General features: G+C 38.2%; 4 protein-coding genes and 2 long non-coding RNA genes across 14 annotated transcripts in view; 1 reads left to right on the top strand and 5 right to left on the bottom strand.

The window, feature by feature from the left end:
- Nucleotides 1–1717: 1717 nt before the first annotated feature.
- On the top strand, nucleotides 1718–4228 carry LOC121640193 (Fc receptor-like protein 5; the record flags this gene model as incomplete). The annotated part of the gene is made up of 4 exons (XM_041985911.1): nucleotides 1718–1833; nucleotides 1922–1981; nucleotides 2169–2399; nucleotides 4029–4228. Coding segments are annotated over exons 1-4 (522 nt in total), but the record flags the coding sequence as incomplete, so codon positions are not given.
- Nucleotides 4229–11176: 6948 nt separating this feature from the next.
- On the bottom strand, nucleotides 11177–12486 carry LOC121640237. Its single transcript, XR_006010421.1, has 3 exons — nucleotides 12415–12486; nucleotides 12185–12259; nucleotides 11177–11263 (listed from the first exon to the last, which is right to left on the bottom strand). It is a non-coding gene; the product is annotated as an uncharacterized LOC121640237 (long non-coding RNA).
- Nucleotides 12487–12650: 164 nt separating this feature from the next.
- On the bottom strand, nucleotides 12651–52035 carry LOC121640310. Its single transcript, XM_041986021.1, has 13 exons — nucleotides 51967–52035; nucleotides 29428–29524; nucleotides 27257–27368; nucleotides 26804–27142; nucleotides 22803–23090; nucleotides 22608–22727; nucleotides 21969–22462; nucleotides 17753–17855; nucleotides 17289–17624; nucleotides 16901–17188; nucleotides 14519–14637; nucleotides 14309–14392; nucleotides 12651–12743 (listed from the first exon to the last, which is right to left on the bottom strand). The coding sequence occupies exons 3-13, from the start codon at nucleotides 27357–27359 to the stop codon at nucleotides 12651–12653; spliced, it is 2367 nt and encodes a 788-aa protein (XP_041841955.1). The 5' UTR covers nucleotides 27360–27368; nucleotides 29428–29524; nucleotides 51967–52035.
- On the bottom strand, nucleotides 37351–103557 carry LOC121640308 (butyrophilin subfamily 3 member A2-like). Its single transcript, XM_041986020.1, has 5 exons — nucleotides 103530–103557; nucleotides 103085–103426; nucleotides 99721–100008; nucleotides 99526–99645; nucleotides 37351–37838 (listed from the first exon to the last, which is right to left on the bottom strand). Exons 2-5 carry the CDS (start codon nucleotides 103383–103385, stop codon nucleotides 37351–37353), a joined length of 1197 nt encoding a protein of 398 aa, XP_041841954.1. The 5' UTR covers nucleotides 103386–103426; nucleotides 103530–103557.
- LOC121640219 lies at nucleotides 53867–59901 on the bottom strand. Its single transcript, XR_006010404.1, has 5 exons — nucleotides 59737–59901; nucleotides 59426–59515; nucleotides 59154–59305; nucleotides 56762–56879; nucleotides 53867–53879 (listed from the first exon to the last, which is right to left on the bottom strand). It is a non-coding gene; the product is annotated as an uncharacterized LOC121640219 (long non-coding RNA).
- A 4629-nt stretch (nucleotides 103558–108186) lies between the features above and the next one.
- LOC121640143 overlaps nucleotides 108187–122819 on the bottom strand; it is a 26440-nt gene continuing 11807 nt past the window's right edge. For 5 of the 9 annotated variants that reach the window (XM_041985816.1, XM_041985814.1, XM_041985815.1 and 2 more), the window contains exons 2-7: nucleotides 112293–113022; nucleotides 112018–112059; nucleotides 110150–110197; nucleotides 109482–109541; nucleotides 109165–109278; nucleotides 108520–108860 (exon numbers count right to left, since the gene is read on the bottom strand). In XM_041985816.1, the coding sequence (XP_041841750.1) occupies nucleotides 108643–108860; nucleotides 109165–109278; nucleotides 109482–109541; nucleotides 110150–110197; nucleotides 112018–112059; nucleotides 112293–113022 (1212 nt within the window). In that variant the 3' untranslated portion in view covers nucleotides 108520–108642. Of the gene's footprint in view, nucleotides 108398–108519; nucleotides 108861–109164; nucleotides 109279–109481; nucleotides 109542–110149; nucleotides 110198–112017; nucleotides 112060–112292; nucleotides 114271–119918; nucleotides 120042–120199; nucleotides 120317–120485; nucleotides 120603–122819 lie in introns of those variants that run through there. The other 4 variants (XM_041985810.1, XM_041985809.1, XM_041985811.1 and 1 more) reach the window with 4 other exon arrangements.

Here is a 122819-nt window from a genome sequence, read left to right as displayed (position 1 = left end):
GTTCAAACAGAATACTTCAGGAGCATGGAGTCACTCACGACCTCACAAATCACCTCCCTCTCTCAAGTTACATGGGACTTTTTTAGCCTTTTTTGTATGTTACTCCAGTTCATGAGAGAGAGGATTATAAATCTCTGACTAGCTGGTAGCGGTTGGGCTCACATGTTTTGTTGACGCCATTTTCTCAAGCTGACGGGATAATTTATCTATAAGAATATACAAATATACACAAATTAGAAGTCAAAACTACCTGTAGGAATATAAAACTTAAGCAAAAGGCTTGAGGCTTATTTTGGTTATCTAAAGCATGTATTTGAATTTGAGTGTGACGTATATGTAAAGCGCTTTGGATAAAAACACTATATAAGTACAGACCATTTATTAATGCAACACTGACATTAGATTAAGATCTCAGAGAAAAGGCTTGGAATTTCATATATATATAATACTGTCGTATTTTGTGGTAATAATTCCGCATTCGCTAGCATGTCGCTGTGCAACAGCCCAATAGTCCTGATCCAAGACTGATAATAACGGTGTGTACCAGTGGAAAATACTGTTTAAATTGTTATAGGATACTAAAATAATCTGTGATGTTAGTAGACAATGCTTTAATTAGCCTAACAATCTAAGATTCATGTGCAATAAATTTTGTAGAGATGAAGATTGATGTAGATTCACCAGAGTATGTGGGGAATGTGACATTGCCAACCACCCACTGCCATTGTAGGGGAATGCGGAGCTACGTGACGGCGTGAGTGCTTAACAAATATGATATTTCATCTGTACTTATGTCGTGGATAGAAGGATTTTGTTTTATCTACCAATGTGCATGTTGGTTTGTTCAGAGGGGAGATAGCACTGTCCAGGGTTCTTTGTGTGTGTGTCTGTGCCAGTTTGGACAAGCTGTCCACCATTTTAATGTGAGTTCAAGTTCACTAATATAGTAAACGAAATGCACTGTATTTTCAAAGCAATATATTATTGTCCACATTTAATTTGAACACAGTGGTTCTTATTCTGTGTTCTGTTGTAGGATAAGCCCACTGCTGTTGCCTTGTTGTAGGTTGTCTTGTAGTAGGTTGTCTTGTAAATCAAGTTGTACTGTAAACCACAATTGTAGTTCTGAAAGAAGCCTTGAATTAGTCGGAGACTCGTCCTGGTCTAATTGTGGTTAAAGTTTATGGACACTAAAGCCATTGTTTTGTATCCTGACAAAAGAGAGAATATTGAAGATATACTTTTGTTTTGAATATACTATTTGAATGTTTCAAGAACACCTGTTAAAATTTTTGAGAACGCCAAATCTAACCAAAATTAATGCTGCTCTCCTATGGGGGACAGTCGGGAAATAAAGACCCACATTATTTGGAGCTGCTGGTGTCTGGCCCATTATTCTACACAAGGCCACATATATGTATATATATATATATATATATATATATATACATTAATAAAATCAGGGGCATCAAACTCCGGCCCTTGAGGGCTGGTATCCTGCAGGTTTTCATTGTTTCCCTGATTTAACACACCTGAATAATATCAAATGGATCCAACAGCTTCTTGTCAACTTCTTTACAATAACCCATTAATTTCAGTCAGGTGTGTTAGAAACATGGAAACAATAAAAACCTGCAGGATACCAGCCCTCGAGGACCGGAGTTTGACACACTTGATATACATGGTCTGAAACCAAACCTTCTCTACCATCAGAAATAAACTGCACAGGAAGAGGAAGTGATCATCTGCATCGTACATGAGCTGCATCAGTTTGATGCTGTAACATTCGGCAGGAAGACTTCATGCAGGTTACAGGTCTCTCTTTCAGACTCAGTGAGTACTGAATCAATTTTTTAAACAGTTTTGTACATAAAAGCATTGCTAGCTTTTGTACATTTATTATTGTTATCATTTTATCCAGACATGTTTTTGATCTTGCTGTTGGGTGCAAACATTCTGGACAGTCATTCTCAAAGCAGCGGTGAGTAAAAATGACGTAATCCTGGTAATTTACTGTGTGCTTCTACTTTTATATTACTCGTTAATAGCTCCAAAAGCTTCTAAGTTACAGGCTGATTTTATGTTGATTCTGTAAAACAGGGACTGATGTTTGATATCAAGTAATCCAAAGGATGTTTTTAGATGGACTGTGTTTTTTTCCGAGGCAGGCGTCCGTATTGTTACAGACAGACAGCAGTTCTTTGAGTACGAGTCCATCACTTTTCACTGTGAAGGTTCCTCTCAGCTCAGAAGAATAAGGAACAAAAAACAGTTCATCAAAGAATGTGACACATCGACCGGGACCTGCAGCATTGGAAGTGGCTACGAATCTGATACTGGAGAGTACTGGTGTGAGACTGACAGCGAGAAAAGCAGCACTGTTAACATCACTGTCACTGGTACGAAACCATCACCTACCACCAATATTTTTTTTCTGTTTATATTTTCCTAGATTTTCATTTTCAAATAGTTTGTTAAAGTGATTATTTATAAAAACAGTGCAATGTTAAGATTACTCTCATCGGCCACTTTATCAGGACCACCTTCTAGTACCGGGTTGGACCCCTTTTTTGCTTCAGAACTGCTTTTATTCTTGGTGTTATAGATCCAACAAGGTGTTGGAAATCTTCCTCAGATGTTTTGGTTCATATCAGCATGGCAGCATCCCACAGTTGCTGCAGGTTTATCGGCTGCATCCATGATGAGAATCTCCCGTTCCACCACATCCCAAAGCTGCTCTACTGGACTGAGATCTCGTGGCTGTGGAGGCTGTTCGAGTCCAGTGAACTCATCGTCATGTTGTAGAAAACAGGAGGAGATGATCTGAGCTTTGTGAAATGCTGCATTATCCTGCTGGAAGTAGCATCAGAAGATGCAACACTGTGGTCATAAAGGGATGGACATGGTCAGCAACAACACTCAGGTAGGCTGTAGTGGTTAAACCAGGCCATGTTGGTACTAAGGGCACTAAAATGGGCCAACAAGTAGGATGGATCCATGTTTTATTATGTTTCCATCAGATTCTGAGCCTTCCTTCTGAATGTGGAGCTGAAATGGAGGCTTATCAGACCAGCAACGTTTCTCCATCTTTTATTGTCCAGTGTTGGTGAGTCTGTGTGAATTGTAGCCTCAGTTTCCTGTTCTTAGCTGACAGGAGGCACCTGGTGTGGTCTTCTGCAGCTGTAGCCCATCTGCTTCAAGGTTGTGTGTTCAGAGATGCTGTTCTGCAGACCTTGGTTTGAACCAGTGCTTATTGGACTTTCTGTTGTCTTTCTATCATCTCCAACCAGTCTGTCCATTCTCCTCTGACCTCTGACATCAACAAAACATTCTGGTCCAGAGAACTGCTTCTCACTGGATATTTTCTTTTCTTCAGACCATTCTCTGTAAACCCTAGAGATGGTTGTGTGTGACAGTCTCAGTAAATACTCAGACCACCAACCATGCCACATTCAAAGTTATGTAAATCTCCTTTCTTCATCATTCTGATGCTCAGCTGGATCTTCACCATGTCTAGATGTGTTGAGTTGCTGCCATGTGATTGGCTGATTAGATGTTTGTGTTAACAAGCAGGTGAACATATGAACCTGATAAAGTGGCTGATAAGTGTAGTTACACATTTTGTTGACTTTAAATGCACCATTCATATAAATGTAAACAGGAGCATATAAACAGTGTTTAATGTCTCTAAAATGAATGAAAATTTACTGCAACATAAACATTTCTGTTACAACAACAACGGTCCAGTAAAACAGTTGGTTCACAACAAGTTTTTAATCCATAAAAACCTCTTTTGTGTAAAGATTTTATAAGGATTTCATTATTAACTCTGAGGCAACAGCCCTCCAAACTGTCACTTTCCAAAAATAAAAAAGGCAACAATAATCAGTCATAACCTTTATAGCCTGGCCTTTTTATTTAGTTAACAATGTTAATAGCATAATTCCTATAATAGCCTTACTTTTAGCTGACTTTTCCTGAAACTTAACCTCATTCCAGGATTATAAAAAGTATCTTTGTTTCTTCAGCTGGTTCTGTGATACTAGAAAGTCCTGTTTCTCCTGTGGAGGGGGGAAGCAACGTGACCCTTCGCTGCAGGAACAGGACAAACTCCAGCAGCTTCTCCGCTGCTTTCTACAAAGATGGCACCTTGCTGGAGGGAGACGGTGCAGATGAAATGACCATTAGAAATATGTCCAAGTCTGATGAAGGTCTCTACAAGTGCAGCATCTCTGTAGGTGGAACATCACCGGGAAGCTGGCTGACTCTGAGAGGTGAGGATAACTGCAGATATCGTTCATAATACAGAAACTGTTACTGTGCTTATAAGTGTAAATGTTTCAAATGCATAGTTTCTGTTATCTCTCCATCACCTGATGAAGAAGATCGTCCTTTGCACCATTATTCCTCTCATCTCATCAACCTGCTGATTGCTGTTCTCACCTTCATACCAGTGACCCTGATATTCCTGGTGGTGGGATTTCTCTTTTTAAAGAGACAAAGAGGTAAAGAGAAGCAGTTTTATTACATGTGAGTTCAGGAGCATTAACAGAAGAAAACAGTAAATATGTATATATATAAAAAAAAGGTAAAACACAACATTCCTCTAAGTTGAGCAGTTTAGAAGCGAGTGTGTACGGCTTTTCCTTTCCTCCACCAGCTATGTGCTGGTTTCAGCAAGTCCCATTTAAAGGTTGATTATTGTCAGACATCTGCTTCTTACTGCTTCTCCAAATTCCCTAACCAAGCTATTGTTCATTAGGGCATAACTTTAAAGGAGAGACATGATATCAACATAAAAGAATGATGCAGAGTTTGTAGAACATGATAAACACTAATATATTAACTAAAACACATTCAGAAATCAGGTTTCCACATTGCAGATGGGCAACTTTTCCTCATGCTTTCTGCATAAAATCACTGTTCAGCTTTGCATGATGGTTTCTGACCATCCATCTTCCTGTTATGTCCTTCCAGAGTTTTCAACAGGGTTCAACGTGTTGGAAGGCCACCTAATTTCACTTAATGTCACTTAATGTCAGCCTTCGGTTCTAGAGCGATGACTACAGTCATCCTTTTCATGCTTTTGTTTTTGAGATGTGCTTATGCAGGACTTATATTGGTTATATTTGGTAGTAAAACTCAGATATACTATTTAAGAAGTAACTGCATGGTCTCTTTGTTTTTATAGAGCTGTAAATATATTTATTTTAATTAATTTGCTTTGCTTTAATGTGAAGCTGCCATATGAAAAAATGCAGTAACCTTTCTAATTGAAGTTTAAATGTCATGTGTGGTTTCCATCATGCCTAACCTTTAAAGCTGCAACGACGCTGTGACCAGAAAATAACTTATTTTTGCCTCCTCTCACTGCATCATACACGCTTCTTTTTTGGTTTATGTAGACGCTGCTGATGCTGGAGATAATTTCAAACCCCGTATTAAGTTGAACCACAGCAGAAAACAGCAGAGGGATGAGGGTGAGCAGACCCGTCCAGCCCTGATACTCATATTTATCTTTAGCTCTGCGCTGAGCTGATTTTCTTTTTTCTTCTTCCTCTCCAGATGTAGATGACACCCCACATGAACTTACTTACTCTACTTTAACCATACAAGAGAATCGACAAGCTCACCATCTTGGTTCGTATGTTAGACGTATATCCAAAATGTGACAAATACACATTAGTTAGTTGGTTTACAATGACCAGAAAAACTCATTCCTGCTGTTTTAAATTTAAAGTATCAGTAAATATATATATATATATATATATATATATATATATATATATATATATTTCACTATTTCTGTGTTAAAGTTTAGTTGCTGTGGTTGCTTCTTGCCTTCCCTTTGCCAGAAAATGACTTAAAATTCAATAACATGAACAAATATGAGAAAAACATAGAAAGAAGAAAAAAATAACATAAAATAAGTGAATGACAAACAAAAAACCAAAAGTTTTAGGATTATTTAATGTGAATCTGCTTGGAATTCAAACGTATCTAAATCTAATATCACTGTTTTACATTTTTTAATCAAATTCAAATTATTTTTAACATGGTTTAAAACACAAACTCTCCCTCATCTCCCAACAGAACCCGAACCACCAGGCTCCACAGCAGCCGCCGGCTCAGATTTACCCGAGCAGGAGGTCATATATTCTGGTGTCAACAAGGCTCCTGCTGATCTAGATCCTGCCGTCCAGCAGAAGCCTTTTCTTTTCTTGGGTTGATCTGCAGCGGTTAGCAGTCGGGTAGCTAAGCTAACCTTGGAGCAGATCCAGCAGGAGAGTGAACGTTTGCCTTGTGAAACAACTTTACACTCAACACATTCCTTATTGTTCTCTGTGATCTGCTTCTTCTGGTCTCATCATTTATTTAAGCTCCTCATCTCAAACCACCAGCGTCTGTTGTAGTGAGACGGTTAAACCACGCTGCAGCGGCTAGATGTACGCTGCTGGTTCTGGTTTCTTTGTTACTGGTTTTAACAGGAGGTGAGCTGAAAATAATCCTCACCGTGGTCGTATTTATTTCCATCTTCTCTGCAGAAAACACAGCGTTTGATGAACCAACCTGCTTCAGTTTAGGTGCAGCCTGTAAGATTTGAGCTGCTTGTTTGTTGTTTTTATGCTTGTTTATTTTGGGCATTCTGGACATTAAATAGGATGGTTTCACAGCTGGACCTTTTTATTATGGAGCCATGATGTTAAGATATGTGGAGAAAGGTGATTCGTCATCACATTAATAAAGCAAGACTTCATGTAAGGAGATGTCCTCAGGTTGGCATTAGCTCCATGCTGTGTTCCTCATCCAGTAGGTCAGGCTGCCCAGCTTTTTTGCATCAATACATTCCTCATATTATCAAGGATGTTAGCTTTTAAACTCTGTACCAATGACAGAACGGCTCCTTTCTCCTTAAGTCTACAGCACATAATGTCAAGTTTGATTCATCCCTGCAGGACGGTTTTCCACTTCACCCTAGTCTGACTCGGACCCACAGACGGTGTCAGCAATCTGAGTTTGGGTTTTATTTTTCTTTGCATGGCGGCTAAACAATTAAATATCTTAGCTGAAGATGAATTTCATACGTGGTTCTGCTTCATTCTCTGAGCTGTTCCTCAGGTTGCTGAACCTGCTCTGCAGGTCTTACCTCTGAAACGTGGTTCGAGTTAGATTCAGACCTCCTGTAGGTTTGATCTCCAGTCATTTCACAGACCTGTTACAGATCATTTTTATTAGTTGTGAGATGTTCCATGAGGCATTTTAGTTTTTCAATAAATCCTTTGCTGAAGCCCCTCACCTCCACTTTTTATAAACATGCTGCTGGTGTGTATGGAAGTGCTTTGCATTCACAAAGCCGCTTTTAAGAAGTAATTACATATGTTTTTATTAGATTTAATATTTTCTGTTCATTTTGAATTTTAATTCTTAATTAATGAGGTAATTCTATAGGAAAAAAATATATATATTCTGAATTAATGAAATAATTTTACATTTATTAAAGCAAAGAGAAAAAAGGTGTTTTATATAGTAAATGATGTCATCAATTAAAAATAATAAAATTGTATTATTGTAAAACTATGTAGGTAATACTGTTAAATACTGTTAAATAAATATAATACACTTCCATGAAAATTAACATTTTCACCTGATACCACCACATCGTGTCAATACTGCATCTGTTCCATGTTTGATTAAAAAATAAATGAGCTTGATAAGATATCAGATGATAATGTGGTTTTTATTTATTTATAAATCTTTAAACATTTCAGGAAAAAATCTGTTTAATATTAAAGTTTTTAGAGAAAAACAAATCACTGGATGCTCCATAAATTTCTACAACAACCATAAGAAGAACTGCTGAAATTCTGGACCTTGTTCCAGTTTAACAATAAAAGAAACAGGAACCGAGCCAGAAATCTGGCTGTTGTTTTGGACTCTGACCTGAATTTTAACATCACACTAGTAACAAAGTCCACCTTTCTCCACCTTAGTAATATTTCCAGGAGTAAAGGACTGAAGCGTCGGAGTAACTTGGAAAAACTGGGTCATGAATTTATTTTCAGCAGACCTGTCTACTGTAACGGCCTAATTAAAGCCGTATTTACAGGTTCACCACTAAATGCAGCTGAAGCAGAACACTGCTGTGAGTCCTCACCACCAACAGAAAGCTGGATCATGTCACACCTGTGGTCTTTATCATGGCTCCGTGTCCAGCAGAGAGTTGATTTTAAAATGCTGCTGCTGGTTTATGAAGTCAAAATACATCTCAGAACTTCTGGTGCACCATGAACCCTCCAGGCAGCTTAAATCATCAGGTTCAGGGTTGCTTCCCGTTCACAGAGTAAAGAACTAAACATGGAGAAGCTGCTTTTAGTTTTTATACACCGTCCCTTTGGTTTAAGCTCCCACAGAGCTGCAGGGCAGCTGAAACTCCTAAACTTATCTGTCTTACATGATCCTTCTCTTTTTATTGTTTTTATTTTAATTTTATGTTGCACGTTGCAGCATTTTGGTCAACTCCATTGTTTTTAGAGCATTATAAATAAAGTTGCAGTTGTTTAATGCTTTGCCTTCATCATGTTTTCATTTCTAGTAATTTGTCCCACCAGTCTAGTTATTATGAGCCATGTCATGCTTCTATTTCTGTTTCAACTGGTTTAATTCCCTTATTGTTTTAATTACTTTTATCTGAGAAGTGTTAAACAAATAAATTTGTGATTGATTCGATTGTTTTGTTCTCTCAAAAAAGTAAAGAAACTTGACAATAAGATTGAACTTGTACAGATCCTGCATCCCTAAAATGAGCAGCACAGCTAAATCCTGTAAATATTTAGAAACACCGTGTGAGGGATGGAAGGCCATCACACAGCAACATGTGGCCGGATGGTAAAGAGCATGAGGAAGAGTTACCAAGCTGTAGTATGGACATAACTCACACCAGGAAGAACACCACACCACAGTTCTTGTTCACTGGTGAATTTATTTAGGTAAACCTAAAATAAAACACAGTAGGACTGCTGATACACAGAGATACAAATAACATCATGATCAAAACTGTTTAATTTAACTGTTTGATTTTTTATCTTCACGTGTGGGGTCTCGAACCCATAAAAAATCTCATAAGATTAAAAAAATCGTTATGTGTGCACCAGGCTTAAGACATGCAGTGGGTGCTGAGGGATTGAGAAAGACTGACATTTGACATGAAGAAAAGTAGGTAAATTGGTATCATTAAAGAAAAGAAATCATCAACCAAGCTCAAACATTTGAACATTTTATGGTAAATTTATTGATTTTGATTCAAATGAAGGGCACAGATCACAAAGTTAAGTGAAGTTAACATGCAAAATCATTTCCACACCACCTCCTACAGCTTAATAATGTGTGTGATGTGCTACATAATGTTTGCAGCAAACACAAGTAAACACATAATGTCCATCAATGTAAACCTTTTCATTGGATGCAGCTTCTCTAAGTCCCATGAGCTGTCTATGGAGGCATTTATTTATATTACAACATGTAAATATACTTTTAAAAGGATATTCTGTTAATAAAAAACAATGTTTTACTACAAAAACTGTTTCCGAAGGATGATTTTATGCCTTTTTTTATTTAGTTAAATCTCAGTCTAGAGACTCAGACAAAAATCCAGACAAGCTAAAGCTAAAAGCTACAGAGAAGAGCAGTTTTTAATTAAATCGACTCAAACCTTAGACATTTTATAAATGTTGAAGCTAAGACCAAATTACAGGTCTGCACATCACTTTCTAAGAACATGGAACAAAAGTCTTTACTTTGTTAGGACTTCCTGTGGTGCAGAGCATCCTGAGTAACAGTTAGCTCCATGCTACATGAACCATGTGACATCAAAGACCATGATCAGTCCATCAAACTGTCTGATCCTGACAGGGGCTGTAATTTTTTCATGACTGCTAGTTTTGTTTTGTTTTCCCTTTGTTTCGGAGTGGGCTTTACATGTTCTGGCATCCTGCATCCTGGTTACTTTACTTCCTGTTTTAACTGTAGAACTTCCCCCTTTTATAAGTTATATGCTTCACACCAGGTCTTCACTTGTTGATTGAATACCCGCATCTTCTTTTTATTTATTTATTTATTTATTTTTATGAGAATGACTTATCTTTTCATCATGTTTTTGTACTGTGACCAAAAAGCATCTGTACTGTGAATAAACTGTAGAAAGATAGAACTTTGTCAGAGTCGTTTTCACTCTGTCCTGTGAATTGGGCTGAATGATGTGATTCTCCTCATCTGTGCATATAAATAATGCTCTGTAAAACAATGTAGTCTTTTCTTCCCTTTGTACAGACAGATCTGCTGTCTGCATAAATGACTCACCTGACCAGGAATATAACTTATATACTATCATTTGATGCTTCTGGTCTCTTTATTTACCAGAATTCTCACCACAATATTGTTCTGAGTCTTTTCTCTTGTTGTTGGATCATGTTGGTAAGCTCTGAGGTCATTTATCTGGCAAGTGAGGTCCTTCTTTACTTTAAACTGCCCCTCTGTTTGGTTATTCTACTGAATTTCCTTCCACTGCAGCATCTTCCATTTTCTCAAGTGAAATGAAGTTAGCGATCGCCATATGAACCTTCTTAAAGTGGCGGAGATATTTTTCTATGTCTGAAATTTGCATTTCTTTGAATTTTATTTTATTTTTGTCATCAATCACATGAATTCTGGCAGACAGATAAGAGCTTTAGTGGGACTTTTCCTTCCTACCAGACAGTACAGTGCAGAGTTGTAGTCCATGCATCCCATCACTACATTAAGTACCATTTTACTTTACCCACTTTTCTCTGAGATTTTATTCTATTCTGATTCTTTCTCCCCAGAAATAATTAGCAGATCTAGAAACAACCAGCTATTAAAAATCCCCGTTATTGTTCTTGCTGTAATTTCTATAATTTCTTTCCGGTTTGGGTCAATTTAGATCCCAAAAGTTTTAGGTTCCTCTTAGAGGAAGCTTTTAGCTTCAGGTTGCTCATAAGAAATTTGTTCAAGTTCTGCCCAATCACGTAGACCCATCAATCTAAATTCATGTGTGCTGCAGCCGGACACATCCCAAACTTGCAGGACAGCGGCCCTCGAGGACTGACTCTGGACACCCCTGCTTTAAGCAGTAACATTATAGAGCTGTAGTAGTGATATGGTGGCCTGCAGCTGGTTTCCAGTCCTCAGGGACAAAAGTATTTTCAACATGAGGTCATCGCTGGTTCATCAGTCTGGAATCCATTTACTGTAAATTAATAAAAACTGAAGTTATGATTAAATTGCAAAGCAAAAAACTAAATTTTAACTTTCAACTTTCTACATCCAAAGTGCAGTAAAAGCAGCTTCATTTCCAGATACAAATACAGCAGGAGGAGGCTGGATAACCCTTAGCCTGCAAGTAAAAGCAGCTAACTGCACGTCACACTTTCAGCTATGAGATTTTTAATTGGTTGTTACACACTCAAATACCTTCTCAAGCCTAAAGGAGAGTAATAACTGCGTAATAGGAGGTCTCCAGTATGACTGGTTTGGTAGTGGGCCAGTGATGGTCTGGGGAGGCATATCCACACAGACCTTTATGTGCTAGCCAGAGGTACCTTTACTACCATTAGGATGAGATCCTTAGACCCATTGTCAGACCATATGCTGTTGCAGTGGGACCTGGTTCCTTCTGATGCAGGACTATGCTCAGCCTCATGTGGCTGGAATGTGTCAGCAGTTCCTGCATCATGAAGGCATTGATGCTATGGACTGGACTGTCCATTTACTAGACCTGAATCCAGTCCAGCACCTCTGGGACATCATGTCTGGTTCCATCCACTGCCAACAAGTCAACCACAGACTGTCCAGGGATTGATTGATGCCCTGATCCAGGTCTGAGAGGAGATGCCTCAGGAGATTCTCATTTGTTTTATCAGGACCTCAGATATTGTAGGGAGTAAATACAGGCACATGGAGGCCACACACACTACTGAACCTCATTCTGAATGGTCTTGAGGAATTTCCAATGAAGTTAGTTCAGACTGAGATCTGATCTTTCCACTTTTATTCTGAGTATGATTCTCAGTCCAGACCTCCATGGGTTCATGATTCTTAATTCCTTTTTTTATGTTATTTTGTTCCCAACACATTCCACTATGCAATGAATAAAGATTTTAAATCTAACCTTCTTTTTAACGCTATTTTCCAGCTGCTGCTTCTCATCTTTGAGCTTCCGGTTTTCCTTCAATACTTCATCGAGCTGAGCAGAAAGAAAAGACAAAGAAGGAAGTCCTGGTTAATTTCACTTTATGGAGAGAGTCATAAAGCAGCTTTGACAGAAAATATTCGGGTTAATGCAAGATGGCCACCAAACTAAGGAAAATAAGAACAAGTTTCATGTGTGTTTATGTGTACATGTCTCTTAGTCTGGTCTAAGGCAGAAGTTTTGGTCTCCAGTTCTTTTCTTTTCTCCTCCAGCTCATCTGTCATTTTCTTCCACTTCATCTCAACGGCATCTTGGTTAATCTCCTGCTAACAGACAGATGTTAGCTAACAGTTGGCATGAGTCATGACTAGCCATTTGACAGCATTTAAATCCCTAAATATTAATTAGTTATTTAAATTGGTACGAAGAACAAACATTCATGGGATTATAGAGGAATATAGAGAAAATGTATTTTTAGGAACTCCACCTCTTTGCTTGCTTCTTCCTTCTTCTGCTGATTGTTGGAACTCCAGAAGAGCTGAGAGGAATAATGTTAAACAAAATGAAGGAAAATATTTCACACATATGAGTAAATATTCTGCAGAATTCTATTAGAAAGTTTAAATATATGGAATTATAACTTTAATGTGACCACTTACCCTTGAAAACCAGGACCATTGGGCAGCTTGTTGTTCCTGTAACTAGATGAGGGAATGAAATTTATTACAATAAATAAGTGATAACAGAACACAGAGAGACAGAAACAGGATTTCTTTTCATCGCTATTTCCATGAGGTTTTATCAGGAGTGTGTCCTGGTCTGTGGGTTTTGTTCTGTTTTTACTTTAGTTCATGTTAGAGTTAGTTTCTGGTCTGGTTTCGTGTCCGTTGTCGGGTTTTCTGTTGTGCTAACTTGGTGGTTTCTGAGTTTCATGACTTGTATTTCGTTCCTTTCCACTGAGTCTCTGTTAACTCTGTAAGGATTTGGCCAGTCTTGCTTCACCTTTCCGGCTCCATGTTTATGTATTAGTGCCATTTATGTGTTTACAAATCAATCAATCAATCAATAGAAAGAATGACAATTTTCTAAATTATGAATTTGTGTTTTTGCCTTTGTGTAGATTGTGAATAATTGTTTCCTTGTGTTAAACTTTGTGATAGAAAATAAATAGTCAGGTTGATGCTGATAAACAGTAATTCTATAGAAAGTACAGTTTAGTGCTTTTATGAAAATGTGACAAAAGGACTTTTTGACAAGTAAAAAATATATTAGGAGCAAGGACTGTGTGGTGGAGTAGCACATATAGTCTTATAGTCCAGAGTTTCTGTTTTCCAGCTGCATTTTTGTTCAAAACATTAATTCCTGTTTTAACTTCTACTGGTTTTGGTTTCTGGCTCATTCCAGTTTGTTTGAGGATAAGTTGGCTTCAGGGTGAGATGGTGAAAAAACAAATATGTCATCCTTGCAGGATGTTTTTTACTTTGATTTGGACACATCCCTTTTGTTATTTGCTGCATAATCTACCCTTTAAATTGGCACCATTTCCTTTAAAGTTGTTGTTTTCATGACCACAGGTGTGTTTACCTGACACTTTTTCTTATAATCTAAAATCTAAACTCATTAACTAGATAAATTTAATTTAAGTGCATCTGTGGTTAAACTTTAAAGAAAAAACTAATTTGACATTCACATAATGCATTTTTTCTCAAACGGGGATGTATGTAGTCTACCCTTCGGGGTACTTGGAGACACTTCAGGGGGTACATAAGAAATTAAAAAGTGTCTGAAAAATTCATAATAATCCTGAAATTTAAATAAAAGATGTACGTTTATGCACTAATGGATTATTACATATTCCCTTTTGTTATTTTGTACATAATGTACCTTTTAACTTGCCACCATTGTTTGCCTACCTGTCTACCTGTATTTACCTGTCTACCTGTGTTTACCTGACTACCTGTGTTTACCTGTCTACCTGTGTTTACCTGTCTACCTGTGTTTACCTGTCTACCTGTGTTTACCTGTGTTTACCTGACTACCTGTGTTTACCTGTCTGCCTGTGTTTACCTGTCTACCTGTGTTAACCTGACTACCTGTGTTTACCTGTCTCTGTAGTTCTGTCTTCTCTGAAGTCGACTTCTGCAGCTGTTGTTGAAGCTCTGACACCATCGCCTTAGATTTTTCCAGCTGTCTCAGGGAAAATAATCACCATTTAGGGTTTCTCTGTCACTTTTTTTCCAAATCAGTTTTGAAAATAACTTGATGAATCTTGTGTTTATCCAGTAAACTGAAAATGAAAGTCATAATTTATACCTCTTCCTTTGCTCTCAGAAGCTCCTCTGGTTGTTTTTCTTCTATCACAAGCTTCTGTTCCTCCTTATTTGTTTTATTTTTATTATTTCCATTTTCTTTCTCATCAGCTTTAGCACACACTGTAAAAAATAAGTTGTTTAAAGTTTAAACTTTAAGACTATAAAGCAACAGCAGCAAAACTTAAAGCAGTTTCAAAACTAAAGTAAAGAAAAAATAGTATTGTGTCGCTCTAGATTAAGATTTTAAATCAAAACTAAAATATTACGTTGGACAAATTGTTGATTATTATTCAAATTAAAAGTCGCTTCAGGATTTTAATTTTCCTTTTTAAATATTTTCAACCTAACAACACGAGTTGTTGTCGCTCAGTGACAAAAGTACGTTACCAGAACCCTTTAAGGGTCGTTAATGCTTCACGCATTTTGTACGTCTTCTGTGTTTTGTACAGAGTTTGTACAGAATTTGTTTACAGTAATGTTTGAAATTGAATTTGTAAAGGTGAAGGGAGAATAAAAGGCCTTAGATTTTTTTTTTTTTTTTTACTTTGCAGCTGCACTTTTAAGCCAGATGTTGTTTGCTTGTCTAATTTTATGTGTTGTAAAACCATTCTATCATTACTAAAACAAATCAGTTGTTTCTCATAGTGAACTGCTCAAAGATAACTGAACATGTGTTTATGTCAGAGGGGTCGGGGCTACTTTTAAAACTCAACATATCTGGACCACAAAGGCTCATGGGAGATACAGATTCAGCAGGAATCTAACCTTTTGTGATTGCTGTGCTATAAATTTGTGTTATGTGCTTTACTTCCTGTGTTATACTAACATTTAGACCATGTTAGAAAATTCTGGTCTGTTTGAATTTTAAAGTTGGTACCAGGAGCAAGACGGACAGTACAAGAAAAAACGAAACCCTCCGCAACAACCTTTATATATTGTTTCAGGGCAAAGTAGTGATTTTACTGACATAACCTATTGTCACCTTCTCAGTTCTGGAGATTGCAGTTCTGAGCCCCTAATCTATTGTAAATACATGCACCTATAAATTATTATCATTGAAATGTGAATGAGAGTTCAACGTAACTTTTAAGTAACTTTAAAACATTTAATTTGGAGGCTTCTTTTCATGAAACTGAGTCCGTGGGATTTAGTTTTCTTTTTGAAAGAACTAAACTGCCTTAATCTGACTTAACCTCTTGGCTACCAGGAAAAAAAATACTGTCCAATCACATTTTTTTTGTTACCAAAACGTACCAAAGCCCCACCCCTTCACATTTGGTATCATTGAAATGTCCTAAGAGTCCTCTGTAGATAGCAAAAGGAGTTAACTCAATAGAATGCAGTGGGTGGGAGATATTCACAAATTTACAAGTTTACAAATGTCCCCCACAGAGGACAAATTTGAACTACTGGTAGTCAGGAGGTTAAGAGAGTTAGTTTAAACTGCTATGGGTTATAGAAAAAATGAGTTAACTTATTGGGTTTGAGTAAAGTCTAATGGTTGATACAACTTGACATGTTTAGTTTCAGCATTTGTAAAAACTGAAGTGGATTAACACGAGTTTCCACACAAATTTCTAGTAAACTCAACCTAATCCGGGATTAATGTGTGGATGCCTTAGTTTTTAAGTTCACTCAACTTTGTTTTTATGTTGTTTTTTTTTACAGTGCAATCTTTTATTTTTCCTCTGCATATAAGTGTAAAGTGAATTTTAACATGTTGAATAAAAAGTAAGTCAATAATTTGATGATATTTTGCACCGTAGTAGTATTTTTTTTTCCTCCAAATTAGTAAAATCTAAACTTAACTAGTTTAATTTAACTGCATCTATAATTAAAATTTCCATTAAAGCTAATTTGACATTATCATAAAGTTTCTCAATGAGGATTCATGTACCCTTTAGAGTACTTGGAGACACTTCAGGGGGTAGTCTTGGATTACTGATTCACCATGTTTGAAATATGTATTGTTTTATGTTTGATATTTTAAATTGTTTCTTTAGTTACACATTTTAATAAATCTAGCACTGATAGCGCAGTGATGTGATCTATTTCCAACCAGAAAAACTCTGCATTGGTAAAGGGGTACATGGCAGAAAAACCCATCTACAGGGGTACATGTCTGTGGTTATGTTGTGCTCCAAACTTACGCTTTAAGTTTTCTCTCCATTTCCACGCAAAAATGCTCCCTGCTGAAATAAGAAGGATGCAAATAGTCGAGGTAAAAGCCAAAGCAACAACCATAGGAAGAGGCCAGGATGGAAAAACAAAAAGATCATCTGAAATGATAAAACACAGAGATTCATGACGTGCTGATAAAATTCAGTTTTCACAATGTAAAGCTGATAGAACCACATGAAACATATAAAGAGCAAATGTTTACCTGGAACATAAATGCATCTCTCTCTGGTCTGGTTAATGTTCTTCTGTTGGACTCTACAGGTGAAGCTGTTGTTGTTTCTTTTCTCTACAGTCACTCTGCTGCTGACGGTGTAGAGACCATCAGGACCTCTGATGGTCTCTGTAGGTCCAGCAGAGAGGAGGTTTCCCTCACTGTCCAGCCAGAGCACCTCAGGCTCTGGATACCAGCCTCCAGACTGGCACTGTAAAACAACTCCTTTCTTGTCTTCATCAATCCCAGCTACACTGGTCACAGGCGAGCAGATATCATCTGAAGCTGAGTGAAAAGAAATGATATTCAGTCACTTTCTGAATTTCTTATCTGAGTTATAAATAACAGACTAAAACCTTAAAGTTACATATTCACTCACCAGTAATTAGCCGAATTAACGACTGCTTTTCCTGTGATGGAATAAAACATCTGTATGTGCCCTCATCAGATGTTCTCACTTTGGATATTTTCAGTGAAACGTTTCCGTGTTTCAGCTCATCGATCAACAGCGACGTTCTTCCCTCAAACAGTTTGTGCTTTTTCCCCAGAAGTTCCTGACCATCGCGCCACACATACACAAATCTTGGGTTTAGATCAGTCCTCGTCCACTCCACTGTGAAGAGGGTAGCATCGCTGGGAGATTCAAGGTGACAGGGCAAGATGGCTTCACTGCCGAGTTTGGCTATGACTGATGGACCAACCAGTTCAGACTGACCTGGAAAACCAAATTTCTGTTTTAGTGTTCCAGTTTAAGTAAAAAGTATTTGTTGACATCTATAAGGTTTTGTGCATTTATAATGAATGATTTTGTTTCCATTTTCTCAAAATCTTTGCAGTAGTTACCAATGCAGACTGATAGCAGAAGAAACTGGATGACCAGCACCCTTATAGTGTTAAAATGTGATGTTAGGAACAGCTCATCCACTGACCACAGCATTATGGAGCTCTAAGAAAAAAAAAACAAAAAACAAACAAAAAAACAAAGCAGACATTATGCTGGTGCAGAATGAGAAGAAAAGGCTTTTGTATGTAAGACAGTAAAGATTTTTAATAGGCGCATGTAAAATAGACGTTGATGAACATGCTGTACAACCTGAAAACAAAACGATTCTTCACAGAAAGAATGTAGACAAATACCAGAAAAATATGGTTAAATATCAATAGCTCAACCTGAAAAAAAAAAAAAAAACTCAAGAAATAATTAAGTTTTTAAACAAGTTTTTAAAATGTCCACTATTGGTGTAGTTCAGAGGGGAAGGCATATATATATGTATGTATATATATATATATATATATATATATATATGTATATATATATATATATACCAGCACGATGGTGTTCCTGTCGATCTTAAAGGGTTAATTCTCTTTAATGACCAGAGTTCAAAAGTTTAGATATTTTAGTCGACAAATCTATAGTATATGTTTCATTTCTTTTTCTATTTTGCATGATGTTGCAGTGGATGCGTTACAGACAGGCTGCAGTTGATTTTTTTTTTGTTTTTTGTTTTTCTTTCCACATTTACAGTGAGATCTGCTGCTATGTTTTGTCTGCTGGAGAAAATAAGTAAATTGAATAAAAGATAAAGTGATCAAAACTCCACACAGACAAGGCAGTTACACATTCCATTATCCATCCATCCGGCATAAATAAAGTTTTTTAGTTTGCTCAAGATTTCAACAAAACAGAGGAGTTATTTTGTGTGAAACGTAAAGACGTACAAGGAGAGGCTGTTTCCTCCTCTTTGAGTTTCAGTGTTCTGGTGATAACTTCTATTTAAGCACAGAAGAATTTATCGAGCTACTGTTCATATCTGTGCAGGTTTTTTCTTTTAACTCTAAAAATCATGATAAATGTCATAGTTTTTAGTATGCAACTGACTAGCATGTCTTCTTAGTGCACACTCGAAGCCATTCATGTGTCAAAGTCCAATTTCTCCCATACCTTCTTGTAATGATGGAAAATATTCCATCATTTACAAGAATAAATGCCCACAATCAAGTTGACATTAAGAGGAGCCACTTTTCACCACACAAACCCACATTTGTCTAAATATTTTAACTAAGATCAAATCTTAGACAAAGACGACATACCTTATGGATCCTCTCCGTCACCTCTGACAAAACCAGTTACTGATTGACAGGTTTCTGACTCTTTCCTCTTATCTTTTCATCGACTACTCATGAACTTTATAGTAGAAAGCACCTATTTTTTTCTTTATACTTTCATTTTCCTTCATGTATTTCAAGATTAATAAGTTTTCATTCAGTACTATGAAGAAAACCTAATTAACTAGAGAACTGTAACATGACAATTTTTATGACATTTTTTTAATACTAAGTACATTAAAATGAGTGACTCATACAGTGCACCTGCTCATATCTGGCAGATTGTCTGTCAGTAGTTATTGAGAACTGGTTGTATTTGGTTAACATCCTGAATAAATATAGAAATTTCATGGGCGATGGAAGCCAGACTAATTGGTGGGCATGTGAGGCTGAAATCTTTTGGCAAACATGTGGCCTGAGGCTGCTTAGTCATTGGTTTTTCAACGTCCCCTCTCAGGATGCAGCTCTCTGTGCCCCTGGCCAATCAGCATTGTTTTAGGTTTTTTTTTTTTTATCCAATGGGAATGATTCTTTACCTGTCAAGTAAAATTACACCCTGGTGCCCAAACACGCAAGCGTGAATGTCACAGCGCTTAGCGGATGATGAACAAACCAATGTGAGCAGACAAACTTGAGGATGAAAATGCAGCTTAGAAAGTAAAGAAATATTCTTTCTTTTCTTTAAGGAAATCCATTCAATTAGGGTTTGACTGGAGAAATAAAGAGAAAAAAGGTTTATCCAGACCAACCTGATTTACAAAATCCAACAGGAAGCAAATGACCGAGAATGAAGATAGACCTGAAACTTCATCACTAGAATGAGAATCAGAATAACCTTTACTTTCATTCTATTTGCTTATTTTTGTTATTTTTCTTTATATTAGTCTTGGCTGAATTTACATGTTAATGCTGGATAATGCTGGATGGAGGGGCGGGGCCGAAGAGAGTATAAACAGAAGAGAGTGAAGAGAAGAAAAAGGAGATGAGGATACACCAGAGAGAAAACAACAGCATCACCTCTTCAATCTAAACAGGAAAAGCCAGACATCTCCCGCCTACACCTGTAAGAAAAACAGACAACCACCTGCAACATGTGTAAGGAAACTAAGCAAGCAACCATCGAGAGCACCTACAAAGAGACAGCTGGGGAAAAAAAAATGACTGATCTCTGAAGTTACTGTTAGTTGCTGATAGTGGTGGGTGGAAGGATTTTTGGTGGATTCGGTTCACTGCTCTGACAAGACACTGACATCCCATAAATCAGCCTCTATCGCAGAGATGATGCCAAATTGTGGCAATTGGTGTAATAAATTCGTTGTTTATGCATTAAAAATGTATGCATTAATTCCACGGAATGATCTTTTTTTCTTTTCTGCATCCTCCTTAACTTTGCTTTAGTTGTCCAAGAGCCTTTGGGTCACACATTCCCCGAATGTCCTGAAAAGTTTTGTGTTTGGTCTTTATCTTTCTACTGCAGTCAAGAAGTCGGGTCATGAAAGGAATTCCTCATTTAGACTTTATGTGAGTATTTCAGAAAATGTTCCTTCATGACAATAAAGTGTAGAATTGATATAAGACTCATACTTTATAAGAAATCTGTGTAATGAAGGAAATGTAGCAGACGTTTGAACCAAAAATATGAAAAACAAATTTATCATGCATAAAATGTTTTATTACATCTCATCGGTTGCCATTTTTTTTAGTTAATCTGATCAGAAGGGATATAAAATACAAGTTATTTAAATTCTAAAAATTATAATAAGTAATTGTGTTTAGAGATCAGACAAACGCTGTAGAAAACGTACCAAAAATACAGAAAATTGTTAAAAGAAATCACAATAACTTTCATCTTTGCATGAAACATTTTCATTGTTGTCCTGTTGTGTTCATACATGTTTTATAACATCACTCAAACACACTGAAGGTTGAAATAAAAAACTAAAAGCTTTTGTCATCATGTGACTGCAGAAACCTGCACTAAGAGAGAGGCTTATATTAATATGTACATATTAAACCTTGTACTTTTATAAGAAAATGTTATGAAATGAGACATGTTATAAATTAGAAAAACTATTGAAAATGGACCAGTTTATGAAAGGAGAAAAGTTACTCATCTAACTGGTATATTGTGGCCATATTAGTTTACGTAACTTTTACGTAACTATGAGCTATTTTTTTATATTTCTGTGGATTTAAAAACACTATTCACAAAATAAATCAACCAGAAAAACCAGTAAAACATGGACTAAAAGTGATAAAATATAGTAGAAATAATAATTTTTCAAATCTACCCAGCTGTCATCATCGATATTTATAGCGGTATTCTGACAACCGCTGCTACTCCCGTTGCTCTTTTCATCGTTACATTTTCCAACCTTGCTGCCGTCGGAAAATCCCAGATATTCCCTAAATTCTGCCTCCCGACCTCAGTTAGGTTAAGTTTTGATATTGTTTACGACATGTGCTGCTTCGGGCAAATTATGATTGTAGATGTATGCACTGTTATTACTAACTGCAGCATCACTGTCACCATCCTCAAGAGGTGAGTATTAACCTTAATAATATAAAATTAATCTTTATCTGAATTTACATTCACTGATTGTCATTTTCTCTCCTGATAGCGAGGTACCTTACGACACAAATAGAACAGGGGTGTCCAGGTCCTGCAATCCTGCAGGTTTTAGATGTCTCCCTGCTCCAACACACCTGATCCAGATAAAATTTCTCTCCTCCACAACAGCTTGTTGTCAAGTTCTGTCCAGTGTTGATCCATCAATGTGATTCAGGTGCTGCAGCTGGAAAGATCCAAAACCTGCAGGACATCGTCCCTTGAGGACCGACTTCGGACATCCCTGAAGTAGAAAATCAGAAGATAAAAGGATTTCATGCTGGAAAAAGATTTTAAAGAGATATTTTTTATTTATTTAAAAGTGAACTTTATTTAAATGACTGGTTTTGTGTCTTTCTCTGAAGATGTCTCCATTTGTTTTTTCATTTTGTCCACATCACTCTCTAGTTCCTTTTTCATTTCAGTCATCCTGTTATACACATCACATGCCTTCTTAACTAGAGTCTCTGTGTTCATCTGAAACTCTTGCTGATCTTTCTTTTTCTCATCTAGTTTATATTTGACCTCATCAATGATTTCTTTCAGTTTTAAGTATGCTTGTGCTTTGTTGACTGTTTTATCTCCAACTTTCTGTTTTACTTCATCATCCACGGCTTTAACCTTCATCTCATTCTCTTCAGCATCTTTCTCTGCCTGGTTTCTTTGTTCAGTTAGTTTCTTGTTCTGCTTCTCCAGTTCTTCTTTTATGTCCACCAGAGCATCGATCGCCTGCTCCAGGCTTCTCAGACCCTGCTCTAGTTTAGACCTGCTTTCAGCCAATTTTTTTCTGTTTAATTCTTCCAAAAGCTGCCGATTTTCATCAGGTTTCTTCTTCACTGTGGAAACAAACATTTCACCAAGTGTGAGTCATTGCACCAATATTATAAATACTTTATGTCTAGAGTGTAGTTAATGGAATAATTATGTAATAAAGATCATATCAGAGATTCAGTGTTAAACCATTAAACCATTTAAACTTACAGCTTCTGCTTTGTCTCCGTTTCCAGATAAAAGCGGCCAAACCAAGAACGGCCAGGATGCAGAAAACCACGTTAAAGCTGATAGAAGCAGTGCAGTCAAACGGGACATAGAAGAAATCATCTGAAATAAAATAATAAAACTGGTAAATAACACAGAAACTCAGTGGTTGGATGATGAGAGGGACAGTTTTCCTACCTGGAACATGAATGTGTGTCTCTCTGGTCTGGTTGATGTTCTTCTGTTGGACTCTACACATGAAGCTGTTGTTGTGTCTCTTCTCCACAGTCACTCTGCTGCTGACAGTAAAGAGACCATCAGGACCTCTGACTGTCTCTGCAGGACCAGCAGAGAGGAGGTTTTCCTCATCGTCCAGCCAGAACAGCTCAGGTTCCGGATTCCAGCCTGCAGACTGGCACTGTAACACCACTCTGCTGCTGCTTTGATCAAGTCCGGCCAAACTGATTCCAGGTGAGGAGGCAACTCCTGGTGGACAAACAGAGGAGAGCTTTGACACATTATGTTCGGCTTTAACAAATCTCTCTAGTTAATTAATCTATCTTAAAGGGATCCTTGTTGTAAAGTGAATTAACCTCATGTATAAATTAACTTTCTACATTTCTGTGAGAAACTATCACTGTTTCTGATGACGATGGACATCATCAACTTTTCTGTCTTCAAACTTAAAGTGAATAAATATTTTCATTTCAGATTTCCCTTACTGTAAAAAGCAAAGATAGCAAATGGCTAAAAAAGAGGCGCTAGCATTCTCTTTACCACAAATATTTGGCTTTTGTTTTTATTTAACATCTAGTGCAGTTTCAACCCTCAACCAGGCCCTGACATGTACACAGTGGGAAAGGTTAATGTTGGGAAATTAAAACGGGCCTCAATCACTGATATCTTCTCCTAAATTCTCTTCAATCTATTCTGAAGTTGTATTTAAAAAAAAAAAAAAAAAAAACTGTTAGATTCACAAGCAGGTTTATAGATCGTGGAATTGTTTGTATCTTTCCTTCTAGTTTAGTGAATGCCAATCTCTCGTAAATTGAAAGGTCGGACCAGCTTGCTGTAGTAGAAGTGCTGGCCGTAAAATGTCATGTCTTATGTATGCAAATAGCCACAGACAGCGGTGAACATCATGGGAAAAGGATGAATAAAAGTAAAAAAAAATAATAAAGTCATACAGTGAAGCCAGGTTTTCCTAATTTTTTTTAGGTGTTTGTTATAAATAATTACATGTAGTGTTTTAATACACAGCTCAAAACAATGAAAGGGACAGTTAATTAACACGTCTTGATGAATGAAATATTCCAATTAAAATTTTTCACTTATTACTTAGTGGAATGTGTTGAGAACAATATAATATAATATAATGATGATCAATGGAAATCAAAATTATTAACCCATGCAGGTCTTGATTTAGAATCATATTTAGAATAAAAGTGGAAATATCAGATCACAGTCTGACCCAGCTTTTCAGGACATTCCTCAAGAAATTTCAGAATGAACGTTAGTAGAGTGTCTGACCTCCACCTGCCTGCATGAACTGGCCAATCTGCCAATCCTGGTATTCTCTGGTAAATACCTATCAGGCTGCACAGTGTTGGGATGTGAGCACAGGTCCCAGTTGTGGACGTGGGGTCCTCATACCACACTGGATGAGCTGCACTACATGAGCAACTTCTGTAGGTTGCACCTCATTTTACCTCTAGGGGTGAGGGCACTGGCAAGATGCTAATGTGAGCTGAAATAAACCAGAAAGGATGAAGACAGGGAAATGATCTGTGGCAGGACCATTCCTTTATGGGGTTGTCTTGCTAACTGCCTCTCATTTCCACCAGCTGTCTGTTTGATTTGTACAACAGCAGCATCAATGTTACTTCATAAGTGGACAGATTGATATCCCAGAAGTGGAACTGACTTTGACTTACATGGTATTGATTATGTGTTACCTTTATTGATTTGAACAGTGTATAAATGGTAATTAATTACTCCTGAACGTGAAAAGCAGCCTGTAGTCTGGTCCCATGAGCAAATCAGGAGGGAGCGGATCTGGTTCAGTCTTTTGCACTGATGGTGTTAGGAAGTGTGTTATTTAAGGAATTTATATATCTGATAAAAATATACCTGTAGTTTTATTAATGTATTTTAATTAACTCAACAGCAGAAAACTGATTTTATTTAAATGCGACGACACCGCAGAAATCTCCTGAGTGTTCATAGAATTGGTGCTGAACTAAGAACAAATCCAAGATCATCGTAAAACGTGTGTTGTAGGATTTAAGAACAACACTTCACAAACAGTTATGGGAGGGTGAGGCAATGGGAACCTCTCAGACACCTGTTCCCCTGGACGCCACCGGGGGCGGGCACAGGGAGGCGGGTGCCCCAGGAGAACGAACCCGGATGGGCCACTGGTCCTGGGGGATGCCCAGTCTGCCACGTCGGGTGGGACGTGACCGGATTTGGGGCTCGCCGTACTCCAGTCTGCTGAGTATGTCTTCCACAGGGCATGGTGTTGGGGTTAAGTGCGATGGAGTTGTGTGAAAGGCAATGTTGGTGGGAACAGAGTCGGGGAGGCTGTGAGTGAGGGATCGAATGGGGTGGATACGGGACAAGGAACAGAGGAGGAAGTGGGTGGAGGGGTGGGGTGAAGTTGGGTGTGGGGGCGTGAGGGTGTAGGAGATGGGGGGGGTGGTCGATGGTACCCTGGTGCCTGGGGTGTGCGGCTGGACATCAGGGCGGGTGATGGCCTGCGGTGGGTGGTTGTCTTGGGGGCCTGGTCCTCCTGGGTGTGGTGCAGGCCCTCTGCCTGGTAGGGGGTGGGGGGGTTGCCTCTGGACTCTTTGGGCACTTTGCTCAGGCTGCCCTGGCAGGGTTGGTGGATGCTGATCTGGGCCTGTGCCCCATGACTACGGGGAGCTCTGGCTGGGGCTCTCCTCTGACACCCTCAGGGCAGTTGGATGTCTTGGTGATGGTTAACATTGCTTCTATCTGTTATGTTTTTGTTTCCTCTTTCTTCTTTCTGCTTTCCTTTTTGCTTCTTATTGCTGTCTTGCTCCTGTTTCTGTCCCCTCTGGTCAGGCCCAGTAAGATTACATCGATTCCATGATTCAAAGTAAATAAATAACAGTAAATAAATACACAAATCAATCAGATTATCAAGAGAAGCCTACCCATAAACCTCCCCTTGGCAATGCAAGTTTGTTCTGCAACCAGACCATTATTTTGTTTGCTATAATGTTGGACAGGACAAGTAAAAAAAGAATTTAGGAACAAACTTATTGTAAGAATGGTTGGTGAATGAGGCCAATTTTCTTTTCCAGTTTGTTACATGTGGGCACTTTGTCAGAATCCCTAACATTTTAACATTGATGGTTCCTATTTATGAGCCAAAAGGCAAAGCTCTCGATTTACCAGTCAATCTATGTTACCCTCACCTATTGTCTTGAGCTGTGGGTAGTGACTGAAGAACAAGACTGCGAATACAAGTGGCCGAAAGGAGTATCCTCCGTGTGGTGGCCAACCTCTCCCTAAGAGATAAGGTGAGAAGCTTGGTGATCCAGGAGGGGCTCAGAGTAGAGTTGCTGCTCCTCTGCATCAAGAGGAGCCAGATGAGGTGGCTCAGGCATGTGGTCAGGACGCCTTCCTGGTGAGGTGTGCTGGGCACGTTCCACCGGAAAAAGACCCCGGGGAAGACCCAGAACATGCTGGAAGGACTATATCGCCTTGGGATTCACCCGGACAAGCTAGCAAATGTGGCCAGAGAGAGGGGAGTCTGGGTTTCCCTGCTTAGGCAGCTGCCCCACAACTAGACCATGGAAAAGCGGAAGAAAATAGACGGATGGATGGATGGATGGATCCCCTTTAGTGTCATGTTTTAACATGCAGGGTGGTCTGATAGATCTTTGAAAGATGGATGCCTAAAATACACTGAAATCAACTTCAGATTCATGCTAAAATCTGAAAATGGAAGAGATTGGAATAGCATCTTATATCTAAAAATAGACTATCAGTTATAATATTAAAAGAAAACAATGTAGTCACATTAAACGAAAACTATATATATATATATAAAAACAAAACAAACAAACAAAAAAAAAACAAAAGTGGTCCCACACACATTTTAATATCAGCATACAAATGCAAGTTTATAACCCTGCATGTTACAAGCTTTATTTATCATAATTACTTACCAACAATAAGATCGACAAAGTTTTCTCTTCTCTCTTTTGAAATGTAGCATCTGTATCTTCCATTATCAGAGTATCTCAGGTCAGAGAGTTTCAGTGAAACATCCCCCTGCTTCATCTTGTCGATGGACAGCGATGTTCTTCCCTTGAAGGCTGTGTTCTGGTCAGACAGATATTCCTTCATACTGTGCCACACATACACAAATCTGGGTTCTAGGTCAGGTCTCCCCCACTCTACTGTCACCTTGTCAGCATCATAGGGAGGTTTCAGCTGGCACGGTAAAACAACGTCATCACCAACCATCGCTGTAACTGTGGATGGAATGGGCTTCTGCAACTGACCTGAAGAAACAGGTGAGTACAACAAATTTAGAGAAATGCAGATGTCTGATAATGACTAATGTTGTTTTATACTCCAACCATCAGTCTGTTTCACTGTGTTTGTGTGGAAGTTACCTTCACAAAAGTGTGTGAGGAGAAGGAAACCCAACAGGTGCTCAAAAACCGAAGTGCTTCTGAGTAAAGATATTAAAGATGATCTCTCTGGGACCTGAGCCATCTTTATATCCTAAACATTCACAGACAAAGTGTAGAATTCAAAACATGGCAAAAATAAGTTTTGTTTTTTTTTCCCTATAAGCAGTAGCATGTAAAACTGCTCACACATTTATTTACACACATATATATATATATATATATATATATATATATATATATATATATATATATACAGACATGGACAAAATTGTTGGTACCCTTTGGTTAATGAAAGAAATACTTGAATCTGACAAAAGTAATAATAAATAAAAATTCTATGAAATTTAACCAATGAAAGACATTGCTTTTCAACAATGCTTCAACAGAATTATTTAAAAGAATAAATGCGTGAAACAGGCCAGGACAAAATGTTAAAGGTAAAGGCTATAAGACCATCTTAAAGCAGCTTGATGTTCCTGTGACTACAGCTGCACATATTATTCAGAAATTTAAGATCCATGGGACTGTAGCCAACCTCCCTGGACGTGGCCGCGGCAGGAAAATTGATGACAAATCAAAGAGTCGGATAACACGAATGGTAACAAAAGAGCCCAGAAAAACTTCTAAAGAGATTAACGGTGAACTTGACGGTGAGCTCAAGGAACATCAGTGTCAGATCGCACCATCCTTCATTGTTTGAGCCAAAGTGGACTTAATGGGAGACGACCAAGGAGGACACCGTTGTTGAAAACGAATCACAAAAAAGCAAAACTACATGTTGACAAGCCACAAAGCTTCTGGGAGAATGTTCTATGGACAGATGAGACAAAAATGGAACTTTTTGCCAAGGCTCATCAGCTCTATGTTTACAGATGGAAAAATGAAGCATATGAAGAAAAGAACACCGTCCCTACTGTGAAACATGGAGGAGGCTCTGTTATGTTCTGGGGCTGTTTTGCTGCATCTGGCACAGCGTGTCTTGAATCTGTGCAGGTACAATGAAATCTCAAGACTATCAAGAGATTCTAGAGAGAAATGTGCTGGCCAGTGTCAGAAAGCTTGGTCTCACTTGCAGGTCATGGGTTTTGCAACAGGACAATGACCCAAAACACAACTAAAAACACCCAAGAATGGCTAAGAGGAAAACACTGGACTATTCTAAAGTGGCTTCTATGAGCCCTGACCTAAATCCTATTAAGCATCTTTGGAAGGAGCTGAAACATGCCGTCTGGAAAAGACACCCTTCAAACCTGAGAAACTGGAGCAGTTTGCTTATGAGTAGTGGGCCAAAATACCTGCTGAGAGGTGCAGAAGTCTCATTGACAGTTACAGGAATCGTTTGTAGTGATTGCCTCAAAAGGTTGTGCAATAAAATATTAAGTTAAGGGTACCATCATTTTTGTCAAGGCCTGTTTCATGAGTTTATTTTTTAAAATAATTCTGAAGCATGGTTGAAAAGCAATGTCTGACTTTAATTGGATAAATTTCATATTTTTTTTTAATTTATTATTACTTTAGACAGATTCAAGTTATTTCTGTGACCATTGTTTTTCTTTCATTAACCGAAGTGTACCAACAATTTTGTCCACGTCTGTGTATATATATATGTATATATATACATATATATATATACACATATATGAATTATGACTAAATAAATAATAAATTTCTTATTAAGCCTCTTAAAAAAAACTTTTGGCAATCTCCGCTTCTGATGTTATTTAAGTAAATTTCTTTGCCTTTAATAATTATCATTTTTAGCAAAACAATACATTTCATTATTAAAAAAAAAGCGTGTTGAATTAAACAAGAAACCAAGTGGATTTCTGGTTTAGAACAGAATTAAAAGGCAAAATGACTAAATCTAATTTCAGTGGGTTCATTAGCCACCGTTTTAACATAAAAAGTCTTCATGAAAGAATAACAAACAAAAAGTTCTTAGTAGCAAAATGTAATAGTTAATGTAATACTAGTGGTAATCTGTGTTTGGTTTACAGATTCAACCATCACAGCTTTTACAGTTAACACAAGAATGAAAACCTCAAATGTGGTGTACCAGCAACTGTGTTTTACTCATTATTCATCTTGTTGTTATAATGAGTTTGATACACAGAAACCATGAATAGAAAAAGATTTAAAAGATCAAATACCTCCTTAGTTGATCAGCGACTGGTGTCGGTGAGCAGTGTGGTCAAAGTTCTCAGATAAAACTGTGTGAACTTTGATTCTTGGTCACTTTTCATGCACCTATAAACAGATTTTACTGTCATTATTTTTTTGTTCATAAAGTTTTAAAAGAAACTTAAAATGTTTACTCACCATCCTCTACAGATTTTTTATTGTAAGTTTTGAGCCTTTTACCTCGCTGTAGGAAAAAGTCATGATTCCAAACAATGTTAGAAAGAGAAACCATACGAAGCTACAACCAGGTGATTTCAAACCAGGATTTACCACACCACAGAAAACAGTAACTAAGTTAATATTTAACCATGTGGGTTTCAGTCGTTAGAAGGATTGTTCTTTGACCAGGTGCAATGAGGTGTGTTCAGTTTGGTGCATTTTGCATATAGGACACTTTAAGAAAATGCAGCATCGTAAAAATAAAAGTTGATAAAGAAACAGGTTTTTAGAGGTTAACTACAAAATAGATGTAAACAAGGAGAATGTGTTATTTGTTTTAATATTCTGAATAAACCTCAGCACCTCAAGCCCTGGTCATATTTTCAGAACAAAACAAAAATGAACAAACAGAAGAAAATAAAATGACTTTAATAAAGTCAATAAAGAATTGCTCCACAATATTAAGGTTCAAATACATGTTCTTGGTGTCTAGGAGCATCTTGGTACCTCAGAGAATGTATCCCTGTGTCCTAAATGTTGTGTTTGGTAATATGCATGAGTAATTTGCAATAAAACTGGTGGAAGTTCTGTCCTTGCCTGCTTTTTACCCCTTACTTTACAGCACAGCTTCATTTACTATGAAATAAATCATTGATTTCTTCTTGTCTGATATGTTGAATGTCTTGTATTTACCAACAAGTAGATTAAAAATCATTTCTAAACATTGTTTGTACTTAAATCCAAGCAGTGATCCAGATCACCCCCAAAATCTAATTACTTGTTCCTTATTTCATGTTAAAGATTAATCATGTTTCATGTTTTGTTGCTAACAGACAGACAGACCAACCAACACCACAAACACATGAACCTTGGCAGAGGTCATAAAAACGATGTCATCATGGATCACTCATTAAAGATTTATAATGTAGATTCCCTGAATTAACACTACATTTTGTGGCTGGATTATAAACCTCCTAAATGGGATATAAAAGCCTGGAAAACATATGTAATGACCTAAAGGGTAAGCTATCCATCACAATTTACCACACAGATGTACACACTACTGTTTCTAAGAAAATGACAATATAAGTGAAAGGGCTCGGGAGAGCTGGGGATATAACAGGGTTTTATAGGTTAATGAACAAACAAATACATTTTTACAAAAGTAAAGAACAAAGCCAGACATTTGGGTCTAACATATTTATTACAAGCAGAACTTGATTGTGAAAGTTATGGTAGTTATAATACAAAAATGTGATATAAAATCAGATGAGTTTTTAAAATGATGACATACTTTTCTGTTCTTGGAAGTAAAAATAAATTAGAAAAACACATGCTCAGCTGTCACTTCAGTAAAGTGAAAAAGTAAAAGTAGTTTTGTACATGAAACAGCTTTTTCTCCATGACTTCTCTAGGTTCTACTGTTTAATCCTCCATGTTTACTCTCCAGTCTTTAACATGTAAAGCTGTTCCTTGTTGTAGCTGTAAACTACGTGAAGCTTAATCTATAAAACTTTTCCTCTGTTGTAATGACGTAACTCAAGTATTTGTCTTTTTGATAATCCAGTTCTCTAGTGGCTCCATCAGTTTCTCAGTTTTCAGTAACTGTCTCTCAACATATTTCTTTGTCTTATCCAGTTCCCACTGATCTTTCAACAGGTTTTCTTTCTCTATTAATAAAGCTGCAGGTTTATCAAACTCAGTCTCTTTCTGTCTTATTTCCTTCTCCACAGACTGAAGATTTTCTTTGTTTTCTTTTATCTTGCTTTCCACATCCTCCAGTTCTTGCATGAGTTCATTCTTCCACGTCTCCAGTTTAGTCTTCGTCTCTGATAGTGCATTTGTGACATCGTTGTGGTCTTGTTCTTTCATCTTCAAATCATTCTGCAGCTTAGACTTTGTCTTCTCCAATTCTGCTGTATTAACCAGAACAGATACTAACAGTGTCAGCCTGTTTGGTATTTGAATCAGTTTGCATGGTGCATTGGAGGCAAATAAGTTGTTGCATTAAATTAAAACTGTCTCCAAAAATTTTACTTATCGTCAGCCTCATAGCTTAATTGCCCCAGTTCTATTTAGGCTAAATTGTGATGTCTGTCTAACTGTACCTTCCTAATATTACTGACTGTGCATCATTGCCCATAAAACCTTAAAACCTGACTTGGACTATTATGTTTTGGGGCTAAAAAGATTAGATATTTGGTATCAAAATCTGTAAACCGATCATGTGGCAAATCACTAAACACCAGATAACTAGAACTTACCTTTCCTCTTATGCATATAACAAGGAGTTATGAAACCAAACACAATGTTAAAAAAGAAGATGTAGAGAGACACTGCAGACACCGCTGCAACCAAATCAGCTGAAATGAGAACACAAAGGAAATTTCTACATTTATACAAGTCATGTCAGTTTCAGTAAGGACCAATTTTTTGTTTCCTTTGTACATGACTCATTTACAAAAGCAACAGTTGTAATTTAATTGATTCTAAACTTTTGTGTTGAGCTTTGGGGAAACACAAGAGTTCTCTACAACCGTTAAACATATAATAAAAAAAGCAATAAGGGTCGTCTGCAACGTTGGATATAGGGAACATTGAAACCTACTATTTGGGAAGTTACAAACAGCAATAATAAAAACTAGAAAAGCTACAAATAATTCATTAACCGACCCCGTACAAAAAATGTTCTTTAACCGTAAAGGGGGAGATAATCTGAGGGGGAAATTAAATCTGAAGATTTTAAATGTAAGAACAACGATGAAAAGCAGGTGCCTTAGAGTATATGGTATAAAACTAACTGTTACAACATTTTCATTCAGTTCTATGAAGAATAACTTCATAGAGAACTTTTAAATGACAAATTTTTATTTGTATTTACATGGTTTTTTTTTAGCAATTTTTTTAAAGTAATATAAATATTTTCCCATTGGGCATCAATCTGTGAGAAAAATCTAACAACTATATATATATATATATATATATATATAGATATATACACAGGGAAAATAAAGTATGTTTTGATAGAATATTTATAGAAATGTTAAAGTATTTTATTATATAAATATTTTAAAGAACATTTAGAACTAAATAAAGGGTCAGAACAGATTAAAATTACTACTGATGACCATTTATAAGTGAATCATATGTTTGTGTATTTAACAGCTGTGGTCTGTTAATGTGGGGCACCACCCCCACCATGAGACTACCCCCTTTATATATAAAGTAATTACATAATGCAAAATTAAAGAGTACATTAAAATCATTGACTTTTACAGTGCACCTGCTTGTGTGGTAGATAGTCTGTCAGTATTTGAGAACTGGTTGTATCTGGTTAACATCCTGAATAAATGTAGAAGTTTCATGGACGATGGGAGCCAGACTAATTGGTGGTTATGTGAGGAAAAAATATTTTAGCAAACATGTGGCCTGAGGCTGCTTTTTCTTAGATTTTTTTTCAAGTCCCCCCCAGCTTTCTGTACCCCTGACCAATCAGCACTGTTTTATGTTCTCTATTTGAAATGATACTTTAACTTTGGGTCTGTTCAGTTTTGGCCTGGGATATTTTCAAACAGCCATCCCAAAGAGACATGGGTCCAGTGCATTCTGTGCAGGCACACCAGGTAGCAGACGCTGTATTTGTCAGAACTGTGACTTGGAAAGTGAGTGAATGAAATAATGAAGATATGGTTGTGGGCCAAGTTCTGTTCTGTGGTATTGTTATTATCTGATTGTTCTTGATACTGATTTTCTAATTCTGATACTGAAGTACAAAAATTATTCAGCCAGTTAATGGTATAAGTGAAAGAAATACCAGATTTTGGCAAGCCTTTCTTCTGTTCTGTTGTAATGTTTTTATACACATTCTATTCTGTTTCTTTTCAAGTAATTGTGTCTGTTCTTTATAGATGAGAGGTTGTAGCCTCAATAAACAGTTGTTTCAACTAAAATATTAAATTAAATTCTTTAAAATTAAAGGGAGATTAAATTCTCCCTAGGAGTGTGTGTGAGTGTGAATGGTTGTTTTGTCCTCTATGTGTTGGCCCTGCGATGGACTGGTGACCTGTCCAGGGTGTACCCTGCCTCTCACCTGTTAATGCTGGGATAGGCTCCAGCTTACCCAGGACCCGTAATGGAACAAGCGGTACAAAGAGAGAGAATGAATCTTTAAAATAAAATATTTCAATAAAATATACTTTTTATTAGATTACTTTTTTTTCTCATTGAAATAGATTTGTGACAACCAACCCCACAATGGGGATGTTGTCACAAAAGCCCATGTTGTATTTGTCAGTCCATATCTTTGGAACAGATTTATATTAAGGAGTGAAAGTCCATTCATTATGATAAGACACTTTTGGCTTCCATTAGAGATTAAAATGGATCCATCTGAGGCTACCAATTTTTGAGAATTGAAATTAAAGTAAAAAGTGTGACGACATGAAAGAGTACAGATGCTGTACTCGTGCCTAAAGTAAGAAACACAGCTGATGCTCCAGAAGGAAGTCCCCCCCGAAGATAATATGGTAGAAAGAGTGGGGCCTTCATAATGCATTTCAGGCTAACTAGCTTGCTAATTAGCAGCGTTCTTTTAGAATTGAAATGTAACTTTTGACCACAAAACAACAAAGATAAGACGTCTCCAGAGATTGTATGTAACGTGCAAGCCAGGTTTTTATTTGTCAAACACGAAGCATTGGTTTATGTATTACATGGGACTTTCTGCTGTCACCTGGGGGCTCGTGCTAACTAATTGTTACTACCAGCAGTGATGAATAGGCCTACTTACTTTCTTGAAAAACTTTTTTATATCCACTCTTCATCAATCCATTCACGTTCTTCTAATACTGTTCAGAGGCACAGCTGCAGGTAGAGTGCAAGCAAGGTCACAGGGAAAACATGGAGTGGGTTTTCAGGGATGTGGGCATTCTCTACATGAACAAGGGGAATGGATTGAATGAACGATGTACTGAAGAGGCTCTCTATGAAGTGAGGGGAAAGTGGCAGATTTATGATATTTAACCAGTTATATGATTATTTATTTAAATTCATATTCTAGCCAATTTATATTGAATATGTCAGTAGTTTTTAAAAAAAAAAATCTTTTAAATGAAGGGGGATCACTAAATTATTTAGGGTGGCTTCAGCGTTGGGCCGATCGATCCAAATATTGACAATATTGACACCATTGATATCAATGTGACATCAATACTTTAATATCAGGGTTGAACCTGTCAGAATCTTCATAAATAAGGATGATAAAGTGGTTTTTCGGTTCACTGCTCTGACAAGGCAACCACATCCCATAAATCAGCCTCTCTCAAGATGATGATTTATATGTTTAAAAGTGTATGCATTAATTCTATGGAATAATCTCTTTGGAATAATGCGTTCATTTTGACAACATTTTAAAAAGTATTGATGATGCTAGCCCTGTAATTACTGGGTATTGGATCAATACCAAATCTTGCAGACAGGGATGAAGTTTTGATTTCAGAGGTGGGGGGTAAAAGTATTTTTTATAAAACTAATCTTTCAGTTCTGTGTTTTCTAGTAGCTCTTCTAGTTTTCTGTTGCTACTTTTAAGCTTAATGTTCCCTTTTTTGGTTTGACTGGTTGTAAAGCATGTATCAAAACATTATCACCCAATTCTGTGTTTCACCTTGTTAGTTAACTTCACACCAACTCAGTACCACTAATTTTACTTATTTATGGAATATCATCATTTATATTGCACCACTCAATGGTGGGCAGGTCAAACTGGCATCACAGGTGGGAAGAAATGAATAAAATGTCCATTATTCAGTAATCAAGTATTACATTTTATTTTAAATAAGTAACACAGAACCATTGATTTTTTTTTTTTTTTGTAAATGAAAAGTGAACAGCAAGACCACAGAATGGTCAACCTAATGAACTCACAGACCTGCAAACTACTCAGAGAAAAAAAGGTGACAGTGTCCAGCGGTGGAGAATGAGTGGCTCGGGGCGACTCACTGGACAACGCTTCTAACAAAAGAACCACAGACAGACATGACATTATACTGGAAAACATTTATTTATTTATTTATTTCTTCTTAGCCTGAACAAGGGTTTCACAAGCTCGCTTTCGTTTTTTGGCCGCATGCCTCCTTCTGGCCAGAGCCTCCTCTTCTGCTTTGGTTCTTCTGGCTGCAGCAGCGCTTGTAGATGGCTGGCATTCGAACACCCTCCGTCTTTACATCTCCATCAAGGTTTCCTGCTTTCTTATGGCTTTGTCCTTGCTTCCAGCTGACAGCATCAACTGTGAACTCTGGCAGGTTCTGGTCTCAGTAAATGTTTCCTCATAACAGTAAAGTGTAGAGCTGGTGTATGAGTCATACTTGCACATTTCTTTGTTCCAAATGAGAAATTTTAGGTTTTTAATAAAGGAAATGTAACAAAAGTTTGAACCAAAAATATGAAAAACAAATTCATCATTGTGATGGCTGCCTAGGCTGCTACACACATTGAGTTCGGTCTGGTTTAGTTGATCGTTTAGTTGACCTCTTTTATGGGCCCAGAACTTTTATTTTGGAATTTATATTTTTGTTGTTTTTGGTAAAATTAAATGTCAAAAGATTAAAAAAAAAAAAAATGTCCTGTGCGCTCGTCATCCTTGGCCTCGGTCACTCACAATCATGCATAAAATCTTTTATTCCATCTAATCTGTTGACTTTTTTTTTTTTTTTTTTTGTTAATTTGATCAGAAGGGTTATAAAATAAAAGTTGTTTAATTTAAAAAATATATAATTATTAATTACATTTAGAAATCAGAAAAAAGAACAGATACAAAAAAAAAATGAAATTTGTTAAAAGAAACCACAATAATATTCACCTTTGCATATAACATGTTCATTTTTGTCCTGTTGTGATCATTTACATTTTAGAACCTGAATGATTTCTGTCTACACTCAAACACAATGAAAGTTTAAAATAAAAACTAAAAGCTTTTCTCATATATCTGAAGAAACCTGCACTAACAAAGAGGTTTATATTAATATGTACATATTAATCTCTGTGTTTTTATAACAAAATGTCATGTAATGGTAAGACATGTTGCTAATTAAATAAAAAAAAAATGAAAATGGACCAGAGTTAGGAGTAAAATTGCTCATCTGATTGACATATTGTGGCCATTACTTAACTTTAATTATGAGATATTTTTTTTAGTTATGATTGTAGACGTATGCGCTGTTATTACTAACTGAAGCATCACTGTAACCATCCTCAAGAGGTGAATAATAATCTTAATAATACAAAATTAATTTTTATCTAAATGTACATTTGCTGATGAGCCAGTTGTTTGTGTGGGTTGCAGCCACCAACACAAAAGTTTTACCTTATTATAGTGAGGTACCTTACAATACAACTAGAACAGGGGTGTCCAGCTCTGGTCCTCAAGGGCTGCAGTCCTGCAGGTTTTAGATGTCTCCCTGCTTCAACACACCTGATCCAGATAAAATTTCTCTCCTCCACAACAGCTTGTTGTCAAGTTCTGCCCAGTGTTGAACCATCAATCTGATTCAGGTGCTGCAGCAGGAAAGATCCAAAACCTGCAGGACATTGTCTTTGAAAACCGACTCAACAGCCTTAAACTAGAGAAAATACCAGGATTTCATGCTGGAAAAAGGTTTTAAAGAAATTTATATATATATATGTATGCATATGTATTAAGTGTAAACTTTTTTTTAAATGACTGGTTTTGTGTCTTTCTATGAAGATGTCTCCATCTCCTCCATTTGTTTTTTTATTTTGTCCACAACACTCTCTAGTTCCTTTTTCATTTCAGTCATGCTCTTACACACATCACATGCCTTCTTAACTAGAATCTCTGTGTTCACTTGAAACTCTTGCTGATCTTTCATTTTCTCTTCTAGTTTATGTTTGCCCTCAAGCATGATCTCTTTCAGTTTTATGTAACCTTGTGCTTTGTTGACTATTTTATCTCCATCTTTCTGTTTTACTTCATCATCCACGGCTTTAATCTTCATCTCATTCTCTTCAGCCTCTTTCTCTGCCTGGTTTCTTTGTTCAATTAGTTTCTTGCTCTGCTTCTCCAGTTCGTCTTTTATGTCCACCAGAGCATCGATCGCCTGCTCCAGGCTTCTCAGACCCTGCTCTAGTTTAGACCTGCTTTCAGCCAATTTTTTTCTGTTTAACTCTTCCAAAAGCTGCTGTTGTTCATCAGGTTTCTTCTTCACTGTGGAAACAAACATTTCACCAAGTGTGAGTCATTGCATCAATATTATAAATACTTTATGTCTAGATCAGTGTTTCTCAATCCTGATCCTTGGGGACCACTGCCCTGCATGTTTTAGTTCTGTCCAACTCCAGCACACCTGATTCAAATTAATTGAACTGCTTGTGAAGTTCTTTGCAAGCCTGCTAACGAGCCATTCATTTGAGTCAGGTGTGTTAAAGATGGTTACCTCTAAAACATGCAGGGCAGTGGTCCCCGAGGACCAGGATTGAGAAACACTGGTTTAGAGTATAGTTAATGGAATAATTATGTGATGAAGATCATATCAGAGATTCAGTGTTAAACCATTAAACCATTTAAACTTACAGCTTCTGCTTTGTCTCCTTCTCCAGATAAAAGCGGCCACACCAAGAACGGCCAGGATGCAGAAAACCACGTTAAAGCTGATAGAAGCAGTGCAGTCAAACGGGACATAGAAGAAATCATCTGAAATCAAATAATAAAACTGGTAAATAACACAGAAACTTAATGGTTGGATGATGAGAGGGACGGTTTTCCTACCTGGAACATGAATGTGTGTCTCTCTGGTCTGGTTGATGTTCTTCTGTTGGACTCTACACATGAAGCTGTTGTTGTGTCTCTTCTCCACAGTCACTCTGCTGCTGACAGTAAAGAGACCATCAGGACCTCTGACTGTCTCTGCAGGACCAGCAGAGAGGAGGTTTTCCTCATCGTCCAGCCAGAACAGCTCAGGTTCTGGATTCCAGCCTGCAGACTGGCACTGTAACACCACTCTGCTGCTGCTTTGATCAAGTCCGGCCAAACTGATTCCAGGTGAGGAGGCAGCTCCTGGTGGACAAACAGAGGAGAGCTTTGACACATTATGTTCAGCTTTAACTAAATGGGACCCTTGTTGCAAAATGAACAAACCCCATGTATGAATTAACTTTCTGCATTTCTGTGAGAAACTATCACTGTTTCTGATGAGGACGGACAGCATCAACTTTTCTGTCTTCAAACTTAATGTGAATCAATATTTCCTTTTCCAATCTACCTTACCATGAAAAGGAAACAGCAAATGGCTGAAAACGAGGAGCTAGTTTTCTTTTTGCCAGCAATATTGTGTGCGATGTTTATCCCCTACCACCCTCTAAACATTAGATGTCTGATGGACATGCAGATCACGTATATATTGCGTCTGTCGGTCCACGACCAATTCTGGATGTGAAAAACAGGTCTGCTATTTTGACGTCTAACCATAGTGCTCGGTAACTTTTTTGGAGGTCATGAAATTGACATGAATGCCGCATTTTTTCATTTAAGACAAATACTATCAAACTTGTCATCAACACAATTAATTGATTCAACATTATTTTTGAATTGTTTTTTTTTTTTTGTTTTTTTTTTAGAACATATTTTACTTTACATTTTTCTGTACTGATTTATATTGGGATTTCGGACTGCAGTTTGTGGTAACCATCTGGCTATAACCGACATCAGTGTGCTCTGCACCCTCTTTAAAGACAATCTGTGCCACAGTCTTTTGCTGAAATTTAATATGTGTGAAATTAGTGGGCTGAGTTAAACACAACCCGTATCATTTAAACCAGTAAAGCAACTGTTCATTCCAATCTGCTCAGAAGCTGAAGGTGATTTCAGTCAACGTCAGTTTACTGTATGTGTAATTGGGTATTTATAATGTCAGGTGTTTTCGATTTGTTGTCTTAAACTACCTAAAACCTGCTCTGGCTACAACTGTCATACAGCTATTCCCTTCAGCATTGAAACTGAACTGGAATGAATCTTGAAAATGACTTACCAGTGTCTAAAAATACATTTACATGTAAGCATTTAGTAGATGCAAAAAAGTGACGTGGTCAGTCAGCAGTTACTTCTCAGTCACCTGGCGGTTATGCTCAGTCAAAACGTTGGCACCTGAAATTCAAACTACACTCTCAGGCTACTAGCAAGCTAGTCAGTGAATGTTTACTGTTGTGCTCCCATGTGTTAGTAAATCAAATTGGAGAGTTTTGAAAAAGTGGACATTGTTGAGACAAGTGTGAAAACGACTGGCAAAAACTGTAAAATACAATGCCAACTGTCTTGCTGCTATAATGCTTGAAATAATAATAAAAAAAAAATCATGCCAAATGTCTGCCATGACTATCTTAACATTTGCTGAGATGGTTTGGTATTATACCAGCATTGCTTGTGGATGCCACAGCAACATGTTTTTGCCTTTCCAAATTTCTAATCATTTTGCTTTTTCTATTCATCCAGATGGAATCATGAAACGTAACGAGTCAGCAACGGAAGACTTTATAAGGATGCATACATCTGAGCATCTGACGGACCACAAAGAAGTGGAGATGGAGGATATACAGCCATCACTCAGGACTAACTGCTGCAAATATGATAATTTTTTTCCCTCCCTAGAAAACCCAGTATAGCGCTTTCATTTTTATATTTTTTGTTGACCTACAAACACAAAAAAGTTGAGCTGTGTAATTTTTTCTTTTACAACCAGTGCTGACCACCATTTTAGTGTCGACTTGTTCTGCTGTTTAATTAACAAAAATAAGATTGAAATTGAGTGTGAACTGCCTGTATGAACTCCCTACAACGTCTGAGCTCCTGATGAGACCAAGGATGTTTTCTTGAGGGATCTCCTCCCGGACCTGGATCAGGGCATCAATCAACCCCTGGATAGTCTGTGGTGGATGTGGTGGTGGTGGATGAAACATGGATGTTCTCTGTGGCCCTCCATCAGTATGCCTCCCCTGACCATCACTGACCCACTGCCAAACCAGTGACACTGGAGGATGTTACAGGCAGCAGAACGTTTTCCATGACATCTCCAAACTCTCTCACGTCAGTTGCATGTGCTTAGTGCAAACATGACCTCATCCTTGAACAGCACAGTGAGCAAAAGGCCATCCAACAAATCTTGGTGGTCTCCGGGAAATGCCAATTGGGCTGCAAAATGTTGGGCTGTGAGCACAGGCCCTACATGTGGACATGGGGCCCTTATACCACCCTCATGAAGTCTGTTTCTGACAGTTTGAGCTGAAACATGCACATTAGTGGCTGCTGGAGGTCATTGTTGAGGACTCTGGTAGTGCTCCTCCTGTTCCACCTGCACAAAGGAGCAGGAAGGGGTCCTGCTGCTGGATTTTTGTCCTCGTATGGCTCCCTCCACGTCTCCTGGTGTGAGAGGTGGGCTGTACTATTAGGCAAACCAGGCATTTGCCTGGAGCCCCAGGCCCCAAAATGTCTTCTTCATATTGTTTTCCCCATACTCCTTTTTTCAATAAAAATCTCTTCACAATAGTAGCATTGGAATGTCTGATTTGACCAATTAGTCATGTTTTGACCCCTTCAGTCTGCACTATATGGGCATGTTACGTATCATGCTGCATGTATGTGGAAATGAAAACGGTACACAAAATCAAAATACAAACAACAAACAAATGGTAAAAGAGATAAATCAAAATGAAGCATATATACTAAAGTGGCTCACAAAAAAAGTAGTGATGCTAAGTTCGACTCTTTTCACTAACCCAGGTCTTTTACTCTTGAACAGTAAAGTGAAAGAATCTTGAACGAATCATGTCCTTCATTTTTACAGCAGGTGGCGTTGTAAAAAAGTCCGCGATTCTCAAGCAGTAAATACTGAAGGCAACAAAACTACTGGTAATGCCACAAGCAATTTAAACCATGTGAAAATGTAGGGAAGCAAATACACACCACAATAAAGTGATTTGTGTCCTACATCCTCCCTGCCATTGTTTAACAGCGCAACAGTGACTCCGTAGCTATCACGTGACAAATGAACAAGAGACCGAGCCGAGAGCGAACGTACTGCTGAGCTTGATACAGCTTGAGCTGTGAACGAACGAAGGAAGACCCGTTCAGTGACCGAGTTGCCTGTCACGTGACAGAGAGAAGAATTAGAGAGACCAATCCGAGAGCGAACGTACTGCTCGCCAAACAGCCTGAATGATGAATGAGAACGAGACCGAGACCGTGCAGCCCCAGCTGTCTGTCACAAATGCCTGAGCAGCCTGGCTGTCACGTGACAAAAGAACGAGGACCTGAGGACGGACCTGAGCGAGTCCTGAACGAATCATTTCTGTTTCCTGTCCTCACCTACTGACTGAGTTTATGCAGCTGCCTGCCATGTGGCGAGAGGAGGTACCGCATGAAAATGAATGAATCGCTCACTGAGAGGACCCGTTACTCCCGAGTCATATAAAGGATTAGTTCATACTGAACAAATCGTTCGTGACCGACACAACACTAAAAAAAAGACAGAGACGAAGGCAGCAGTTCATTTCAGAGCTGCCAAAGCTTTCAAGTTTTTTACTCCTTTTTTTTTTTTTTTAATTCTCACTTTGGTGACCACTCACATTATTGTTAGGTCACACAAGATTGACCACAAGGTCCTTTCCCTAACCCCCCTTTCAGATTTTTTTCCCTTTTGTATAAAATAAATCTTTATTTAACCCAAGAATAACAAATGTCAAGTATTTACTAATATCGTATAACTAAGATCATATGATTCTTCGTTAGGAGTTTAAGAGTCAAGATTATCTTGCCTGTGAGAACATGCATTAGTAATGGGTTGAAGAAGAGCTGGAAAACTAAAGTTGAAACTAATTCCATTCTATTTGCACTAGGGCTGTCAAAAAATTATTAATATTTTTAACACAATTAACGCATACGCGGCATGACAAGTCGGATACTTCTGTCTTTTCTCTGTTATGACGGTGGGATGTGGAGAGACGAGGTGGAAAAGATGAGCCGGCTGGCTCTGGATGGATTTGAGAATAAACTCAACATTAATGGAGCAACCCATGGATGTCACCTCTGTGGAGAATGAGGGTGTTTTATTTCTGGTGAGAGGGTTCAACACTCGCACTTTTCCCATATTTTTTTTTTTTTTTTTATCTATTTTTTTATTAACTTATACTGTGTTTTGCACCAACACATCTGTTCTAGTGGTTCTCTGTTTGTCTCTGTTTGTTCAGCAGCTGCTTCCTCCTTCTCCTCACATTGTTCCATAAATCATGACAGCTGTCGGTTATCAGCTGATCGGCTTTTCTCTTTTGTTGCATTTGTTTATTGTTCAGCTAAGAAGGAGGAAACTAGCAGTTCATGGTTCACTGTCTCATATTTACACCAAAGTATTGTTTTTGGCAGGACCTTCTCTAACACAGTATTTGACTGGTGGTAAACAGGGTTTATACAAATTAGACCTTTTTAGGTCTAAATTTTATGAAATATTGAACTGATTATTACAACTAAAGAGATCAACAAGAAAAACGGCCAATGATGTATTTTATCAACAGATGTTTAGCTTAGGTGATACTGCTGTAGGACTTTTATCACTGCTGCACAAACACTCACATTTCAATGATAAAAGGAAAAACCTGTTTTTATTCAGATCATCTGTTTTATCAGAGTTTTTTCATCAATGTTGGCTGTTTAACTTCCGTCGTCACAACTACTGGTTTTATGACAGATATTACCACCATGGAGACAGATGGTGAGATGATATATGAATTCTGAATTATGATTTATGGTAAAGATGATTTAGAACAACATATAGAAATACATTACATGCTGCATTTACTGACCATTGGACATTTGGCATTTATCCAAGAGAAGGTTAGTTAACAGTAATTATTTGTAAGCACTGGTTCTTTCTGTTGATACAGTACAGACTGCTTCCTGCTTCTGTCCCCTGCTGATGCTTTGCTGCTTCGCTCTCCCCTCTGCTTGCATTTTTCTGGCAATATTCATATTTTTCTACTCAAAATCTGTGAGCAATGACTCCTGGATACTCATTAATCACTGGGACTGCATTTTGTGGTAGATTTGGTTGGATACTATTATTTTTTTAAGACTCTTACAATATTGTCAGAGTCATTTCAGTGTGACGCACAACTAGCCGAAGCTTTATCTACAGTTACTGAGGAGCTAAAGCTAACTAGCTGTAAGATGCCTCCCTTCTCTACAGAAGACTATTACAAACTTCTACAGAAGATCAGATGATGTTGAAAACAAAGATTCAACAGCTCAAGGTAAATGTAAAAGTAAATGGATTGTGTGGAAAGAAAACAACTTTAATACAAAACAGTGTACAAGATCTCGCTAACACACAGCTAATTAGCACAAACTTAGCTGGAAAGAAAAAGGAGAACAATGTACAAGATAGTAGACTCTTTCACTGATAGTCCTCCCTGGAATGCTCTTGGTGCAAAGCCAAAGAATAAATCATATCACAGGGAAATGGGAGGACGAGTAACAGGAAGGGCCCAATTTGCTGAGATTAGCTATGCAACCAGCTGGCCTGCTCTGCCATCCATACCAAGCACATCCTCAACCCCTCTCCTTAGCAAGACACAGACATGGCCAGTCATCAAAAGGAAAACTAACAAATCCTCTCCACAAAAACCGAACATGTAACAACAGAATAGGTTTGCTCCTCTGCTGCAGGATTCTGGATCTACATCTGATGACCGAAATGAAATCTCCTTACACACCAGGGTTAGACCAAAAAACAACTCAGAAAGTAAAAGGTGACAAGAAAAGCAAATGGCTGGGCCTCAGACTCTGATTGTTGGTGACTTTGGTGTAAAAGATGTGAGAAATGTTTGTGGAAAACATACAAAAGTACTCTGCTTTCCCAAGGATTTGGTATCAGATGTGAGAAACAAAACTGTGCAAATTGTGGTGGCGCACCTAACTGTGGAAAACCTCATCCTACACGTGGGGTCGAATGATGATGTGAAACAACAATCTGAGGTGCTGAAACGGAATTTTACTGAACTGCTGTTTACGATCAGCTGTCTTGGTGCCCGGATATTCATCAGTGGCTCTCTCCCTCCCATCATGAGGAGTGGAGAGATTCAGAAGGCTGTTTAGTCTGAATACATGGCTGTTCGCTGCATGTACCACACATCCAGTTAATTTCATAGACAAGTTCAATTCACTCTGGGACTGCAGGTACTTTTTTAAGACAGATGGATTCTGCCTGAACAGGTCAGGAGTGAGGCTGTTGGTCTCCAACCTGTTTTATTTTCTGAATAGACTTCTGTTCCCTTGGACAAGGACAACAGACGTGATAGACCAAAAACAACGTGATAAGACAGAGCCTAGAGGAAACCTTAAGATAAAAACACCAAGGCCTGCAATTAGTTTGCCAAATTCTTCACAGAGAAAATCCAGAATATCAGACAAGCAGTTGGTTCATCAACAGCAGGTTCAACAGAAGTATGTCCATTGAAAACCAGTTTAAACACCATGGCACAGTTTAATCCCAATAACAGCAAAGATCTGGGCGACGTCTTATGTCAGCTGAACTCCTACTCTTGCTGTTTGACATCCTGCCCACAGGTTTCTTCAAAAAAATGTCTTAAAGACTCTGGAGCCAGATCTGTTGCAGATTGTGAACTTGGCTTTAATTTCACGCATCTTCCCAGAACTTCTAAAAACTGTGAAGCTGTAATCAAACCTCTCTAAAAAGAGACAATCTAGACAAGACATAAATGAGCAACTACAGGCCGAGCTCAAATCTTCCTTTTCTAAGTAAGATAATCGAAAAAGCAGATTTTTTTTATCAACTGAACAACTTTTAAACACAGAACAACTGCTACAATGTCTTCCAGTCAGGTTTTAGACAGCACCACAGCACTGAGATGCTCTGACCAAAGTCATTAATGACATATACTTGAATTTAGGATTTTCATTAGTTGTCAGTTATAATCATCAAAATTAAAAGATATAAACATTTGAAATGTCAGTCTGAGAGGAATAAATGTCTATACAAGTTTAACTTTTTAAATGGAATCATTGAAATAAATCAACTTTTTCATGCTATTCTACTTTTATAACGAGCACCTGTATATTACAATGTCACCAAGAGACCAAGGCCCTGTACAGGCTCTTGGTAAATGCATTGAAGACAGGGTTTGAATTACAAGGGAGCTAAGGGGAGCTTGGCTCCCTTAAAAGGCAGAGATCCCCCAAAGAGATTAGGGGGAGACCTAAAAATCTTCCAAAACGACACAGATGATCCCTTCTGTTTTCTTTAGGACCGTAAACAGCAGCATTGTTTGTATGTTGTGTGCTATGAGCATCCACACAACCACCTGATGTGTTTCTTTTTGTGGTTAAAGAGCTCTCCGTTGCTGTTTCTGATTAAAAAAAGCTGCATACAATAGTGTTACGTCCCACTCAAGGGTTGTGGGAGGGAGTAACGAAAAGGAATGCTATGAACAGGTGTTAAAGTGAAACCAAGCATCTTTTATTGTGGAGAGTGTAAATAAAGATTAAAACCAGAGGGGTATTGCACGAAACCAGAATAAAGAAATCCAGGATAATTAAGCAAGCCCAGCTTGACCTAGCTTGCGCGGCCTATCCTGGCTCAATTGGTTGCACGTTTGCTGAGCCAGGATGAGAAGGTCCGGCTAGGTTAAGCCAGGTGAAGATAGTTGGGATAAGTGCGTGTGCACGGCATACTGAAGCAGACCTCGCGATCGCTCACAGAATCACCGATGGGGAAATGGATAAAAGTCGCGCGTCCTACGTCACGGCCGCTGAACAACAGCTCCTGACGGAGTTCTCTGACGAAGTTAAGGATATTATAAGGAAAAAAGGCAATACCAATGCCATAAGTAAAGAACGCGAGAGAGTCTGGCAGACAATAGCCGACCGGCTCAATGCGTAAGTGGTCAAAAACTGTACAATTAATAAACAGTGCTCCACTGGAACTGTCATAATTAGGCTACAATTAAAGGAGTTACTTTTCAAATCCACTAACTGTTGTATACTTTAAGAGTGACAAGCAGGTGCATGTTACTCAGGAAATGTAGAGTATGATTAGGTGCAAACAATTATCCACAATGTGTCATTTAATCTATTTTCCTCATGTAACGTTTTTATCTATTTTATCTTTCTGTCCTTCATAAAGGACAAACCTGTCTGGCCATAAAAGGACCTGGCAGCAAGAAACAATTAAATATAAGAACATTTTGCAGGCTGGTAAGTGACTCCAAAGTAGATAACCGTGAACAAATGAGGTGAATAGATGAGGTGTTTGCTGACATGTTCAATGTCTGTATGATTGTAGCAGTTAAAAAAAGGCCTATAAACTGGCACAGGGGGCGGCCCACCAAGCCAGGATGTGACTCCAGCAGAGGAACTGGCACTCCATTTAAATAAAGGGAGGCCAGTGATGGAGGGGATCCAGGGAGGGACAATAACTGACTCTGTCCCAGCCACAGAAACTGTCCGCTTCATACAAGGTACATCACGTACTGCAATTCTACTGCACATGGAACACAACCAAATATAATATAGTGTCTGACTTTGGATAACCTTGCAGTGTCTGGGAACACAATTACACTTTTGGAGCCACCAGAAGATGATCCAGTTAGTACAGTGTCTCGAAATCACAGGCTTGGTATGTTCTGTGAAATCTTAATCCGAGTCCTCTCGCTGCATGTATACGGCAGGAGGAAGGCACATCTGCAGCTGCAGAATGCACATCTGCAGATGAGGAGACTGTGTCAGTGGAGTCCAGAAGGCTTGAGGCATGTCAGTTTTATGGGATTGGCCTGTTTATTTATTCCATGAAGGATATGAAGTCAGTGATGTGGTGCTAATAGAAAATGTGTAGCAGGACCCGGATGCTGCACAGTCTCCTAAGCGGCCTGGTAACATTGTGAGTATTGGCTAAAGTACATCTACGTTATGCACAAATCCTGCTGTGCTAATTGACATTTCCTTTACAGACTTCACAAACTGTCAGAACGCTTTATTCAGGGCACCTTGAGAGAGAGAGAGAGCTGGCAGATGTTAAAAGCTGACTCAAAGAGAGCAAGCTCCAAGGAATGGAGCTGGATCTTGAGATTAAACGCCGTACACTCAGAAAACTGCTGGAAATCCAGTAACCGAAAATCTGTATCTCTCATTGACATAGTCATCTCCAAAGGCCAGGGGATGTAAGCTGTCCCTGAAGACTCGTTCACGTCTGAGTGCTCTTCTGAGGATGCGGGCTTCCTCGTCCAGCACATCCTCCGCAAAAAGGGCAAGCCATTATGAAGAGGGAACAGGTGAAGGGGAGTTGGACCTGAATATTCTACATTGCCCTCGTCACGGATTTCTTTGAATACACCTTTGTAACCTCATCCGCTGTGTTTTGTAATCTCAATTACTGCAATAAAACACATATTTATAAAACCTCTGACAGCAATTTGACGAGCAGTCTTCATGAGCATAGCAATATAACACTTGGCCTGATGAAATTATGCACTTATGACCAAGTTGATATTGTGTGATGAAATCGTGATCCTGTATTTAAATAAAATGACTAAAAAAAAAAAAATTATATGCACTGCACTAGCACTACACGACAGCACCTGGGTCTAACTAGACTCAAAAGCTAACACTAACTAACTAACACTTAATTATGACGTCCCATCTTGTTTGAATTCATGCTTGTGTTGTTCTTACTCTCAAATGTAAGTCGCTTTGGATAAAAGCGTCTGCTAAATGACTGTAGAATAGAATAGAATAATAATACTACAACTCGAATCCATATAAAAAGGCTGTTGCGATTACGAACAGATTTCGATTAAATGTACAGTGACTGTATATGTAATATTTTAATACTGGATAATTAAAATGACGCGCCATACTTAGGAAGACCATGGACATGCTGTAAAACACATTAATTCCTCATAGAATTGACGCTGGACATGCAGGTGACTCGCTAGGATTAATCTTAGCCTGAGCAGTTAGCCTGGTCTAGAGCAGGCTAGCTGCAGCGGATAAATCACCACAGTAACTTGGCCGGGATTAGTTTGAGCTGCTTTCATGCAACCGACTTAGGGCTAAATTCAGCCAGGATAACCAACATATCCCGGCTTAATCCCTTATCTTGGTTTCGTGCAATACCCCTCAGGTGTCAAACATAATCCAGTGTTGGGGGTAGAGGAACTGCTGAGAGAAAAGTCAAAACGTTATTAAAACCTTACACAAAATCCGCCAGGTAAACCAAACTAAGATAAACAAAAAGGTGCACTGAAACCAGCGAACTTAACTAAATAACAAAAGTGCAGCAGTTCCATAAATCTAAGTGAACACAATCACCAACAAGCAGCCTTAACTATTCCAACACAACACAAACAAAAGTTTAACACCAAGGATAAATCAAAAGGCAGAACATAAACACTAACCCAAAGCGAAGCTAAAACAAGCTCTGTGTTACACGAAGATAAAGCCTGACCCAAAACGAGACTACAATTTATTCCCAAAAGGGAAAACACAAACAGCCAGGGTTCACACCTGCTGAAACCACGAAGTAGTCTACAACCCTAAAAGGCTACCATTTACACACAGTAAACACGCAGACTAGCAACGCCACCGTATTTCTGCCATGGTGAGGGGGAAGCAGCCTGAGCTGTACAGCTTCTACCCCTCCAGATTGATCTCAGCAACAGGCTTTTATTTCTGGGATTCCAGCAAGCAGGAACATGATTGGCTAACTGCCCAGCCAATCAGCGGGGAGGAGACCGGGGCGCGCCTGAACCAGCCACTCCAAACAGACATCAGGGCCTGGCATTTGCATACCAAATGAGCCCCAGCTGTCTGTAATGAGTGGGGCCCGTAACAAATAGTTTTTGTAAAAGTAACCATATTTTTGAACGCGCAACATGCACTAATATAAACGTGACGTGTAATGTCATGGTGCGAAAATAAGGCTCCCCAAACACCTTAAGAATACATCAAGGGTAAAAGATCTGATGTCTTAGCAAGACCTGGAAAAACTAGTCCATGATTTTCATTTTTAGTCGGCTTGATTATTGTAACAGTGTTTTTACAGGTTCTACCTAAAAAATCAACATTGATAGAAAATAGACACCTGCAGCTTATTCAGAACTCTGTTGCTCGAGTCAGTCCAGCTCTGAGGTCTTTACACTGGCTGCCTGTTCACCAGAAAATGGACTTTAAAGTTCTGCTGCTGCTCTACAAAGCTCTGAATGGTTTAGGACCAAAATACATCAGTGACCTCTTGACCCAGTATGAACCTACCAGAACCCTCAGGTCATCTGGATCCAGTTTCTTATCAGTTTCCAAAGTTAGAACCAGACATGGAGAAGCTGCATTCAGCTTATATGCTCCTCATGTGTGGAACAAACTCCCAGAAAGCCTCAGATCAGCTGAAACACTCAGTTTATTTAAATCCAGGTTAAAGACCCACCTGTTCTCTGCTGCATTTCACTAGTTTTTATTTAGAGTCCAGATCTGCATCTGATTCTTTTAAGCTGAAATCTTTAAACTTGATCATGTTTTCATACTGTCTTTCCCCACACAGGAACTTTATTTTTTGCATTGTATCTATTTTATATTAGCTTTTTCTTTCTCTCTTTTCCATGTTATTACATGTGGGCACACATCCCCAAGATTTTAACTCCAAGGGTTTCCCTATAGTGTCATGTTTCAGCTTACAGGGTGGTCTAATAGATTTTTGGAAGAGCCCCTTAATGCTTAAAATACACTGAAATCAATTCATGCGATGAGATTCATGCTAAAATCTGAAAATGGAAGAGATTGGAAAAGCAGCTTGTGTCTAAAAATAGATAGTTATAGTACTCACAGAAAACAACATAGTTACATTAAATTACAACTAAATATCTATAAATGAAACAAAAGTTTCCCAGACAGGTTTTAGTATCAGCATACACATGCAGGTTTATAACCCTGCATTTTAAAAGCTTTATTTATTGTATTTACTTACCAACAATAAGATCAACAAAGTTTTCTCTTTCTTCTTTTGAAATGTAGCATCTGTATCTTCCATTATCTGAGTATTTCAGGTCAGAGAGTTTCAGTGAAACATCCCCCTGCTTCATCTTGTCGATGGACAGCGATGTTCTTCCCTTGAAGGCTGTGTTCTGCTCAGACAGATATTCCTTCATATTGTGCCACACATACACAAATCTGGGTTCCAGGTCAGGTCTCCCCCACTCTACTGTCACCTGGCCAGTATCAGTGGGATGTTTCAGGTGGCACGGTAAAACAACGTCACCACCAACCATTGCTGTAACTGCTGAGGAGGAGATGGGCATCTGCAACTGACCTGAAGAAACAGGCGAGTATGTTCAATTTAATAAGAAATGCTGGTGTCTAATAATGACTAATGATGTTTTAAACTCTGATAAATCATTTAACAACCATCAGTTTGTTTCACTGTGTTTGTGTGGAAATTACCTTCACAAGAGGGTGTGAGGAGAAGGAAACCCAACACGTGCTCTAAAACCAAAGTGCTTCTGAGCAAAGATTTTAAAGATGATCTCTCTGGGACCTGAGCCATCTTGGAAGGCTAAAGATTCACAGACAAAGTGTAGAATTCAAATAATTGCCAAAAAAAAAAAAAAAAAAAAAAAAAATTATATATATATATATATATATATATATATACATATAATGTTATTTTAAATCATTTTTTGTGCCTTTTAATAATTATAAATTTAAAGCAACGCAATACATTATTTCCATTATAAATTAAAAATAAAAAAGGATCCATGTTGAATGAAAATATCTACTAAATGTAATCCTGGGTTAGGACAGAATTAAAAAGGCAAAATGACTAAATTTAATTTCAGTGGGTTCATTAGCCACCGTTTCAACATAAAATGTCTTCATGAAATCAGAATTACAAACAATATAAAGTTCTTAGTAGCAAAATGTGATAGTTAATGCAATACTAGTGGTAATCTGTATTTGGTTTAAAGATTCAACCATCACAGCTTTTACAGTTAACACAAGAATGAAAACCTCAAATGTGGTGTACTGCAGCAACTGTGTTTTACTCATTATTCATCTTGTTGTTATAATGAGTTAAAAACACAGAAACCATGAATAGAAAAAAATTAAAAAATCAAATACCTCCTCAGTTGATCAGAGACTGGTGTCGGTAAGCAGTGTGGTCAAAGTTCTCAGATAAAACTGTGTGAACTTTGATTCTTTGTCACTTTTCATGCATCTATAAACAGATTTTACTGCCATTATTATTTTGTTCATAAAGTTTTAAATGAAACTCAAAATGTTTACTCACCATCCTCTGTAGATTTTTTTAATTGTAAGTTTTGAGCCTTTTACCTCGCTGTAGGAAAAAGTCACGATTCAGAACAAAGAGAAACCATACGAAGCTACAACCAGGTGATATCAAATCTGGATTTACCACACCACAGAAAACATTAACTAAGTTAATATTTAATCATGTGTGTTTCGGTCGTTAGAAGGATTGTTCTTTAACCAGGTGCAATGAGGTGTGTTCAGTTTTGTGCATTTTGTATATAGGGCACCTTAAGAAATTGCAGCATCATACAAATAAAAGTTGATAAAGAAACAGGTTTTCAGAGGTTAACTACAAAATAGATGTAAACATGGAGAATGAGTTTTTTGTTTTAGTGTTCTGAATGATCCTTTCCACCTTAAGCCCTGGTAATATCTTAAGATATAACAAAAAAAAAAAAAAAAAAAACCCTAAACAGACCTACATAAATTAAATGAAAAACTGCTTCACAATGTTAAAATTCAAATACATGTTCTTGGTGTCTTGGAGCATCTTGGGACCTCAGAGAATGTATCCCTGTGTCTGAAATGTTGTGTTTGGTAATATGCATGGGTAAATTACCATAATACTTGTTGAAGTTCTGTCCTTGCCTGCTTTTTACCCCTTATTTTACAGCGTAGCTGCATTTACTATGAAATAAATGTTTGATTTCTTCTTGTCTGATTTGATGAATGTCTTGTATTTACCCCCAAGCAGATTAAAAATAATTCCTAAACAGGGTTTGCACTAAAATCAAGGTTGTGATCTGGATCACCCCCAAAATCTAATCACTTGTTCGTAATTTCATTTGTGAGATTTCCTCAAAATTTCATTTTTTGTTGCTAACAGACAGACAGACCAACCAACACCATTGAACAGATGACCTCAGCCTTGGCAGAGGTCATAATAATGATGTCATCAAGGATCATGATGGATTTTAAACCTCCTAAACAGGATATAAAAGCCTGGAAAAGTTATGTACATGACATAAAGGGTAAGCTATTCATCACAATTTAACCCACATATGTACACACTACTGTTTCTGAGAAAATGACAACGTAAATGAAAGGGCTCGGGGGGCGCTGGACATCCAACAGGTTTTAAAGGTTAACGAATAAATAAATACATAAAAAAAAAAGAAAGTAAAGGAAAAGGCCAGACATTTGGGTCTAAGATATTTATTACAAGCAGAACATGACTGTGAAAGTTATGCTAGTTATAATACATAAACATGGTATAAATTCAGATGAGTGTAAAAATGAAGACATATTTTTTTTTTTTGTTCTTCGAAGTAAAAAAAATTCATACAAAGAGTAACAAGTCTCAGCTCTCACTTGAGTAAAGTGAAAAAGTAAAAGTACTTTTGTACATGAATGTTTTTGCTGCCATGTTTTTAAGTATCTTAACAGCTTTTTCTCCATGACTTCATTAGGATCTACTGTTTAATCTGTAGAGCTGTAAAGCTGTTCCCTGTCGTAGTCCTAAACTGTTTCAAACTTAGTCTATTGGACTATACCTCTGTTGTAATGATGTAACTCAAGTATTTGTCTTTTTGGTAATCCAGTTCTCTAGTGGCTCCATCAGTTTCTCAGTTTTCAGTAACTGTCTCTCAACATATTTCTTTGTCTTATCCAGTTCCCACTGATCTTTCAACAGGTTTTCTTTCTCTGTTAATAAAGCTGCAGGTTTATCAAACTCAGTCTCTTTCTGTCTTATTTCCTTCTCCACAGACTGAAGATTTTCTTTGTTTTCTTTTATCTTGCTCTCCACATCCTCCAGTTCTTGCATGAGTTCATTCTTCCACGTCTCCAGTTTAGTCCTCGTCTCTGATAGTGCATTTGTGACATCGTTGTGGTCTTGTTCTTTTATCTTTAAATCATTCTGCAGCCTGGAATTTCTCTTCTCCAATTCTGCTGTATTAACCAGAAGAGATACTAACAGTGTCAGCATTTATTTTATTGTTTGTTATTTGAATCAGTTTGCATGGTGCATTGGAGGCAAACAAGTTGTTGCATTAAATTAAGACTGTCTCCAAAAATTTTACTTATCGTCAGCCTCATAGCTTAATTGCCCCAGTTCTATTTAGGCTAAATTGTGATGTCTGTCTAACTGTACCTTCCTAATAATACTGATTGTGCATCATTTCCTATAAAACCTTAAAACCTGACTTGCACTATTATGTTTTGGGGCTAAAAAGATTAGATATTTGGTATCAAAATCTGTAAACCGATCATGTGGCATATCACCAAACACCAGATAACGAGAACTTACCATTCCTTTTATGCATATAACAAGGCGTTATGAAACCAAACACAACGTTAAAAAAGCCAGCAGGTGAGAAGATGTAGAGAGACACTGCTGCAACCAAATCAGCTGAAATGAGAACACAAAGGAAATTTCTACATTTTTACAAGTCATGTCAGTTTCAGTCATGACCAATTTTTTTTCCTTTGTACATGACTCATTTACAAAAAGCAACAGTTGTATTTTGATTGATTCTAAACTTTTGTGTTAAGCTTTGGGGAAACACAAGAGTTCTCTACAACCATTAAACATATAATAAAAAAAAGCAATAAGGGTCGTCTGCAAAGTTGGATATAGGGAACACACAAATCTACTATTTGGGAAGTTAAAAACACTAAAATTCCTTGATTTGGTGGAGTTGCAACAATAATGTACAAAGTTAGAAATAATTCATTAACCGACCACATACAAAAAATGTTCTTTAACCGTGAAGGGGGAGATAATCTGAGGGGGAAACTAAATCTAAAGATTTTAAGTTATAAGAACAAAAATGAAAAGCAGGTGCCTTACAGTAAATGGTGTAAAACTATGGAATAATCTTCAGGAAGAACTCAATGTCCAGTTTAAGGAAAAATTCAAAGAAATGTTATTCAAAAAGTACAACGAAAAAGAACAAATGTAAACCAGCACAATTAAACATGTGTATTTATTTTGCTTTGTGTAATTGTGTGTACATGTGCACGTATACATGCAGATGTGTACATGAGTATGTATGCATACATGTTTATATCTTTTATGATGTATATTTAAACAAAAAATCTGAAAATTGACAAGTAAGGAACTAAAGTGGCAACTGTAAGGAAGATAAAATTCTGATTATAAAAGGAGGGCAGGAATACATAAGTTTTTATACGTCATCCTGTATAGTTTTTTATACTTCATCCTGCTCTTTTTCGGACGCTATAGCAACTGTTACATTTATTTTCTTTACTCTTATTAATTTGAGTTCATTTTTGTTTGAAATAAATACACTGCTCAAAAAAATAAAGGGAACACTTAACACAATGTAACTCCAAGTCAGTTACACTTGTGTGAAATCAAACTGTCCACTTAGGAAGCAACACTGATTGACAATCAATTTCACATGCTGTTGTGCAAATGGAATAGACAACAGGTGGAAATTCTAGGCAATTAGCAAGACATCTCTAATAAAGGAATGGTTCTGCAGGTGGTGACCACAGACCACATCTCAGTTCCTGCTTTCTGGCTGATGTTTTGGTCACTTTTGAATGCTGGTGGTGCTTTTGCTCTAGTGGTAGCATGAGACGGAGTCTACAACCCACACAAGTGGCTCAGGTGGTGCAGCTCATCCAGGATGGCACATCAATGCGAGCTGTGGTAAAAAGGTTTGCTGTGTCTGTCAGCGTAGTGTCCAGAGCATGGAGACGCTACCAGGAGACAGGCCAGTACATCAGTACATGGAGGAGAATGTAGGAGGGCAACAACCCAGCAGCAGGACGGCTACCTCCGCTCTTTGTACAAGGAGGAACAGGAGGAGCACTGCCAGAGCCCTGCAAAATGACCTCCAGCAGGCCACAAATGTGCATGTGTCTGCTCAAACGGTCAGAAACAGACTCCATAAGGGTGGTATGAGGGCCCGACATCCACAGGTGGGGGTTGTGCTTACAGCCCAACACCGTGCAGGACGTTTGGCATTTGCCAGAGAAAACACCAAGATTGGCAACTTCACCACTGGCACCCTGTCCTCTTCACAGATGAAAGCAGGTTCACACTGAGCACATGTGACAGACGTGACAGAGTCTGGAGACGCTGTGGAGAACGTTCTGCTGCCTGCAACATCCTCCAGCATGACCGGTTTGGCAGTGGGTCAGTAATGGTGTGGGGTGGCATTTCTTTGGGGGGCCGCACAGCCCTCCATGTGCTCGCCAGAGGTAGCCTAACTGCCATTATGTACCGAGATGAGATCCTCAGACCCTTTGTGAGACCATATGCTGGTGCGGGTGGCCATAGCTTCCTCCTAATACAAGACAATGCTAGACCTCATGTGGCTGGAGTGTGTCAGCAGTCAAAAAAGTCCTGTTCACTTTAAGAAAAGTCCATAAAAGTACGACCAAGTGTCAAACAGTGAAACAATTTCCTGTAATTTTTACAGTAGTTATTTACAATAGATTTATCTGTATCATTTTATTTCTGTATTATTTTATTCGCACATTGCATCAACAAGAACGTCTTCTCATAAACTAAAATTAAATTCAATAATAAGTTTTTATTTTTATTTACTCTTTCATTATTAATAATATAATATTTATACATTAAATTCAATTGCTTGTTAACAGTTCAAGTAAATATTTTATTTGGTTTAAATGCTTGTCCATTCGTGTTTTCAGTATAATATCATGAATGGACTATGAAAGCACAGAATTTCTCATTTTCAGATTAATGGAAGTGTCTGTACAATTAACTTTCAAATGTTCTCTGATTTGTATCTTTTTTACAGATTTTATAGAGTGTTGAGTTCAGTCCAACTTACCTCCACATGTGTGAATAAGAAGCAGAATAACAACAGTGCCAAGAGGAAAAGATCCACTCAAGGTGGTGAATGTAGGAGTAAAGAGTAGCTCGTCCATTAGTTTCAGGTTTTCTGAATTCTGAAGTAAAACAAATTACTTTTAGACCCCACACAGTATACATAAAAAATATACATAACAAAACCCGAGCAATTCTCACAAAAACAAGCTTAAATTAAATCCTGAACATTTTACTTTCTTCAAAGTTCAGGAAAGTTCTGAGCATGACAAAATAAAATTTAACACATGGAGAACGAGGATGGTTGGAACATGGGGAGAGTTGGAACGCCACCATTTCCACCAATCAGGAATGAGAGACAAATGTGGGTATTTCGTATAAAAGTTTGAGAACTTTAGCTCAAAAATTGAATGAGTTACAGGTGTTGAAGCAAAAAGTGTCACAACCATCCCCTGTCTCCATATATATATAGGGGAGACCGGGGATGCACCAATTCAAAAATCTGCAAGAATATCACAGACGTATGTTAATGTCAAACACATGGTTGTCCTTTGTTACAACCTACCCCACTACCGGGTATGGTTGTAACACATACTGGGGAGGGTTGTTAACAACTGGACAAAAGAAGCCTAAACAGATGCCACACCGTATAATATGCTTCAAAAATGGATTTATTGAAAAGAAAAAAAGATCCCAAACAAAATCTTTCTCTTTAACTGACTACAGCTCAAACGTTTAATGTTTAACTCAGAAGTGTGTGAATTTGTGTGTGAATAAGCCTACTTGAACAAACTTTCGTAACAGTACTATGGCTGCTTAATGATAACTCTGCACTTGTGTAAAAAGATTCAGGTGTGATATTGAGCTTACATACTTTTTGCATATAAAAAACAAAGAAAAAAAAAAAACAGGGCTAGTTTGTACATATTTTGTTTGACTATGTTCTTAATCTGAATCACAATATTGACAAATGAAAGTTGGTAACCCTGGAGTGCAAGCTTGGTGGCCCCATAGACTACACTGGGTACATTTTACCCACACTTCCTTTGGCCTTGAGCTGCAAGATGGCTCCATGTAGATAATACAAATATTTCCATCATCCAAGGTCTCAGAATCTTCAGCATTGCCTTTCAGCGTTTTTCATGTGTGTTTATTTATTTATTTATTTATTGGTGGGGGTGGTGTTGCTGCTGCTTCTTCTGCTTTTCTTTATTCTATTGTAGCTTACTCTGGGAAGATCACTGGATCGCTGGTCTCTCAGCTTCTGCAGTGATTTGCAGTATCTGCTCAGTGTTACATGACAGATTCCTGTAACTGATCTGAATGACTTTCCCTTCTTTGAGACCTCATCAGATGCTTTTTTTTTTTAAAAAAAAAAAGCTGGCACACATCTCTCTTTCTTTTTTCCATTGGCTAGACATGCTTTAAAAATGATAAAATAAAAAAAGCAACTTAATTTTATGAATGGGGATGGTTGTAACACTGTTAACATAAATGTTACAACCCACCCCAACCCTGTCAGCCAATGTTTAGGTAGCTGTATTTTAGGGCTGTATTTTGTCCGTCTCTGGGGACTTTACTGGTTGCTTCCAGCTCTGTCTCTTGTTCTGCCTCCTCCTCCTTCTCTCCGCCTCTGTCCTCCATTTCTCAGGTGGCCAGTATGCTGCTCCGGTTCTCCCGCGGTACCTGGCGGGGGCGTGGCCCGTTTGGGCTTAAATACCAGGCCTTCTCCACCTGCGGGGCTCTCCGCGCCGGCCTGCTCACTGGCAGCACTCCTTGTCCTTTGTTTGTGCACCCATTAGTTTATCCACTTTAGTTTTCCCACACAACACCTTCCCACAACCAACACTCCCATACACTACTGATGCTACAGATTATACACATAGGCTACACTGTTACGCTTCGTTTATTTACTTTGGTCACCTTTTCTTAATAAACTATACTTTAATTGGCATCCCTCGTTGTCCCGCTTCCTTGTTTGTCAAGCTCTCACGAGCCGGGCTTGACAAAAGCAACTTAATTTTATGAATGGGGATGGTTGTAACACTGTTAACATAAATGTTACAACCCACCCCAACCCTGTCAGCCAATGTTTAGGTAGCTGTGTTAGCATAGTGATTTGAAATTAGCAAGGGGGGAATGCATCACATTTTGCCTAAAAGACAACTTTTTCATTTACTGTAAGTCATATGATTTTATTTTAGGTTATATAAGTACTAAACTAAATTAAGTGTTGGTAAAAAAATTACTTTCTTATTCCAAAATCAGTTTTTAGTCAATAAAATCAGCATACATGTGTTTCAGCCTTAGCCAGTGGCGTTTCAACTCTCCCCATGTTACAACCATCCACGGTCTCCCATATATATATATATATATATATGTTTTTTCTCACCTACCATTTCAGGTTCTGGTTTTTCTTTCACTCTCTCCAAGACTGTGTTCTTTTCCATTTCCATGTTTTCCCAGTTGTCCACTTCTTTATTTAACTGTTTTTGATAGTAGCTATCCATTTCCTTGTGCTTTGGTTGTGGATCATTTTGTTGGTAATCTGAAACACAAGAGGATGATTGAATCAGAAAAAACAAAAAAAAAGAAAAACAGTTTAGTTGAAAATAAGACGAATGTACTTCTCACAATGCATGTTTATACAAGAAGAAGCATAACATACTTATCCATCCAGACAAAGTTAAAGTAAACAGTGCCATCACAAACTTGACTGCGTTGTCCATGAGAATAAAGCCACTGGAACAGTCAAAATCTGTTTGAATGATTAAATATTAATGTTAATGTTACACCTGTTCAGTTCGGAACAGCCCTTCTTTTCATCAGTTCCTTTAAATCAACTTCAAGTAAAAGTTCCATCCAACAACAACATGCTTTGGATTTCAGATACTCACACAAAGTACATTTAAATTTTAACTACATTTCAATAGAATGTTAAATTCTGAAGAAATTAATACAAACACTTTCTGTACACACCCGTTCTGCAGAGCAGCCTCACGTTGACCAATAACCATTTCCTCAATGAATAACTTGTACTTTAGTCCCCGTGAACTGAAATCAGATAAATTGCGTTATCTCCATGTTTCCTTCATATCCGTTAGATCTGGCACAAAAATAGACATTTGGTAACTCTTTTTTTTCTCCATCTGCTATAGAACAAGTCACATACTCTTTCTTTTTAAAATTTCTGTTCCCAGGCTTGGTTTCACTTGTGGGATTGATTTTTCATTTAACAGCCCCTGCTGCCCTTGACAGTGTTGGCTCATTTCATAGCTGTTGTTACGACCCGATTCAGGGGCATGATTGGGCGCAACAAAAGATGACGCTGGGGACAGATGGTAAAAGTAAAATAAGCACATTTTATTAAAACCCTGTGAACGATGAGTGAAAACCTGTAACAAAAAAGTACACAAAATAAAGAAGTGCTGGGATTAGAGGACCTGCTGAAAAAAACATACCAAAACCTATACCACCAAGTGAAAACCAAAAGACTGTACGGAACTCGGTGAAGGTAAAACCAAACAAAAGAGCAGCAGACCTATAAACTAAAGTGACGGAAGTCACAACCAAAACCAAACACTAATCTAGCCCAACACCAAATCAAAAATAAACACTGTGGCTGAAACACAAACTAAAGTGTGGCAGAGCCTGAACTGAACTGAGTGCGTAAACAAAGGTGAACCCAAACTAAAAACAGAACCATCCGAAGTCCCCACATGGGACGCACCACAGCCAGGAATCCTCCTGTTGTGTCCAAATAATGGTCTGCCCTACAAAAGATTCACTCACATGAAGCACAGCGAGCACTCAGTAGGCCTTGCTACCAACAAAATCCGCCATAACTCGGAACGAGGCCACCTGTGCTAATCAGCCATGTTCCTACCACGGACACACAGAGACTAAGTGAGGAGCCGCGGCCTGTGCCATTCGCGGCTTCCCCTCCAGACTGGCCTCGGCTGCACCCTTTTCAGCCTCAGCTCTTAACAAGCGGCAGCCTGATTGGTCCAGGCATGGCCAATCAGAGGAGTGTAGACAGAGGTGTGCCGGCTCCAGCCATTCCAGGCAGTGCTCTAAAATCACTAATCAGTGACAAAACTGGCCACAGCTGGCTGCAATAAGCGGTGGCTGTAACAGATGTTGCACCTGAAATTTGTATCTTACTCACTGTTGCCAACTCCTCAGTCAGAAAAGTAGCTGTTGGCTGTTATAAGAGTCACTAGAAGTTGCTAAATGACATCATCAGATAATTTGCATAATCAACCAAGTAAATGTAGTTGTAGTGGATCCTGCTGTGGAAAAGTATGTCATGGGGAGGTAAAAATGGACAAAAAGATAACCAAAAAATATTTAAAACAGAAATAAATAAGTAAGTAAATCAATGAATGGATAAATAAATAAATAAATAGTTGGATCAATATATATATTTTTTTATCTTTAGTTCAGTTTTATGACTTTTAGTTTGCTTTTTAGTTAGGAAACTGTATGTTAAAGGGAAATCGCTGCCATCTCTGTGGACAGTATTTCATTGTTTCACTGTGACTTTTTTTTTTTTCTTTCTTTTACAGTGTAGTATTTCTTAAAACTTACAAATAATTGATGCAGGCAGCTACTGTGTGTTTCATGTGATTATCTGTCAGGCTACGGCTTCCACTGGAAACATTCTTGTTTCTGTTCATTATTCTTGGAACCTGAGCCTCTAAAGACTCGAACAGTCAATATTATGTGACTGTCATTAATATATATATAATTTTTGTCCCATCTAATTTCCACTGAGATTTTAACAAGTTTTCCTTTTGTCTTAGTAATTCCTCTGGTTTATCAAACTCTGTTTCCTTCCATGCTATTTCATCCTCCACAATGGTGTTAGAAATAGACTTTTTGGGTAGACCAGAGAGCAGGGCATTACAGTAATCTGAACTGCTAGGAAGAAAAGCATGCATCAGCATCTCGTGTTGGCAAGAGGGAGAAAGGGGACTCTGGCGATGTTTTTAAGTTGGTAAAATCTAGTCTTTGTGACATTTCTAATGTGTGGAATAAAATCCAGCTCAGAGTCAAAAAGGACACCCAAAGTTCTCACATACAGAGTTTTTTTTTTTTTTTTTTGATGAAATGATCTCTCTCTTGTCTTCAGATACGATAATTTTCATTTTTGTAGGACAGCTTCATCTCCACCAGCTACAGCCCATAAAATGAACAAAATGGCAACATTTATCTCTTCTGCCACTGATTCCTTCTAAACAAAGGTGCTTTCCCATGTCATAAAACCAAACATTACATTGTAAATCTCACTACATGGACTCTACAAACATCTTCAACCTACCTACACAAACAAATACTGTAAGCTAACCCTTGAACCATTTCTCAACACTTAACAGTTACAACTAATCTCACCCCCACATGCCTTTCTCTGTGTTTTTCTCTGTCGACTGCAGTTCTGATTTGAAACACTAGATGTCAGTGCTATTTATTTTGCCTTTAACAACCAGATTCAGGCTGTGCGCAAAGCACTAACACCTTCAAAGCCTGGCAACTAGGCAGGACATATGTGGGGTCCAGCTTCTGCACAAAGGCCCTGAAGCCTTTGTCCTCCATCCATGACAATCATGCCCACCAGTGCCTCATCCAGTTCAGCTTGCCACACTAAAAAATAAATTACATATTGAACATTAATTAACCATAATTGGCTAGTACTCATTTCATAATGTCTAGCTTATAGTGTAGAAATTTAGAAACCTACATTGATGGTTTACTGCACCACCAGGAGCAGCAACAGCAGCAGCCACAGGTGTAGTCACCGTTGTCTCTGGGTGTTTGGAGTGCAAATGCTGCAGCATCGCCGACGTGTTGCTGCTGTACGTTAGCTCCTGAGCACATATCAAACACTTGACTTTTTTTGCTGCAATCAAGTCAAAATGTTTCCATACGTAGGAACGTACTCGCTTGGGTGGACTTGCTCTTCCTCCATCGCCCTTACTCTCTGTCTCACTTACTCACACGCCACACTTTTCACTCAGACACTTAAGCCTTTCAAACACTACACTTATCAGTATTTATATATTATGTTATATACATTAACCTAACTATATGTATATGTATCTATATATATGTGATGATATGTGTGCTGCCTGTATGTAAGTGTATGTAGTATTACACCTTTGTGTTTGTCACTAAGTGTGTCTATATAAATGTATCTCAGCTAAATGTGACCCAGTATAAGCTCATGCTAATGTGATAATTTCCATAAATCTGTTTTCCAAATGTAATGTCGCACAACAGCTAGCAGAATCTCCTCCTCTGAAAAACCCATGATCTAAGTGTTTGGAACCTCTTTTAAATCACTGAGATTGACAAGCCACACCCCCTCAGAGTTCCTGGGGCTGCTCAACACGCATTGATGATGTAACGAGGCCTCAATTGGTATGTTCAGATGACTTTTGGCTGAATCAGTTTTCAGGAACAATGCTTGCAACACTTCCGTGTCACATGTTTGACACGTGATCGAGCGGATCAGCTGCAGCACAGTATCCCTAATTTACGCATATTTTCTGTCTTAATTCCGTGAAAACTTTACTAATACCGTTTCTGTTTCACATATCATATCACGTGTCATTATTACATTGTTCCATATATACCAATAAATAATCAAACATTTGTCTGCAACTCTTTCCATATTTAAAGTTCAAAATGTAAATCAAACTGCAAATATTCCTAAACAATCAATCTAAAGTGCAATAATTTAATTTACCCGTTCTATATAACGGACTGCTGCTTCGTTACAGACTTCGTAGGTGGTCTATGCAGACATTGCCATGCATGTCATGTTCATCAGGGCCACTACTAGCCTTCAGGGTGCCCTAAGAACTCAAATACATACTCTCTCTGTCCCAAAAAAATAAGAATTACACATTTCCAGTGCAATCATTTTTATTTCCAAAGTAAATTCACCCTTTTAACCACTGTGGGACACATTACTTTAAAAAGTAATTAATTATAGAGTTAGTAACAGAGTTACAGCATTATAAAGGTAGTTAATGACTCAAAAGTAATTATTCTGTTGTTTTAAAAAGAATGAAAAAGATTTTAACGTGTTTTCTTTAATGGAATTTCAAATTCATCTGCATGTTCATTGATTCTTTGTAAAACTGAATCATAGATTTGACCAATGAATAAAATGGAAACTTAATGGAATAAATTACTAAAAGAAAGTCCACTAACACTAATGTCAGGCTGCTGTCTCCGTCTCCTCTTCAGGAGAGGAGCTTCATGTCATTAAACTGCTTCCAGCCACTGTCTACACAGTGTCTACACAAACTATATATTTAATTTTAGTGCATTTTATATTTTCTTTTTAAACAAGATGACAAAAATTTAAAGATAAAATTTGCTAAAAGAGCAAACACAGCAGTACACTTAATAAGACATGCACATTTAAAGATTTTAATCTTAATTGTACAGATTCAGCTAATTAAAGAGACTAACATTTTGTCGAATTTACTAGAAAACATACAATATACAGTTTTGTTTATCTTGTTTGTTGACCGTAGGATAATAAAGTATCAGTTCACATCCAGAAATATTAGTTATTCAGTTAGATTATGTCATCACAACTTTTTTTTTTTTATAAAATTAATTTATATATTTTTTTGTTGTTCATTTTGACTTTTTGATGATTTATCACATTAATATAATTTTAATTAAAAAAAAAAAGGATTTATAGTCATCTAAAGCCAGTGACGTTGTATAAAACAAAATGTAATTAAACTAATTTAAAGGTAAAACTCTCTGCAGCACTATTTTGGACTGGTATTATTACTCATATTTTTTACAGTGTAGGCTTAATTTTTACCTACAAATAATTGGTGCAGGCAGCTACTCTACGTTTAATCTTTCTATCTGTTTGGCTACTCTTTTGAAATGCGAACATCCTGGTTTGTGATCGTTATTCTTGGAGCCAGACTCTCTAAAGGCTCAAACAGCTTATCAATGTCATGGGACTGTCTCTCATAAATTTTTTTCATCTCGTCTAATTCCCACTGAGATTTTAACAAGCTCTCCTTTTGTCTTAGTAATTCCTCTGGTTTATCAAACTCTGTTTCCTTCTGTGCTATTTCATCCTCCACAGACTGAAGCTCTGACTTGTTTTTCTTGAGCTTCATGTCCACCTGCTGAAGTTTGTCATTGACTCCAGCCCTCTGGTTTTTCAGTTCTGTCTCCAACTTTTCCACGATGGTGGAAGACGGTGCAGAGTCATGTTGAGATTTATTCAGACTTTGAGACTCATTTTCAGGCAGTTGGTTTTGATTTTGACGTTTAGTTTTGTCACCTGGTAAAATGTGGGGAAAAAAAATAAAGACATTAACTATACAGAAACACACCAAATACACTCTGCGACAATAAGCAGTATTTAGGTGTTAAAGCCAAGAAATCCTTCAAATAAATTTACTACCAAATTAAAAATCACAAATTTGTTAAAAACAGTTTTAAAATAAATAAATCAAGTTCATGTAGCCATTTCCATTATTTTAAATCTCCATTAAATTAAATATGTACATTGTGTAATGATATCAAACAAGTAAAATAAAATCTATTAATAAGCTGTTACTTACGTCTGCAATAACACCAACATATGAGAGCAGTTATTGAGCTACCCAAACCCAGCCCAATAAGAATACCAACCAAGCCCGTGGGCCAAGCGGTTTCAGAGAACAATGCCACCTTTTCCATTCCAGCTGGAGTTTGTGTGGCCATGAATCAGGTCTGCACAGAGATCAAGAGCCCAAAAATATAGTTATGCTTTTACAGTTTGACCTTTTAACATTTATTGGTATCCACTAAAACTAAAGGGACTTTTTTTTTTCTTTCTGCTGGGACTGAACATGAAGCTCTCTTTAAAACTGAAAGCAAAATTTGAAGTAATTACTGCTACTATCACACGTAAACCCTGACATCTGTTATTAAATGAAAACATAAAATGTTAAAATAAAAAGATAAAGTAGCAGTACATGTTCAAACACAGAAGAAAAGTAATCTGATCTAAATGTCTTTAGGTTGGCTTTCTATAGATTAATAAGTTATAAAAACAAACCTGTAACTGACTGGATTTTTATTACACGGCAGACTGAACTTTTTCATGCAACAAAATCAAATGAAAAATGGGAAAATAAAAAGAGACACTGAGAAATCTTCTGTCTCTGAAACCCATGATTTGTGTTTATTATAATAAAAAGCATGACATGAAATGTAAATGTAAATTTCCAGAGCTTACCTGTGGTGTTTGATCAGCTCACCTTAGACTGCAGAAAGCTACAGGCTCAAAGTTCAGACACAACTTCGTCTATAACTCTGTTATTCATTACACCACGTCTACTATATGAGAGATCTGTATTAGTTGCACATTTATATTTGTAGATGTGTGTGCATATGTTCCTCTGTCATCCTGTGACTGACTTTGTTCTGCCTGTTTCTCTGAAGTTTTCAGGTTTCTAAATTATTCCAAATGAATTTAACTTGTGTTTTTTTGAAGCTGTGTGGCAGGTCATCAGTACTTTATGGGGGTAATTGTAACTGTATTACATCTGCATCTAAGTAGTAAAGTTCATTTTATGAACGATGGTGTGGGTTGAAACAGAAGAGAGTTGACTGACATTTGTAGTATAGACCCTTCCAGCTTCCTTTTCCAGCTTTTAAAGCCCCACTGAAAAAAAATATGTTTTCGAAATGCATATTTTTTTCTTTTAGTCTTTGTTGTTTTCAGCAGTGAGAGCTGCTGTAAACGGTTTACAAAGCATCTTGTTTTGCGTTAAATCAAATTTTAAATGTGTCAGTGTGGCAGCTCTTCTTTAATAATACATTTTATTTATATTGCATTTTATATTAAGAAATCTTAGTGCTGCCGACTTAAAACGTAAAAAAAGAAAGAAAAAAGAAAAGGACCATGCTGTAGTTGCGGTGGGTCAGGTGAAAATATTACACAATACCCAAACCCCTCTCAGCTAATGCATGACGTTCTGACAAATCTGACAGTTTTAATGTTTTTTATGGAAATTTTTTACATATCTTTTACTTGTTTTTACTAGCAGTAAAGCCTTTTTAAAAACACTGCATTTTAAGCCAACGTTATTTTTAAACACAATTTTAATACAGGAAAAGGGTTCTATCTGGCTTGAGTCCTGGACTAACCTGGAATGGCTGCCTCAGCGCCTTTTCAACACGACATGGAATCTAAAAACACTGTCAAGCAAATTACTCACCTCAAAGATGATATCCACAAGCTTAATGATGAGCTTAGATCCAAAAATGAGCTGCTTGATAGTCTACTGAACATGGCCAACAAACAGCGCTACTTACGTATTTCCTCATTAACGGCGGCTCCCAGTATACAGTGCAATGGAACCCAGACACATCACCACATCCCTCTTAGAGCTCCACACCAAAACACCAACTTTGATCCAAGGTGGTCTGCTGCAGAAGAAAGGACAAAAGTAGACTTGCTCTCTCCAACTGCTTCGACGCTCTGTCGGTGCTCATGTCAGAGGAAGGGCTGATTGCTTCACTCTGGTGGCAAATGGGAATGAGGACCCAAAATAGGGTGGCATTCGGCAGGCGTCTGCTTCTGTCGGCACCCGTACCAACAGAAAGTCTTCTTTTTTTACCACCTGTCCACCCTTTTGTACATTCTTTTGTTACACCCTTTCATACCCCTATAGTGGGTCGTAACAGGGGAGCATCACCTCTACTTGAGTCGCGACTCCAGCCATTGCTCTGGTGAGGAGCACCGCCTCTGCTCCAGCGGTCGCTCCTACGAGCTCCACCACTGCCGCTCCTGCACATATATATATATAGATATATAGATATATATATATCTATATATCTATATCTATAGATATATAGATATAGATATAGACATATATATATAGATATAGATATATATATATATATATAGATATATATATAGATATATATATATATATATATATAGAGATATAGAGATATAGATATATAGCTAACTAAAGGAGTTAGAAAGATTTGTCCAGCTTTTTGGCTCAACCAAGTACTGAAGAAGCTGTGTGCACTTATGACCAAGTTGATATTGTGTGATGAAATCATGCACTTATGACCAAGTTGATATTGTGTGATGAAATCATGCACTTATGACCAAGTTGATATTGTGTGATGAAATCGTGATCCTGTATTTAAATAAAATGACTAAAAAAAAAAAAAAAATTATATGCACTGCACTAGCACTACATGACCTAGGTCCAACTGGACTCAAAAGCGGTCTGACTATCACTTAATTATGACGTCCCATCTTGTTTGAATTCATGCTTGTGTTGTTCTTACTCTCAAATGTAAGTCGCTTTGGATAAAAACGTCTGCTAAATGACTGTAGAATAGAATAGAAGAATAGAATAGATGTAGATATAGATATATAGAGATATAGATATAGATATATATATATAAATATAAATATATATATGTATATATATATATATATATATAACTGCGATCAAAAAATGAACGCCGTTAATTAATCTTCAATCACAAAAATGACTTATTTCAGTGTATGTGATTAGTGCTGCATGTCCCATTAAATAACTCCATTTATTTAAACATAAGTGTAAATGTCCCACTGAGTCTGTATACACCAGGCCTACTCTAATTAGTTCAAAAGGGCCGCAGTCAAATAGGCCAAAGTGCTTTACAGTAATAGTAAAAGTAAATAAAAAAAAACAAACAAAAGGTTTTCAATGTTTCCCTGCTCCAACACACCTGACTCAAATTAATGAGGCTGTTCATAGGCTGTACGTTCCATTTGAGTCTGCTGTGTTGGAGCAGGGACATACTGAGCTTCAAGTTGATCCCTCGTACAACTGACTTGTAGCTCCGGTAGTAGCTCTGGCATGGATGCTGTAGTTAACCAACTCTTAATTCGGGATGTTTGCTGAAACACAGTAAAAAAAATTGTCAAATCTCATGATGAGAAAATGGACCAAATCAAACAGCAAGTTGCATCTAAAAGTTATTTTATTCTTCAGGATGTGAAATAACATCACAACATAACAGTTGTTTTGTCCTCACAGATGTGTCACACACCAGTACTGGTTTATTTTTGCAGCAGTGCTGGTTTTGCTTCAATATGGTGCAGCTTATTAATGCAGTTTATTTTAGACATGAACGTTTCAACAGCTTAGAAACTAAAATTCCAGCATTTTATCACGTTTCAGAGCAGAGCCCGTGCTGTAACAAACCCACAGCCTCTCTGCACAGAGCTGTGGTTATTCAGCAGACAGCTAGCCAGGCCTTGACAAGACATGAATGCTGAGAGATGGTGTGGTTAAAAAAAAATAAAAAATAGTGGCCACGCATCACACTTACTTACAGGCACTAAAATAAGTACAATTGCAAAGCCCCCCACCCCCAATGAAACACATGGAAACTACATAGCAGAAAAAAACTCCAAGGCACTTGCATTTAAAATAACTAAATTGCTTTTATTTCTGTGGCAAAGTTCACAAGTGGAAAATTCCTCTTGGTAGAAATTCACTCTAAAGATATTTGAACTCGTTAAATCTGTTTGACAAAGGCCAGTGGGCTGAAACATGTTGGCGTTTTTAAAGATCATTATGACTTTGCTATAGAAATAAAGGCATTTTAAAGGAGAGTGCCTTGGAGGTTTTTATGCTATCTACTCTAATCTGTGCAAAGAGCACCTCGCTTCTACATAAACTGTTTTTTTAAAGATAACATATTTCATTTGCTGAATATAATTGATGCATTTTATTTGAGACTAACAACAAATCTACTACAAAAAAGAAAATAATGATCTCACAGATTAAAAAAGGTTCTTTTTTGATCCCAGCTGCTCCTCTGTCCCCTTCAGCCAGCTGTAGCAAAGGAAAGCACAAATGGATTAGAAATATAAATCAATCAGTTAATGAATCAATCATTTATGATTTATGATACTCTGTGTTATCCAAAAATAGGCCTAAGTGCTTTACAGTAATAGGAAAAAAAAGTAAAAAAAAACAAAACAAAACACATACATTAGCTGATTTTGGGCTAATTGATGCTGTGTTACAGCGGTGAACCAAATCCACAAAAAAAAGGAAAAAAAAATCTACTTTTTATGAACATTCTGACAGTTTTCAAGACTTCCATTGAAGTATTAATATTATCACACTAGTATTGATGAATATCGATACCAAATTTGTATTGATATCATCGATAGTGGTATCGATCCGCTCACCACTAGTTAAGATTGTAAATGAAAATTAAATAAAACTGACATGGTCTAGTTTGAACACTCGCATAAAAGGCAGCCTATAGTTTTCATTTTCTTTTTTTATGGTTATTCTTTTTTACCGTAGTTTTTTAGAGTGTCGTTTCTTCATGAAGAAAAGGAGCAGAGCAGCCCATAAAACTGTGACAATGGTCCTCATCAGGAGGTAAAGAAGGACAGGAACCTGATCCAAAGAAAGGAGAGTCTCTGCATCCCACAACGTGAGCTTTCCTGGAGCAAAACAACAGTGTTAGGACTGACCAGTTGTTTTTCATAGACTGTATCCTAGACATATTATGTTTACTTCTGACTGCCAGCCAGCTTTCTGGTGATCCACCAGCTCCTGGTATGTAACATTTGTAGAGTCCTTCATCCAACTTGGAAGCTTTGTGGATGGTCAAAGTGCCAGAGGTAACATTCTTAATGAGGAAGCCATTTTTATAACAGCCAGTTTTATTTATTTTCTCTCCTAAGTGATTTACTATGGGGTAAGGTTTGTGCCACTGGGGAACGAATCTGAATTCTTTATATTTGAATTTGAATCATTCAATTTGAATCTGAATATGCCTGTTTGAATAATTGCTTAAAAAAACTGAATCCAAATTACCATATTTGGTATTGAATCTTTGTTTTCTTTAATGTGTATTGTGGTAAAGTTGCAACTTTTGTATTTGAAAAATTCAGATCTGAAATACAAATTCAGGGCAAAGGTGTGGTGAGTGAAATCAATCACATAATGTAGATTAAAATAATATAACACATCCGCACATCACACATTTTCCATGAGAAACTGTAGTTTTGTAAGTAAATGCCACTGGTATGTAGTCATGTAAATGAAGTGAACTTCCACAAAAAGTCAACAAGTCTTGTTTGTTTCACTAAATTTTTTACTAAAAGTTTCTTGTTGCACAATATTGAAAAACAATGAAGACATATACACAGAAAATAAAAAGGAACTTTTGCTCTCTGTTAGTAGCATCTTCTGAAGCTAACAGTTAGCTTGCTGAAGCAACCAGAGCTGAGAGCAGTTATAGCCGATTCTCACATAAAATCCTTCTGTTTCCTTTACAAAACAACACATTATTGCCAACATCCCCTAAACTAACACACACACACACATAAAAACAAAGAAAGAAAATAACATATATTTCTCCTAATTTAAATGACTTTTACACATGTGATGGTATCTTTCTTGGTATCGTGGTTGAACGACAGACTGTGTTACTGGACTTCTCCTCCTTGTACATGTAAGAAAACACTGTGGATTTTCTCCTCTCAGTTCCCTGAAAGAAACAGGAGATTTCATGTTAACATGGCTGCATCATGGACCTTAGAGAACAAACACTTCCATTTTCTATATGTTCTAGACATATGTTAAATTTACAGTAAAGTTGACTTTATGTGACATTTATTGTGACTCAAAAGAATTTTTAATAATTAAACTGTAAAATCTGTTATGATTATTTTTATAGATCATCTTTCATGCAGGTACAACTATATTCACTGTATGACTGCACTGCAGATTAGAACAAGTATAAACAAGAAATTGAAATAATGTAAATACATATAGTACTTTGTATAACTTGTGTTTCAGCTGTAAAATAGTTGTATTTTTCTCCAAGATTCTGTTATAATATTTTATATTATTTTTCATCAGTGTTTTGCAGGTTTTCTGAAGGTTGTTGTTTCCCTTATTTTCAGTCCAGTTTTTCTATCTTATAATTTTCAGAGGAATCTCAACACTCACTTATGAATCATTAATGAACCAGTGCTGTGTGACACATAAATACATCTTAGCAAGGAACCTATTTTTAAATCGGGTCTTTAGGTATTTATTCTGGGCAGTGTTTTATTGTAGATTATCAACAAACCATTGATCTTATTGATTTGTTGTTTATTTTACTCTGGTGACTAAAAAATATCATTAAATAAATCAAATTATGACGAATACGACAGAGAGATGGGGCATTTCAGAAAGTGGGCCCATTTTTCAAGAACAGTATTTTTGTTTAAAAACCAGAGGTTTAAATGAATTTTGTGGCTGGTATGGATGAAAACATACAAACTATTTTGGCAGATGATGAATTAAGCAAATTATGTTTTTCTTTATTTTATTTAATTTTATTGTTTTGTCCAGGCTGTGCTATGACTACATGTCTCATGACCATTATTTCATCATGTATCATACATCCATCGTCTGCATGCTAACTTCAGCGTGTGTGCTGTCGGCTACAAGCTACTGCATGAACAAAGTGCAGCTGCATGAGGAGAGAAATTTAAACAAAGTAGGAGAAGGAAAAACAAAGATGTGGCAGTATCTGGACGGTGTAGGGATGAGGCTGGTTACAAGAAAGATGTAGGGGAGAATGATGACAACAAAGGAACTAAAGGTTAAAGCCTAAAGAGTTAGTGTGCTAACACAAACACCACGCTAAGGAAACTGAGAGTATCTGACTAATGGGAGCTTTGTGGGACATATAGTTACTCTGATCATGATGCAATCTGATTAAAACTCTAAATGAAGTTCTTCTAAATGATGGATCCATGTGCATAAAGACCTGAGAGTCTTTGTTTTACACTAACTCTTGCAATGTAGCTCCTAACTGGACATCAGCAGCAGAACGCTGTGTTTAGGGACAGTAGTGTGGACCAAACCATGACCGATGCTAACAAGACAAAAACTCACAATACTAAAGAAAAATGAGACAAATCCTCACAAATTGTTTTATAATCTATATTTACAGTAAGAAAAGGATAGAATACAAATATGAAATATACATCAATTTAATAGTGAAAATGTGCTCAGATACTTTCATAACCCAACTAGTTTAATATGTATATGAAATTTATTTCCTTTGTAGTTCTTCACATTAAGGTCAAACTTATTTTCACACTCTGGTGAGACAAAGTTAAAAGGTCCTTTATCCTTTTATAGATGCAGCTTGTTTACTTGCTTGGTCTTACGTATCGTTTGTCCCGTTATCGTGATTGTTTCAGCATTTGTCAGGTACATGTGATCCCTCACACATGCTTAGGACTGTGACATGTCTTATGTGACATGCAGCATAATGTTCAGTGGATTTTTTGTCTTTTTGAAAATAAAATAGTCCAATAATTTGTGAGCATTTGTCACTTTCTATTTGTCTTGTGTCTGCACATCAAACCATAGTGATGAACAGAGTCAGATAATAACTTTATATGTATTTTATATCTTATTACCTGCAATCCTTGTGGTAGTTTTGCAATTGACTGTAGAATAGACGGGGTTATTCTCTCTTAAACAAGGGTTTTCTCCTTGTGATGCTGGTTGATCTGTTTTAGAAAAAAACAAAAGAAAAAGACATGATGAACAACAGGGTTAAAAAGTTGGTTTATTTGTTACCTTTGTCTAAAGTTATTCTTGTCCTCCTTGTATACAAAGTTCTGAGTTCAACCAGGGGGTTTAAACGTGAGCGCATAGCTAAGAGAGTCTGATGCTACTTATAAAAAACACACAAAGGCCACATCACCAGCAGCTCAGCTGCAGAAATATTAATTAAAGTGTGTCAAGGGTTTGCTTTTCTTCATGTGGTTTGTCAGTGTGGTTTATTTCTTAACAACCTTTTCCTCTAAATAAACCTGCCGAGCTGTTTGGCTTAATATAAAAGTCTTGAATGAAACTTACGGTTTTATTTCGGGCATGGTGTGAACAGTGCTTCTCATAAAGTAAATCAAGATTCTCTTTTCTTTTTGCATGAACCTTTTATTAAAAATAAGACATTTATAATGCAAAGGTAACTCATGGGTACTGAATGATGAGTAACTTACCTCTTTTCCTCTTAAAGTTTGTAATAACAGAATAAGTCATATTTTGTGGATCGACAGCATCCCCCCCACTAGAGGCTGAAATTTAAAAAAGTGACATGATGTTAGATTATTTTGAGTTCTACAAGGTAAAATGAAGAATAGTAAATAGTCATGAAAAAGAAATGACTGTAATGGTCCTGTAATGAAAATGATTAACTGCTTGTCAGGTCTTAAAATGAGGTAAATGCACCCAGTACAGAACAAAACATGGGGTGTTTTATTACACACACATACATGCATACACACTTAGACACATGTATACATACATATATACAGACACATAAACATATATACATGAGTGTGTGTATAAACACTTTCAGAAAGCGTTAATGTTCAGGTGCACTGACAGAATACTTCAATAAAAGCAAAAACTAAAAGATTTAAACATTTTTTTTCTTTACTTTACTAATGTCAGCTGGGGAGTTCGTTCTCTGGATTTAACCCATCCTCGTTGCTAGGAGCAGTGGGCTGCCAGACTCCAGCGCCAGGGAGCAGTTGTGGTTAAGGGCGTTGCTCAGGGGCCCACAGTGGTTTACTTTGGTTGCCAGCTCAGGGACTTGAACCCAGGTTCTCCAGATCCGAACACACCTCTCTAACTACAAGGCTACCACTGTCTCAAAGGGAGGGAGGGCGTTTCAGTGAAATGTACCTCCTTCATCTCTCCCAAATTTCACCAGATTTACTTTCTTGTAAACTAAAAAAGATTGTCATTATTTATATCCTACAGCATGTCCTATTTTTTTTTTCTTTTTAAGTGTGAAAAGTATCCACCCAATGATGGTTATAGAAAAATCTGTCCTTTATGAACTCTGATGAGGGAATTCTGGTCCTCTCTTTGTTACTACGTTGAATCAGTTCATTTAAATTAGCAGCATTTGTTTCTGCAATGCTCTCTGAAGGTCCAGCCACAGTATTTTGGTCAGATGGAGGCCTTTTCCTATTCAGTCATTCTGTTGTACATCTGCAGCTGTGTTTAGGACCTTTGTTTAGTTGAATGAGTCAATTCCAGCCAAGCTTCAGCCGTCGGGCAGATGGCCTCACATTTTACTCTACAGAGTACTTTGGAGCTTCATCTCAGACCCTCCAGGCCTCAGTTAACATGTTAAATGTTAAAGTTAATGTGAGTATATTTACAAATAAATAAATAAAATAATAGCTATAGATTGTTTGGAAGGGTTGCAGCCTCTTCTTTTTAGAAACAACATAGCAGCACGGCTTAAGTTTGCAAAGCTGCATCTGAACAAACCACAAGACTGCTGGAACAATGTCCTCCGGATCAAAGTGTTAAGCATGGTGGTGGAGGGCTAATGATCTGGGCTTGTTCTGCAGCCACAGGACCTGGAAACCTTGTAGTCATTGATGGGAACCTCTTTCATGGCGTCATCTGGATAGTTTTTGGCTTTTGTGTTAAATAAAATGGCAGAAGATAAAACGCTGATTTGAAATCTGAGACTGCATCCATCTAGAAATTGTGAGGACCAGAAAGTCTTCATTGAATTATTAAGCCTATAACCTTAAAATCTAGTAAACAGGCTTATTTACGACTCCCAAAACATGCTCCCAATTAACTGGCTAAAAAGATTAAAAAGATCAAACAAACATATAAAATAGTTTATGTTTTGAAATATGTTTGAGCAGTTAAAACCCCCTGAAGATGATGTTAATTTTACTATTTTTACTTGATTTAATGAGATGTTAGTACTAGTTTTATTTTTTAACTCACCTGCCTCTGCTGCTTTTCTCCTTGAAGAACCAGACCCCCCTAAATAAAACACACTTCATCAGTCCCAGTGGGAAATGATCAACATTACATTTAAGACAAATTGACATTAAAATAAAATTATTAAACTAAAAAAATGTTTTTCATTTTTCTTTTATTTAATTAACGAAAGTGCATTTCTTTGGTATTTTGTTTTCAGGGTTATGCTAAAATTATATATAACATTTTAAATTGAAATTAGGCACTAGAAGCCATGATACTTCTTTTTTTATCTAATAACTTTTGTTTTTAACTTTACCTCTTTTACTAATGAAGCAGCCAACCCCCGCCACCAACAGAAGTACAGCCACGGACGAACCAATAATAGCTGATAACAGCACAAAGTAATGAAAGCCGCCATCAGCTGAAGAACTGTCTGCATTTTCTTGAGGCACAAAAGTATTATGTTCTACAACATGAAACAAACAAAAATGGAGAATTTTGTCATATAAATATGCAACAAACCTATACTTATTAACATTGAATTTGGAGCTGTAATAGACATTCCCGAGCTTATAAGCTAAATGCTGCAGGGTTTTCAAAGCCACTGGCAGCCTGAGGTTTGTACAGATACAGACCGCCCTGACACAGAGTTAATAAAATTTAAATTTTAAAATGCATTTGATAAATTATAGGCTAATTTGTTAGAAAATCTAAATAGAAAAGAGGAGAAATAAAAGTAAAAATAACACAAGGTTTGCTGTAGAAAACCTGATTGGATGCATCTGTATCTTGTTTTATCATATAAAGTATGAAGTAAAGTGAAAGTATAACATAAGAAATCCGGATCCAGCCCTGACTTCCTAAAAGTAGACTGTCTTCTACTCCAGAGATCTCCAATTCTGGTCCTCGTGAGCTACTGTCCTGCTGGTTTTTATATGATTTCCTACTAGAACACATTTTACTCAAAGGTAAGGCTCTGCACAAATCTGTTAATGACCCACTGATTTGAGTCAGGTACGTTACAGCAGAGCGACATCTAAAACCTGCAGAATGGTAGATCCTTGCTTGAGTTTATCTTTGTCACATTTTTACTGATTTTAAATCAGTTTTTCATGTTTAATCCACTTAACTCTGCCCTATGAATCATCCAGGCAAAACAGACTCCAAACACATCATGACCCAGTGTTGTGTCAACATATAACAGACGATGTAGCAAATAATCAGGGTTTTTGGAAAAAAATGAGGGGTGCTTCATGACTTTTTCAGAGTGCTGGTTGTAAAATTATGCACTGAAACATCTTCTTACTACAGCTGCTTGGTTAGAAAACATCATGGCTTTTCAAGATTAAAACTGTGTTAGCGTGATACACTGAAGCCAAGAGTTCATGTGAAATAAACTGGAACTGAGATCCTGGCAATAAGTAAAATTAATTCTTTATTTACTTTAAGTTTGACATCTCACCTCGTACAACCAGCCGGGTTTCCGCTGACTCTCCAAATCCAGAGATGCTACACTTGTAAGGTCCTTCATCTGCCTTAGAAACACTGGGGATGGTCATCTTTCCATCGTAGCCAGTGTGGATACGGACGCCATGTCTGTAGAAATCTGCAAAGCTTTTTGTGGGATCCTTGTTGTTTCTGCAGTGAAGAGTTACAGAGTCTCCCTCCGTCACAGGAGAAGTCGGACCGTCCAGGATCAAACCATCTGAACAATAAACAAACATGTTTTATTATTGTTCTGCAGTCATATCTGATGACTTTCTTCATTTCAGACCATTCTGCCATGTTGAAATGGTTGAAATATTTTATAGGAAACCAGATAAATAAGTAGTAAGCTGTTTGGACCATCTCATGTAGGGATGAACATCAGCTCAATCTTTATTAAAAACTACATAAAGTTAAATAAGTGTTAAGCACAATTTCAATAAGACGATGATCAAATTTTAAGTGGACTCACCAACAACAAAAAGCAATTTTTTGTGTGATTCTCCAGCTCCAGAGATTTTACATTTATAGGAACCTGCATCAGACTTGGAGACGCTGTGGATGATCATCGTTGCTTCATCACTGCTACTGATAAACATGTTATTCTTATAGAATTCAGCTGTTGATTTGGAGGAAGTCCTCTTGTTTCTGCAAAGCAAGGTCACAGATTCCCCCACCATCACAGGATGGAGAGGACCCTCCAGGACCACAGAACCATCTGCAAAACAGTTACAGACAAATGGAAGAAACCTGACCCCCAGTCATGTTGAAAGAAGGACACATTTTTTAAATTCTCTATCAGAACATAAAAACCATCTGGTTCTTACCAGATCTAAAACGCAGTGCAACCTTAGATTAATTACACATCATTTATTAAATGTTCAATATTTATTAGGCAAAACCTGGTCCAGCAGCTTGTAGAAGCACCTTTAGCAACAGTTAGGGGTGTAAATTATGAACTTGTTTACGTTATATTGATTCTAAAGACAGCGATTCCATGTTTGCCATTATCTCAAATTTAACAACGATAGGATTTTAACTGGATTCAGTTTAGGACCCGATATGTAACGATATCACCAGTGATTGAAGATGATCGCTTCCATTAAAAAAAAAAAAAAAAGAAAAAAGTTAAACCTTGTATTTACGTATATCTCAGAGGAGAGATGATTTCTCGCTGCTCAATATCATGTTGCTAGCTTAGTTTTTAAACAATGTGCCAGGAGAACATTAAAATATTTTGATCAGCTCTTCTTTAAAATGTTGCTTCAGTTCATTGCATATGTAATATTTGTTTGTGCACAGCATGACATTTCAGTCAGGCTGAGGTCTGGACTTTGACTGGACCAGGTGTAGGTCAGTTCGGTTGTAGAGAGTCACAGTTCTGCAAATTTTAGATGTTTCTCTGTTTCAACAAACCCAATTCAAATGAATTAGTCACTGAGCAGAACATGATGAAATGTTCCATTTAATTTCTCTTGGTCTTTCTGGGAGAAAGACCAAGAGAAATATTTTTTGCCAACTGAACACGGACATTTGGCTTGTCAAGATTTTCCAAAACAAGTAAAAATATCTAACCACAAATACCTCAAATTTAGTGTTTTCTCACTGATAACAAGTCAATTTTATTGATAAATAAACAATAAATGAGACTTGTTTTCTTGTCTTGCTTGAAATAAGAAATGCGGAAAAGCAATTTTTCATTAGATGAACAGCTTGATTTGCACAAACATGGAGAAAATAGACTTTTAAGAATGTATTACTAGGTTATTTATTTTTTTTCAAGCAAAAGCAAAACTGTGTTTTAAAAAATGCACAACTGGACGTCTACTCACCAACTTCCTGAGCATCACAGAAGACCTTAACTTCTGCAACAAGCAGCAGCAACATGCTGATCCCTGGAGAGACAAATGAAGGTAAATATTTCAGCATCTAATCTCTCCAAATGGAATCAGGTAGAACAACTAAAGCGGACGAATGTTTGGGTTAAAGATCCCAGATTAACACAGAGGTACATCAGTAGCTTTTTAGGCTCCGAAGGTATGAAATCACCGAAGCTTCTAATGGTTTGTACACATGATTTCCTTAACACACAAATTGTACATCTAATTTATTTCTCTGATGAACCACATTTTTTTCACAAGTTGGACTAAATTGTTCATTTATTGGATACTTAATAATTTTAGTTAATTATTTCACAATTAAGATTCAGGCAACTTTATTTGTCCCTAGAGGACAATTAAATATGACAGTTATCAGATCACACAGCAGAAACACTCTAAAAAGAAACGTTAACATTTATTACATAAAGACGTACAAACAAATGAAGTTGGTAAAAGTTCCATCATGACCAGAATCCATGAAAAAATAACTTATAATTATCTATGAAAACTAAAGGAACACTTCATACCAGGTCTTTAAAGAAATATGAGCGTATTTGCTACCATCACAAGTGCCTCAGCTGTCACAGAAACTTTACATAAACAAATATCGTTAATATGCTTTTCTTTAAAATGAGTCCCAGAACTGAATGAATTAGTAGACAATCTGCTAGCAGAACTCACACAGCCTGGTGCAGAGAGCTGTGGCCTCCATGCTGTCTTCCTGCCGACTGCGTGAACATCACACTGAAGTGAAATTAATACTATGCCCTCCTCCTCCTCCTCATAAGCCTTCCTCCTCAGCCCGTAGATGGGCTCATTCTTATATCTGATCTTACAACTAGTATATTCGTCAGAAATGGCTCTTCAGGCTGAACATTTTTACTCTGTGTACGTGATCAGAGGGTGTCTATAGTAAGTCTAGTAGCTAATGTTAAAGAACAGCCATGTGAGGTCTAAGTGTGCACGTGCTTTTACAGAAAGGAGGCAGAGGAAGCAACACAGTCTGTTATTATATGTACACTGGTCCAACCGGATCACTGCCCACTGGTGATACAGAAAAACTCACAATTTATGGTGATTTGTAGAAGGTTATAAAAGGAAATTATATCTAAATATAGAAGAAAGTGTTTTCTTTCTTTAACCTCTTTATCACAAGAGCTCCTACAGGCGGCAGAATGACAACCATCAATCAGAATCAGAATACATTATTTATCCCGGAGGAAACTGTGTGCACACAGTCGCTCCATACCAAATAAAGAAATGATAAGCTAAGATAGAAATCACAATAAGAAGAATTACAAATTAGTTACAATATCTATATAAACAGATACAGGATAAATCCTGGCAGTGAGTCATATGTACAGCATTATCAATATGATAAACAGTAAATGTAAATGTAGTGCAAGGTGCAAGTGTTTAACAGTGGATGTTGTTGCTATATGGAGGAGTTGTACAGTTTGATGGCCACAGGTAGGAATGATTTCCCGTGTCGTTCGGTGGAGCATTTAGGTGGTATCAGTCTCTCACTGAATGTACTCCTTTGACTGATCAGCAGATTGTGAAGAGGGTGGGAGGTATTGTTCAGTATTGTCTTTATTATGGACAACATTCTCCTCTCTGACACCACCGTCAGAGAGTCCAGCTCCATCCCACCACGTTACTGGCTTTGTGGATTAATTTGTTTAGTTTGTTTGTGTCTGCAACCCTCAGCCTGCTGCCCCAGCATGCAACAGCGTAGAGGATAGCAGTGGCCACCACAGACTCATAAAACATCCTAAACAGTGTTTGGCGGATGTTAAACAACCTTAGCCGCCTCAAAAATAGAGATGGCTCTGGCCCTTCTTGTAAAGTGCAGTAGTGTTCTTAACCCAGCCCAGTTCATCATCAATATGCACCATGTCATGTTTCATGATCTTGGTTTATATTCTGGTGTTTGTCATGTTTGGTTTCTGTTTAGATCATGTTTGGGTTTTTGGTTTTGTCATGTTTAGTTCAGTTTGTAGTTTTCCCTCATGTGCTCTGTGTTTTCTGTTCCGAACTCGTTAGATCACCTGGTCTGATTTTTCATTCACTTCACCTGTTCCTCATTTCTCCTCGGTGTATATATGCCCCTTGGTTTTCAGTTGTCTTTGTCAGGTCCTTATGTTCATCCATGTTGTGTCTCAGTTCCTGTTTTGACTTCCGGATTAAATCTCAGTCAACAGCATCATTCTGCCTCCTGCCTTTACTGTCTGCATTTGGGTCCTCACTTCCACTGCATTGCGACAGAAGGACCTGACCAAATATGGATCCAGCAGACGGTATGCTGACTTTGTTTGAATACTTCACCTGTGAGGCAGCTAAAAGCCTCCTTACTGTGGTGGACCCAGACCCGATGTTCCCTGAGCCTCCTCGAAGGGGGAGGTTGCCCAGGCGCCAGGGACGGCGGCCCCTATGAGCATAACCTCGAACAAACTGGTGAGAAGCCTCCTTGGTTTGGACACGGAGCCAGAGCCGCTGGGGTATTCAGAGATGTCGCCATTTGGGGGGGGGGGGGGACTCATGTCTTATTTTTTGGTGAAGAGTTTTATTTCAGCTGTAAAATACTCTGCTAATGTGTTCTATGGCTGCCTTTGTTTGAAGATGCAGGTTTTATAGTAAAGTATTCACTCGTCCCATCATAGACGTCCCATTCATCTTGTGCTTCACTTCTTTATGGATTCTCATGGTGTTTCTAAGGTGGATGTGGGGGTTATCTCTGGATTTCTGTGGAAACCGCTTGCATGGGTAAGACTGTTGTCCTGTTAATGTGAAACCATTGAATCAATAGTGACATGGGTGTGTCTGAACGAGTGCACATTATGGTCAACTTTTATACATTAAACTGAGCCTGCCAGTTTTCCTGGTCCAGCAGCTGCTCCCACCTGTATACTGACTGTCCAGTCCATTAGTATCTGAGTGTCATGGCTGAGCTTAGACCTGACTATCACTAAGGAATGCAACCTGCTTTTGTTGATTTAGAGGACGTTATTGTGTGGGTTTATTTTTGTTTTTGTTGCATGTATTATCCTTGTTTCCAGGGTTGTAACTCCTGATAAAAAAAACCCAGCCATTGCACCTTATTTCTGTTAGGAAGTGATTTGTCAGTTTTTATTAGTTTCAACCTCTGTGCATTTTTCTTTGACTATTAATAAAATGTGGTTTTATTTGTGAATCCATCTATCCAGGTGCATAATTTGAACATGTGATCTCATTTTCTTTACCTTATGATTACAGGGGGGTAGATTGCGGGCAGTATGTACAACTTTGGTCTTTCTTTGGAACAGAGATCATACATACAGCCCTTGTAGTTATGATACACTTAATTTACATTGGGCATGTCATCTTAGACAGCAGGCAGCAAGGGGGGGAAAAAAAATGGAATAAAAAAAAATATGGGCCTTGTTATGGTAGGAGGTTAAATAAAGCGAAACACAAAGTCCCTGCACGTAAAAAAAAAAAAACAATCATGAATGAAAACAGCAGTTATTAAAATAAACGATCCAATGCATATTTTTGACTTAAATTAGCATGAATGCATTATGAAACATAAAATGAATTTAACATGATGAAGGGGAAAAAAAAATGTATATTTCTCAGTGCATTTTAAAAAAATCTCAATGGCACATTTGGAGTCTCTCGAGTTCTTTGTTGTTTAGTGGTCTGTATCCCATCTGGTCAAACTGTGTCTATATCATCTAAATAAAACCCGGAGAAGCATGCTGGCTGACGTACCTTTGCGCTTTGGAAACTAGATCCCAGACGCTGCAGCCATGGGATAAGGCTGCATGTCAGATAAAATATCTCCATTTATTTATTTGCATATTCAAACATAAATTTCCCACTGAGTCTGTACAGACCTGGGGTACTCAGTTTAGTTCTACAAGGGCCACAGTCCTGCAGGTTTTCAATGTTTGCCTGCTCCAAAAAATCTGAATCAATTGATTAAGAACTTCATAGGCTGTTCGATCGATTTGAGTTGGCTGTGTTGGAGCAGGGACACATTGAAAACCTACAAGTTGGTCCCTCGTAGGACCAACTTGTAGCTGTGGTAGAAGCTCTGGTATAGATGCTGTAGTTACCCAGCTCTTAATTCAGGATGTTTGATTAAACACACAGTAGAAAAACGGTTAAATCTCATGTTGAGAAAATGGACAAAACCAAGAAGCAAGTTAGAACTAAAAGTTATTTTATTCTTCAGGATGTAAAATAACATCAGACAGTTGTTTTGTCCTCATTTTGTTTCTCCCCACAGACGTGTCACACACCAGTACCGGTTTATTTCTGCAGTACTGCTGGTTTTGCTCTCACATGTTGCAGCTCATTGATGCAGTTTATTTTAGACATGGATGTTTCAACAGCTTAGAAACCAAAATACGTGCATTTCATCACGTTTCAGAGCAGAGCCCCCACTGAAACAAACCCACAGCCTCTCTGCACAGAGCTGTGGTTATTCAAGCAGGCTTTAACAAGACATGACTACTCAGAGATGGTGTGGTTTAAAAAAAATAGTGGCCACGCGACACACTCACTTACAGGCACTAAAATAACAATAAGTACATGATGCAAACCCCTCGTCGTTTTTTTTCGTTTGTTTTTTTTAACAACTGCAATTTAATACAAAATAAAATGAACTAAACTGCTTTTATTTCTTTGGCAAAGTCCACAAGTGGAAAATTCCTGTTAGTAGAAATTCACTATCAAGACATCTTGAACTCATCAGATCTGTTTGACAAAGGCCAGTGGGCTGAAACATGTTGGTGTTTTTAAAGGTCACTATATTGTTATAGAAATAAAAGCATTTTATGTATGTTTAAAGGAGACTACCATGGAGGTTTGGTGCTATCTACACTACCCTATCCAGAGGGAACCAAGCACTAGGACAGATGAATCCAGGAAGCGCTTCTACACAAACTTTTTTTTGAAGATAGAATATCTTTTAATCTGTTTGCTGAATAAAATTGGTACATTTAAGCTGAGATTGACAACAAATCTACAACAAAAAAGAGAAATGATGATCTCATAGATTAAAAAATGTTCATGTTCAATGTTCATGACCTGGATCCCAGCTGCTCCTCTGTCCCCTTCAGGCAGCTGTAGCAATGAAACACAAATGGATTAGAAATATCAATCAGTCAGCATTTATTTATGATTTATAATGCTCTATATTATCCAAAAGGTGGCCAAAGTGCTTTACAGTAAAAGGAAAAATATATAGCAGTGAACCAATCCACTTAAAAAAACACCTTATTTAAGATTCTGACATTTTTCAAACTTTACATTAAAGCATCAATACAATCACACTAGTATTGATAAATACTGATACCAAAGTTGGTATTGATATTATCGATATTGGAACTTATCCACTCACCACTAGTTAAGATGATAAATAAAAATTAAATAAAACTGTGGTTTGAAGATCACACATTGCATCAGAGCACATCATCTAGTTCAGAACCAGATCTTTTTTTTTGACCATGAAATCATTAACTGCATTCACCCAAAACTGTTATTTGCTACCCAAGATTCAAGAAGTCCTCATGTCTGGTACTGGGGGCAGGGTTAAAGAGACCAACCAGACAAGCTACAACTTAATGCTGCCATGTTTATGAAACAGGTCCTCCAATAATCCATCAATTCTTTTTATTGAATGTATTGGTGACCCAACTCATTCTAGTTTGGTCAGCAGTCCCTTACAGAGCCGTCACAGACAGACGCACAATTACTGGTAGATTTAGAAACATCATTTAATCTAACATACATGTTTTTAGAGTGTAGGAGGAAGCTGGAGTACCCAGAAAGAACCTGCAAATGCCCAAGTGGAAGATACAAATTTAATCAAAGTTCACACGCTTTAACCCAGGTTAAATGAGGAAAGGCTGTCTAATGAAATACATTTTAAAAGAGATTTAAGATGTTGACTTGATTTTCAGTGGTCACTTGTTTCATTATTTGGGTGTTTTAACTGTGCATCCTCTGTCACACCTAGTTTCCAACTGCCCTGAAAGAAAGAGACTAAAAGCCTCGAGGACTTCAGTCTTCATATAAGCTGGTAGAGAAGAAATAAGGTAGGAAACCAAAGTTGGTTTTTCATTTTTATTTTATTTAATTTTAGAAAGTGTCTTTTTACTAACGATGAACCCTGGTATTTATTTTAGCTACTATGATGAAATTAGATACAGTGCAACATTTAAAAACTTAAACTGGGCAACCAGAGACCATCATACTTTTTTTATCCAGATTACATTTATGTTTTAACTTTACCTCTTTTAGTATTGAAGCAGCCAACCCCGACCACCACCAGAGGTCCAGCCACCAACAATCCAATGACAGCTGATAACCGGACAAAGAAATGGAAGCTGCCATAGGGTGAAGAATTTTTCTTTTTCTCTTGAGGCGTAAAAGTATTATTTTCTGCAACATAAAAAAAAAAAAAAAAACTGAAGAACTTTGTCAAATATATATGCAACAAACCTTTACTTTGTTAACATTGAATATTTAGATGTAGAAAACACATTCCTTTGCCAAGCGTATAAGCTAAAAGCTGCAGTTTTTTTCAAAGCCACTGGCACCCTGAGGTTTGTGCAGATGTTAACGCAGAATCATTTATGTACCCAAGCAAAGCTGCTTTGTGGTGCCTCCGCATTTTATTTTTACTGATCACCACTAAAATTAGCACCATGACAAGCCACACTATTAAATAAAATAAAAATTGAATTCTAAAATTTGTGGAGAGAGAAATTTTCCTATAAAAGAAACTTTCCCAAAAAAATAAAAATGCAATTAGGCAACAAAATTGCCTAAATGGACAAAAATGCTCAGAATGATGCAAAATTTTATGATGTCCTAGTGCTCTCACAGTTCCAGATGTAGTCCAAATTAGGTTTCGACTGATATTACAGTTGTTAGTGGCTAATAGCTGCACTTGCTGATGAAAACGCTGCTGCTAGAGTTTTAACCAGGACTAAGAAATCTGAACACATCACACCAGTTTTAAAATCTTTACACTGGCTTCCAGTCAGTCACAGAATAGATTTTAAAACCCTTCTGCTTGTTTACAAATCCCAGAATGGTTTAGGCCCCGAAACCATCTGTAATATGTTCAGAGAATATAAACCTAGCAGAGCTCTTAGATCCAAAGACTCTGGTCAACTAGTCCAGACCAGAGTCCAGACTAAACATGGAGAAGCAGCATTTAGCTGTTATGCTGCAAACAAGTGGAACAAACTGCCAGTGGAGATTAAACTTTCACCAAACGTAGACATTTTTAAATCCAGGTTAAAAACATTTCTTTTCTCATGCGCCTATGCATGAAATCTGCACAGTAACTTTTTAACTGATCTTGCTTTTAATCATTGTAATGTAATTTATTATTTTATTGTGCTTTTTGCTATGTGTTGCTGCCTTTTACTATTTTTAAATAGCTGTACTGCTTTTGTTTTATGTAAAGCAATTTGAATTGTCCTGTACATGAAATGTTTGTTCATTTTTGACGTTGTTGCTTCCCACAGCAGTCCGTGTCTTCCTTTCAATAAATGATCAGCACTGGGTCACACTTCACTGTTCAGAAGGCTGTAAAATTTAACACTGTAGATATGTCAAGATTATGATTAGAACTTGTCATTTTTTGTGGTTAATTATAAATCACCAAATAAACCATTAACTAGGATTTAGGTCCCGGCAAAAAGTAAATTTAATTCAGAATTTACCAAAGGTTTGACATCTCACCTCGTACAACCAGCCGCATTTCTGCTGACTCTCCAAATCCAGAGATGCTGCACTTATAAGGTCCTTCATCTGCCTTAGAAACTCTGGGGATGGTCATCTTTCCATCGTAGCCAGTGTGGATACGGACGCCATGTCTGTAGAAATCTGCAAAGCTTTTTGTGGGATCCTTGTTGTTTCTGCAGTGAAGAGTCACAGAGTCTCCCTCCGTCACAGGAGAAGTCGGACCATCCAGGACCAAACCATCTGAACAATAAACAATAAACATGTTTTATTATTGTTCTGCAGTCATATCTGATGACTTTCTTCATTTCAGACCATTCTGCCATGTTGAAATGGTTGAAATATTTTATAGAAAACCAGATAAATAAGTAGTAAGCTGTTTGGACCATCTCATGTAGGGATGAACATCAACACAATCTTTATTAAAAACTACATAAAGTCAAATAAGTGTTAAGCACAATCTTTCATTAAGACAATAATCAAATTTTGAGTGGGCTCACCAACAACAAAAAGCAATTTTTTTTGTGATTCTCCAGCTCCGGAGATTTTACATTTATAGGGACCAGCGTCAGACTTATAGATGCTGTGGATGATCATCGTTGCTTCATCACTGCTACTGATTAACATGTTATTCTTATAGAATTCAGCTGTGGAGTTGGAGGAAGTCCTCTTGTTTCTGCAAAGCAAGGTCACAGATTCCCCCACCATCACAGGATGGAGAGGACCCTCCAGGACCACAGAACCATCTGCAAAACAGTGACAGACAAATGGAAGAAACCTGACCCCCAGTCATGTTGAAAGAAGGACACATTTTTTAAATTCTGTATCAGAACATATAAAAACATCTGGTTCTCAACAGATCTAAAACGCAGTGCAACCTTACATTAATAACACATATATGTTCACTATTGATTGAACAAGAGTTTATCTTTGTCACATTTTTACTGATTTTAAATCAGTTTTTCATGTTTAATCCACTTAACTCTGCCCTATGAATCATCCAGGCAAAATAGACTCCAAACACATCATGAACCAGTGTTGTGTCAACATATAACAGACGACGAAGCAAATAATCAGGATTTTTGGAAAGAAATGAGGGGTGCTTCATGACTTTTTCAGAGTGCTGGTTGTAAAATTATGCACTGAAACATCTTCTTACAGCTGTTTGGTTAGAAAACATCATGGCTTTTCAAGATTAAAAAAACATGTCAGCGTGATACACTGAAGCCAAGAGTTCATGTGTAATAAACCGGGATTGAGATCCTGGAAATAAGTAAAATTAATTCTGAATTTACCAAAAGTTTGACATCTCACCTCGTACAACCAGCTGGGTTTCTGCTGACTCTCCAAATCCAGAGATGCTGCACTTATAAGGTCCTTCATCTGCCTTAGAAACTCTGGGGATGGTCATCTTTCCATCGTAGCCAGTGTGGATACGGACGCCATGTCTGTAGAAATCTGCAAAGCTTTTTGTGGGATCCTTGTTGTTTCTGCAGTGAAGAGTCACAGAGTCTCCCTCTGTCACAGAAGAAGTTGGACCATTCAGGATCAAACCATCTGAACAATAAACAAACATGTTTTATTATTGTTCTGCAGTCATATCTGATGACTTTCTTCATTTCAGACCATTCTGCCATGTTGAAATGGTTGAAATATTTTATAGGAAACCAGATAAATAAGTAGTAAGCTGTTTGGACCATCTCGTGTAGGGATGAACATCAGCACAATCTTTATTAAAAACTACATGAAGTCAAATAAGTGTTAAGCACAATCTTTCAATAAGACAATAATTACACTTTGAGTGGGCTCACCAGTAACAAAAAGCCATTTTTCTTGTGATTCTCCAGCTCCAGAGATTTTACATTTATAGGGACCAGCGTCAGACTTATAGATGCTGTGGATGATCATCGTTGCTTCATCACTGCTACTGATAAACATGTTATTCTTATAGAATTCAGCTGTGGAGTTGGAGGAAGTCGTCTTGTTTCTGCAAAGCAAGGTCACAGATTCCCCCACCATCACAGGATGGAGAGGACCCTCCAGGACCACAGAACCATCTGCAAAACAGTTACAGACAAATGGAAGAAACCTGACCCCCAGTCATGTTGAAAGAAGGACACATTCTTTAAATTCTGTATCAGAACATATAAAAACATCTGGTTCTCACCAGATCTAAAATGCAGTGCAACCTTACATTAATAACACATAAATAAAATAGCAACAGTTAGGGATGTAAATCACGAGCTTGTTCACGATATAAAGATTCAAAAGAAAGTGATTGAATGTTAGTCGTTATCTCAAATTCAGCCATATTATTTTGACTGGATTCAGTATAGGATCTAATATTTAGAGATATTACAAGTGACTGAACATAATCACTTCCATTCATATAAAAATAAACAAAGGACTTTTCATTTGCAGTTTGGATAGAAGCCATTGGCTTGTTGATAATATGACTGATGTACTGAAGTAGATCAATGTCACATCCCAGCAATAGTAAAACGAAGTAATGGTTTTCTCTCACATTATTGTGCAAGAATTCTGGTCCACTCTTCTTTAAAATGTTGCTTCAGTTTATTGCATACGTAGTATTTGTCTGTGCACAGCTCTTTTTAAGGTCCCATTTAAGGTCACGTTTTAAGTGAATTTCACTGATGAATAAACAATATGTGATAATTATTTTCTTGTCTTGTTTGAAATAAAAAATTCGGAAAAGCAATTTTACACTCAGTGTTGGTTTGCAACTATTGATAATTTAGTTTAAAACACAGACTTACTCATTATAGGCAATAACAGTAACAAGCTTTAATATGTTATGGAGATAATTAAAGACACTTAAAATGAGTTAAATAATCTAATATAAAAAGTACTTAGTGAGAAAAAAAATATGTTAGTAGAACATATTTGACCTTTATCTAAGATATTTTATCTTACTTCGATTTCAGTTTTTGCTGTGAAAGCTTATATACTTAAAACAGATTTCAACAGCTTGCTTTCTACAAACACAACCATGATGAGACAAAACACTTCTTTATTACTTTACATCACACAATAAAAAAAAAAAAAAACTTTTACGAAATTATCTTTCTGGTAAAAGCAAAGCTTTGTTTTTAATTAAACCTGTTTAAAAGATAAAAATGTACTAATGGACGTCTACTCACCAACTTCCTGAGCATCACAGAAGACCTTAACTTCTGCAACAAGTAGCAGCAACATGCTGATCCCTGGAGAGACAAATGAAGGTAAATATTTCAGCATCTAATCTCTTCAAATGAGGTTGACAAATGAACCAGGCTTGTTTCACAAGTGTATGTGTTGGAGGTTTGATTAACACTAGAAGTCCCAGAGAGGGGTCAATTGACCTTTCTACCTTTACAACCCAGAGATGGGTCGATTGACCAGTAGGATTTTAGCTAAAATCCTGTCTTAAGCTGTGAACAGCTTCTTTTGTTTGTAGACGAGTCAATTACTGGCACACCCCAGGAGGGCGCATACTTAGGGGAGACACTGTAGACTCTTGAAACTGGACTGTCAACTTTTGCCCAAAGCTTGGCTTGAGACACTGCTTGGTCCCCTGAGTATGAGATTGGAGTAGACCTCAAACAGATTCAGAAAGGTTTTCCTGCATTCTAGTATATTTCAAATAATTAAAAATATATTTGATATGATATATGATATATACCTCCTCGACACATTTGTGTGCTTTTAGAAGAAAAAAAAAAAGATAATCATTGTGGGCCTTCAATAAAAAAGCAAACAATTTAGAATGATATGACAAAATGATGAATTCATATTTTTTTAAAAAATCACTTTAAAAGGTCCAGCTCTCCTCTTTTCATACAAATGAAAAAATACAAATTTTTCAGAATTTTTTACCAATTTTTCAAACTTTCTAACCCAATGTTCATGTACCTTATGTCCAAAAAGCCCAAGCAATGAACAATTTTGAATATTTAAAATGAACATTTTTTGATTGTGGTGGTACAGGCAGGGTCTGTGAGTAAAATATCCAGAAGCATTAGTGTCTAAGTCAAGAGGGCATAAATGTCAACATGACAAAGATATAAAAGAACAACTGTGAATTTTTTCCAATGCTTTTTATTTTTGTCATAAAAAAAACAACAAAACAGTTAAAATAATGCAAGTAATGAAACAATTTCACAAATATTTACACAAGGCTACAGTGGCATGCCCTTGTGTGAATGGCTTTTCTGCTCTTTCAGCAGTCCGTCTGTGCTAAGTCCAAACATGCTTGGCACTTCCATGGTATCTCCATCCTGCATTTGCCACATGTGTATTTGTAGCAGTCAACACATCTTACAGTTGCGCAATTGTTCTTGCATCGATGGTTGACCTGACATTTTGCCCTTTTCCCAGGGCTAGGTGTGGGAGGTTGCTGCTGAAGCAGTTGCTCCTTATGTGCCTTCTTCTGACTCACATGAGAGTTGGCCAACTCTTTCGCGAGCTCAACCAGGAAGTCCACTCTTCTCTCCTGCACTCCGGTGCATTCCTTATGAAGAACATGAGCGTTCAGTGCCGCCATGTCGATCATGTTGTAGAACACGGCGACTGGCCATCTCCGTGTTCCTGCACTCACGCTGTACTCCCGCACCATCTGGTCCATCACATCCACACCACACTTTGTGGTGTTGTATTGTGTGACAGTGTTTGGCTTCCTTTTGGTGGTATTCTCAGTCTCAACCACATTGTGCATGCTGCTGAGAAGATAGACAGTCTTTTTCCGTTTCGGCGCATATACTGTGAGTGTTGCACCAGTGGTGGAAAACACTCGAGTGGTGAATTTAGTGTGGTCCTTCTGTCTAGTTGACTGAGGAATTTCCCGGCGAATCTTGTTGACTGTGCCAAGGATGGTGGTTTTCCGGCTAAGCAGTCGTTGCGCAAGGGACAGCGATGTAAAAAAATTGTCTGTTGTTACAGTTCTGCCCTTATCCATGAACGGCTCCATCAGCCTCATCACTACACTCTCAGAGAGTCTCTCTCCACTGGGACGACTGGGGTCCTTGCCAAGATATGGCAGGATATTGCAAATGTACTTTGATTTCAAGTCACAAGCCAGCCAAAACTTAATGCCAAATTTGTCCGGTTTTGTTGCAATGTACTGCAGAAAACTGCAGCGAGTCTTTGTCGGGAAAAGCTGTTGATCAATAGTGATGTGTCAACCAGGGTTATAAGATCTGATGCAGTTATTGACAAAAGATTCCCACAGATTAGAAATTGCAGCAAACTTATTTGTCTCCACTCGCTCACTGCGTGTGAACATGTTATCAAAGCGTAGGTGTTGCATGATGTTTTGGAAGCGCTTTCGGGCCATAGTAGCAATGATTCGTGGGTTTCCCAGCTCTGCTGACCAATTGTCACGTAGTGATGGAACTTTCTTCACCCCCCGCAAGATAATAATTGCAATAAATGCCATTAGTTCTGGGAGGTTCATGAACCAATCTGCCTGCTCCTTTTGCCGTGCATGCTGAATGGTCCATTCTTGAATGCTACGAAGCATTTCAAGTGTTATAAAACAGAAGAAGCTTTGAAGACGAGTCCGGATACTTCTTCTGGCCTTAGCAGTTGGCTCTCCATCTGTGCCGTATGGTTCTATTGGGGTGAAATTGAGACATGTCCCCAGCTGTTCTTCATGCCACACTGTGCCATCTTTAGCCATCTCTGTCCTCTCACTTCCCAACCGAGCCCTCTTTTCTGGCAGTGGAGCAGTCTCATCATCTGCAAGGTAAACAATTTCACAATTTCAGAGGACGAAAATAGGATGTTTTGGAAATAAGATTAAAAAAATCCTTTATTTGTACCAAAATGGAGAAATTCCAGTGTTGCAACTCACAGTACAGGACAAAGCAGAAAGAAAGAAATTTGTCATACCAAAAAGTTCAATAATAGTTTCAAATCTTACCTGAAGACTGCTCAGAGTCAGAGTCCGAATCCAGCTGAATTTGTATCTCTTCTCCATCTGAGTCACAAGGGTTTGTATCGCTGAGGATCAGGTCCAATGCCTGCTGAGTTGTAAGCCGCCTCTGCATTTTGCTTCCTTCTATTTGTTCGAGGTGAAGCTAGCTACTATTTATCCCCCTCAGCCCACCATCCCCCACTGCCACAGAATTTACCAGACGTTTCAAGGTAACAAGGAGGGGCTGGATGCAATGGGTGCATTCCTCAGGTAATGGCTGCATTTACAAATGAAGAGATGCTAATTTTTGCCAGCAGAGTCGTCAGTTTGGACTAAAGGTCTTTCGACCCTTCTCTGGGACTTTAGGGAGACATCAAAATTCCTGGGACTTCTAGTGTTAACTGTTTTTATTTATTTCATAATTAAGATTCAGGCAACCTTATTTGTCCCTAGAGGGCAATTAAATATCACAGTCTTCAGATCACACAGCAGAAACGTTTATTACATAAAGACGTACAAACAAACAAATGAAGTGGGTAAAAGTTCCATCATGACCAGAATACATGAAAAAATAACTTATAATTATCTATGAAAAATAAAGGAACACCTCATACCAGGTCTTTAAAGAAATATGAGCATATTTGCTACCATCACAAGTGCCTCAGCTGTCACAGAAACTTTACATAAACAAATATAGTTAATATGCTTTTCTTTAAAATGAGTCCCAGAACTGAATGAATTAGTAGATAATCTGCTAGCAGAACTCACACAGCCTGGTGCAGAGAGCTGTGGCCTCCATGCTGTCTTCCTGCCGACTGCGTGAAGATCACACTGAAGTGAAATTATTACTACGCCCTCCTCCTCCTCCTCATAAGCCTTCCTCCTCAGCCCGTAGATGGGCTCATTTTTATATCTGATCTTACAGTTGGTATATTTGTCAGAAACGGCTCTTCAGGGTCAACATTTTTACTCTGCGTACACAGTGTTACGGCCATCATTCCAGGCAGCGCTCTAAATTCACTAATCAGTGATAAAACTGGCCACAGCTGCCCGGTTAGTGTGTTTTTGTTTGTGATGACGGTCACTTTAGTTTATGGATCTGCTGACTTTTATTTGGTTTTAGGTTTCTCGCTGAGTTGCAGTCACATCATGGTTTGCGCTCTGTGGGTTTCGGGTATGTTTTGGTTTATTTCTTTCAGCAGGTCCGCTAACCCCAGCACTTGTTTATTTTGTGTACTTTGTTGTTACAGGTTTTCACTCGTTGTTCACGGGATTTTAATAAAATGTGCTTATTTCAAATTTACCATCTGTCCTCAACGTTGTTTTTGTTACGCCCAGTCATGCCCCAGAGTCGGGTCATAACACACGGACTGAGGACGTCTATAGTAAGTCTAGTAGCTAATGTTAAAGAACAGCCATGTGAGGTCTAAGTGTGCACGTTTTACACAAAGGAGGCAGAGGAAGCAACACAATCTGTTATTATATGTACACTGGTCCAACCAGATCACTGCCCACTGGTGATGCAGAAAAACTCACAATTTAGGGTGATCTGTAGAAGTTTTAAAAAGGAAATTATCATATATATATATATATATATATATATATATATATATATATATATATATATATACAGAGAGAGAGAGAGAGGCAAAAAAAAAGTATTTAGTGCAAATTGTGCAAGTTGTCCCACTTAAAAAGATGAGAGAGGCCTGTAATTTAACTGAGAGACAAAATGAGAAAAAAAATCCAGAAAATCACATTGTCTGATTTTTAATTAATTAATTGGTAAATTCCTTGGTAAAATAAGTATTTGGTCAATAACAAAAGTTCATCTCATTACTTATATACCCTTGGTTGGCAATGACAGAGGTCAAACGTTATCTGTAAGTCTTTACAAGGTTTTCACACACTGTTGCTGGTATTTTGGCCCATTCCTCGATGCAGATCTCCTCATATATCTATATATATATAGATATATATATATATATATATATATCTCTATATATATATATATATATATATATATATATATATATATATATATATATCTATATATATATATATATATATATCTATATATATATATATATAGATATATATATATATATATATATATGGGTCAGATCTGTGGAGGCAGACCCGGAGGACAAACAGACTTGAGTCGGATCTCTGGAAGAAGACCCTGAGGACGAGCAGACACGAGTCCGCCAGAGAGCTGCACGAACAGGAGCTGGACCTCTGGGGGACGTGCAGACTGGAACTCTGACGGACGGCCAGAATGTTGCACAGATAGGAGCTGGATCTTTGGAGGATGTTCAGACTGAATCTTTTGGAGGTGCGCAGGCTAGGCTTGAATCTCTCGTAGGCGCGCTGACAGGAGTTGGTTCTCTTGGAGGTGCGCTGACTGACAGACTGGTACGGAATATCAGGAAGACAAGCAGACGTTAACATGATCTCGGGAGGCTGCACAGGGCTCTTTCACAGGTCCATCATGGTGAGCTCGAATGTGAGGAGCAGAGAAGTAGCCACCCCCTTGAACACCACTGGCAGCAGTGGACAAACAATCTCCATGCCGGCACGGACCACAGGCAGCGGCAGAGGAGTAATCTCCTCAGCAGGGTGGACCACAGGCAACAGAAGAGGAGCATCTTGACCAGAGATCCCCTCCAGCCGGAAACTAGAAGCTGGTGAGGAGCGTCTCAACCTGAGACCCCCTCAGAGCTGCGATGAGGAGCATCTCAAACACAGAACACCTCGGAGATAGGAACCAATGGACAGAAAGGAGCCATGGGCTGGAGAGGAGCGTCTCAATTGGAGACCCCCTCGGAGACAGGAACCACTAGAGGCTGCAGGCCAAGCAGCACACCTCACACTGATTCTCATTTTTAAGTCTCACTCATACTGTCATACATCACATATTCTGATTTTCAGACTCACTCACTTGCTCACACACATGCACACACAATAATTTAGAGAAAGGTATAACTTGGCCAGAATTTGAACCAAACCGCACGCTACAAGAAGATAATAATAACTGGTTTTCATCATTTATGGCCTGTATCCCCCCCTCTGTTCACTGACTGGCCTGGTTTTCTGCTAACAGAAGGGTTTGAGGTGAGGCTGAACAATTAAAGCATAAACAAAAATCGCTATATAGCCAAGTACTATTATTCAGATTGGAGTATATATGTCATTTTTTAAATAAGATCAAATATGGCAAACTATTAAAACTATTGTGGCGTTACAGAGAATGTCTGACCTAAAAATTGCATTGTATGACAAAATGTCATGTAAATATAGCAGTGGTATAACATTTAGTTTTTTATTTATCCCCCTTTTTGCTGCATGTGGTTAGCTAACAAGATAAGTTTTTGTTTATGTATGTTGAAGCATCATTATGATACAGTTACATGGATAAAAAATATGCACACACACAAACACACACACATATATATAAAACTTGGTGAACTGCAGTTCAACTTTGCACTTTAAAGCACAAACTGAATATGTTTTGCTGGATATGTAAAAAAAAAGTTACTTGAAAATTGTTTATTAGACTAAAACAGTGACATAGTTTTAGTGAAATTATGTGAAGTGTTTTGCACTTTAACAGCTTTCACAGTTAATAAAACTTTTGTGAACAGAACAGTTTTGCTATTGACGACTGATTCGAAGCATATGCAACACTGGGGTCTCAGTTCAAATATATTTCCTGGTGGTGTGAATAAGAGATCTGACAGCCTTTTGGAAAGGTCCATAGTTATGATGCACCACATTTTGATATAGTGATTTTAAGTCAAAGTGAGAAGCAAACTCAGTTTCAGACTGTTGTTTGCAGTCTTCTGATCGGAAAGGATCACATCCAAAAATTGAGTGCCTTTTGAAAGCTGATCCAGTTTCCTGCTGGTACAGATCAGCTGCAGCAGCTCCAACAGGCAGAAAGTCTTCGGGGACTTTTGCAGGACACCCTTCCTTTGCCAGGTCATTTGGTATTCCTTTCCCTACAAACACATGACAGTGAAGGCAGCTTAATGGTAAAAACAGAAAGCAAATATTTACATGCTGATTGTTACTCTAATTACCTCAAAATGTTGAAAATAAGCATAATACATAGTTATACTGAGGGCAGACATGATGCTAGAACTGTTCAGTGATTAGACAGTGACTTTACCAGTTATACCAATCAAATACTGGATGGAAGAATGATCGTCAATGATCGACTTTTGAAGTCCATATAGATAAATATCCTTTCATGAGGTACATGAAGTGATATTTGCCTTATCCTCTACTTATTTAATTTGCCTTACAACCACATATTTCTAATAATATTAGATTTGTGAATATATAAATTATAATATGTGTACCTCTTACAATGTGTGTTTTTTTTTCTTTTTTTTTTCCTTTTTTTTACGTGACATTCAAGCCCATTTTTACAAGGGAACATCTGTTCTTATTTATGAAAGAAAACACATACCTGGGATCCTGTGTGCATTCCATGCCTCAACATTAGTAATGCCAATTCCTGCCACCTGACATGTCAGATATGACACACAATATCTGGATGTTGAGTTCATCCATGTCCACCAGACGGACCAAACTTCACCTCTGACCACATTCTCTCTATTGCATTGTTCTGTGAAAGATTGAAAGATTTAGCAAGTTTACTGAGTTTATGTACTCGCATGAGACATTTGAATTGGGGGTTGAAAAACAGAGTTGATATTACTTGTTTAGATGGTGTCTGAACACAGGGCAACCTTTGATGATTGTGTGTGTGTGTTCTGGCAGCATTTCCTGGATGAGTAAGGAAAGATAAAACTCTACCACAGTCTACTCTCATCTGGTCCCACAGTCCAAAGGAGAGCACAGCAGATCTAAAAAAACACAAAAGCACCACACAACAGTAAAATAGAAAACAGCAGTTGATGGGATTAGAGGATTTTAAAGTGACATTCAAAGATAAGTCTCCTCATCCAAACTTAACAGGCAATAGTTAAACTGATAATAACTGAATGTATGGTTTGATTTGATTAAGAAATACTTTTCATATATCTTAGTTTTATCAATGTGCATTTTGAGAGTTGTGGATCCTGTGAACCAACATTAAACATTTTACCTGTAAACGTCCTCATATATTGTATGATACTGTATGATGAGGTTGTTCTTTATCGGCATGGTGGAATAACTGAACACTTTCTTGCTGAAACCATCAATTGCCATTACATGGGTCACTCCAACCATAACCAGCTTTTCGTTTTGATCAACATGCAGCTTGTGACCCATGTATTCTGCATTGTAGGGAACAGGGTTTAGATTTCAGGCTCCCTAAAATAAAATAAAAGATTTAAATTATTGAAAGGCTAAATATTTCTACATTTTTACATCAGTGGTACCGAACACTGTTTATTTTCTACCTGCTGCCTCGAGATGTGGTAGGATTGATGAATGCTCCGTAATATTCGTCCCACTCTGCCGTCAGCAGCATTCAACCCCTTAGCAGACACGTATCTGGTCATCATTTTACGACCAAAGGAGGATCCAGTCTGGGAAAAGTGTATTCACTTAAAACATGGAACTGAATGTGTAATAGGAAGCCTGAAAAAGCAAGCGTGAATATCACTCTACAGGTGTTTATTAGTTCTAATAATTACTGACAGGTGAAGCAGCAATGTATTTTATTATGAATAAAAGTATGTAGGTTACACAGATATAATAATAAAAATTATAATATAAATACCTCAAACGCTTTGTGCAATTTCAATTTCCAGTCGGTCGTCAGAACAGAAGTCTTTGACAGGTCGAAGGACCACCACCTCCTCTTATTTCCTTTCTGTTCCAAAAATCTTAATAATACTAAATTGATCTCTCTCTGAATTTACCTTCACTGATGAGACAGTTGTTCTCTGGGGGGGGTGGGTTACAGCAACCAACACCTTCATTTTCTCTCATGAGGTACCGTATAACAGTGATTCCCAACCCTGGTCCTAAAGCCCCACTATGCTGCAGGTTTTAGATGGCTCCCTGCTGCAGCACACCTGATCCAGATTAAACATCTCTCCTCCACAACAGCTTGTTAAGTTCTGCCCAGTGTTGACCCATCAATCTGATTCAGGTGCTGCAGAAGGAAAACATCCAAAACCTGCAGGCCTTGAGGATCAACTTAGGACATCCTTAAACTAGATAATCAGAAGATAAAAGGATTTCATGCTGGAAAAAGATTTTAAAGACATATTTTTTTTATAAAAGTGAACTTTATTTAAATGACTGGTTTTGTGTCTTTCTCTGAAGGTGTCTCCATCTCCTCCATTTGTTTTTTCATTTTGTCCACATCACTCTCTAGTTCCTTTTTCATTTCAGTCATCCTGTTATACACATCACATGCCTTCTTAATTAGATTCTGTGTGTTCATATAAAACTCTTGCTGATCTTTCTTTTTCTCATCTAGTTTATATTTGGCATCATACATGATGTCTTTCAGTTTTAAGTATGCTTGTGCTTTGTTGACTGTTTTATCTCCATCTTTCTGTTTTACTTCATCATCCACGACTTTAACCTTCATCTCATTCTCTTCAGCATCTTTCTGTGCCTGGTTTCTTTGTTCAGTTAGTTTCTTGTTCTGCTTCTCCAGTTCTTCTTTTTTGTCCATCAGAGCATCGAGCGCCTGCTCCAGGCTTCTCAGACCCTGCTCTAGTTTAGACCTGCTTTCAGCCAAATTTTTTCTGTTTAATTCTTCCAAAAGCTGCCGATTTTCATCATGTTTCTTCTTCACTGTGGAAACAAACATTTCACCAAGTGTGGGTCATTTCATCAATCAATTATGAATACTTTATGTCTAGTGTATTTACTGTAATAAGTATGTAATAAAGATCATATCAGAGATTCAGTGTTAAACCATTAAACCATTTCAACTTACAGCTTCTGCTTTGTCTCCGTTTCCAGATAAAAGCGGCCAAACCAAGAACGGCCAGGATGCAGAAAACCACGTTAAAGCTGATAGAAGCAGTGCAGTCAAACGGGACATAGAAGAAATCATCTGAAATAAAATAATAAAACTGGTAAATAACACAGAAACTCAGTGGTTGGATGATGAGAAGGACAGTTTTCCTACCTGGAACATGAATGTGTGTCTCTCTGGTCTGGTTGATGTTCTTCTGTTGGACTCTACACATGAAGCTGTTGTTGTGTCTCTTCTCCACAGTCACTCTGCTGCTGACAGTAAAGAGACCATCAGGACCTCTGACTGTCTCTGCAGGACCAGCAGAGAGGAGGTTTTCCTCGTCGTCCAGCCAGAACAGCTCAGGTTCTGGATTCCAGCCTGCAGACTGGCACTGTAACACCACTCTGCTGCTGCTTTGATCAAGTCCAGCCAAGCTGATTCCAGGTGAGGAGGCAGCTCCTGGTGGACAAACAGAGGAGAGCTTTGACACATTATGTTCAGCTTTAACAAATCTCTTTAGTTAATTAATCTATCTTAAAGGGACCCTTGTTGTAAAGTGAATAAACCTCATGTATAAATTAACTTTCTACATTTCTGTGAGAAACCATCACTGTTTCTGATGAGGATGGACAGCATCAACTTTTCTGTCTTTAAATTTAATGTGAATCAATATTTTCATCTCAGATTTGTCTTACCATGAAATGGGAAACACAGCAAATGACTGAAAACGAGGAGCTAGCATTCTCTTCACCATAAATACTTGGTGTATATCTGTTGCGAAACTAAAATACATCGGGCTACAGTCACCAATATCGTCTCGCCAATTTTCTTAAATCTATTCTGAAGTTGCAAATATTTTATTGAAAACGCTCGGTCAGATTCACGAGCAAGTTCATAGACTGTGGAATTGTTTACACCTTTCTTCATAGTTTAGTAAATGCCAATCTCTTGTGAACTGAAAGGACGGAGCAGCTTGCCGTACTAGCGCATGTGCTGGCTGTAGGTAAACGCCCAAAAAATGCCCATAAAAGGGCATGACTTATGTCCATGTGCAAATAAATTAAGACAACAGTGAGAAAAGGATAAATAAAAACAAAAAAATATTAAGAAAGTTGTGCAGTGAAGCTAGATTTTCTTCATGTTTAGGTGCTAACTTTGTTAGAAATAATTGCAAAGTTTGTACATGTAATCAAAAGTATTACTTTTGATTTACTGGACCATTAAATAAAAAGAAATCAAAGTATGAACCCATGGATTCAAGATAATACTCAGAATAAAAGTGGAACGATTACATCGCAGGCTGAACCAACTTCTGTGGAAATTGCTAAAGACCATTCAGAATGAGGTTCAGTAGTGTGTGTGGCCTCCACCTGCCTGTATGAACTCCCTACAAAATCTGGACTCCTGATGAGACCAGGGATGTTTTCCTGAGGGATCCCCTCACAGACCTGGATCAGTCAAGCCCTGGACAATCTGTGGCCACCATTTTGCAGGACCATTCCTTTATAGGGGTTGTCTTGCTCATTGCTTGCTCATCATGAAGAAATGGATCTCATCAGTCTTTTGCACTGATGGTGTTAGGAAGTATGTTATAAATCTGACAAAAACATTACTTTAGCTTCATTATTGTAATTTAATAAACTGAACAGCAGGAAATAACATTAACGCTGATCAACACTCGGATCTTTGTAGAACTCTTGATTGTTCATAGAATTTGTTCTTAACTAAGAACACATCCAAGATTGTCATAAAATGTTTGTCATTAGGATTTCAGAACAAATGTTTGATGAATGAGGCCAATTCTTTTTTCCAGTTTATTACATGTGGGCACTTCGTCAGGATCCCCAACATTTTAGCACCAAGGGTTCCCCTTTAGTGTCATGTTTCAACTTGCAGGGTGGTCTGATAGATCTTTGGAAGACCCCTTTAATGCTTAAAATACACCGAAATCATATCATATTCATGCTCCAATCTGAAAATGGAAGACATTTGAAAAGCAGCTTGGACCTAAAAATAAATAATCAGTTACAGTATTCAAAGAAAACAATTTAATCACATTAAAGGGGTAGTGCATCCAAAAATGTGTTTTTTCAGCTGTAAAAAACACAATATCAGTATTGGCTTAATTGTGATGAAAACTACATATACTGTTAATAAAATCTAATTTTTTTTTCAAATTTATCTCAAAAACAGAATTTTGTGCGTAAAAAAATGGCTCATAACGCCCTCTACAGGGTAAAAACAGGTTATGTTTTTCATGACATAGAGAGGTTATCGATGTCACGAGAAAATTAAAAAAAAACCCACAGCTGGAAACAGATGGGTCCTTGCCATAGACTGTATATGAAAGATGGACAGAGCCTCCATGACGTCACCCGTAGGTTTCTGAAGAGCTAAATTGAAGCCCATTGGACGGTCACGTGTGCCATCATTCCCGGAAATTCCAAAAATGGGCAAAGAGGTGGAGCTGAGAGGGGGACTGTGAAGGTGGGGGTGGATGAATGACACCCATCAAACTCTGAGCGGCCTGTAGCTAAGAGCTAACCGAGGAAACCCAAAGATAACAGTCGCTAACCGGCTAACCGAGGTAGGTGGGCTAAAGCTAAGGCACGCTGTTAGCCAGCCAAAAACTGCATTTGTGCTACACTCTCTCTTCTTGCCACGGATATTGGATACATGTCAATCAAGAGGACACGCCCCTAATTATGCCAAATTTCAAGATAAAATAACATCCAAATGAATGAGTTAGAAATAAATTCACCCCCCACATAGTTGTCATGAAGGTAAACTTGATGTATTAATCCTAAGATGGATTTTTGTACCAGGTTTTAAACATGTTTATTTCTGCTGTAAAGTTGGTCTTTTTAACATGGGGGTCTATGGGGATTTGCTCTGTTTTGGAGCCAGCCCTTAGCGGATGAGGGGGCCATTTTTTGCACTTCCGCATAGGCTTCACATTTTATCGGCGGCGGTTACCTCTTGGTCCTCGCCTAGCAGGTACAGAAAACCACGCCCACCAACTTATCTGATGTAGATTTGCTAGTTTCAGACTTCTTTTCTTTCATAGAGTTTCTGATGAAATGTTCCTGCAATGGGACGGATTTGTGCTTTTGAGGGGTGTAAAAGTAACACCAGACCTTTACATGCTGATCCTCATCTGGTGACAGACAGCAGCTCAAATCGTAGCAGCAGCAACTTCCTGCAGCTGCCACAACCTGCTGCGAGTCTCCACAGCTTTCCAGAGCTGCTGGAGCTGCTGACAGGACAGCGCAACAGTGCTAATGGCTCAGACTGAAACGGTTCAGGACCACCTTGTTCATGTGTAACACAGGAGATTCAGAAGGGGAAAAGTCTTCCACCTTAAAGACCGCTCTGTGGCGTAGGTGCTATGTGAATCTTGCTTTGCATCTTGCCAGTGAGCTGAGCTGCTGTCTGTCAATCATTTCTGCCTGTGTGTCCGGACCCGCCCACTCTCTGCCCACTGATCACCCAACCCCCCCGCATGTTAAAAGCTTTATTTATCATATTTACTTACCAACAATAAGATCGACAAAGTTTTCTCTTCTCTCATTTGAAATGTAGCATCTGTATCTTCCATTATCAGAGTATCTCAGGTCAGAGAGTTTCAGTGAAACATCCCCCTGCTTCATCTTGTCGATAGACAGCGATGTTCTTCCCTTGAAGGCTGTGTTCTGGTCAGACAGATATTCCTTCATATTGTGCCACACATACACAAATCTGGGTGTCAGGTCAGGTCTCCTCCACTCTACTGTCACCTGGCCAGTATCAGTGGGATGTTTCAGGTGGCACGGTAAAACAACGTCACCACCAACCATTGCTGTAACTGCTGAGGAGGAGATGGGCTTCTGCAACTGACCTGAAGAAACAGGCGAGTATGTTAAATTTAATAAGAAATGCAGGTGTTTAATAATGACTAATGATGCTTCATACTTCAACCATCAGTCTTGTGTGGAAGTTACCTTCACAAGAGTGTGTGAGGAGAAGGAAACCCAACATGTGCTTTAAAACCAAAATCCTTCTGAGCAAAGATTTTAAAGATGATCTCTCTGGAACCTGAGCCATCTTGGAAGGCTAAACATTCACAGACAAAGTGTAGAATTTAGATAACTGCAAAAAGAAAGTAAATGTTTTTTCTTCCCTTAAGCAGTAGCATATAGAAATGTTTCATGCATGAAAAATTATATATATATATATATATATATATATATATATAAAGTTTTACATAATTTCGAATTATGACAAAATACACAATTGGGAATGATCATAAAAAAGAAAATAATTCTTATTCAGCCTCTTAAGAAAACATCTAGCAACTTCTGCTTCTGATATGCAAAAATGTTTCTTGCACTTCTGATTTTATTTTAAAAAATTTTCTTCACCTTTTATAACTAACTAACTAACTAACTCAATCAACACAATAAATACATTTCATTATAAAAATAATAATATTAATAATAATTGCATGTTGAAATAAAGCAGCAACCAAATGTAATTTTAGGTTAGAAAAGGATTAACAGGCAAAATGACAAAAATTTAAATATAGTGGGTTTATTTTAGTTAAATTAGCCACAGTCTTAACGTAAAACGGTTTAATAAAGTCAGAATAACAAACAATATAAAGTTCTTAGTAGCAAAATGTGATAGTTAATGCAATACTAGTGGTAATCTGTATTTGGTTTACACATTTAACCATCACAGCTTTTACAGTTAACACAAGACTCAAATGTGGTGTACCAGCAACTGTGTTTAACTTATTATTCATCTTGTTGTTATAATGAGTTAAAAACACAGAAACCATGAATAGAAAAAAAGATTAAAAAAATCAAATACCTCCTCAGGTGATCAGCGACTCTGGTGTCGGTGAGTGTGATCAAAGTTCTCAGATAAAACTGTGTGAACTTTGATTCTTGGTCACTTTTCATGCATCTATAAACAGATTTTACTTCCATTATTATTTTGTTCAGTTCAGTTCAGTTTGTTTGTTCAGTTTTAAATGAAACTTAAAATGTTTACTCACCATCCTCTGTAGATTTTCTTAATTGTAAGTTTTGAGCCTTTTACCTCGCTGTAGGAAACAGTCACGATTCTGAACAAAGAGAAACCATACGAAGCTACAACCAGGTGATTTCAAACCAGGATTTACCACACCACAGAAAACAGTAACTAAGTTAATATTTAATCATCTGGGTTTTGGTCGGTAAATGAAAGATTGTTCTTTGGCCAGGTGCAATGAGGTGTGTTCAGTTTTGTGCATTTTGCATATAGGACACTTTAAGAAAATGCAGCATCGGAAAAATAAAAGTTGATAAAGAAACAGGTTTTTAGAGGTTAACTACAAAATAGATGTAAACAAGGAGAATGTGTTATTTTTTTTAATATTCTGAATAAACCTCAGCACCTCAAACCCTGGTCATACTTTCAGAACAAAACAAAAATAAACAAACAGAAGAAAATAAAATGACTTAAATAAAGTAAATAAAGAATTGCTCCACAATATTAAGGTTCAAATACATGTTCTTGGTGTGTAGGAGCATCTTGGGACCTCAGAGAATGTATCCCTGTGTCAGAAATGTTGTGTTTGGTAATATTCATGAGTAATTTGCAATAAAACTGGTGGAAGTTCTGTCCTTGCCTGCTTTTTACCCCTTACTTTACAGCACAGCTTCATTTACTATGAAATAAATCATTGATTTCTTCTTGTCTGATATGTTGAATGTCTTGTGTTTACCAACAAGTAGATTAAAAAACATTTCTAAGCGTTGTTTGTACTAAAAAGCAGGCGGTGATCCAGATCACCCCCAAAATCTGATCAATTGTTCCTTATTTCATGTAGCCTATAAGATTTACTGAAAATATCATGTTTTGTTGTGAACAGACAGACAGACAGACCAACACCACACACACATGAACCTTGGCAGAGGTCATAATAACGATGTCATAATGGATCACTCACAGGGGAGTACAGATTAATACAGAGCCTAAATTAACGCTACATTTTGTGGCTGGATTATAAACATCCTAAACGGAATATAAAAGCCTGGAAAAATGACCTGAAGTGTAAACTACCCATCACAATTTACCACACAGACATACACACTACTGTTTCTGAGAAACTGACAATATAAGTGAAAGGGCTCTGGGGAGCTGGGGATATAACAGGGTTTTAAAGGTTAATTAACACATATATAATATATATTCTGCAGCTTAAAATTTGTCTTCTCCAATTCTGCTGCAATAACCAAAACAGATACTAACAGTGTCAGCATGTATTTTATTGTCTGTTATTTGAATCAGTTTGCATGGTGCATTGGAGGTAAATAAGTTGTTTTATTACATTAAAACTGTCTCTAAAAATTTTACTTATCGTCAGCCTCATAGCATGATTGCCCGTGTCATATTTACGCTAAATTGTGATATCTGTATTACTGTACCTTCCTAATATCACTAAATGATTGTGCATCTGACCTGACCACTATGGGGTTTGGGGCTAAAAAGATGAGATATTTGGTGTCAAAATCTGTAAACCGATCATGTGGCAAATACTGTAAACACCAGATAACTAGAACGTTCCTTTTATGCATATAACAAGGAGTTATGAACCCAAACACAACATTAAAAAAGTCAGCACTTGAGAAGGTGCAGTGAGACACTGCAGACACTGCTGCAACCAAACCAGCTGAAATGAGACCACAAAGTAAATTTCTACATTTTTACAATATATATATATATATATATAACAAAACCAGAGCAATTCTCACAAAAACAAGATTAAATTAAACCCTGAGCATTTTACTTTCTTCTAAGTTCGAACATTACTACTATGTTTGCCAACCAGGAATGACAGGACTTAGACGATCATTTCCATGTTTGCCCACTTCCTTGTCAATCTCACATGGCAGTATTTTATATATATATATATATATATATATATATATATATATATATATATATATGTCTGTGTGTGTGTGTGTGTGTGTGTTATTTCATGCCTGAACAGTTTTACATGCTACTGCTTATAGGGGAAAAAAAAAAAAGTTGTTGTGTTTCCTTCTCCTCACACACTCTCTTGAAGATAACTTCCACACAAACACAGTGAAACAGACTGATAGTTAAAGTATAAAACATCAAAGAAAAAGGGAAAGTCGTGGATTTCCGAAAGAAAGGACGAAACAACCACCAACCTCTCTTCATTGGCACTGACGTGGTGGAGAGGGTGAGCAGTTTTAAGTTTCTGGGGGTGACAGTGACTGAGGACCTGTCCTGGGGTACTCACATCGCCTCAGCTGTGGGAAAAGCCCAACAACGCCTCTATTACCTGAGGAAGCTGAGGAGCGCTCGTATCCCCAGATGCCTGATGGTGAACTTTTACAACTGTGCCATCAGTAGTGTGCTGACATATGGGTTTTTAGTGTGGTTCTCCAGCTGCACTAAGGCTGACCAGCAGGCACTTCAGCAGGTGGTGAAAACAGCGGGGAAGGTCATCGGGATGGCTCTCCCAGAGATTAGCACCATCTACCCCACTCGCTGTCTGAGAAGAGTGCGCAACATCCTGCGGGACCAGTACCACCCAGCTCATCACCTCTTCCACCTGCTGCCCTCAGGGAGAAGGTACAGGGCCATAAAGGCCAGAACATCCAGACTGGCCAACAGCCTGTACCCTCAAGCTGTAAGACTTCTGAACACTGTCCCCCTCCCCTTTCTGCCACCCTCCCATGGACAATAACCACACCCACCGATCAATAGCACTGAACTGGTTTTGCATTGCTGCATAATGTCACTATCTTCATGTACTGTATCTGCCTGAATGTCCCCGCTCTCCAATGCACTTTATCATCGCCCTGTTGCTGCTGCCAATATGCTGTACTGATGTCATACTGTGCTAACTGTGCTAATGTTTACACCCGGGTTATATTGGGGTTATTTATTACACTGGGCTAGCACTTACCAATTTTTTGCACTTTATCAACTACATGTGGATGCTCCAAACGTAATTTCGTTGTTATTTTGTGACAATGACAATAAATACTTGAATTGAATTGAATTGAATTGAAAGCAGGAAGAAGAAAGAGGCGACAAAAACACAACAAATGCTCCGTGGCAGGTTGTTTGTATGTTGTGTTTCTTAGATGACCCTCTCTGCTCCACCCCCCACAGGTGCATCCACTCACACATACACACCTATGTCCATGCACATTCCCACTCTTCCTAGCACATTCACACACACACACACACACACACACACACACACACACACACATACTTGTTTTCCTCCCTCACGAGGCCCAAAAGTTTTACACACAATTGTGGGGTCCCCCCTTTCCAGTGGTTGTAGACCTCTCAAAAAAATCAGGCAAGGCTAAAAAAAAAATCTCAATTCCAAACATCACTTTAAATCAGCCATTTTCAACACTTTTTTGTCCATGTCCGTTTTGTGGTAACTTCTGGGGTCCATTTCTAACATTAAGCACTTGTGAGGTCCACCTCACACAAGCCAGATTTTCCATCAACTGTGGGGTCCATCTCTAACACTCTGTACTTAAGAGGTCCACCTTGATACACATTTACGTTCCACTTTTAATATCTTAGCAGGGACCACTCTTATTTGACATAGACACTTTTTCATTTATCCTTTTACCTTGTTAAAGAAACCAAGTTTGAATCAGGAATTTGTATTCTAAAGTAAACTACTTTGATCTTGCACCACCAACCACCCAGTTCACACCCTTTTTGGCCCCCAGTGTTACTTTTGTAATAAACACACCAGAAATGACAGAAATTGTACTCAGCCAACACTGTATTTTTGAAGAACATTGGCAAATGATACAGAAGTACATGAACGTGTTTTTCGTTTCAGAACTTTCATCTGCCCCACCCAAAAATCAATCTGTATTGCATTTAGTTATAAAAAAGAAAAAAAAAAGAAAAAAAAAAACAGAACACTTCTTTAGAAAAAACTAATTAAATTTCTGTGTCCAATATCAGAGGGAATAAAGTGTTTTTATAAAAGAAAAAAAAACAACTAAGGTGGTGGAACAAAGCCATTTCTTTTTACGCTTTTTCCAATAATGCTTCTCATAGCATTTTTCTTTTCATCGCCGTTATGCGATTTTTGATGAAAAACTTGACAGCTCTCCAGTCTCTATTTTTTAGGGCTTCAGGTTCTGCACTGATGCACTGTTCACAGTCTTTCTTACCCGGAACTTGATTCATTATAATGAAATTCCTCAAATGCTTTTGTACTGCACCACATTCTTCTGATGTCCAGCTTCTTTTGACAGTGGTTTGTTTACCTGAGGAAAGAAGAACATCACATTACAGAACAGTAATCCTTATTCAGATTTTTTAAATGATTGGACTGATTGCACATGTGTTGCAGAAGTGACTGTCCCAAACATATGCAAAACCAGATTTATCTATATCTCTGAACTAGGTGGTATGTTGATGTGCCCCTCTATTACTTGCATTTTAGTAGACAACAAACTTAAGAGTTTAGCCAAGTGTCTTATCATGTGCCTAATTTAGCGATGGTGCTCAAGAACAGTTAATAAAGAGCAGTTCTGATCAAAGGGGGAAAAAAAACAAAACATTGATGACCTCTCTGTTGAGTTGCCCTCTTCTGGTTTAGGTTGCTTTCTCTGGGGGTACAGGCTAGCTGGGATGTCGAGCTGACCTCCCCTTCTGACATCGCTGCTTCAGGTATATCAGTATCTGAATACATAAAAGATTAAACAAAAATAGAAATACTTTACTCATCCCACAAGTAAAGACAAACTTTGCTGGCTGTCACAATAGCAAAACAAAGTCAGAAGGGGTATAAATTCTAAAAATAATGTAGGTCTGTTAAAGATGAGAAAAAACAATACAGTTCATTTTATTCACTATCTGGCGTTTGGCACACACTGTGATAGTACCTTCTTGTTGGGATCTCACATGTCCCTCTGCTGTCCCCTTTGCTCCGGGCACACAATCACCTGGCACAGAAAACATTAAGAGGTTGATTGTAGTCAAATGTACTTAACTGCTCTTCATAAATACTGTTCTGAAAAATAAACTGAAATATTTAAGACAAATTTAGATATTTAAGCCTAGTCATCCATATTGTTTCCATACTTCTACAAAAGAGGTTTTGATAATTAAGATGAGTAATGCCATAAAACTTAATAAAGGTTACGTAGTCATTCCATGTAATCCTTGTTGAAACAAAGTTGTTGCTACAGTAACAAAAATATAAGTATTAGAGGTTATATAAATTGAGATTCTTTTATCCCTCAATGAAAAGCTAAGCAAATGTGAATTGAATTACCATTGCTTACCAGGGTTGAAACAAATAAAAAAAATAAAGACAATTTATTTAAAAGGAAAAAAAACGTTAATATGTAGTAGAACAAAATGGATGCTTCCTTGGAAATGTATCGGAATTATTCTCAACATTCATAGTTTAATCCTTAAAGTGGTCAATAAGTAAGGAAACCATGAATCAAAATCCACGTTTTTTTTTTTTTTTTCCCCCAAGTATTCAGAACTAATGAAAAGGTCATTCATCATGTTAAATTGCAAATGAATACAAATCAAAGCATACCTTTCATGTCTTCTTGGGAACATCCATCTGCACCATCAGATTCTATATCTATAGGATAATTGACACAATGAGTTGAAAATAAACTGGTGTGATCATGACTACCAATATAAACTGCAATATACTCACTTTTCCTCATGGCTACATGGCAGTGTTTGTCTTGGTGGCTTATGCTTCACCCATTGCTAACACTAGCGAAGCGCTAAAGGAGCTACATGATATCGCCGTGCTCCTAAATAAGCACCCAGAGGTTTTTACATGGTTGCAGGGATCTTTAATTCACATAGATCTGACAAACCTCCTACACACAGGTCTCACCATATTTCATGTTACCAATACAATTAAACACTTAAGACTGCATACAGAAACAGCATACAGAGCTGTTCCCATGCCCCCACCTTGGCTTCTTTAACCACATCTTCTTTATGTTGACCCCTGACTACCGTCCAAGACGGAAACAGATCAAGCCAGAGCAGAGGACTGTCACCGTGCAGCCCCATGAAGCTGCCTCTGTGCTGCAGGACTACTTCCAGTGCACTGATTGACAGGTTCCTAGAGAGGCTGCCAAGAGGAATTCTCATATTACTGTCCTCAGCTTCATCTCTAAACTCATTGAATTTGTAACCGCTACCAAAACAGTGATCACCTATCTAAACCAAAAATATGGCTGGATGCAAAATTCAGATCTCTGCTGAAAGCCAGGGATGCTGCATTCAGGTCTTTTATCAGTTCTCAGAGCGGCCAGAAACCAGCTGATTAAAGACATCAAGAGGGCTTTGAACTCATGTTTAGAGAATCCCACATGTAAAAGGGCATTTAGTACTCTCCCTGATGTGCTTCTTTGCCAAGTTTAAGTATCCAGTGACCTCTTCCAGCACCGGACTCACTTTGCTTCCAGATCAGTCTATTTTCACAAAGTTCCACTGAAATGGAGAATTGTCCTGCTGCACTGGTTGGCAGCACAGAAGAGATTAATGACAACTGGCGATCATTATCTGTGCTGAAAAGAACTATTTTCTCAAAAGCTGGTTATTGTGCATTACGTTGGTTCGTGATGGTTGCACTCCCCCCCCCCCCCCCCCCTACGCAGGGAGACGCATTTGAAGGCGTTTATTCAAGTAAAAGAATCCCACAAGGTAAATGTATTACAAGAATACAACCTGCAGGATGGTGGTGAAGAGGATCACAGAATTTAGGATAACATGACTGACTGCCGTGGAAAATAGGAAGTCACAGTAAGAAATAGTCTGTTTCTGTGGACGTTTGTACCAGCTGTAATGACCTCTGGCTAAGAGATGAAATGACAAATGATGTGGAATTATTTGAGGTTATGGGCCTTTTCAGCGAAATTTGTGAAAACAGACTGTTGCGTCCTCAGCATGAACTCTGAAAAAGTCATTTTTACACCCAGGAGCAATACAGTAGTCCTTCTGTTTTCTCTCCTCCCTTGGTTCACCAGTCTCCATTGTTCACTCTCTCTCACTTTGACACTGACAAGGGGACTAATCAGGACCGAGACACCAACCAACCCTGTGACGTCGCAGCTAACAGTACTGCAAGATGGTGGCGCCCTTGTTTCGACAAATAAAAACGGCAGTATGTTTTTCTTTTATGTTTATATTGGTCACATTTGTTATATTTTTATTGAACGGAATAAGACTCAATCTAGTAAATAATGTTAATTTGGTTGACTGTTTCATTTCCACTTTAATTCTAAAAGTGGTCAATAATTAATGAGAAACCTTGAACTGCCCAAACAATATCTATATGTGCATTTTGTTGTTTTTTTTTTTTTAAATGAAATATCCATAACTACTTAAAAGGTCATTCATCCTGTTAAAATTGTAAATGAATAAATAATAAACACATACCTTCCATGTCCTCTTGGGAACATCCATCTGTACCAACAGTCTCTAAAATGATAATTTACAGAATGAGTTGGAAATCTCAACTGGTATGATCGAGGGTTTATTCAAGTACTACAAAAACAGCAATATTTAGTATGTCGTCAAATATACAGTAAATATTCCCAATTTTGTAACAAGTTATGGTAAACACTATTCTGTTGAAAAGCAGAACTAATAAAATGACAAGCACCAATAATATGACAATTTTAGAGATCTAAAAGAACTTAAGAATTTATTACCGTTTACGTCAAGATGAATTTCATCTAGACTCTTGCCTTTATATTCTCCCAGTCGTCCCTGCTCCATGGCCAGGAGAACTTTACTTATTTTGGCAAGCTGTAGGGTACCTTCTGGAAGCCGATAATGCTTTCTGTGCACTTCAATGTTGTGTCCAAGGAAATCTGCCAGTTGGTCAAGTTCTGTATTCTTGAGATTTAGAACGGTGGACAAAGTAGCAATATGTTTTCTCAGTTTTGTTGATGTGAGGGCTTGGGGATTTTTAATGCCATTACATTCTTTTACAAACTGTCTTAAGCAGTCTGATCCCCTCAGGTAGTAAGCAGAATGTGGAAGCGCAAACAAGTATCCGTTGTCCTTTAACACGCCACATTCTTCTCGTTTTTCAGTTAAGGCATCCAGTGATTGCTTCATGAGCGGAGTGATGAGAACCGGGACTTTTCTTCCTCTTTTTCCAACGATTGTCATCCGTACAAAATGTTGGCAGAGCTTTTGTTCAAGAGCTGTGAGGGCCAAGTTAACGTCCTCATGCGTTTCAGAAGTGTCCTTTGATAAATAGAACGTCAAAGGCATTTTGGACACCTCTCCAGCTCTTCTGCGGTTAAAAAGGATGACTTGTGCCAGGGTAACTTTTGCAAGATCTTTCCAGTTACTGGGTGAAGGCTCTTCTTTCAACATATTAATGTGATGCTGCTGTTTCTCTGACAAGTAGCAATGAAGAATCTGGACATCCTGTGTGAAGGGTAAGACTTGAGGACAGTTCCACTTGGTCTGGTCAAGTTGAGTTAGTGCTTGGCTCGCAATGTCAAATTTCCAACTTTCTTGATATAACTGTGCAAATTCGTCTGCATTTTGTACAGTTTGTTTGTCTTTGATCTTCAGTCCTTCAGATTTAACGAACATGGCCAAGGAATGCAAGCTGTGTCCAACTTTACGGGCAAGAGATGGGCATTGATATCTACCAGTTTCATGGTTGAATCCGGTCAGACGTTTTACAGTAGTGACAACATGACTGTAGTTTTCAGGTTTTATAAGATTCTTGACAGACTTCACAGGTGCAACCTTTTTTGCTTCCAGTAGCAGTCTGCCAAGTTCTCTCAACTTTTGTCGAATGTACTGGTGTTGGCTGATGACCCTCTCATTCTTGCTGAACAACCTGTAACCATACTCAAGAATGCAGGGGTCTTCCTTAATTGCAACTGCAATCTTGTCTTGGTTCATGCAACTCAAGAACCTCCAGTATGCGTCACTGAATCCAGATGGAACAGGTTCAGCAAAAGCACACAAAGCTTGGACTCTTGATTTACCTGGTTTAGACAGCTTGTTTTGAGGCTTGAATTTACAGGTTTGAAAATGTCGCCACATAACTTTCTTCGTGAAGAGTCCATAGCAATATACACAATGTGAAAATATTTGTCCATCGGTCCTTTTATTTGGTTGTTTAAATGGGGTGAGTTTGCCCTGGTGGCTTTCCATAACTTCAATGTTGTGTTCAAAGTTCCCTTTGTTTCTGATATAATCCAACTGTGCTCGCCTTACCTTTGAGTTTTTTGGTAAACTGAAAGCTTTGGCAACATCAACCTTATCCATGTGCTTACGTTGCAAATGTCTTGACATTTTTTGAACAACTTGGTTGCAATACAAACAATGATGTTTCTTGTTATAGCATCTTGAACCATCTTCCTTTTTCAAAACTGGATTTACATAGATGGATGGCTCTTCAAGTGGTGCCATTTCACCTTCATTGGCATCAAGTCTTTGTGTGGAATCCTGACTTGTTTCCAAGCTTTTCCTCCTATCTTCACATTGGCTATGGCTAGAAGTCTTGCTTCTACTCTTAGGAGATTTAATTTTCTTTTGCTTACTTTCCAGAGGACACTCCAAGCTGACATCACTGTCCATGCTTTCCTCCCTGGGATTTGGAATATACTCCTCTCCGCTACTTCCACTGTCGTCTGATCCTATGAGATCGGGCTGAAGCTTTTGAAAACAAAGAAAGAAAGTATTACAACTTGACTATAATTTAAATTGTCTACTGCATCCTGAAATTATATTCACTGGCAAGTATGTTAAGTGAAATTCAGAAAGCTGGAGCTCATTAATGGATTTACAGCTTAATTGTGCAAACTTCAGAGGATTAATGTTTCTACAGTGTTGCGTTTTCAGAGTCAATAACACTTATGCTATGCCTGCCATACAGAATATTGAAACAAAGAATTGTGTAATACCACCAATACTACTTCTACTACTACTACCAGCAATAAAGAATACCAGCTCCAAAGTTCAGGGACAAGTTTTCCAACAAAAAACATTTAAGCACTGAATCAGTCTTATCTTTTTGTATCATTGTTTGGTTTGGGAGCTTAAATCTTTCCAATAAAGAACTGTTTGGGTAGTTTAGTGGAAGCTGCTGGCAGGGCCTTTTGTACATCTTTAAGAATAATGTGAGAAAGGCTGATTCCATATTGAACTGCCTGAACCACGCTCTCCAGAGAGTTTGTCTTTCTACCTTTCAGCTGTCATTTCAGGGCCCCTGTAGGGAGGACAAAGAGACTTAAAGACCCACTCCAATGCTTATTTGGAACTATTTAAAATGTTCTCAGTGGTCTTTGAAGTTTTTGGCCCAGGACTGATTCTGCAGAGAACAAGTAGCTCATTAGTAAATTCGCCTCAGAGTTGTGGACGGAGAGCAGTGCTGCTCAGCAGGGGCTGTCTCCCCATGTCAGAAATTTTTTAGTTTTTTTTCCTGTATCATAATTCCAGAGATTTATAGGAAAACATGGGAAAGACAGGAATAAAAAAGTTTCCACACCAAAATGGGGGTGTGATCTCCAACTTTATTTTTGTCTACAAGAGTGAGAGAGAGAGAGAGAGAGAGAGAGAGAGAGAAAACGCAAAATGAACGCTGAAAAGTTATTTTGTTTCTGTATTCTCCTGATGAGAGAACCGACCAGTAACCTGCACGGACAAGATATATAGTGGGACGAGTTGTTCATTCGTGCTACATTGATAGCCAGTTGACTGAAAAGGGTTGTTTGTGTGTCTTGCTGCTGAGTAAAACTGAGCAAGAAACACAACTTGTAATGTTAGCAAATGTTAACAGACAGACTTGGTTGGATTGTGCATCTTATAGAAAATTAACTTATTGATAAATACAGGATCTCCATTTGATGGTGTCTTGATAGAAGGCACAGCATCCAGCTGTAATTTGGATTTGCTGGTGAAGCCCATTTTTTTCTGCTGCCAGTTGGTAAAGCATCTTCCTGAAGTGTTGACTGCAAACCAACGTGTGGTTTGTTATATTGTGATGACCTAATCCATTGCTCTCTCACAGCAAAGTTTTTCGGTAAATAATGAAAGACAGACAGACAGACAGACAGACAGACAGACAACTTTATTTATCCCCGAAGGGAAATTGCGTTGTTACAGTAGTCCAGTAATAACATAAAAAATCCAAAGTGGAATAAATTAGAGAAAAAAAAATACGAATACAAGAGTGAATTGGCAGATAAAGTGCAGTGGCAAGATGAAGTAATAATGAAAATAGCTATCCGATATTGATATGTAAATATGACTATGTAAATAAAGGAAGTGCAAAGATAATACAGAATGTTGAATGATGTGCAAAGGATACAAATATTATATAATTGTATATCAGAGCGACAACTATAGGTTGCAGTAAGTTCAGTGGTTGACTTAGTCCAGTTGTGTGATCGTGTCTCTGGCAGAGGTAGATGAGTTATGGAGTCTTATTGCAGCAGGAAGGAACGATCTCCTGTACCGTTCCTTAGAGCAGCGGGGTTGGATCAGTCTGCTGCTAAAACTGCTCTTTAGCTTGTCCAGTGTGTTATGGAGGGGGTGGGAGGGGTTGTCCCTGATTGCCAGCAGTTTTGCCAGCATTCTCTCCTCCACCACCTCCTCCAGGGTGACAAGTTTAGAGCCGACAGCAGACTCTGCCTTTCTGATCAGTTTCCTCAGTCTGTTGGCGTCCTTTGCCTTGATGCCCGCACCCCAGGACACTGCAGCAAAGAAGATGGCGCTCGCCACCACAGACTGATAAAACATCTGCAGCATCTTATTGCAGACGTGAAAGGACCTGAGCCTCCTTAAGAAGTAAAGCCGGCTCTGCCCCTTCTTGTAAATGGCGTCTGTGTTGGTGGACCAGTCCAGCTTATTGTTAAGTGTGACGCCTAAATATTTGTATGAGTCCACTGAGTCCACATCTGTCCCATTGATGCAGACAGGAGAGGGCAGAGGCTTTTTCCTCCTAAAGTCCACCACCATCTCTCTCGTCTTCGCCACGTTCAGCAGTAGATGGTTCTCCCCACACCACCTCACAAAGCGGTCCACCAGGTCCCTGTACTCCGCCTCCCTCCCCCCCTCCACACATCCCACAATGGCCGTGTCATCAGAGAATTTCTGCAGATGACACGATTCAGTGCAGTACTTAAAGTCTGATGTGTATGTGGTGAAGAGGAAGGGAGACAGCACAGTTCCCTGGGGGGCCCCAATGTTACTGATCAGACGATCAGACACACAGCTCTGTAACCTCACAAACTGCGGTCTGCCCGTCAGATAGTCGTCTACCCAGGCGACGAGGGGAGCACTCACCCACATGTCCAGCAGTTTGGCCTTCAGCAGTCCAGGCTGAATGGTGTTAAAGGCGCTGGAGAAGTCGAAGAACATGATGCGGACTGATGTGTCAGGTCTATCCAGGGAGGAGTAGGCCCTCTGCAGCAAGTAGATGATTGCATCATCAACCCCAACATGGGGCTGATATGCAAACTGGAGGGGGTCTTGTGATTGGCTCACCAGTGGCCTGAGGTGCGCCAGAACCAGTCTCTCCATGACCTTCATGGTGTGAGAGGTCAGTGCTACTGGCCTGTAGTCCTCCAGTGCAGTAGGACATCCTTTTTTGGGCACTGGGACCAGGCACGATGTTTTCCAGAGCACTGGCACTCTCTGAAGGCGTAGGCTCATGTTGAAGAGGTGCTGGAGAACTCCACAGAGCTGACCGGAACATGCTTTCAGCACATAAGGGCTGAGTCCGTCCGGTCCAGCGGCTTTCCTCTGTCTGAGTCTCTCCAGTTCTCTCTTCACCTGGCTGGATGTGATGTGGAGTCCAGACTGGGGGGTAGGGGGTATAGCAGGTTCTGAGGTGGATGTAAGCAGTGGGCTGGGTGGTGGAGGTGACAACAGAGGTGCTAAGAGGTGTCTGCAGCCGGAGGTGGGGAAGAGCTGTGGGGGCTGTGAGGAAGTCCTGGGGGCAGGAGATGAGAACGGGTCCCAGTAGGTGGTGGTGGTGGTGTTGGTGGGGGGAGGTGGGGAGTTGTTGTGTTGAGATTGAGATGCAGAAGAGGGCCTGCCAGTGGAGGGGGGGTTTGAGTTGAACCTATTGAAAAACATGTTCAACTCGTTGGCACGTAGCTTGTCCCCCTCGGCTGCACCCCCACCTCTCCTCTGAAAGCCTGTGATCTCTCTCATCCCCCTCCAGACGTCCCTGGTGTTGTTGTCCCCCAGTTTGCGTTCAAGTTTCCTCCTGTAGTTGTCCCTGCTCTCCCTTATGCTGTGTTTTAGTTCCCTTTGTACACGCTTGAGTTCAGCAAGATCCCCCGATCTAAAGGCTCTCTTCTTCTCATTAAGAAGGATCTTCAGGTTGCTGGTAACCCACGGTTTGTTGTTAGGGTAGCAGCGAACCTCTTTTGTGGGGATGGTGTTTTCAATGCAGAACCCAATGTAATCAGAGACACAGTCCGTCAGGCCATCAATGTCCTCACCATGTAGCTCATACAGCGCATCCCAGTCCGTGGCCTCCAGCGCTCCACGCAGTGTTTCCATGGCCGCAGGAGACCATTTCCTCACTGTCCTCACTGTGACTGGGTGCTGTTGAACAACAGGCTTATATGATGGTGAGAGCAGGACTAGGTTGTGGTCTGACCTGCCCAATGGTGGCAGTGCAGTGGAGCTGTATGCATCCTCAACATTTGCATACAGCAGATCCAAAGTCTTATTTTCACAGGTGGTGCATGTAACAAACTGGTGGAAGGTTGGAAGAGTGGATGAGAGAGACACATGGTTAAAATCACCTGTGATGACGATGAAGGCCCCAGGTTGTTTAGTCTGTAGTCCCGCAGTTACAGAGTGGATGACGTCACACGCTGCTTCTGCGTTACCAGACGGTGGAATATAAACAGTTATGGCGATAACACTGGTAAATTCCCTCGGCAAATAATATGGGCGAAGTCCGACGGCGACGAGCTCGATGTCCGGGATGCAGAGCTGCTCTTTAATGGAGACATGACCGGGGTGACACCATCTGTTGTTTACGAACACGGCCAGGCCTCCTCCTTTCTTTTTGCCGGTCGCGGTGGTGTCTCTGTCGGCTCGGACTGTCTGGAAGCCGGGGATGGTGATGTTAGAGTCCGGTATCTGGTCGTACAGCCACGTCTCTGTGAAACACATAATACTGGACTCTCGGTACTCCCTCTATGTCCTGACGAGCGCTTCCAGTTCATCCACTTTATTTGCCAGTGATCTAACGTTACCAGTGATGACTGCAGGGATGTAGGGCTTAAACTTTCTTTTCTTAATCCTCCGTTTAAGCCCCGCTCTGCAGCCTCGCCATCTCCTCTTAAGCTCCTCGGGTATGTAGGGCCTCTCTCCAGCCGAGAGAGCCGGGTGTCCCAGGGCCATCAGCTGGTCGCGCGTGTAAATAATGCCGGTGGAGATGTAGCAGGCATAGCTCCCAGTGATCCGGAGAGATCCAAGTGCAATTAAAAAGAATAGAAATGTGCAATCCGTATGAAAAGCATCTCACTGTTGTGCGTGGTGATGATGCGCAGAACAGTGTAAAAATAAAGAATTAAAACGCACGAAGAACGCAATAAAAAACAATAAACTAACACAACTGCGTGGAACTACTGCAACAGGCTGCCACTAGGACGGCGCCATCTTAACCATAAGCTAATGTGATTAGCTTTTATCTAAACCCGCTAACCTGCACATAACGTGTAATCTGCGATCTCTTTGTCCTCAGTCAGAGTGGACGGAGAGGGCAAGATAGGAGCTTGTAGCCCCGCCCTGTGGGTTTATGATGCGTAAATGAGGGTCTGTCTGAGTTTGCCTTTTTCTGTCCGCCACTGGTTCAGAATAATTTAAATGCAGAAATACTCAGAAAAGCCCATTTTTCACAAGATATGCCCTCTTGCATCAGATAAATGCCACATGGACAACATGAAAAACATGATTTTCACCAGAGTGGGTCTTTAAGGTGTTGTTTTGTCCCTACTGCTGTTCACCTACTAAAATGGTAATAGCCACTAAGGTGACCTAGTTGGTCTTGATTTTTGTTCAAGTCGAGATTATATTTATTTTTCTTTTTTTTTGTTATCGTTACTGGATTGTGAGAATCAATTTTTTGACTAATGCCATTTGTTCTGATTTTACTTTGGATTATTTGTAATGTATGTCTGTTGAGAATGCAAAACCAATTTCCCTCCGGTAACAATAAAAGGATTGAAAGATAAGCAATCTAAAAACTAGTCTAAAAGACTAATATTTTCCTTACATTGCTAAATACCAAAAAATTAACATGATTTATTAGAATCAGTAGAGAAAAGGAAGCTTACAGGATTGAAACATGCTCTTCTTTGCCTTTGTGATACCATTTCAGATTTTGACGTAGAAGGACCCTCTGTGTTGTCATCATTTGAATCATAGAGAGCATCAGAAAAATCTGGCACTCCATCCATCTGAAAAGAGTAATTAGATTGAGGTTTAGTTGTTCCATTCAGCCACATTTTAGATTAGAGGAAAATATAAAAAATATCGAAAAAGATTTGAGGAGAGAGTTAATCCGATTGGCTGGTAAATAATGTTTTAACCCTGCTTTCAGGTGTGAGGCGCATACCAGAATGCTTTTGGTTCTTCTGAGCTTTGGAACGTAGTCATTATTGTCATCACTATCTTCCACTACACTTTCATTTGAATTGTAGGGGGATTGAGGAGAAGGTCGTACACAATGGCTCTGCAAGAAGCATTATGTCAAGCTAAAATTAAATTAAAACTAAAACTTTCTGTGGACTCCTCGTTAAAGCAAATAGGAAACAGATTATATAAAAAAAATACAAAGAAAACACACATCATTAATATCATATTAGAACAGCATTAAAATGTATGAGGGATAAAATGTTTACCATTCTTCTCTTCTTTCGAACAACCTTGTCACAGTATGCCAAAGAATTGAGATTTGTAGAACCGTCTTCCGATTCATCACTTTCTGGATAGTCAACAAGGGAAAGCCCTTGGAAAACCTAAATATAAACACAAAAGTGAAAAAATCCTTACCAGCAAGGCAATTAAAAAAGCACTTTTGTATCTGAAATATTTAACAATCTCAGTAGTGTACAGGTGGATTGATTTTATGATTTTAAACATATTTGTTTTATTGAACCACAATGGATGTTAAAATGAAGAAAGGAACACATGTCTAATTCAAAAACATAACTTTACAGAAAATATCAATTTAAATAGATAATGAACGACAACTTTCCAATTTAATATTGAAATCAGGAAATTTTACAAAGTTTCATGCAGGTTTAGGCTGGGTCACAGCAACTTACAGGTGTATACCGTCCACCATGTTAGAGATACCTTCATAATAATGAAGCAAATCAGGACGTATTCAGCCATCATTGGAATACATTAAGGTTTAGTGATCCCAGTTGCAGCAACTATGATGTAAAATCATTAAGAATTAAATCTAATCGAGAAGAAATATGCATGCAAGTATAAATTAAAATAAAAGTAAGCTGGCCGTCAACTAGAGCAGTTTTTCTCATATTGGGGTACATGTACTCCTTGGGATACCCAGAGACACTACAGGGGGCACATTCTTAGTTAATAGAGCTGAATTCCATTTGTATTATGATGAGGGTTAGTTAGATGGTCAGAATTACAGCACACATGTGGGAATGTACATGCATGAACATTTAAAATAACAGCTTGAGATAGCTCCTGTATGTTGCTGAAAATGTGCATGTCTGACTAAAAGATAACACCTTCCACCTCCATTTGTCTATACACTGCAATACTTATTCACATTTATATGTATTTTATTTAGTTAAAAATTCCTTTAAGCAACCCCCTGCAGTACTCTGCAGAACCATGAGGTTTACAGACCCCCTTGAAGACCTCTGGGTTGACTGTACATAACTAACGACAACTTTCCAATTTAATATTGAAATCAGGACATTTTACAAAGTTTCATGCAGGGTTTAGGCTGGGTCACAGCAACTTACAGGTGTATACCGTCCACCATGTTAGAGATACCTTCATAATAATGAAGCAAATCAGGAAGTATTCAGCCATCATTGTGTAGCACTTGTCTCCTGATATAATAATAATTTACTGTTAATAATGTGAATGATGTATACTGGGAGACTGACTTAACTTTGGGCCCTGTTTGGAAGGTTCTCGACTCAACTGAGAGGTAGAGGTCTTTTGCAATAATTAAGAAACACACCTGAAGCACAAAATGGTTAACAGGTACCTTGTATTACCATGTACAACATAAACATGACAGAAATGAAATGAAAAGTCACTTGTTTACAAGTGTTGAGGTTCACATAAAGGAGATATAGTTAGAAAAAAACTACTTTCCTCATAAGAAATGAGCGATGAGTAATTTTCCCAACCCGAGTGCACTCGTATTTAAGTTCCTTATCCAAATTCTGTAAATACTGGATCCAGATTAGGGCTAATATGATAACAAATCAAACAAACCAGTTCAATAGTTAGAGCCCTATATTCACACAATCAATTAATCACATTCATCACTAGCAGAACAACCAGATAACATTACACTCACATCTGGACAGTTTGAGTCCTTCCACAGCACAGGCAGTGTGGATATCAACTTGGGAAAGACAAAAGGGTGTCTTTTGGGGTCAATAGTCAAGTCAAATAAAATAACAACAAGTCAGTCTTAAGGTGAACGCTGTGCACGTGTTGTGAGTTCACGTTATGGTGGGTTCTGGCTGATAGTTTGTGGTGTTCTTATCCTACCACCATAACCTTGAGGAAAGTGAGGATATCCTTGTATGGTGGAGGATGCAAGCAGCTTCTCAAGACCAATCCTTCAACAGGTGCGAGGATCAGGCAGTCTCATCTGGGTTGGCTCGCCATCGATGCTTCAACTCAAACCCAAAAACCTGGCCAATTCGGGAGTTTAACTCTCATGAACGCCGTTCAGAAAGCTCGATCAGCTCAGCATACCAGCTCACACAAGCAGCGTGTCACCATCGTCTGTCCGTTGTTTCTCAGCAGAGACTGCTCACAGTCCTACAAGTGCTCTGATTGGGTAAAGCACGGCTGAGCAAGCAGCAAGCTCTGCTCTGATTGGCTGAGGCACATTTTCACTTCAACCCTTTATCACCTGGGTTACACCCTCCCCTCCTGAATCCATGCACGTCCCGTTGCATGTACTACCAGGCTGTGCAGTCACAACAGGGAATGTTTGGTTGGGAAGT

The sequence above is a fragment of the Melanotaenia boesemani genome, chromosome 5 (assembly GCF_017639745.1).
Source record: "Melanotaenia boesemani isolate fMelBoe1 chromosome 5, fMelBoe1.pri, whole genome shotgun sequence".
In the NCBI taxonomy this organism is placed as follows: domain Eukaryota; kingdom Metazoa; phylum Chordata; class Actinopteri; order Atheriniformes; family Melanotaeniidae; genus Melanotaenia; species Melanotaenia boesemani.
This window is presented reverse-complemented; position numbering and strand designations above follow the sequence as displayed.

Excerpts from the sequence above, each read along its gene's own strand:
- LOC121640310 (XM_041986021.1), bottom strand. The coding sequence starts at position 27,359 with ATGGCTCAGGTCCCAGAGAGATCATCTTTAATATCTTTACTCAGAAGC. Across the intron at positions 27,143-27,256 it reads CCTCACACACTTTTGTGAAG|GTCAGTTGCAGAAGCCCATT; the intron begins GTAACTTCCACA and ends CTGTTTCTTCAG. Across the intron at positions 22,728-22,802 it reads GACACACATTCATGTTCCAG|ATGATTTCTTCTATGTCCCG; the intron begins GTAGGAAAACTG and ends ATTTTATTTCAG.
- LOC121640308 (XM_041986020.1), bottom strand. The coding sequence starts at position 103,385 with ATGGTTGGTGGTGACGTTGTTTTACCGTGCCACCTGAAACATCCCACT. Across the intron at positions 100,009-103,084 it reads CTTTGTCGATCTTATTGTTG|GAGCTGCCTCCTCACCTGGA; the intron begins GTAAGTAAATAT and ends TTTGTCCACCAG. Across the intron at positions 37,839-99,525 it reads ACGGAGACAAAGCAGAAGCT|TGAAGAAGAAACCTGATGAA; the intron begins GTAAGTTGAAAT and ends TTGTTTCCACAG.